The 121896-nt window shown below is 33.1% G+C and overlaps 1 protein-coding gene and 1 long non-coding RNA gene across 18 annotated transcripts; one reads left to right on the forward strand and one right to left on the reverse strand.

Annotated features, from left to right (window-relative positions):
* Positions 1-9253: 9253 nt before the first annotated feature.
* LOC148601992 (uncharacterized) lies at positions 9254-68325 on the reverse strand. 10 transcript variants are annotated; one of them, XR_015917255.1, is made up of 7 exons: positions 68201-68325; positions 66555-66628; positions 65900-65974; positions 62524-62571; positions 15576-15663; positions 14149-14229; positions 9254-9781 (listed from the first exon to the last, which is right to left on the reverse strand). It is a non-coding gene; the product is annotated as an uncharacterized LOC148601992 (long non-coding RNA). The 10 variants fall into 10 exon arrangements; XR_015917252.1 differs by lacking the exon at positions 62524-62571 and adding an exon at positions 18262-18370 and having other exon boundaries at positions 68185-68304; XR_015917247.1 differs by having other exon boundaries at positions 68185-68304.
* Positions 68326-68370: 45 nt separating this feature from the next.
* On the forward strand, positions 68371-118412 carry LOC148601993 (uncharacterized). Of its 8 annotated transcripts, none has more exons than XM_088556215.1 (3): positions 68402-68514; positions 93994-94057; positions 116600-118412. In XM_088556215.1, the coding sequence occupies exon 3, from the start codon at positions 116626-116628 to the stop codon at positions 118381-118383; it is 1758 nt and encodes a 585-aa protein (XP_088412341.1). In that variant the 5' UTR covers positions 68402-68514; positions 93994-94057; positions 116600-116625; the 3' UTR covers positions 118384-118412. The 8 variants fall into 8 exon arrangements, with proteins under 8 accessions (XP_088412335.1, XP_088412341.1, XP_088412339.1 ...); XM_088556216.1 differs by lacking the exon at positions 68402-68514 and adding an exon at positions 70987-71036; XM_088556214.1 differs by lacking the exon at positions 68402-68514 and adding an exon at positions 89062-89357.
* The last annotated feature ends 3484 nt before the right edge of the window (positions 118413-121896 follow it).

Consider the following 121896-nt stretch of genomic DNA (forward strand, 5'->3'; position numbering starts at 1 on the left):
TAGAACGCAATGTATTTTTATACAAGAATAAAAGAAATGGAGAAATGTTTTCTACATATGATGTACACTTTAGTGAATTACAGGATAGACAAAAATAAATCGAAATGCACTGAAAATTGTTTCCGCCATTAACGTTACCTAAATAAACGGTCAAGTTGTTACTCTTCACTACTATATTCTTGTGAGTGTTAACTGCTTTCCAGTAATGAAAGTAATATATATATATGACCACTTGCGTTTTGGTATGCATATATCTCTATAATATTTTCTTTTTGTAATACATGCCAAGAATGACTACAATCTCGTCTTAAATAAAATGTTATCTACAAGAAAGATTAAACACAATTCCCGCAAACTAATTTTTATCATTAAAGGTCCGACGTAATACATAACCTTTTACTTTCAGGAGGTTAAAAAATGTGGTGACCCAGTTAAATATATATTAACAATTGAATGGTTACTTTTCTTCTACATAAAGACTATAGCATTAAAGTACCGATTATTCACATAAAAAAGTATACTTTCTCGTCTCAAAAGGGAATGCAAGTCTCGTTCTAGTTCATTTTTCCTACCGGAATTTCCGATCTAGATTGTATTGAAATATACAGTCCGATCTTCAGTTTATTGTTCACTTCCGGGATCTCGGAGCACTGTATTACAATGCAAAATCTTCTATTTTATGCCTTCTCCTAACACTTTTATCATATAGAAACATAAATGTGCCATTTATAAACATGTGCGTTTGTTCAATTGGAGTTGCTTTGCATTTTTCTGTCATTGACTTTTTTTCCGTCTTTGTGGGTGTTAGGAGTTAAGATTTCCTAGAAATCCAGAAAGCTGCACAGGTTGTCTTAGATAACAATTCCAATGAGAAACATCGCCAGTGATGAAGCAATTATCCTGTTTTAAATGAGTACATTGCATAATACATGATTTACGTCACTTCTGAAGTTGTAGTGGAGCATTCATCTTGAATAATTGATCTTATTCTGGTTAACAATTCCGTTTAAATATCATTGGATTTCCGCAGGTTGGTGAAATAAACGTAGTCTTAACTTACAAGTCTTCCTTATAAAAGATCCATAAAACTTAAAGTTACTTTTTCACACTATTTGTCGTAAAAGTTGTTTAATGGTGAAGCTCCCAAAGACTTTCGAAAGATCCCCCAAAATATTCACGACCACCTCTGACTTCACCTCTGACCAATTACCGTACAGCTTATACATGTTTCCTCTTTTTAAAAAGCAGAAAAAAAAAGGAATTTTAAGCATACGAAATGTTAGAGAGACAAGTGTTTCTCTTGATATTCCATTAGGTTTTTCTTTGTAGGTCTTATTTATTAAAATACGTGAATAAAAAAATAAGGATTACATAATAATTTCTCAAAAAACATTTTATGGCGTGTTAAGTGAAATTATAAAAAATGGCAGTCATTCGGCAAAAAATATGTATGCTATGAGATGGATAAAATCAGAGTGGTTGGAAATTCTTACAAAAATGTCTGACCATCAGCAGCGAACATCATTAAGTAAAATAATGTGAGTGAGTTGGTGTCGTCTGTTTACTTGGTCTATATTTCAATGGTCTTATCTGCGTTATGATCGTAGTCTCTACTAGCGTCTACTTTTCATTCAGTTTGATCAGTATCCAGGTTACGATCATCTGCTGTCATATTTGCATCAAATTGGTTCAACATTTTTATACATGTTATTCCTTAATCTTGAGAAGACAATTTCTGTCTTTGGTTTCTGTGTGTATTCTTTTAGGTATTAAGTGTTGTGTATGGTGTTTCGTCTCTGTTTTCTTGGTCTAGTGTCATATTCTGTTTGTGAACACCCTTTTCCTCATTGTAATCATGGCTCTCCGTAACTTTTGTGTTTCAGTTCATTTTTTATCATGAAGTACAAAAGTATAATAAATACTTTTTATGATGATTGCTACATTTATTGATATGACATTTTATCATGGTGTAATTCACTGTTCACCTACAAATTTACGATGAGACACAAAAGTTGTATCTTAAGATTTGTGCATCGTCAAACCTCAGTAGCAAAAATAAAACCAAAGTAATGTGTTAATTAAATACCGTACACGGTGTATATGAATTGAAACTTTTTTAAATATCTCATGTGAATAATCAGGGTAAATTTTAAAACGAAGAACACCACTACATTCCATATCATGTTCTAATTCCTTGAACAAATCTATTCTTCCAGTGATATCGTTGGTTCTTGATTGATAATATTGTTATTGCTCTGTTATTCTCCCTAGAGTGGTAAATTCACTTTGATTTGATTAAGTTGTTTCTAATAGAAGGTAATAAGTAATAGAAATATCGAATGCAACAATGAATTACACAATCAGTAATGGTCAAGGTTGTTGGTATGGATTTAATAGTAAAACTTTTTGGATTCTGATGATTAAGACAAAGCTGACATCAGCGAATTTCTAAGCGTACGCATGAAAAAATGACATAACTTCACGTACTTTCACAGCACCTGAAATATGTTTGTTTTAAGGAGGTAAACCTAGGGTATGGGACACAACTCTTACGAATCATTGGAACGTTTGTATTAACTATTTTACAACAATCTCATGTAAGCATCAAAGTAACTTGAACTGATTTCATTCTGTTTCTTGTTTGTTTGTTGGGGTTTAACATCTGTTTCAAAATAAAGCTTAAAAGGCTTTGATGAAACTTTTCCATATGTTTACGGCCACCATGAAAATACATGAAACACATATGCCTAGGTTTCACAAAAAATACATTTAATTGTAGTTATATGCTTTGTGTAGAATTACATATATAAACAAAATTTTCGAAAACATGTTTACTCGTGTTTCATTTAAACATGTAAAGTCAGATTTGATATGTAAATTATATTAACTACTCAATTAAGCTTTGGCTATTATGTAAACACCTAACGGTTAAACATTACAAAAAGGTATAAAAGTATCTCTCCCTTCTTATTTTTGTTGAAAATATGCCCTTGACTACACTTTAGAGTTCTTGTTTGTCCGCAATAAACAGCTAAAGAGTTACCAAGGGAACCAAAGTTATAGCGGTAATCAAAAGAATGTAATCCAGGTACAAAGACCTGATATGGAATACAGACATACACAACAAAGAACACGAAGTAACTAAAATCGTACATACGAAGTAACAAAAGCAAATGAGCAACTGGGACTCCACTAAACATATGAATGAACATGTATTATATTGTTTTTGTATTGGACAGTATCATGGTCTGTATTTATATTGGTTTGATAAGTTATTGAATTATTGGACAATCGAATCATTCTTCTACAGTTTGTTTTCCTAAAACCAATATAGATTGTATGATTATAAAACAGTCATTCATTTTCATTATTTTTCCTGTAATTGTAGACGATTTTTCGTACTCTCATATATCTTCAGCGTAGTTTCGATTTAATCTTTTTTTTTAAATTGGTTATATATATATTTTATTCCTTTTAATAGTTTTAAGAAATACTAAATTACATTACGCTAGCATATCAATGGCATTTATTCGGCGGTTTACAAAATGATAATGGCGTATGTTTTGTTTGGTGATTTTTTTATTCTTCTCTTATTTTGTCAATTTCGTAGATTTTGTCCACAATTTCAAGTTACTTACTATGTTTCCATTATGACACTTAGTTGAAATGAAGATTTCACCCTAGAATGAACAGTGTTTGCTACCTGTCGCAATGCTGTATTATTGTTGCTAAATTATAACCGGATCATACTCACTGGCAATCTGGCGGTGCCGCTGGTGGAGCAACACATGCTTACCCTCCCGGAATACCTGATGTCACTACAATGCTTTGTAGGCGTCAATGTTGCTAGTGCTTTGGTCTTTTATCTAACATATTGTTTCCCTTATTTTCAGTTTCTATGTGTCATCTTTTTTATCGGTTCCCTTAATTGTGTATATTGGTCGTCTGATGTGTCCACGTTTAGGCCATGATTTTGGATATTGAAGTATTTGAATGATACCACTGCTGACACTTTGTTATTTTCCCTGCCAATATTAAGAGATAAAAAACATAAAAATAAATTATTTTTCCTTCCGATAAGCAAGTAACAGAGATAATTTTACCCCTGCATTTCGATAGATAACCAGGATGGATCACTGTCAAATATTTGAAGCAGAAATATAAGAAAAATTAATGTTGTTACAGAATGGGAAAAAAGGTTTCTTGAAATATGTATTGTATAAGTAAATGTTTACGAATATGGGCATAGGTACAAATGATGAGAAACATTGTGGACACCTGTAAATAATAGCAAAACACGAATGACATAAAGTCTGTGAAGCTAATGATATATCAATATAAATTAATTTGATATAAATACGGTTATCTGATTGGTTAAAATAATATATCTCAATGGATAAAAAAATATTGACACGCCTCTATTCAGCTAAATTCACAGCTACTTTTCGCATGTTAAAAGATAAAGAGTAATCAAGGGAACCAAGGTTATAGCGCTAATCAAAAGAATGCAATCCATGGACAAAGACCAGACATGGAAAACAGACACACACAACAAAGAACATAAAAAACATAACAAAAATAATACCAGATATACCACAAAAAATGGACCAGATGCACCGATATAAAGTAAAATATACATACAAAACAATGGACATGAAATAACCGAAATAACATCCACATAGAAACAAATATTAATCATTAATGAGCAATCCTGACTCCATTTGAAACTCGGAGTATGGTATTCCGGTATGGTAAGTGTTCTCTACATTTATAACAATAACCGTCTAGTTATAAATGAGAAGTCACGTCCGTCACGACATTTAAAAATATGTTTCTCCACAATAGCATATAGTGAAGTTCTACTTCATTTGATTCTCAGAATAATGCTGATATTAGCATATAAAAATTATTAATGTTTTAATCGGCAGAATTTAATAAGGATTGTATGCATAGAGCAAGACACTAGCTGAGATACAATTTTACGAGCTGATGGCTGTGTCTAATGTCTGCAGTTTTGCAATATCTTCTAATTTTACACAGTGTGATCACATTATGTCTGTTCTTGAATTTCATCTTCAATATGTTAAAAACGACTTCGCAGCAGGAACCAGGGAAAACCAAGTCCGGGAACAACAGAGGAACAAACGACTAAACATAGGAATTCTGACGAACATCATAGAAAGAGTGAAAATATATAGAAATCAAAAGGAAAACGGTTAATGTTAATTATATGTTGGCATCCCTTCAGCACCCGCGTATGGACTGTTCATATCACAACTCATACGTTATGCCAGAGCTTGCCGAAACTACGTAGATTTTTGTATCGCGCTAGAATTCTAACAAGTAGACTTCTGGAAAAGGTTTATGTTGCTACAAGATTGAAGTCATCATTACAGAAGTTTTATGGTCGTCAGCATGAACTTGTGGATCGTTACTGTGTATCCATCTGTGTCATGAAAACTGATAGTTTTCCTTTCTCTTTCGACTACCCCTGACTTGACTTTTTATGAGCAACTCGGCGGGTGTTTCTAGAAAAGCAGAGGATGTTTACCCTACCGGTGTACCTGGTCCATGCTCCTAGTTCCGAAATGCTTATTCGCTTTTGTTGCTGTGTAGGTATTAATTTAGTTACTTTATGTTCACGTGTTGCGTATGTCTGTTTTCCATATCTGGTCTTTGTCCCTGGATTATATTCTTTTGATTACCGCTAGAACCTTAGTTCCCTTGATTACTCTTGGTTAAGTCCTCCTATTATTTTACAAACTGAAACATACATGTTTACAAATTCAATCATATAAATTGCAAATATCGATATTATGTATATGTGCTTCAAGGAGTAACCTGTCATCAGCAGTATAAGAATATATTATAGGAGGATCAAAATAAAAAATAAATGTATACAAGAAGTACTCAAAACCGAGAGGTCTACCATGTTCAATATATGTAATGAGACGTCGGTATTTCAGGTATTTTGAAATTTGTAATACTGCAAATTCTGACAAAAATTTTAAAAATATTAATGGAAAGTGTAGAAAACTCATACGATGCGGTTTTCAAATTTGGAAATATCAGCAACCCGAAAGTAAAACTCATTCATTCACCAATGAGGGTTTCAAAAGTGCACTATTTTGCGTGAGGAGAGTTGTTGTTTGCTTCTTTTTCTCATTTCGAGTTTGTCTCTCGATTTAAATTTTTGAATTGAATTTAACTACATACTACAGAAGATCGTGACGTTGACGCGTCAATATGGTCATTGATTCGTTCTGACTAGTTGTAAAATATAGGTTTCCTCCAACAGTCGCAGGGTTAACAAGCTGAAAGTAATTATCAATCACCGGTAATCCTCTTCTGGAATTAAAAGAAAACATGCATGAGTATTTTTAAAGAGAAACTTATTCTGTTTCAATCCATTGGTAGGATTAGACATTTTGCACAGCTGAAAGTAAGGAATTTCTTGTCTCTTTAGTAACAAATATGGTGACCGTCTCTCAGTTTGTATTATTATTTTTTTTTATTTTAAGTGCATTTCAATGATATTGATCGTAATACCAGGAGCGTATTGCAAAGCCTATTTGCCTCTAAATTTTGATGATTGCACTAACCAACTTACTTCAACTCGATAGTGATTGGTTTTATGACTTTGTAATACCTACTGCATGATATGATTAAATGCTTGCATTTGGCCTTTTATATAAGAACCAGTCAGTAGATGATTCGTGATCGACAGAAAAAAAGTAGAAATTAAATTTTAGTTTTCTTTTGGGCATACACACAGTTACCATAGGCTATTAGTGCACTTGGTAAATAATGTGTTTTCTGTCTTCATATTTAAATGTTTATCAATATAACAATGACAAAAACGTTTCCATGGCTCAATCGTTTCGCATGTCCCGGATTGTGACAAAAAAAACCTTCATGAGACAATCGCTATGATTCAGAGTTTTTCATGGTTATCTCCTTGTAGCATCAGTGATCTGTAAGTAATTGAATGTTGATACAACGTATGTCCAAAACCTCTGACGGTTTCCAACAAACGGTAAGTAGATCATAGCCAAACACACAGCTAGTGTCATTCAAGAATAACTTCAAGCGTATAAAAGACAACTTCAGAATTAGGAGAAATAAAATGTAAACCTATTTAAATTATTCACATTGTGTATTAAATGTAAAATTGCCCAAGCCATATTGATATGAATAACAATATAACTTTAAAAACCTTATCGATAGGACTTGTACTTGTCACTTGTGGTAGCTAACAAGTTAATCTTGTTTTTGCTCTTTTATATATGAGGAAAGACTTTTTGGCTTGAAAGGTATTACAGTCGTTTTATTTTGCCATGCTACGGGATATTAAGACAACTCCTAAAAAATCCATGGATAACCAAAAAAAATATTGCAGTTTATGTCAACAGAATTGATAACATGCTGATGAACTAAACATTCAGACAATAAGTACATTTTCTTGGATAATGGATATTGTAAATTTTTCAATGACAAGAAAACCCACCAGACTGAAAATGTCAATTCAAGGCCAACCTAAGGTCTTCAGTAAACGATGAGGGAACCATCACACCTCAGGACATGCTGTAGCTGGCCACAAAACTACATTATACACTGACAGGTACAGTGAAATGGTGCCCTTATAAACACCAGCAGCATGAAAGTAAGCTGAAAAGGAAAATGAAACAAGACATACAGTGACCAGAAATTTCTGACTTGAGACAAGCGCAAAACATGCGGTAGAGTATCAGTACTTTGGCGTCGTCACAATCTTCCCCTTTCTATATCTGGCCACTGTGGAATATATACTAAAGAATTAAACTCAACTAACATATACCGTGTTTGTTTAGACAAATGCGGGGATATGTTTACTGTCTGTTTGACAAATAACCGGTTAATTTAAATATATATATAGTCTTCAAACATTTTTATTTATTTACAACATGGGATGGAGTTCACATATCATGAAGTAAAAATCAACAAACAAAAACGTCCACTCTTCTGTCAATTTTTGGCCGTCTTGTGTAAGAACCTTTCCCTATTGCTGTGGTAATCCGTATTATCTATGTTTTTCATTTATGCTGGAAAGATTAGTATATATTTTTTTTTTATATTTTAGCATTTTAAAATCGTTGCTTTAATGTCCGGTGTTTTTAAAGAGTGTTGTTAATCTCTGATTGCCTTATTTTCATTTATTACTATTTATTACTTCATAGGCATGATTCTATATAGAATCACGTCATATATAGATCCTGACATGGAAATCAAGCTGAAGGTAACCAATCCAGGAATAGCCCTCGATAGAAAAATAGACACACGCATCAAAGAACTTAAAATAAATAAAAATACGATTACAAAGTTACACAGGTTAAAAGAGATCGTACTCCAATGGATCCTGGTATCCTGGATCAGCATTCACTGCTTTTATAGAACACCTGCATGAGTTCTTTAAGTCAAGTTTGATTTAAGTGATATAGTAAAATTAAAGCTGTTTGAATGAAAAAAAAAAAACCGTTTATTTTGCCTTAAAGAAGAAAATATCTAACGTTTTTGAACTTATATGGTGTTAGCAACGTGTCAGCCAGATATATTCGGATTGCTGATAACATCATAGTCATAGATTGGTTGTAGCAATACAGTGAACGCTGATCCGAACACATTTTAACTGTGTCATTTGTTCGGCTTAGACATATGTTCGCAAGTTCCGAACAGTGTCTAACGTTTGAAATTCACTCTAGGCGCAGCAACCAGATTTTTCATATAATGCGAGAATCTTGCAAAATCAGAAAAAAGTGAATGACTTTACTCTACCTTATCCGATTGTCAAACGACGTAAGACTTTAATAACGCACTAGAATTTCGAAAGGCATGTCGAGTAAGAGATGAAATGAACGTCTGCCGCTGCGTGTAGCTTTATATGATGGGTTTACATAGATTTAAATTGGTGAATTTCTTGTTAAGACAGTTGTTTGTTATATCCAGGTTTGTATTAATACAGGCTTTCATGTACTTTAGAAATCAAATTGTAAATACATTATAAGCTAACCATGACTAGATTAAAATTAAAGCATCTTGGTTTTTCACATTCGTTCTAAGTTAGTAGATCTAGAATTGCAAGATACATTGTTATATTCATAGCAAATTTTGTCGTCATTTTGCACATCTTACAGGAATTAAATAATTATTCAAAATATTTAAATTAGAACTTAATATATGAGAATTGGAATTTCATTCATTATATAATTCTTAAAAGTTTTATTCCCTCTTTAATTACTTACTTTATATGACATGTATATATACAGTTTAGATTCAATGTACAGTTCCTTTTGCATTCCCTTTCAAAGAACATTTTTTCTTGTTCAATAATTTCGTACAATACTACTCCTGGTTGTCAATGTCAATTACTGTAATTTTCCTAATTCCATAGACAAAATACACTACCAAACATGTAATGAAAATATAAAAAAAGTATAGTTAATCTTCCATATTGGTATATTATAAGAAAAGAAAAGTTTGAGTATAATTTAGCTTGTTCTTTTTGTACTAATTATATAGAGTGTTTTATTATTTTTTAAGCTTGATAGTCGTACATACAATGAGCGATTAAATTTGAAAAGGTAAAAATAATGTGACGGAAATTGCTGATTTTACTAAAATATAAAATCACGATAATGATAAATGGTACTCACCAACAAAAAGCCAAGTACTGAATCGAAGCCACGCTTTATAGAAAAGTGTTGACATCAACATCATATTCATAATGGTAAATCCAGTTCCTGAACTAGGAATGAAAACTGAATTCGGTGGGTTTTTGACATGCATGAATCACCTCCTGCCTGATTTTTATAAAGATTTCTACTTAAAACAAAATTTTATACTACATTCTTATACTTTAAGTTTTCTATGTCTTTTTATTATATGTTCCGTTCAAATAAAAACAAATCTTATTTTGTTGTATTCTCACTTTTATCAAAATATTTTAAATATTCTAAAATTACTCAAATATTTCGTTATTGAGTACTTTTTGAATATAATTTATGTTTCGAGTAAGATCGTTCTATATATTGGATAGTGATGCTATTGGTGAGAGATTACTACTTGAAACTCGTGTACAGCATATCACAATTTGCAACTTTATGATTGGTTTGTTTGTATTATTTCAATTTCAATTGTTTCATCAGAACAACAGTAATACTGTTTATGCGCAGTCACCATACGTGAATAGACCAATTACATGATGAAGGAATTTTCTAATTAAACATTATTCTTAATATGGAAATACCTGTTGTCGTATTAATGAGTTAACTTTATAATTGTAGACGCCGTTTATATAAGACCTTTGCAGGACGGCAGAAAACAGAATTAAATTTTATCTTGCTATCAATTGATCATTTCTAGTGTCTATTTCTGGTTAAACACGAACTAATTTACTATTTTTATTAAAAGAAACTCTTTGAATATTTTATACAACTTTGATTAATCATGCAATGGAAAGAAGATGTATAGTTTTTTTTCAGCATAAAGGAGTTCAGTAAAGTTAATGTGCTGAAAAATATTGAGGCAAAGAATTATCTTTTCTTCCTGGTGATGGGTTATTGTTTTCTCGGCATAAATGTGTCCATAGCTGGACCGGTTTATCGAGAATAAAAGCTTCTAACAGTGTTCTTAACTTACTCTCTGGAATATGTATAATACAATCGAATTTCCTTCCTTTAAACTACAAAGGATTTTTACGTTTCAGTATTTCAATGTGTGTTTTATAATCCAGCAGTCCTTTTCACCAAAAACCATAAATAAGTGGACGAAATAGTCGTAGGTTATGACATTATAAAACTTTGATCCATGAAGACGTCATAATTTATCCCTTACTTACACTTACGAACTATTGTGAAAACGACGGCTGTATTTAAGAGAATAATTAAGGGAACCAAGGTTATAGCGGTAATAAAAAAAATGTAATTCAGGGACAAAGACCAGACATGGAAAATAGACATACACAACAAGGAACATGAAGTAATTAAAAGCATACAGACAAAGGAACAATAATAAGACATAATATGACATTTATAACTCAGAAATTCCATTCAACTCATTTAATCATTGGTTTGTGTTGCCAATTGATGATGTTCATTGGAAAGTATCTACTTTATATGTTCGAAATATGCTGTCTTGGATAGTCAAATAAAAATCAAATTAGCAAGGACTGATATTCTTCCATACTCAGTTAAAATCCCGACTTAAAAACATTATACATCGTTGTTTTTCCAAAAAAAGATGGCACACCTAGATACAAATATATAGTAGAGATTCCTCTTACTTTTTAAGACATAATTCGAAATTATCTTCCAATTATACAGAGGAAGATGTTTACAAAATGCTGGAATTTTTAATCGCAAACATATTTGTCCAGTATGGGAGACGTGTTTTTCAACAAACGGTCGGCATTCCAATGGGAACAAATTGTGCTCCTTTAATTGCTGACCTATTCCTCCACTCTTATATGGCTGACTTTATAGCCGATTTGATCCGGAAGAAAGAATATCGTTTGGCTAGATCCTTTAATCTCAGTTTCCGCTATATAAATGATGTATTATCTTTAAATAATCCTAATTTCGGGGATTTGATACATCGCATCTCCCCCAAAGAACTTGAGACAAAGCATACTACAGACACTGTAAGGTCAGCCTCATATCTTGACCTACACTTAGAAACAATTGATTAAACTTTACGACTAACGTGATGACATTTCATTTAGAATTGTCAACTTTCCTTTCATCTGTGGCAACATCCCTTCAGCACCTGCATATGGAGTGTTCATACGTTATGCCAGAGCTTGCCGAAACTACGCAGACTTTTTGTGTTGCGCTAGAACTCTAACAAATAGGCTTCTGGAACAGGGTTATGTTGCTACAAGATTGAAGTCATCACTACAGAAGTTTTATGGTCGTCAGCATGAACTTGTGGATCGTTGTGGTATATCCATCTGCACCATGAAAATTGATTTATTCAACGGTTCATAGTTTTCCTTTCCTCGTTTTTCTACCCCGGACTTGACTTTTATGAGCAACTCGGTTGGTGTTTCTAGAAAAGCAGAGGACACTTACCCTACCGGTGTACCTGGTCCATGCTCCCAGTTTTTAGTGGAGTCCGAGTTGCTCATTTACTTTTGTTACTTTGTATGTATGATTTTAGTTACCTTATGTTCTTTGTTGTGTATATCTGTTTTCCATGTCTGGTATTTGTCCCTGGATTGCATTCTTTTGATTACCGCTATAACCTTGGTTCCCTTGATTACTCTTATTATACAAACCTAAAAATTATTCCAAATATGTGAACAGAGCCAATAGTCCTGAGGAATAGTTCTTATCACTTCAATGTGTGGCTATGCAGCAGAGTTCAATGCAAAAAACCAATATGCTCTCTACCCCTTGGTCACAGATGTATTCAAAAGGAAAACCCAATTAATTTTGATTTGCTAAGAGTCTAAGAGTTTTTTGACTAGGATGTTATAGTTTAAGGTGCTTCACAATAGAAGATGAGTGTAATGGCCACGTTTGTCATATTTTTGTCGAGAAGTTTGTTTTGCCGTGCAGACAGTACATCTAGTTTGACCCCATAATTGCTTTAACTTAGACAGTCCTTAGAAAATATCCATCATTACACGACAACATCAATGCCAAACTGACTCAGGCATTCCCATTTAAATCAAATCACTAGCAATTATCCATTCTCTGGCATTGATCATTACAAAGAATATCTAGATTCGGAGGGACATAACATGATTTATCTTCTGTACAAGATTTATTGCTTCCATCTCAGTTTGGAAGGGTAGCCATTCGAATATCAAAGTGTAATCTCAATTAAAATTAGTTTTAATTGACGCACTTGGAATTAGAACCTTATTTCTCATAAATCAATTGAAAATTCCGAAAAATGATATAGACCGATTTTTGTTTTGTTTTGTTTTGTTTTTTTTTTGGTTTAGAACTCTTCTGTTTAAAATGTATCAGTTATAAAATTAATATGGTGCTTGAAATGATGCTGCTATTGGATCATTTATCTGTTGTCTTTGTGCGTGTATGTTTAGTTAATTCATGGTCTTCGTTGTGCGTGTCTGTGTTCCCTGTTAGGCTTTATTCTTGGAATATGTTTTTTTATTGCCACTCGAATCATGATTCCCTTGATTACTCTTTCAGTAGCAGTATATTGACAATGTATGACCATGTTTATGGTTTATTTAATAGTGAATCTATTTTAGTTTCTTTTTGCAGACAGTGACTTTTATTTCATGACTCAAGAAGGTTGGCACGCATAATGTTCTTTTATCTATAGTAATTAATAAAATTGCGATGATTTATTAGAAAAATCCCATTTCTTCTGTGGATTTTACTTATAGAAAAGAAACAAAGTGTTTGTAAATTCATAAAAAATCCATAGTGTTTTAGACCAACTCTTTGATTTTTTGGGTAAGCCTTCAGACTAACTGTTTTACACATAATATAACTGTAAATAAATGTTTAAAGCGACATTAAATAAATAACTACTCGTACTACCACGAGATATTGATACCGACTTCACTTAATAGAATCGCCGAAAATTATATCAATTAATAAGGTTTTATTTTATTGTGGGTATGTGCGTTTGTTCTGATTTTTTATATAAATATGTAAAACAGTTTATGTAAAAGCTAGCACCGATTTTCATACATTCTGTATTGTATTCTAGGCATCACTTTAAACACATGCTTAAAATTAAGAAATGTGCTTACTGCTCTCAGCTTTATTATCATTGTTTATATTACAATGATGCTTTCACTTCCCTATTTTTAATACCCACTTAATACCAACATTATTAGTATTTGCTTTCTCTTTCTCTGTTTCAGCATGAAACCAAGTACCAACTAAAACCTTTTCTAAATGCAAGCTGTTATAATTCAGTTAATCGTATCTTAAAGTATCGAATCAAAATTCATCAGGACTATTGTAAGTCATGTGAAAGTCACCCATGGGCGAGATAAATCACGCACTGTTTGTCTCGTGACAATGAAATATGTTATGACGTTTCGTAGGGCGTTTTCAAGTTGAAAACATTTCACAAAATGAATTTTATTAGTAATAAAAACAATTAAACTTCACTAAAAAGACATACTTGGTAGAGCAAATTTAGAGATCTGGAATACTTAATCCTTGGTGTTTACGATCATATCATTATCTCGCAATCCATAGATTCCTAAAAAAATTGCTCAAATTCAAAATCATCGTCCACAATGTTATAGTCCAGATTCCTTTCTATGTTAGAATTTGGTGACGGTTTCCTTCGTTCGTATTTGTTCTAAGTGTTATAATCTTTGGTTTTCGCTTTAACCGTTTGACTTGGTTTGATAATATATTAAACTTTGGAAATAAACAGCAATAAGAAATCCACCGTTTTGGGACCTATCTTCATCAAAACCATACGAGGAATCAGCTGCGTATCTAATTTATAGTTTGTACAAAATTGTTTCTGAATTGAATGCAAACCCTTTGAGGACTGCGACAAATCTATATTATCATATGACACTTATCTACAGAAAATGACGAGACTGTAGGGAAACAAGGTTTTCTTGATAGAGGATATGCTGTTGCATCTCTGATAAATCCATGGGATAAATATATTTAAACGAAGTCTTCACGTGTATACATTCACCTTGGATTGACATATCACAGCGAAGTTAGGTGTGGCTAGTTCTATTAATTTGACACGGGATAAATTACAAGGTATATTTTTCATGTATATAGGTCTGGCTATAAAACATGTCAAAACATACCAAACTAGACTATGAAAAACGCACAATTTAAAGAAGTAAAGTAAGTCTGTGTTTCTGTTAGACATAAAAATAATATATATTTTTCATGAATTTAGAAATTATAAGTGTTGTATATGTGTATATACAAAAACATATTTCCCTTTTGGTCATTAATATAAGTTTCATTGTGTTTCCAATTATATTTGTCTTGTAGTCATTCTATCAATGGAGGCTTATTTGTTCTGTCTCTTTTTCGTTACATGTTTGCCTTTTTGAGTGGAAACACTCTCGAAGTAGTCAATAAATCGTTGTTCTTGTTATTAAGGTTATTAAGGAAGAAGTATTGAACTCAAAAAATAATAAAACAAATAAAATTACAATTACATTTTTTTTTTTACAAATCTTGGCATGATTCTACACTGATATCATGTTGATGCTGCATGCAAAGTACTGCAAATTTAACAAGTTTGCAAAGTAAAATCAAATTGAATATAATCTGATACATTAACAAAAGAACAATAAAAAAACCCCAAAAAAATGAATGTAACGCATTAATTTCTACATACCATTTATTGAAGTCAAAATTATTCAGTTCTTGAAATAGTAAAAACTACATTTTACACGGATTACCTGAACACCATTTATTCGTTTGAACAAAGAGTAATCAAGGAAACCAAGGTTATAGCGGTAATCAAAAGAATGTAATCCAGGGACCAAGACACGTTATCGCATAATTACCCGGTGAAAACATATATTACATGAAACATTTCATAACATTTTTTTTAACTACAATGTCACTTAGATAAGGCAGGTGCTTGGTTTTTCAGAGGTTCAAACACATTGAAATGTCTTCTTAGATGTCTGGTTTACACACGTTCCTAGTATAAACAAGAGTTTGGTTTAAATAAGTTATCTGTACAAATTGAATTCACGGAATGAGTACAAGCCCCATTTTTACCATACTATTCCTATCTTGTTTGTATTTCTGTCATATCTCACGTTGCACTATCTGTAGACCAATTTGACATTTAACATACCCAAACCCCTGGAGAATTGTCTCAGAGCGTCTTCACTTACACCTAATCACAAACAATTAACCTTCCGCTGACTTAGACAATCATGTTCGTTACAATTCAGTGCGGTGGAAGATAATTGATCTTAGAAGTAGGCATGATATTGTCACTGGTAGGCTTCTATAGCTTCATATAGTAAAAACTGAATCTCTCTCGTAGATTTTTTTCGGCTTAGACAGGTGTTGGAATAATCCAGGTTCCAAATAAATATACAATGATATGAAGGGACTTCAAAAAAGTGTTATGTTAAGACAGGTTTCCTTGCCTGATCTTTTAATGCATTGCTGCACATATTTACATATTTGTTTTCTTTGTAAATACGATAGATTTAAGCATGATACTACTGTGGCCAGTCTAACCTTAATATGGTCTATTGGTGAATCGGTCTGAAATGAGTGTAGGCAAGAAAAAAATATACGTCAAACAAATAATTTAGATATTTAAAAATACACCAGCTAAATGTATTTCTTATTGTTCATTTAAGGTCAAGATCTCGGATGCAAATTTACGTGCATAAGAATGTTAAAATATTTAATAAGTCAAAACATTATGAAAGAAAACGTCCTGGTAAATGTTTATTCTTTATATACTTTACAATGCATTTCTTGACTTTCGCAAAAAATGAATTATTATAAATGCAGATACATTTTTTTTAAATACACAGGAAAGGAAATAAAGTATTAAATTTTAAATATTTGTAAAATGTTCTTCTGACATCTTATAGGGTCTTCATAATCTTAGTTTCTTAAGAAATATTTGAAGTAAAATAAATGAGCAGGGGTTCACATCCTTAACCCGAAAATACATAGCAAAGTTTATTTTGCCAAGAAATATGCATTTGCCTTGCATGTAAATTAATTCAATATCACATGAAAGAATTCAGCCCGAAAACGAAATATCATATATTTCGGGTAAAAAAATATGTTGAGAAATATTATTGTATACAAAAGCGTTTCGGAAAGTTCAGAAATTATGACTATTTTAGGTATGTATGTATGTATGTATGCAAGATCTGACTTGGGAAGAGCCCTTTTCATCAAATTAATTGTTTTCTTATTTTTCCAAAAACATCAAACAGACTGTTAGTTACTTTGAAAATATCACATAACACAAATAACACAATTACCGATTTGTTTAGTTGTTGACCCTATTTCTCTATTTTGTAATTACGTTGTAAGCCGACATTTCAGCGTGATATTCACCATAACGAACACCCTTGTGGATCTTTCTTCGAACGTCTTTATTCAAATCAAATCACAAACAATTAACCTAGTGCGTCTAAGACGATTGCCAACGGCATTAAGATTCAGAACAGTACAAAATAATTAATCCTCCGAAGGAGATGAATTGTTGGTGTACCAAGAATTCTTTAGTGATGAGTCTCCATTTGGTAACCAAATTTTAAATTTTCATTTATAGTTTGTATAGGGCATATGTGAGATGATTTGATTGAAGAAGGTTGGGTAAGATACTTATCGTTAGTTAAAATTAATACTATAAAGCAAATCTTAAAAGACATAAACAATATTATTGCCCTGCTAATGAAATTACTGTCGTCTATTCATTAGAGTTTAATTTCTGATGAATACTAATACAGTGGAATACATTTATGATCCTTTCTTGTTTAATCATAGAGTAAACTTTTGGAAATGAGCAGCTCTTAAAACATCTGGACTATTATAATGCCATAATTACAAGATAAACGTATAAAAATAACAAGTACATTTGTATAAAACTAACGAGTTAATGTGTAAATTAAGCCGTTTGTTGTATAGAATTATTGCATGAACATTGGTTAATATTTGCCCGAGCAGATATCATTTTGCACGAGCGTGCGAGTGCAATATGATACTCTGCGAATAAACAAACTCATACAATATCCCTTTTATATTACAGTAATAAATTCTCTAGTGTTCCTGAAGTATTTTTTTTAGTTGAGGTGTGATTTTAACAAATTGTTCTATTATTGCAATAGGTCCGATATAAGCACACTTTGACTGTAGTTTCCATTGGCAGTGTTTTTACAGTTTGCAGAATGTAATGCCCTACTATTTAGATGCATGATAAATTGTTTTTTTGCATGGAAAAATATATATCACATGCTGTATCAAACTTGGTCAATATCAGTCCACTGGTGGGAACTACTTGTTCATAGAAGCATAGATACCACAGAATGATACAACATGTAAAATAGATTTTGACACATAGTAGTAACTCAGTTTTTACATAAATATCTACTTTTGTGTTAATGACAATATTGACACTGTCACTTTTCATAAAAGAAATAATTACACATATTCGTATTCATTTTTATATGTATATCTATCTTTTCTGAAATCACATAATGATATTTACGCTCAACTAAAAAAATAATATTTGATTTTATTTATAACGTAAACAAACCATAGTTAAGATCCAATTTAAGCTGTTTTTCTCACCGTCTTTGTTTTTACTTGTAATGTTCAGAGATTATTTCACGCCTATGTTCATTACAGTCTAAACGCATCAAGAGCTAAAAATAATGAAAAGGAATTAATATAAACCACAATTCTATACAAATCATACTCAGTTGACATTAAATTGATTGCATTCATTTATGCTATCATTTCTGTGTCTTATAAGAAATTCAATATTCTAATATTCTTACAAGATCAAACAATCAATTGACTCTTCTATGGTTAAGACAAAAAAAGATATGTATTTGACAGCTAAAACGAATTTACCGAGTAAATTATATTTGTAGACTTTAAAAGCATAGAATCAAAAGGTAGAAGACATATGTAAACTAATTATAACAGACTGAATAAAAACAATAATAGCACAATGAACATGGTATGTTATAGAAAAGAAGCCGTAAATAACACCCCAAAATTATTTTTATTATGAAATCAAGCAAGAAATTTGACATTTTGTATGGTGTCATAAAGGTTGCTGTATTGATGATTATCAGTGACACAAACTCATAATGAAACTGGTGATTAAGACGAGACTGTAATATAATTTGCCATATAATTACTTCCTGGAATGTATTTCTAAATTTTTCATCAACAGCTATAAAATCTGCGAAAATAATACACATTATCAAATTTTACCAAAACATAGCAAATAGAAATCACACTATATTTCCGAAATATAAAAATTATCGTACTTTTGAGATTAAAAGTTATTATGAGAAACCCATGCAATAGTTGGTACGAAAATCTCTCGAGATGTGTTTTGATTAAGAAAGTCTTTTCTACTAAATTTAATTCGATTACTTCAATGTGGTTTGGCAGCAAATTTAAGTTATCACTACAAAAGTGTAATGGTTGTCATCGTGAACTCATTGATCGTTATAATTATCCGTAAGAATAAATGAGAACCGATCTGTTATTCTAGAAATAGTAAGGACGTTTACCTAACCCGTTCACCTGATTCATGCTACCTATTTGTATTGGAATCCGGGTTGATTTTTTACTTTCGTATTTATGTGCGTGTTCTTATGGTTATTTTACATCTCTTGTTGTATATACAGTTTCTTTGTCGAGACGTTGTTCCTGGATTATGTTCCTGTTTAGCATTCGAATCTTGCTCTCCTCCAACGGATATCCTTGATTTATTTCGTTTCAGAAAGAAATCATAAGCATATATGCTAGAATTTTAGTAATATTTTGGAACATTTTATATAAAAGCATTCTAGATCTGTAAAGATCACAAACTCTGTAGATATAAAGCATATACTAGCATTACGTTATTAGTTTTCATTTATATCAATCAAACAATGATCTTTAGAGATTATTTCGTGAAGGTGTGCTATGGTTAAATCTACTTATAAGGGGAATGATTTTTTTTAATTTAGTATTGCCATTTTAGCTTTAGATGTAGAAATATAAGTTTGGCTATACGTAAAACAGAACAAAACTATAGAAACGAGAAATAAAAATCAGGAAAACAAATACAATATAGATTTATTACGAAAAGTGATTACTCAACATAGAATAGAAAATGCACACATATTAATGTTGCACAGTTCTATATATCTGCTGATCATTGTTTTAAGGAGTAACTTTTCATCAGCAATTAAAAAATCAAATACTTCGGATGATCTAAATCCCAAACTTTATTGTGCATAAGTACTAAAAACCGAAACTGTGGAAACAGAAAACCTACGCCAGCACCGAAAAGTTCTACACAGTTGTTTACATATAATGCAATCTCAATGGTTTATCACTTCCTTATGTACATATACACAGATATATATATATATTTTGCTGTGTTTCATATGATTCAATTACAGTTCGTTCATCCTTAGATTTAACTTTGAACGTGATATAACAGATCACAAGAATCGCGTCAATAGTTTTGCCACTATCAAAATATATAATCCAATAAACTGCCGTAAAATACAGATTGTAAGTTATCTCTTAACAACGAATAACAAAGACGTAGGAAGTCAATGTATGGTTTTATCCATCAGACTGTCAAATACTTGCAGCTTTTTGTATCTTAATTTCGTTTCATTTGATGTTCGTTTATAGAGCGCATTTTTAATCATGATATGTTTGGTTATTGAATAACTTCCTTTTTTGTTGCTGCAATGACGTCAGAACACCGATCATACTTTACGTTTGTACTTTATCATAGTGATTTCTATCGTAATTTTCTAATTAATATGCTAGCCAATGACGATTTATTTCTATCAAAAATATTTATAATCGCAGTTTTACCTAGTAGACTAAAATGTAAAGAAACGGTAAACCCGTCAAAAACAGCCAATTTTTAAGTCCCTATTTTGGTAAACCAAACACCTGTCTAAATTTGGTTCGGTTTCGACAGGTTTCACTCTATGCTTTAACTTATTTTTAAAGTTTCGAACACTTCATATTGTTGGTAGAAGATCATGTCAGAAAACTGGAAATTATCATTCTAAAATCAAAGTGATCAAGATTAAACCTAGGGTTAGGATTTTTATGATCACGGGACAAGGACTAGACCAGCAACAGAGACAAAACACAATAAAAAAAACCCAAATCAACATAACCATACACAAAGAAAATGAAGAATAACAAATACTTCAGGTGAACATGGTCATGGAAAATATGTTCTGGATTTAGCCCGTTTTTGTGCAAAATTGATAAATATAATTTCAGATACTTTCTGAATTTCACGAATATTTCTGAAAAAAATATTATTACTCCTACATTTCAGTTTTACGGGAATTTACACCGGAGATCTTAATTTCTTCCAAGTCGCATAACTTAACCTTTATGGAACTACTTAAGTAAGTAGACCAAGGGTAAGGGACACAACCCCTTCAAATCATTGGAACGCTTGTATTCAGCATTTTACATCAATCTCATGTAGACATACAAAAAGCTTGGACGGATTTCATTCTTTTTCCAAGGAAAGCTTGAAAGCCTTTGGTGAAATTGAATATGATACAAACATATCACTGATTTCAAGAGTTATGTCCCTAACCCTAAGTTTACCTCCTTCAAGGGATGTATCCTTTTCTATAAACGTTGAATACAGTGAAACCTGTCTAAATCTTTTGGGTCACAGATGTGTTATCTGAAAGCAAATGTCATGTTTACCTTAGTTAAAAATACATTTAAACCGATATAAGGGACTAAAAGAGTGTCTGTTTAATTCAGGTTTTTACTGTATTTAGGAATATTATAAGTTGTGAAGTGGCTCAGTAAGGATGCTCGCTGGTCATAGCAAGCCATTTTTGTCAAATTTTCACTGGTTTTATCCCTTTTATAGATTAATATTTTTGTCCAGTGTTATTTTTAACTTCTCTGGTTTGATGCATTTCATAGCATTACTACTTTTGCAAGTGACACCCACTTTTCTGTTCTTAATTTTATTATACACATCTTAACATGTTGTTTGTAAAGATTTAATAAACCTTGTTACTTTTTCGATGGTTTTAATAGATAAAATCTACAAAAACAAAACCAATGGCAGATCTAGAGAAATCCTTATCCTTCCATAATTTCAAATGTTGTATCTCAAAAATGAGCACACTGACCAATCGTTTTCGGGATGCTGACTACAGTGTGAATGACATGAAAATAACTGTCCTTTCGGAAATTTGGTCAGGTGCAAATCAGCGAAAGTTCCTAGAATAACGGACCAGTTTTCTTGGGACTGCCCTTCTCTTCGAAATGAATGTCTAAACTCGCATTTTGTTATGGTCGTAGCACGGTTTGCAAATATATTTAACACCATACACTTTAAAGTTCATAATTTACATTTTGAACTTGGCGTGTCTTCATTTCAACGATCAAGATCAATTTAAAGGGCATCTTACAGTCTGAGTTGACACTGATTTCTGACATTGAGTACTCTTTACCCTTGATGACGGCCGTTATCCCAAAGACTTTCTACAGTTTAAGTAGTAGTCTTTGTAAGACTCATACAAATTCTATAAAATGTGATACACCTCAAAAAAGGCTACATATTTTTATTTTTGATATGAAGTTGATTTGTGGGTCTATATTATGAAATCTGTAATTATTCATTCAAATCTGCCTGCTCTTAGGAGATAATCAATATTGAAAACCTAATAGATCTATGGTATTTGAGTGTCATTTACAGAGTTATCTCCTTTAGTTTTGAAATATACAGTGCATTCTATATAACTTTTATCTCCTAAGAGAATGGGTTATATGAAAAACCGAATATTAATTATTGTTTACTATGGTATTTCAAACAAAACATCAAAAATAAAAATATAGAGACTTTTCACCCGTGAATCACATTTTGCATGATTCTTAGCTAGAGTACTACTGAATACGTCTTATTTAATTCCCATTTACTGTATTTACCTGTAGAATTAATATACAGAGATTTAAATTGTAATATATTTCACGAATCAAAACTTTTACCTTATTATCCGTACAGTATTAATAGACTATCAATCTTTCTCGAGACAAGGGAGGATCTCGCGTGACGTATTCGAGCTGACCTTTCCTTCTTGTATCTATTTATTAAATCAGAAGCAGTTTTAAAAGATACAATTTGCATCTTAGAATATTCTATATACAAATTTGCATAAATCAGGCAATTGTAGATCCGCAGTGAATTGTCAATTTGCATATATTAGACGTTCTCAGTTGATATATCTTTGATTAAAATGGATATGCAATTTCTTTGTCGTTAGTCATAATACCTCCCATTTGAATTTTTCTCATCTGTATGACTGTGTTTGAGAAAAGAAGATACAGATTCAATCACGTGTGTGAAAACTTTTGTTAACCCTAAGTTAAATTGTAAGCTTAGAAAAATAAGTTTAGACCTTTCTGCACTTAAAAGTTCAAAAATGACCAAAAAAATGGTGGATACTCTCTTACAACATACTTTACGTTTACAAAAAAGTAGTTTATTTAACGTTATTCACATCAATATTATTATCTGTTGCTATTTATGATGGAATAAAATAAAACAAAATCACAACGAGAGGCGACCATACAATAACAAAGGCAAGGATGGTAACAATCAATTCAATGTAAACATCTATGGTGTATCCATCTGCACCATGAAAACTGATTTATTCAACGTGTCATAGTTTTCCTTTCCTCGTTTGTCTACCGGGATTTGACTTTTTATGAGCAATTCAGCGGGTGTTTCTAGAGAAACAGAGGACGCTTACCCTACCGGTGCATCTGGTCCATGCTCCCAGTTTTTAGTCCGAGTTGCTCATTTGCTTTTGTTACTTTGTATGTATGATTTTAGTTACTTTATGTTCTTTGTTGTGTATGTCTGTTTTCCATGTCTGGTCTTTGTCCCCGGATTGCATTCTTGAAATTACCGCTATAACCTCGGTTCCCTTGATCTACATTTTGAAAAAAAAACATAAAAGACATCAGACCGCTTTTGATCTTATATACATATGTGTATTGAGTATGTAGATTGTCTCTGATTCTGATTTAGCATCTGTTCTGGTAAATATTTTGTCGACATCCTCATCATTAAACTCAAGGATTATTGTTTATAATTTGTGTATACTTTAGACTATTAATTTTATTAATATTGAGACCAAATTTTAGCAGAGTGATGGTACAATTCTTCCACTTAAATGTCCTAGAATTTGTTCAATCATTCATCAATGTGTTTGGCTCATTAGAAAACTAAAATGCTTTAAAAACATTTTTGGAATGTACGAAAAATGTCCATTACATTTGAAATGGATGCAAATAAATGAAAATCCACATTTTTAAGGTCATTAACGCCACTGTAAAACTCAGAATTATGCACTTGGAATAAAAAGATATGTTGAATACATCGATACCTAAAACAACAGTGCCCAAAAATTTTTAAGATCAGACACTATACAAAAGTGACCATAGCTGGTAAAAAGGAAGTAAATCTGAAATACCATTTATTCCCTGTTTTACAATTATACAACAGCTGTATTCCAAGAACCAAAACTAAGCGCCTGAATTGTGCAGATAAGTTGGATACATCACTGTTTAAATTATCAATTTGAGGATTACAGTGTTCTTGTGTACTGAATGAGCTCTTTGAATTTCTATAACAACTCGTTCAAGAGAAAAAAGTTATTCTTTATTTTGCGATGTAGAAAATCGAACTATCTATCTAATGATATCATTTTCAGACGTTTTCGTAGTGCAGCAACCTACATAGTAGAATTTTTAGGGCTTTTTAGGAAAAAATTGAAAATTCAATACTGAAGCGTTAATACTTTAGGGGTTTTGACATGGAAATATATGTCATTTAAGCAATTTATAGTGGGGTTGGTACATATAGTGCATGATACTCAATAACCGTAAATGTTTCCACACCTTTTCTTGTACTGTCGGAAAACTGAAACATTGGACTGCCTAATGATACATATATTTTTGATTCAACGAGTAAAAAAAGTGGCCAAGAAATACAGAATATATCCTAGCATATATAGAAATGCCTTTTAAGATCAGTTTGAAATCTAAGCATTATGTTAAATTGTACGAGCAAGAGTTATCAAGGGAACCAAGATTCTCGTGGAAATCAAAAGAACGTAATCCAGGGACAAAGACCAGACATGGAAAACATAAAAACACGACAAAGATCATAAAGCAACAAAAATAATACACACAAAGTAACAAAAGTAAATGAGCAACTCGGACTCCACTAAAAGCTGGGAGCATGGAACAGGTACACCAGTAGGGTAAGCATCCAACTTTCACATGATACATTACGTTTTTGCACACTTTGTCATTGGCTCGTTCGCACTTTAGACTTTGTACAAAATTTGCGCACACTCATTTCAGACTTTGTACACAGGTTATCAGTTTTTCATCTGTACACGTTACAAGAGCTTTCAACAACAGTTAAACAATATTTCACACCAGCAATCCTAATGTCTGGGACTTCATAGTGAAAAACATAATCGTTTTAAGACAAATAATTATTTGAAATTGACAAGTCCTTCACAATAAATTAGTCTTGAACAAAAAAGACAAAATTGTTAATATTTGGTTAATTCGGTCGCAGTTCAGGAATGTTGCCAAAGAGCTGAAAGAGTAATCAAGGCATCCCCCTGTTTTCAGATAATGACGAATTCTCTTTCAAATTAAAGAACATTGTAAAAACCGCTGTTGTCTTATTTCCATGAATAGAACTTTGTATTGCAAAACATAAGAATAGAAAACAAATATTTGCACACAAAACAAATTCTTTGATCTCCCCGTAAAGGTGTACACACACGTATTCGTCTATCATATTGCAGAATATTCTAAGTCTTCGTAATTCTCGACATAACGGCATAGTGAGGTCGTTGTACCTAAAATATGGACAATTTCTTTCTAGTTCTACACCATGCCTCTTACAAACATATGTTATTATGCCAAGTAACTGGGCTAACTGGGTACAAAGTCAGGTTTTTTTATTCCTTTGCGTGATAATTAGTGCCGTAATGGGGCAGACCGGAAATTTGGCCGGGGATATTTTGGTATAATTTAAAGCACTTTAATCTAGCCAGAATTTTAAATATTTGTGATTTAATATTAAATTAATACTGTCATCAAGTGATAATTAACGTCCCTTTACATACAACTACTCATTGTTATACTACTTGGAGAAAACTACTAAGATGATAATTATGACAATTACACCATTTGTGGCAATTAATTTGAAAACGAAACAGCATTATGCTACATCGAACACGTGGTGTTGCTTCAATTTTTAAAAACGCAGGCGGACTATGAAGGCCATTATTTATTTATATTAGTTGAATTGCATATTTGTTAGTATGAGCAAGACCATTCGTAAGTGACATATGCAGACACACCTCAGTTGTCCAACATTCAATATCTCTGACGACCCAGAATCAATGTTAAGTAAAAATGATCACATCTTCAATAAAAATAAATATGGTATGAAAATCCATGAAAATGAATCATGAATAGAACTAAGTAAGACGCGCATTTGTTATTAAACTGACAATCATAAGAAGCGCATAAAGTGTGATATTCTTTATATAGCACATCGTTCTGACCACAACCCGATATATTGACACTCAATGAAAAAGGGAATGTTGTAGGATCAGAATGTATAAAAGAAACCCTATGGATCCCGACAATACCAAATAAGTTACACATTGTTTCCAAAGTTTTAATTGGGAGAAAATTGGGAGTTACTTCTTCAACCCAAGTTTACCTCGAAATCATTAGTTTTAATGTCCTGGTATCACAAATAACTCATAACTTCTCACATCACAAGCAATTTAAATCAACTCATTAACTCTGCGAAAAGGAAGGTTATAAAATTCAACTGAAGTGAAATCCTGTATTCTAATATTGTCTTTCGATGACATCACAGAAAAAGACACACACACACACACAAACAAAAAAAAAGGTTAAATGAGAATGCATCGATTGAAACGGTATAGAACACATTATCATAAGTAAATTACCGGGAAAAAATGCAACATATGTTTTTCATATGTTTTGAAAACACCTGAAAAACATATGTTTTTCAAATGTTTAGGACCACCATGAAAAGCATATGAAAAACTTACTAGGTAATTCATGCCATTTATATGCTTTCAATAGAATGTGTATGGTTTTCAAATGATTTTCGAGCAGATGATTCCATGTGCTTTATAAAAGCACAATAACATATCTTTACTACACTGGTCCTAAACATATGTTTGCATGGGTTTAAAAGCATATTCAAACATATGGTGCATTTTCTTTTCTGTGTTAATACTATTTACAAACAGAAGATACATGACTCCAACATAAAATCAAGTACCTATTAATGTGATGTCTAAATTCAAAGGCTCAAGTCAGAAAATAAAGCAACAACGCGGGAACATATACGTTAAGAAAATACAAGAGATAAGGAGGTAGACATAGGGTAAGGGACATAACTGATGAAGTCAGTGATATGCTTGTATTATATTCAATTTTACCAATGCCTCTCAAGCTTTTGTTTGAAGCAGAATAAAATGAATTCAAGTTAATTAGATGCTTACATAAGATTGATGTAAAATGCTGAATAGAAACGTTCCAATGATTTTTAAGAGCTATGTCCCATACCCTAGGTCTACCTCCTTAAATCAAAAGATTTTTTCATGTTAATCTAATTGCCAGCACGGAAAGAGAAATCGTCATGAAACATTTATACATATTGTTCTGTTCTTTTCAATGTTGCTTAAATCATGCTTAAGAGATTAATTTCGATTCTCCACATAGGAGAAATCAATCAATGTACATTCCTTCCTTAGAAAGAAAAAAAGTATTTCAATGAAATACTCTGAAACCTATGAATCAGAGAAATTTCCATAAAACTGACAATATAATATTCAATAGATACAAATGAACGAAATTAATTACAACCCTTCCCCAAGAAAAGTAATTCACTGCGTCTGGGTTCAAAAAGAAGCATTAACAGGTCCAACGAAGAATAAAAGATTTATTGTATAAGGTTAAAGTTTTCTAAATGAATTTTCTGTCAGTCTATCGAGTAGTGATGTAACACTTGTCGATGATGTGTTTTCGTAAGATTTTTTTTCCAATTAAGGCTAGTCATTATCCTACGTTATTCATCAGTAGAATTATGCAAGATACGCTTTATCTAAGATTGGGAGTTGTTTTATATAAACATCTTCCAGAATTTTTTAAGAAATGCGCAAACATATCAATCAAGAAAGTTAAAATGGGATTAAGATTTGAGGAATGAGTGTAGTGTAGGAATTGGGAAAACGAAGAAAAAAAGTTTCATATGCAATTTTAGAATGATTATAACACCTGGAGAAGGTTTTTTGATTAAAACGTTTGAATGACTTTCCCCATCAATTAAATAGTAGTCTTTTTAAGAATCCGTTAAATGATGTTGTATTGTTGTTAATAATTTGTTTTAAAATTCTATATGATGAAATGCACAATACTTCTTTTTCAAATCTGTGAGCTGTTATAATTCACATTGAAAATCCAACATTTTCTTTTGTATTTTAGTGTCATTTACAGAGTTATCTCCCCTTAATTTTGAATTCTACGGTACATTCTATATATTTTTCATCTTCTTAGAACAAGGGTAATATGAAAAGCCACATTAACATTTTTGTTTACTATAACATTTCAAACAAATTATCGAAAATAAAAATACGTAGGCTTTCCATTCCAGCCACGTATCACATTATACATGATTCTTATCTGGAGTGCTACCTAATTTTTATAGTTAAACCTTCAGATTATGTCGAATACTAATGTTATAAGCAGTCAGGTAATCCAAACGTGTAAATAAATATACATACAAAACCAATTATTCAATCATTGAAAGTTTCGACAACATGTACATGTGTTTCAATGTGTTACTTTTTCATTAGCAGCATTAGAATCAAATCTGAAGGAGTTCAACATCCAAAAATAAATTGAACACGAGAAGTAAACAAAATAAAAACAAATTGAAAGCAAAATTACGTAGCTAGAAGTTTCATTAATTAATTACAACATCAGTGTTTAAGGTCATTATGAAAATTATTGGAAATAATCTATGATATTAACCGGATCAGACAAGTCTGACTATAGGGTTGGTGGATACCCTTTGGGACCTTATGTCCACTACCAATGGAATCGACCCAAAGATTGGTGTATACAAACTTATCACTCATATTCATATTGCGAATTCCGGTATTTTGTATACTTGTCATGAGATGTAACCTCTCGTCAGCAATATTAGAACCGATCAATTGAGGGGTTGAAGAATACACTTTGGTCATTCAGACGTTTTGAGTATGTGGCATGCATGAGATGGTTTTAAATACGCATGTTTTAAAACAAGAAATAGGTCTGTCCTGGCAACCAGAATGACCCGTTCATCTTACACAATATTAATTTAAATAGTAAATAAATGTCAATTAAGACAGAAGTACATGAACTTCACCCGATGCTGTCCATCCTTCTAACATGTCATTTTAGGTGCATAAACTGTTAAGTATCACTTCTGAAATTAGGATTACTTGATATACATGGCATGTGGTTTGAAACTCACCAAAAATAGTTTAAGAATAATTTATTATAGAAAACGAATAACAAAAAAAAACAAAACAAAACAAAACAAAACAAGCAAAAAAAAAAAAAAAAAAACTATCGCTTAGGATTAAATTGTCTCGGTGGATTGTTTCCTTTATAGATTAGACATGTAGGCCATGTCAAAATGTCAGTCTTCACACCAACTTGTTTTGTAAGTGCAATGGATATTAGATTTAATGAAATCGACCTACTTTCACTTGCTGTAGAATTCATTCTTCTTATGAAGACAATAATGTGTACATACCGTATACCGGTTGATTTTTGCAGTTTCCAAATTTTGCGACTTGCTTTATGAATAGGGCTATTAAATTTTTGTTATCTTTATTTTTGCTTTCATAGATGCGGTGTATGGGAGATTACGGTAAACTACAGGGGTATTTCTTTTATTACCTTGGCGATTTCTTCAATAAAAGTATGGAAAACCAAAGCAAGTGCTACCAGTAAAGCCCGTTTCTATCAAATTAGATGCATAGGACGTATGCGACCATATATTACTGAAATGCCTGTAAAAACGTTGGGGGTTTGTTAGTTACTTCTGGGATCGACAATGGAAACGCATCACTATATAGCGTATACAAAACTTAAATAGCGAAGCTGCAGTGTCTTCAAAACACGACAGCAAGACTTGTTACAAGAACAAAGAAGCCTGATCATATCATACCTGTTCTTGTAATTCTTCATTGGTTACCAAAACAGTGTCGCCGTCAGTATTAAATTTTAGTTTATGTAGTCAAATCATTTCATAGGACAGCACCAGCAATACCTCCAAGAAGTGATTTTTATCTATAGACCCTCTTGATATTTACGTTTAGATAATGGTAAACTTCTGCAAGTCCCAAAAGTCACAAACTTACGGTGAGAGGCAATTTGATAAATCAGCAGCAACCCTATGGAACAATCTAGCTTCTGAACTACGCAATGTAAAAATTTCTAGGTTTAAAATGGACCTTTAAACTCACTTGATTAAATACTTTTTTTAGACATTAACTTAATTTTTATTTTTTTTTTAAATTCTCGCTCTTGAATGGACTTTCCTAATCAAAAGATATATTTACTTTGACTGAAAAGGTCAACATTAGTATATGCTTTCAAATCCCCAAATTTCATGTTTCGCTCCTCATGTCAATAAATAAAAACCTTTCTATGATTTAGAGTTATCTCTCTTTGTCTAGGAGTCTATTAATATGGGGTAGGCATTGCCTAAATCAGCGAGCACCGTGAGCTTTACCATTCGTGTACCATCAGTGCGAGACTCGTAAAAATAATAAAGGACATTACACAGAAGAGGGGGATCAACCGGGATGAAAATTTTTGCTTCGCAAGTGCAAAATCAATATTTCTATTTGAAAATCTGTCTTGTTTATTAATGGGGAAGTTTTTTTAATAAATGAATAACATGAACATATTTTTTCCCCAAAAATTCCAACCCCATACCCCCATTCCGCTCTCAAAATGGTCAATAACTTTAGAGCACTTCGCAATACTGTACATTTTGTATCCCTTAAGGGCATCTCTAGCAATATCCATTTCAGTTTTGACCTGTCAGATCAATCTGTACAAATACCGGAAATATTACAGTTCGCCACGGATGGTGGGAATATTTTACACATATCATGTGGCGAAAACAAAATGCAGGCGACAGCTACAAATTCCAAACAAGAAAATGATTGCCTTTCCTATCTTGGAAAAGCTATGATTCGATTTTGATAATAAATCGGAATTATATTTTTTTCAAGGCAGGTTAGGTTCTTGACAACAGCAACAGTGGAACAGCGGAGATACACGTACGTACACATCCACGTGTTACCCGAAGTTTTTATAAACATGGCATTCACTTCTTTAAATAAGTAAAAAAAAAATAGAAAAAGACTTTAAAACTATCAGAAAAGATGAATTTATTTTTACTGAAACATAATCTTAACCTATATTTTTTTATTTGTTTGATTGAAGGAAAGGATGAATTTTCTCCGTAAGGACAGTCACTTTTTGTTACTTGCGGGACATGACTTTTTTTGGTTAGTATATTGGGGAACCTTAAAGGAAATTTAGACACATGACGCTATTATAATTCATCATCATTAAGTAGTCGCTAAAAGGGGAATATCGCAGAAGTGTGCGTTACTGCAAAACTTAAAATACTTAACAGCCTTTAAAGTCAGGATAAGGGTGTTCGTAATTGATCAGTGATACGATTACCATATAAAAAAATTAAAGAATAAGATTCGATGTTATAGATCGATTGTATGGAAGTCTATCTCTGTCATCGTGATAAATAAAAGTCGCGAAAAATTATCTCTAAAAGTCGTGATAATTTGGGTATTTTGTCGACATAAATGACAATTTTTATGGAAGTCTATTTCTGTCATCGTGATAAATAAATGTCGCGAAAAATTATCTCGAAAAGTCGTGATAATTTGGTATTTTCTCGACATAAATGACAATTTTATCTCAGAAAGTCACGATAATTTTTCGCAATAGTTAAGATAATTATGTCGACCGTTCGATATAATTACATGAATTATCGCGACTTTAAATTTTCATTGTTTCATCTCTACTTTTTTTAACTTAAGTTATTGTACATTAATATGACAAATCGACTTAAATAATCGCACTTGTTCTACTGCACTTTTCTTGTGGACAAATATACGTCGATTTGGCGTCGCTATTTCTTTCCTTGGAATGTCATTAACATGATTTAAAAAATATGTCAATTTATTTTTTTTCTCACTTATTTATAAACTTGATTAAGCGACTTGAAACGTTGATCATTACATATTGACATATTTAAGGCAACTTTTATGAAATAAGACGTTTATCTGTATGTAGACTTGTCCACTTGTTTGTCACATATCAATTATCGGCATGTATTTTGGTTCAAATCATATGAAGTAGATGATATTAAAAAATGATTTATTTTAATCAGATGAACAACTCGGTTAAGTAATTTGACAGTCTGTGAGAGAAAATGGCTGCTGAAAATGGAAGTGCCACTTGTCAATGATTCGAGTTTACCTATACGTTTTGTTATAGATATTATTTCACGTATCAATTATCGTAAATTCGATCCGTCTTGTTCATACCCCTACTGTTGGCGAATTAGCCAATTGAATGTGAAATTCTGCTATTATTCGGGTAATACTTTGGTCATATTTACCTTTGTTGATATTCTTAATTTCTTCCTTAGAAAATTAGTTAACATAATTTTTTCCCATCAGCTTTTCTTTTATCAAATATGTCTTTAATTAAATTGTTCACGTACGGAAGCGTATAGGTATCATTTTTTGTTGTTATAAAAGTCGACATTTCGTATCAAAATTATGGCAAAATACCGATTATACCTCGATATAAAAATAAATTGTCAATAAAACAATCGTTTAATATAAAATGTTAATTTTTAAATATCGACAAAAATTATCAACAATAAGATATTGACTTCCATATATCAATATAATTTTAACATACGACAAGAAAACTTGAAAATGACGAATTATATCACAGGATGTTGATATATTTAAATCGTTTAATTGAAATATAACAAAACATATTACAACAAAAAATGATACCTATACGCTTCCGTAGCCGTCGGTTCCCTTAAAGTCGCGATAATTCATGTAATTATATCGAACGGTCGACATAATTATCTTAACTATTGCAAAAAATTATCGTGACTTTTTGAGATAAAATTGTCATTTATGTCGACAAAATACCCAAATTATCACGACTTTTCGAGATAATTTTTCGCGACATTTATTTATCACGATGACAGAAATAGACTTCCATAGCTTTCAAATTCCTTTGTTGATTATATGATGAATGTTTGTTTTTTTGCATTTTATATTTAACTATGATGATTGATACTTTTCAAATGTGTTCTAAACCATTCCGTCGTTTAACGGCATAGAAGAAAGCATGGTTACTGCACCATAAAAAGACGAAAATGACACCCCCATCTAAAATACGAAAAAAAAATCCATAAAACACTTCTAAAAATAATGTCAACTTTGTTCAAACAGACTGATGTTTTCTTACTAAACAAGTCTCTTATCCACAGTGGTTTGCCTGGGAACAATTATTTAAATTTATCTGCAGACCAAGAACCAAAGATAGTTCAAATCCTACCTTTAAACCACGCAACTGAATCATTTCAATTCGGGATCTTGGTGTGACAATCAAACAATTGTAACAAATTTTCTGCGCTTCGATAATTATGTTCACTTCTGCTCCAACTCAGACAATGGGATACCGTAATTTGAATTTCATTTATAGTCAGATTGGTAAAATGAAATTTAGGCAGTTTTCCTTTTCTCTCTCGTCTACCCAGGACTTGACTTTATGAGCAACTCGGCGGATGTTTCTAGAAAAGCAGAGGACGCTTACCCTACTGGTGCACCTGGTCCACGCTCCCAGTTGGTAGTGGAGCCCCGAGTTGCTCATTTACTTTTGTTACTTTGTATGTATTATTTTAGTTACTTTGTTGTGTTTGTCTGTTTTCCACATCTGGTCTTCGTCCCTGGATTACATTCTTTTGATTTCCGCTAGAATCTTTGTTCCCTTGATTACTCTTACAAAAACAACAGAACAACGATAGTGATCTAATATATTTTATTTCGACCCATTCACTTTAATACAGCCCTCATATTGCCAACTGATTCTTGTGTCAAACAATCTATATTTATTGATTCAGTATTATGATTTTTTTTCTTTAAACGGCACAATGTTCAACCTTGTGTTTTTACCTAACGAAAATCTGTGAAAAAGTTTGACAAAGTATATTGAGGCTTAACGCCTTTGTTTTAGAGACAAACTTAATTTATAGAATTGTTACAACCCTCGCAATTTTACCAACTTATTCGTCATGACACCAAGGTGTAAGAAATAATGGACCGTGCGACTTTTTGACGGCCAAACTTAACATTTAGAATGAACAATTGCGTTACTATGACACTTGTTATAGGTCGTTCAACGTTAAGTTGCTTTCCATGACGATATATACCTGATTATTACTGGTTCTTCTTATTAAAAGCCTTAAAGCAACTACACAAAATGAAATATTTTGTTGAACATTTTGGTTATGTGTAAAGAAAAGTAAGCGTATCTTGAGGTGTTACCGTTTAAATATCAACAATTGTTAATCAACAAAAACCAGCATTTCGATCAATTCCGTTTGCGGTAATATTAATAGGATAATTAATTGGAAAGAGTGAATAAGCAAAATATGATCACGAGTGCCGAAGAACGCCTAGATTTAACGAGTGTGCGGAATTAGTTCCGCCCACGAGTTAAATCCTCGAGCGTTTTTGGCACGAGTGATCATATTTTGCTTATTCATGATAACCAATTGATTATCGTATTTATTATAGGTTTTCTCCATTATTCATTGCTATTTTCAACATAATTTTTTAATTTTGTGAATGGCGGATTGATATTTATGTTGCGACGTTTTGGCGGAAGAAAGTGAGAGAGCGAAATTACTGCATTGATTTCACGTGTGAATTATCAAAAATGTTTGCAATGGGAACATTCGGTAAATCACAGCTATCTATATGATAATTCTTAGTATTCTTGTTATGATTTTTAAGTGAATAAAATCTCGAAAAATTTTGTAACATCTGTAGCCAATTTTTCATCCGAATCGATCGATTTCACTTCAAACAAACATATTGCCTATTAGTTTCTTCTAATCATATATATTTATCCATTTGATATTTTATGCCTTTGAAAATGAAATCGTTAATTTCCTTGCATGCATATGTTACATCTATTTGATAATGAAAAAAATGAAAAATGGCTGATCTAGTAATTTACAATGAAGATCCAATTTACGATAATAAAAAAAGAGGTGGACGTCGTCAACAAACCTTCAAATACAAAACGTTATCTCTCCTAGATCTAATGGTTTACAATAAAATCATTCTGATGGTTAAGTAGCTGTCTTTGTAAGAATCATTCTGATGGTTAAGTAGCTGTCTTTGTAAGAATCATTCAAAATATGAAAAAAGGCTACAATAAGTTGTTTTATGGATCTATATTGTGCAATGTGTACTTATTCATTCAAATGTGTCTGCTATTATGAGATAATCAACATTGAAAATCCAATAGATTCTATTGTATTTGAGTGTCATTTACAGAGTTATCTCCCTTAATTCTGAAATATACAGTGCATTCTATTGAAGTTTTATCTCCTAAGAGCACGAATGTTAATTTCTGTTTACCATGGCATTGCAAATAAGATATAAAAAATAAACGTATGTAGGCCTTTCAGCCATGAATCACTATTTGCATGATCCTTAGATGGAGTTCCACTTAAAATCGAAGATAATATGAAAGTGTACATGAATTACCGATAAAATGTTTCATATCATACATATTCTAGTGTATTGTTGACATTTATTGAGCAACTCGGTGAATGTTTCAAGAAAAGTAGAGAACTCTTAGCTTACCGGTGCACCTGGCCCATGCTTCCAGTTTTCAGTGGTCTGAGTTGATCATTTCCTTATGTTATTTCTTGTACGTCATATTTTGGTTATTTTATTTTCCTTGGTGGATGTATTTGTTTGCCCTGTCAAGTCATTCTTAAATGGTGTATATTCTTTTGATTACAGATTGCGAAGTTAACTTACATTAGTGTACAAAAAACTATTAAAATTAAAATTATAAAAAAAGATGTCCTTGATTACTCTTTCGGGTCTCTATCAATCAGTCCTAGAACAAGTTCCATTTGTCCCTTTGTCACAGTCTGACTTAAGCCGCAGTTGTAGACATTGTAGCTGGTTTCTGGAATTGTTGATCACGTAGCGACGGTGGAATACGGATATCGTTTTACATGGTTGTATTTATATCTGTAATGCCTGTATGAGTGGCGGATCATGTCACAATAGGGATATTTCGGCGTTCTTTCAAGTAGTATCGGCTTACTCTTCAAAAGTATCGGCTTATTTTCTAAAGGGAAGCTGATAGAAATAAATGAATGCATAAATAAAGTATCGGCTTACTTTGGAAAAGTATCCCGAACTGTCAACCATCAAATCCCCGTTTAAATAAGGTTAAACGTGCTTGAAAGTAATGGATAAGAAGTTACTGAAATGTGATAATGGGTAATTCTGATTCGAGCTTAGTGCATCCTCCGAAACCAATAGTAACTTTTGATTTTCTTCATTCTAATCGATAGAAAAGCTACTGACACAAAATAAACTTATCAATCAATATCATAATATATATGTAACAGCGCTTCATCTGAGGGCTGATCAATCAAACACACTAAGGTTCAGAGCTTTTATTCACAAGACGGCAGGATAATTTTCAGTATTTTTCCGGAGAAAAAGCCCTATAAAAATAAGTACAATCATAAGATTTCTGGTCACCATATGTCAAATATCTACTTTTCATTAATAACTGCAGGGGATATCATAGGGAAAGGGGAAGGAAACAGAGAAATATGCCGCAAGAAAATGGCGATTATTTCCTCTCGGAAAAGCTTCTTTAAAAATGCCCGATAAATATATAAATAACGATGTGTTCTTGCTTACGAGGTGTTCATTTCATTGGCTGTAAACTTAGCCGAAACATAACGAATATTGTAATTAGCCACGTGCATAACAGCTTTGTTTTTAGTTAAACCTCTAGATTCGGCATGATTTATATAATAATTTACAAATAATATTCAAACCGTAGACATTTATTTGAAAATTTCAACAAAGCAAGTACATATGCAGAGGGGGTCAAGTTTTTTTTTCTGTAAGTGGAAAAGTGGGGTTCAGATTTTGTTATAACTTCAAAGAGGGGGGGGGGGGCGTTTGTTTCCACAAGGATTTCAAGGGGGATCCAAATTTTTAGTTAAGCAGAGCATTACACCAGTCGAATGAAAACATATTTTACCACCACTAAATATTTTATTTCATTGTCACCTGCATGATCTATGGTAAATTAAGTTCACTCGTCAGCAGATAAGTCGGACCAATTTGATGTAATAACTGTAAATGTTTTAGAAACTGATGGTTATGTTGATGTGTGCGTAGTTTCAATTTCCTTACCAATATCTTGAATCTCAAGAGCTGTGTCTGATGCTGCTTGATTTTGATCAGACTTTTCCAAAGTATCTAGTTTTGGAATTGATGACTTGATTTTTTTATTGTAAGAATTCTTTAACATCTTAACTGTTTCTGCTTCAAAGAGTAATCAAGAGAACCAAGGTTATAACGGTAATAAGAAGAATGTTATCCAGGGACAAAGACCAGACATGCAAAACAGACATACAAAGAACATGAAGTAGCTAAAATCAGATATACAAAGTAACAAAGGCAAATGAGCAACTTTGACTCCACTAAAATTTTGGAGTATTGACCAGGTGCGCCAGTAGGGTAAGCGTCCTCTGCTTTTCTAGAAACACCTGTCGAGTTCCTCATAAACAGTCAAGTCCAGGTAGACGAAAGAGGAAAGGAAAATTATGACACGTTGAACAAATCAATTTTCATGGCGCAGATGGATTCACTGTAGCGATCCACAATTTCATGATGACGACCATAACATAAAACTTCTGTAGTGATGACTTCAATATTGTAGCAACATAAACCTTTTCCAGAAGTTTATTTGTTAGAATTTTAGTGCGATACAAAAACTCTGCGTAGTTTCGCCAAGAATAATGTAGGAATTGTTATATGAAAACTCCATACGCTTGTTTAATAGAGGGGGTATCACATTTATAAAAGGATTGTTTTAAGGGGGGATAAGAAAATATCATGGGGGTCAAGCAAATTTTATTTGATTTCAGAATGATCAGTCCCCCCTCCCATGTAAATAATGATAAATTCCCGTATCCATTTGAATCGTAAGGAGGAAAAAGGGGGCTACAGAGTCAAATTTTGTGTCCTGGATCTTTTTATGTAATATTCAAACCAGAACCTATATTTTTTCGCCTATTGCATCTTTGTATTTATATAAAATCATATATCATTGTCCTGCCTTTCTATTTCAAATGTGATCCTAGCCCCAACCCCCACTCATAAAAATCAATATGGTTACTCGGAGGCGTATTCAAGGGGGGGCGTGGCGGTCGTGCGCCCCCTCTAAAATTTGCAAAGCATGGGTTGTCATGGGTAGATTTAGGCGGTTTTAAGTTGAAACTTTAAATTTCTCGCTAATTTTACCACAAAAAATATCTACATTGCACCCACTCTATGATATTTCAAAAATTTAACCTCAAAATATATGTCACCTCGCTTCGCTCGGCAGAATTTGTACTGTGCGCCCCTATCTAAAATCCTGGATCCGTCCCTGTTACCTACAACGTAAGAATTGGAATTCTGTTCCTCTACACCAAGTCAGAAAATAGCTTGCCAGACAACCTCTATCATTGCTGGAGTACAACATGGTTTGCTGCTTAATCGTTGTATTGCTTTTTTATATATTTCTTTATTGCTTTTATGGAGAATATTGCAATAGTTTCAAAACAGGCAACTTGTTTCATGTTTAACGGTTAAAGCAAAATATGAGGAAAGTTTTAAAGGTTAGTGAACAGGGACGGCTCCACTTTGAAAAGGAGGGGTGCAAGCCAGTGTGATGGTGATGCTAAGACATTATTTACCATGTTTTGTCAATTTCACACATGAAAGGAGGGGTGTCAACCCCTTCTGATCATTGAACAGGTATTACCAGCACAGTTGACTAATAATTATCATTCGACAAGATGTCCTATTAAACAGGTGCATCATGAGCTTATGGTATGATTATCCTCACTTCAACATCTCTCTTAACTTGTGAACAAAAAAATTCACAATTTATCAGCCTGTAGAGTTTATACAAGGAAACCATGAATTCAGATCAATTCAATGTAAAAGACACATTATAATGAATTAGCCAAACAGTTGTTACAAAAAATTACTTGTTTGAGAAGCAGTGAAAGATTTAAGACTCATTAGTCATAAGTAGAAAACTTAAATACATGTACCATTTATATTGCCAATGAGACAGTCATTCAACAAATACCAAGCAAGTAACGATTAATCTTCTGCAAGTGAAATCACCATATGGTCATTAATATGGGCAAACCACATACCATTAGGCAATCTATAAAAAAGGCCCCAAAACAAATATAGTAAAACTATTCACAAAAGACCATAATCAATCTAATCTACAGAAAACAATGAAGTAATTTTTTAGCTCAGTTGGGTAATTCATTATAATGTGTTTTTAATGGTATGACATGCCAACAAGCAACTGTTGATTCTGTTAGGTAGCACTATAAAACCGCCTCAAAATGTCATAATAGTAGAGTAGTATAAAGCAGGATCATTTCATACAGTAAAACATTCTTGTCCTGAAATTCAAGAAATAATTGCAATAGGCATTGAAACCACTACCAACCAATGAAAAAAAAACAAGAAGTTCCACGGGTAAATAGAATAGAATATAAACATTCACAGACATTAAACATTTTGAAAAAGAAGGATTTATTGTTGAATGTTGAGCTAATCATAATCATTCCATGTACTTGTACCTATAATTTACATTGAATTAATCTGAATTCATGGTTTTCTTGTATAAACTCTACAAGACTGGTAAATTGTGATTTTTTTGTTCACAAGTTAAGAGAAATGTTGAGGTGAGGATAATCATTCCATAAGCTCATGATGCACCTGTTTAATAGGACATCTTATCGAATGATACTTATTATTCAACTGTGCTGGTAATACCTTTTCATTGATCAGAGGGGGTTGGCATCCCTCCTTTTTACCAGAAAATTAGTCATTTTCATGTGTCAAATTGACAAACCATGGTAATAATGTCTTAGCATTACCATTCCATTGGCTTGCACCCCTCCTTTTCTGTGTCTGGAGCCGTCCTTGTTCACTAACCTGTAAATAGCTTTCATCATATTTTGCTTTAACCGTTTAGCATGAAACAAGTTGCCTGTTTTGAAACAATTTTAATATTCTCCATAAAAGCAATAAAGAAATACATAAAAAAAGCAATACAATGCTTGGGTAGCAAACCATGTTGTACTCCAGCAGAGTAGAGGAACAGAATTTCAATTCTTACGTTATAGGTAACAGGGACGGATCCAGGATTTTAGATAGGGGCGCACAGTACAAATTCTGTCGAGCGAAGCGAGGTGACATATATTTTGAGGTTAAATTTTTGAAATATCATAGAGTGGGTGCAATGTAGATATTTTTTGTGGTAAAATTAGCGAGAAATTTAAAGTTTCAACTTAAAACCGCCTAAATCTACCCATGACAACCCATGCTTTGCAAATTTTAGAGGGGGCGCACGCCCGCCACGCCCCCCCCCACTCCCTGAATACGCCTCCGAGTAACCATATTGATTTTTATGAGTGGGGGTTGGGGCTAGGATCACATTTGAAATAGAAAGGCAGGACAATGATATATGATTTTATATAAATACAAAGATGCAATAGGCAAAAACAAATAGGTTCTGGTTTGAATATTACATAAAAAGATCCAGGACACAAAATTTGACTATACAACCCCTTTTTTCCCTTACGATTCACATGGATATAGAAATTTATCATTATTTACCTGGGAGGGGGGACTGGTCATTCTGCAATCAAATAAAAATTTTCTTGACCCCCCCCCCTCATGATATTTTCTTATCCCCCCTTAAAAACATTTCTTTTTCAAAATGTGATAACCCCTCTATTAAACATGCGTATGGAGTTTTCATATAACAACTCCTACATTATTCCAGAGCTTGCCGAAAGTAAGCAGAGTTCTTGTATCGCGTTAGAATTCTAACAAATAAACTTCTGGAAAAGGTTTATGTTGCTACAATATTGAAGTCATCACTACAGAAGTTTTATGTTATGGTCGTCATCATGAAATCGTGGATCGCTACGGTGAATCCATCTGCGCCATGAAAACTGATTTGTTCAACGTGTCATAGTTTTCCTTTCCTCTTTCGTCTACCCCGGATTTGACTTTTTATGAGCAACTCGGCTGGTGTTTCTAGAAAAGCAGAGGACGCTTACCCTAATGGCGCACCTGGTCAATGCTCCAAGTTTTTAGCGGAGTCATATTTGCTCAATTGCTTTTGTTAATTTTTATTTTTAATTTTTACAAAATTTCACATTTTTTGTACGTCTGTTTTCCATGTCTGGTCTTTGTCCCTGGATAACATTCTTCTTATTACCGTTATAACCGTAGTTCCCTTGATTACACTTTGAAGCAAAAGCAGCTGAGATGTTAAAGAATTCTTACAAGAAAAAAGTCAAGTCTTAATTTCCAAAACTAGATACTTTGGAAAAGTCTGATCAAAATCAAGCAGCATCAGACACAGCTCTTGAGATTCAAGATATTGGTAAGGAAATTGAATCGTCAGCAGATAAGTCGGACCAATTTGATTTAATAACTGTAAATGTTTTAGGTCCTGATGGTTATGTTGATGTGTGAACTTAATTTTACTAGAGATCATGCATGTGACTATGAAATAAAATGTTTAATGGTGGTAAAATATGTTTTAATTTGACTGATATAATGCTCTGCTTAACTAAAAATTTGGACCCCCCTTGAAATCCTTGTGCAAAAACATGACCCCACTCTCTTTGAAGTTATAAAAAAAACTAAACCCCCTTTTCCACTTGCATAAAAAAAAATTGACCCCCTGCATATATGTACTTGCTTTGTTTAAATTTTCAAATAAATGTCTATGGTTTGAATATTATTTGCAAATTATTATATAAAGCATTCCGAATCTAGAGGTTTAACCTAAAAAAAACAAAGCTGTGATGCATGTGGCTAATTACAATATTCGTTATGTTTCGGCTAAGTTTACAGCCAATGAAATGAATATCTCGTTAACGAGAACACATCGTTACTTTATATATTTATCGGGCATTTTTAAAGAACCCAAAGCTTTTCCGAGAAGAAATAATCGCCATTTTCTTGTGGCATATTTCTCTGTTTCCTTCCCCTTTCCCTATGATATCCCCTGTAATTAGTTGAAATGAAAACAGTGTGTAGGCACGAGAGCGCAATTAATTTTCAAGTACATTTCAATATACACATTTGAGCAGATTTAAAAAATTCCACCGGCGCAAACTGAATAAAACTTCTCTGGCCTAAAGATATGTACAAACAGAATTATATATATAAATTGTAGAAAATTTTACCATCATTTTCTGAAAATAATACATATAATTCGGAGATGGGGTAAAAACATGACAAATGAACTGAGTTAAAAGTCCTAAATTTTAACCTTCTTCCACTGAACCAAATCACAACTTTTAGTCCGAATTGATTAATGAAAAAAAATCCCATGCAATTTTTAACCTATTTTCTACCAATTAGAGGCAAAACTTCAGCAAATAAGTTTCCAGTAAAAATATGAAAAAATGTGGCAGGTACCTACTACCAAAGTTGAAACTATATTTGTATACAACGAAAACCAAGGGGAATTAATTGTGTTCTCGTACCTATAAGATCAATAAATGTGCTCAATTTGAATAAAAACTGCACTCATGTCAAGATGAACCTTTTTTGACTTCAAGTACAAAGTTTCATCATGATTAGTTGAAAAATATATAAGTTATAGCAAATTTAGTATCAGTGGTACATTGCATGACTCGCATGTCCAATGGTCGAAGAAAATAAAGCTCCTCTAAAATGTACATTTTTTTTTTAAATGCAATATTTTTGTGATTTTTTACATTGGTTGCATCATATTATGTGTATTTGATGCAATGAAGTTCAGTTTACTCAAGTTCCAGCTGCTTTAAGGCCAAACATTGGGTTTTTATACATGCGGCCATGGTCAATGCACTTTTAGGTTACAGACCACCAATTCAACCAATGAGCATTTGGAACGTACGCAAAAATAGTCCTACGCAGAAATTACCCCTGTTCCTCATAGTGCTGTGAAAAAAGTTCTCATCTTATTTAAAAAATTTAAACAGTTTCTGGAAGGAAAAACATTTCTGTACATTTTATAGGTGCATTTTGCTTCTTGTGATGTGAAGCCTAATCTCCATAATGAATTTTAAATATACCCCTATCTTGTGAAAACACTGGGATTTCCCATGCTATTTATAGACCCTTCACTTCCGGTGACCAGTACTGCACTGCAAGTCTGCTAACCCCACATGCCATTCTGAGGATTGTGAGCTGACATATGTAGAATCATGCCGATATATAGTCATCTGCAGGTTAAAGTTAAGGTAAAGTCCAGAGAAGCCATTGAATATTGTGAAATTAGCATAGAAGCCTATGGGAAGTTGAATTAGTGGTTTTTAGCCTTAAGTTGAAGCCATGGCAAAATGAAAAGTTTCTTGAAATAGCTTTAAACTACTTGAAGATCTTGTTAACTTTGCCATGACAGGAATACACTACAAAAATCCTTCAAAATATGCATTTTTTTAAGTTATAGGTCCAAATTATGGAAAATTGGTCTTTTTGGCTGATTTTTATGTCCTATCTTGTAAAAAGTGTAGAAAATTTAGTAAAAATATCAAATATTAAACTTTGAGGGCTATATTTACCTAAATATGGTAGTAATAAGCACTTGAAATCAAGTTTTGTGTAGATTTGAGCAAAAATTAGGTTAGAAATGAGGAAAAACTCACTTTCATTACTGCGGTTAAGGCCATATAAGCATTCCCCTATGGCAACATGGAAAATCCATTATTGAGCACTTTTTTTGCTTTAGGTGCATTTTACTGGTCATGTTTTAATGTGAAAACACTGTATTTACAAATTTAAAGCCAAATATATCACCTTTTGTGAAAATTTAAAGATTTAGGGTTTTTGACATGTGATCAAGAAAAAGGGGGAGGCATGTCAGAAATAATTTTTTAAAAATAGACCAATTTCTCAGAATATGATTACTTTTAAAACTATTTCTTCATTAATATTGTTAAAAAACAAGTTGTGGTTGATATTTTTTATTTGAAAAGTCAGAAAAAGTTCTTTGCAAATATTTAATGCATTTCAGTATGGTAGAATATTGTCACTTTTTTGCTCGCACAACTTGGTTACCCTATATTTAAAAATAAAATATTTAAAAAAGTGCTTGTCACATTTCACTGAAACTTTGCAGATGCATTCAGTATGTGTGTAGGAAGATACCTGTATAGTTATTAATTTTTTCTAAGACAAAAAGTGACTCTTTAGGTTACAGACCACCAATTCAACCAATGAGCATTTGGAACGTACGCAAAAATAGTCCTACGCAGAAATTACCCCTGTTCCTCATAGTGCTGTGAAAAAAGTTCTCATCTTATTTAAAAAATTTAAACAGTTTCTGAAAGGAAAAACATTTCTGTACATTTTATAGGTGCATTTTGCTTCTTGTGATGTGAAGCCTAATCTCCATAATGAATTTTAAATATACCCCTATCTTGTGAAAACACTGGGATTTCCCATGCTATTTATAGACCCTTCACTTCCGGTGACCAGTACTGCACTGCAAGTCTGCTAACCCCACATGCCATTCTGAGGATTGTGAGCTGACATATGTAGAATCATGCCGATATATAGTCATCTGCAGGTTAAAGTTAAGGTAAAGTCCAGAGAAGCCATTGAATATTGTGAAATTAGCATAGAAGCCTATGGGAAGTTGAATTAGTGGTTTTTAGCCTTAATTTAGACCATGTATAGGGGTACACATATGAAAACTCATTTTATGATGCTGACAACGATTTAAATTGATCAACTTCAAACATAAAGTGGTCTACACTTATCAAATGTACATTGAAAACAATAAGAAGTGGTTTCAAAGCTAAAACTGTCACTCCAAATCAATTTAAACCAGACCTCTACAGAGCTTGTTCAAATGCGATTGTGTCCGATATTAAAAGATAGCCTTTATATGGGTTTTGAATGATGAAAGATCTGAAACAAATGTAAAATAATGTAAGGTTCTAAGCTTATCAGGTACATAAGCAGACAGTCAGCTGTATTTGTCCAGTTTTTCTACAAAAAAATTCATTTTTCAAACCTTATAGAGTATGCGGAACTCTAAAATTAGGTGTTTTTGAGACATCACAAGGTATATACATGTAGTGACTTACATTAGATGCATGAATATCAATGGAATGAATATATTAGGTTTTTTTCACATTATTTATATTATTTACTAGCAAATACAAAAGATTCGGACCAATAAAACACATATCTGTGATTTTATAGATCCTAAGACAAGGCTGTGAAAACCCCTGATTTTGCCATATTTCATTGACTGGGTTCATAAAAATTACACTAAATTGTCAGATTTCTGCCTAAACCTTGTTCATAAAGTATGTTTTTTGTTAATTTGATGTTCCTAGTGTATAGTTAGAGGAGAAAAACTCAAAGCTGTACAATATTTTCCCCACTGGTCTATATTTCATACCTAGCACCTTAGCAAAAGTGCAATTTCAATGGAAAATCCCATAGAAACCATATTTTTTATTTTAATTTCAGAAAATAGAGAATAAAGGGCCAAAATCTTATTATCTCATGTAGATTTACTGAATTCTTGAAAATAAACACCAAATTACCCCCAGTAAATACTAGCAAATACAATTTCTGATACCCAGGCAACCCCCTTATTAGATCAATAAATGTGCTCAGTTTGAATAAAAACTGCACTCATATCAAGATGAACCTTTTTTGACTTCAAGTACAAAGTTTCATCATGATTAATTGAAAAATATATAAGTTATAGCAAATTTAGTATCAGTGGTACATTGCATGACTCGCATGTCCAATGGTCGAAGGAAATAAGGCCCCTCTAAAATGTACATTTTTTTTTAAATGCAATATTTTTGTGATTTTCTACATTGGTTGCATCATATTATGTGTATTTAATGCAATGAAGTTCAGTTTACTCAAGTTCCAGCTGCTTTAAGGCCAAAATTTGGGTTGTTATACGTGCGGCCATGGTCAATGCACTTTTAGACCATGTATAGGGGTACACATATGAAAACTCATTTTATGATGCTGACAATGACTTAAATTGATCAACTTCAAACATAAAGTGGTTTACACATATCAAATGTACATTGAAAACAATAAGAAGTGGTTTCAAAGCTAAATCTGTCACTCCAGATCAATTTAAACCAGACCTCTACAGAGCTTGTTCAAGTGCGATTGTGTCCGATATTAAAAGATAGCCTTTATTTGGGTTTTGAATGATGAAAGATCTGAAACAAATGTAAAATAATGTAAGGTTCTAAGCTTATCAGGTACATAAGCAGACAGTCAGCTGTATTTGTCCAGTTTTTCTACAAAAAAATTCATTTTTCAAACCTTATAGTGTATGCGGAACTCTAAAATTAGGTGTTTTTGAGACATCACAAGGTATATACATGTAGTGATTTACATAAGATGCATGAATATCAATGGAATGAATATATTAGGTTTTTTTCACATTATTTATATTATTTACTAGCAAATACAAAAGATTCGGACCAATAAAACACATATCTGTGATTTTATAGATCCTAAGACAAGGCTGTGAAAACCCCTGATTTTGCCATATTTCATTGACTGGGTTCATAAAAATTACACTAAATTGTCAGATTTCTGCCTAAACCTTGTTCATAAAGTATGTTTTTTGTTAATTTGATGTTCCTAGTGTATAGTTAGAGGAGAAAAACTCAAAGCTGTACAATATTTTCCCCACTAGTCTATATTTCATACCTAGCACCTTAGCAAAAATGCAATTTCAATGGAAAATCCCATATAAACCATATTTTTTTATTTTAATTTCAGAAAATAGAGAATAAAGGGCCAAAATCTTATTATCTCATGTAGATTTACTGAATTCTTGAAAATAAACACCAAATTACCCCCAGTAAATACTAGCAAATACAATTTCTGATACCCAGGCAACTCCCTTATTAGGCACGAGACCGCAATTAATTTTCAAGTACATTTCAATATACACATTTGAGCAGATTAAAAAAATTCCACCGGCGCAAACTGAATAAAACTTCTCTGGCCTAAAGATATGTACAAACAGGATTTTATATATAAATTGTAGAAAATTTTACAATCATTTTCTGAAATTAATATATATAATTCGGAGATGGGGTAAACATGACATATGAACTGAGTTAAAAGTCCTAAATTTTAACCTTCTTCCACTGAACCAAATCACAATTTTTAGTCAGAATTGATTAATGAAAAAAAATCCCATGTAATTTTAATCCATTTTCTACCAATTAGAGGCAAAACTTCAGCAAATAAGTTTCCAGTAAAAATATTAAAAAATGTGGAAGGTACCTACTACCAAAGTTGGAACTATATTTGTATACAACAAAAACCAAGGGGAATTAATTGTGTTCTCGTACCTATTAGATCAATAAATGTGCTCAATTTGGATAAAAACTGCACTCATGTCAAGATGAACCTTTTTTGACTTCAAGTACAAAGTTTCATCATGATTAGTTGAAAAATATACAAGTTATAGCAAATTTAGTATCAGTGGTACATTGCATGACTCGCATGTCCAATGGTCGAAGGAAATAAGGCCCTTCTAAAATGTACATTTTTTTTTTAAATGCAATATTTTTGTGATTTTTTACATTGGTTGCATCATATTATGTGTATTTGATGCAATGAAGTTCAGTTTACTCAAGTTCCAGCTGCTTTAAGGCCAAACATTGGGTTTTTATACATGCGGCCATGGTCAATGCACTTTTAGACCATGTATAGGGGTACACATATGAAAACTCATTTTATGATGCTGACCCGACTTAAATTGATCAACTTCAAACATAAAGTGGTCTACACATATCAAATGTACATTGAAAACAATAAGAAGTGGTTTCAAAGCTAAATCTGTCACTCCAGATCAATTTAAACCAGACCTCTACAGAGCTTGTTCAAGTGCGATTGTGTCCGATATTAAAAGATAGCCTTTATTTGGGTTTTGAATGATAAAAGATCTGAAACAAATGTAAAATAATGTAAGGTTCTAAGCTTATCAGGTACATAAGCAGACAGTCAGCTGTATTTGTCCAGTTTTTCTACAAAAAAATTCATTTTTCAAACCTTATAGTGTATGCGGAACTCTAAAATTAGGTGTTTTTGAGACATCACAAGGTATATACATGTAGTGACTTACATTAGATGCATGAATATCAATGGAATGAATATATTAGGTTTTTTTTTACATTATTTATATTATTTACTAGCAAATACAAAAGATTCGGACCAATAAAACACATATCTGTGATTTTATAGATCCTAAGACAAGGCTGTGAAAACCCCTGATTTTGCCATATTTCATTGACTGGGTTCATAAAAATTACACTAAATTGTCAGATTTCTGCCTAAACCTTGTTCATAAAGTATGTTTTTTGTTAATTTGATGTTCCTAGTGTATAGTTAGAGGAGAAAAACTCAAAGCTGTACAATATTTTCCCCACTGGTCTATATTTCATACCTAGCACCTTAGCAAAAGTGCAATTTCAATGGAAAATCCCATAGAAACCATATTTTTTTATTTTAATTTCAGAAAATAGAGAATAAAGGGCCAAAATCTTGTTATCTCATGTAGATTTACTGAATTCTTGAAAATAAACACCAAATTACCCCCAGCAAATACTAGCAAATACAATTTCTGATACCCAGGCAACCCCCTTATTAGATCAATAAATGTGCTCAGTTTGAATAAAAACTGCACTCATGTCAAGATGAACCTTTTTTGACTTCAAGTACAAAGTTTCATCATGATTAATTGAAAAATATATAAGTTATAGCAAATTTAGTATGAATGGTACATTGCATGACTCGCATGTCCAATGGTCGAAGGAAATAAGGCCCTTCTAAAATGTACATTTTTTTTTTAAATGCAATATTTTTGTGATTTTTTACATTGGTTGCATCATACTATGTGTATGTGATGCAATGAAGTTCAGTTTACTCAAGTTCCAGCTGCTTTAAGGCCAAAATTTGGGTTTTTATACATGCGGCCATGGTCAATGCACTTTTAGACCATGTATAGGGGTACACATATGAAAACTCATTTTATGATGCTGACAACGACTTAAATTGATCAACTTCAAACATAAAGTGGTCTACACATATCAAATGTACATTGAAAACAATAAGAAGTGGTTTCAAAGCTAAATCTGTCACTCCAGATCAATTTAAACCAGACCTCTACAGAGCTTGTTCAAATGCGATTGTGTCCGATATTAAAAGTTAGCCTTTATTTGGGTTTTGAATGATGAAAGATCTGAAACAAATGTAAAATAATGTAAGGTTCTAAGCTTATCAGGTACATAAGCAGACAGTCAGCTGTATTTGTCCAGTTTTTCTACAAAAAAATTCATTTTTCAAACCTTATAGTGTATGCGGAACTCTAAAATTAGATGTTTTTGAGACATCACAAGGTATATACATGTAGTGACTTACATTAGATGCATGAATATCAATGGAATGAATATATTAGGTTTTTTTCACATTATTTATATTATTTACTAGCAAATACAAAAGATTCGGACCAATAAAACACATATCTGTGATTTTATAGATCCTAAGACAAGGCTGTGAAAACCCCTGATTTTGCCATATTTCATTGACTGGGTTCATAAAAATTACACTAAATTGTCAGATTTCTGCCTAAACCTTGTTCATAAAGTATGTTTTTTGTTAATTTGATGTTCCTAGTGTATAGTTAGAGGAGAAAAATTCAAAGCTGTACAATATTTTCCCCACTGGTCTATATTTCATACCTAGCACCTTAGCAAAAGTGCAATTTCAATGGAAAATCCCATATAAACCATATTTTTTTATTTTAATTTCAGAAAATAGAGAATAAAGGGCCAAAATCTTATTATCTCATGAAGATTTACTGAATTCTTGAAAATAAACACCAAATTACCCCCAGCAAATACTAGCAAATACAAGTCCAATACAAAAGAAATACAAAACCAAGGGGAATTAATTGTGTTCTCGTACCTGTATGCTTACATGTTCTATATGTTAATGACTTTTCGTAACTTGTACATTGTCTACGTGTATGAAATATTATTAAAATATGTATAAAATACTGACTGGAAGCTACTTCATTTACAATCACGATTGAAATGCAAAAACTCCGCAATATCAGTACTAAACCAAAAGTTATACTACATACAATATTAGACAAGGGTCAATATTATAGCAAAACAAAATGACAAAAAAAATAGCTAAAACCATAGCAACCTAGCTTACCTTGCATTAAGGGGCAAAAAGCTAAATTCGTCTTAGGGTACCTGTCTAATTATACCTGCATAACAAGATATTTGGTTGTGAGTAAACGAAACCTTTAAACCACCGTAACAATTGATTTGTACTCATTCAGCTGTTTAAGCTGAAAACTATGTTTAAGACGAATAAATCTTATACTAGAGTATTTTTAACATTTTTAACCATTCATTCAACACACATCTTTCATTCATCATGCGGCACAAAAACGCACACTTACTCACACCGGATAACACTTTTCTCTGCAGATTATCAGCGAAAACTTACAAAGAAAACAAAAGAAACTAACCTGTATTTATAAAATAGTTATCCACCAAAGACATTAGTTTCAGCGTGAAATATATCTCAATCAAGTGTTCACATTTGACGGCCAGAATAAGAGTGCGTGTTAGAGAATGAATAATAAGATTTTACAGTAAAAAAACCGAGAACCAATAGATATAGAAAAAAATGTGCGACTAACCCAACCATGAAAAATACTACAGAATATAACAGTGAAACCAATATCAACAGAACTGAATAAAATGTCTTCTGTCAACTGTCGTAACTCGTCAAGTAAAAATGAACACTTGTCAAATTCAATACATATAACACTATCTTTATTTCATACAGACAAACTTAACACAAACACATTATACATATACAATTTAAGCAATACGCAATTCATAATACAAATAATAAAATAACAGGCTACCACACATATCTAAAGAAATATGATATAAACCACGGGGTTCACTTATCACGAAACACGTTTGTGATTTGTTTACTTTAACAGAAGTTATCTTCAAGTCATATTTGGGACGCACATATACATTAGCTATAGCTAGGCACATATTAAAGCAGGTGTTATTATGTTGCTAAGTGTCCCCATTTGGTTCCATTGACAAAGCCCCCCACAAACAACTTGCAGGGATTGAAGGGGTATATGTAGAAAAGAGACTGGGAAATATTCGTAAAATTGTCTTATAACATTTCTACGGTCATTATCGTTGGCTTAATCATGCGTGTGAGATTCCTCTCATATCTTTTAGATTATGGCAATATAAGGTGTATGAATTTGAGAAACCCCAGATGTACAAAAATGTACAAGCATAATATGTCAAACCTTTATTTACGAAGAGGCCGACTTGCCATTGAAATTGCACTAGACCATGGCCACAAGCCAGCATAAACTCCTTCCCCTAGAGAGATTTTTGTAGACACATATAGCATTCGTTATTTATGATTATATGTTCAATTTGTTGTTGATAGTTCCTTATTTGTTTACTTTACTGTAGGTTATTACGACAACTATTTAGCCAAATGCGTAAAACATATCAATTTATATACTTGATATGACGGTGATAAAAAGCAACAAAGCATGAAAAGCAATTAAAAAACTCAAAAACAATAATTTGCATAGAAGAAAAAAATAAACAAAATCATTAACAACCTGAAACAAAATAAGATAAAAAAAAAACCACCAAAACAGAGATATATATATCTTTTGCATATTTGTTGCAAAAAAAAATGTTGTATTAGAAAATATTTTTTCAATATATTATTTCAAGCAAAACAGTTTGATTTCATTTCAATTGTTTGCAATAATTTTTCTTTTTTTTTTTATAGTTTTAAATATCAAAATGAAGATGGGCGAAACTAACGAACATTATTGATATGCATTCATTATTGTTTATAGTGCCTCCATGATGAATCAAGACTTAAGTGATATCTATGTCCTATAAGTAGTATAGATGCACGTTTGGGTTATTATTTTTCGGCCGGGGGGGGGGGCGTTGAGATGTTATGAGATGTTATGATAGGGTCGATTACAAACCTTTCGTCCATATGTGAACCACTGAACACTGTTACATTACAACCGTATTTGTATTCGGTTTCCAGTTGTTGTCATGGATAAGGACCGTTTCAGGAATATTTTTGTACACATATATAACTCAACTACTTCGATCACCTATGACCATTTTAATATTTCGTATTTGATAATTAATGGATTAATTGTGGTAGCTTGATATCTTGGTGTTCTTTCTATGTATAAGTATGGACAGTGCCCCTTATGGAGTTCTGCGAATCAATCATGCGTAACTTACATCTTGGTACCTCTATTGACATGTTCCTTCCGCCATCGGCTATAATCGTTAAATTTCTCTCCATTTCTGTGCAAGGATGGGAAAAGAATTGTATCATTTAAAGTTATGGCACAACAATGTTTTTCGATTCCGCAACTTCATAAATCTTCTGTTGTATCTTCTCCCTTAAAATTTACTTTAGTTTTTTTTTCACAGTTGTCACAGGAACTCTCTGGATTGCCGTCTTACTCCAGGCATACTGTGCTAATCATTTTGTGCGACACACAAGTTTGATCAATGTTCGATAGCTTCAAACGTCTTTGTAAGACAGTTATAACCAGCTCCATAGGGTCGAGTCTTCTGGTATCTGTCTTCCTTTATCGGAGGAAATTTATGTTGATCAACCTTGGCTTTGGTCGTTATCAGGGAAATAAGGCTTCTCATATGAGAAAAATTAAGTGTTTTGAAATGAATTGAAAATTTTACGATATCATCTTTTATAACTTTATTAGAGTATCTTGCACTTTATGTCCTTGTTTTTAGGTCCAGCCCTTCAATTTTGTTTTCATGTCGTTTTCTGCTATAAATGCGTGTAAATTCCATTCCACATATACGACAGGAATACGATGGAATGTCGTGGAAAATTCTGTGGTGATGGATAAAATTGTTTGTTTTCAAAGGTATCTCGGCATACCTCACATAGGAATGACATTTCTGAAAAAGAAAGCAGGGTGATCTCCCTTTTTTTATTACAAACACAAGTATAAGTATACCAACCGTCATAAAAACGTTTTGGTTCGATAATCACTTTTACTAAATGATGAAACTTATTTATATTCATAGAATTGCATCGGGTGTACACTACTTATATGTCTAAAAGGACACTAAACCGAAACACTTAACTGGACGGTAAAAAAGATTATTAGAGATAAAAAAATATGTGCTTTAACGTAAAGATGCTTTTATATTTCATTTAATTATTCAAAATGGAAAAAAATGCTATATTTTGTTTCAGACACGATTATATCAGTCACCATATCTACGAGGTTAATGACCGATGTTTGCCGAACAGGTGTTCCAAAGATAGATTTATCGTGTAATATATTATATGACTTAAAATATCTGAAATAACAAAAAAGAAACAATAGTGGCATAATTGATCGAACTTTACCTAAAAGGGCGCCTGGTTGCAAGTAAGCAAGCTTACTTCGAGGTTTGGGTTCAACACAAACCAACACTACAATGAACCCAGCCCCTGGAGGAAACCAGGTGCCAAACGATAACTTCGAGGTTAAGATTCATACCTTTTCTCTTCTGGAAGTCTGCAAGAGAATGACGAAAATGACCGGAGTGTTTATCCTCCCCGCGACCGCACGCGATTAGATCTCACACGTTTGAATGTCATTGGTGGCAATTAACACATTTGAATTTCATTGGTCGCAATTAAAATCATTTGAATCCATAGGGCGACGCTAATTAGGATGCGGATCCCATCTTGAAATCGTCCGCGTCGGACTAATACACTTTAGCAAGGGGTGGAAAGGGTCAAAGTTCAAAGGGTCGGTGGTCCACTTCCGATTATGGGTGCCCAGATGTGTCTTGGAATAACAGCGAGGACGTATGACAATGAAATCGTAAATAAAATAGATAAAAATATGTATATCTAGTTGTATAGTACAACTACACTAAAGAAAAGCAAAAGGGACTCCTTACAAAAGTGGGGGGTTACAAAAACCGTTGGCGATAGCATATCAAGCACAAACACTTTCTCAAGCGTTTACCTTGTAGAGCCTCAAAACACGGGTCAAAGTTTGAGTGTAAGTGACTTGAAAACATACTATAGCAGGAAAAAATCCAAAATCCTTATTAAAAAAAAACAAAAGACAAACATTAAACGGTCATACTAGCCTCAAATTAAAGCCAAAAAGGGTCGTAGGACATGTAAACATTGAAAGTATGAAAAAGAAATCGGTTTACCCGGTACAGCCTCTAAAAATGAAAAGGTAGGATCCATATGTTATTGGTGATGAATAAGTCGACTATAAAAATCAAACTATAATAAAAACGAAAGGCAATACACCATTCAAAAGCTCTTAACATTCCGATTGTAAACTTCAATTGTAAAGCTTACGATAGTCAGTATAATCTTTAGACGTTAGTCAAAATAGAAACATTAATTCAAACTGAATACAAAAAAATATCAAAACAAAAGTAATAAAAACAATGATAAAAATTTATTTTTTAGTGGTAAACATTGCAACATGTCCTTACACCTGTAATTTATTCATAAAGCACAATAAAAAAGGTTGCAAATCAATATATGGGCTATTGAAATCACCAGTAAAATGTGAAGTTCCAAACACCTGTCTAATCCGTGAGACATCTATTCAAATTGCACAATCCATTGAACACAAAGAAATTCGAATCAAAATTTAAAATCTAATCAAAGTGCCTATTCAATTATTACACAAAGACAATGAAATTACAAATAATTTCCAAAAATAATAATTAAAAAGTAATTAACGTTAATGAAAATGTAGAATTTAAAAATATAAACAAAGAAAGGTAACTCTTGTCATAATACACCTCCCCCTTTTTTATATTTACGTGTTTACACCATACTATATAATGACACGAATTGGGACATTAATGATGATACCTATGGAGGTCGTTTCCCCCTCCTAACCTTTAAGGCCCCCTTCTTACATCAAAAGGTCCCAATGTTCCTTTATCGGTCATGGGTCCCTTTTCTAAGTTCACTTCCGGTCACACCCAAAGTCCACTTCCGGTCCTTGACCACCGGATGTGACGTCATGCGCTTGCGCATTGGGATGCTCCCCCGGCTCCCACCGAAAAATAATAACCCAAACGTGCATCTATACTACTCCTACAGCAGGTATTGGTGTTTGTTAAATATATTTTTTAGTCTAAATCATTTGCTGTAGTCTAATTAAATGAGTGCAGTTAAAAATGAGGAAATTAATAGCTTTGGCCCCTCTTTCAAAGTCTTTTGATTCTCAATGTAAACAGTCATTAGACAGTCTACCTTAGAAATGTATTTATTGTTATTATTTATTGATCCCATACCACTTAAAATGAAGCACTCCACTCCCATGACACTTGAATGAAGATTGTAATGTAATGTTTTAACATAATGTGAAAGAATTTGTGAAAAATCAAGATTGCATTTGTTTTCCCAACTTCTCCCTTATGAAACCAAACCCGAACGGGGGCCGATCCAAAGTTTAGAAAAAAGTGGGATACATTCTTTTTAAGCTTGTGTAGTCCAAATATTGCATAAAACTGGCCACTTTATGAGTTGTATCAATACCAATGTACATTTGATTTACTGTTAGCTTAAGCAAGAACTAAAGTAAGGGCCCAACTCTTAAAAATTATTGGAACGTTTGTATTCACCATTTTACAACAATCTCATGTAAGCCTCAATGTAACTTGGACTGATTTCATTCTGTTTTAAAGGAAAGCTTGAAAGGCTTTGGTGATATTGAATATAATACAAACATATCACTGATTTCAAGATTTATGTCTTACCCTATGTTTATCTCGAGACAAGTATAAGCTAAGATATTTAATTGTCAAAATAACTTCAGATTAGCCTTATATAACAAAGCAGTAGACCAGAAACCCAATGTCTGGGTCATCAATGATCTAAACGCTAGTTTGATGCAGGATGCTATCATTGTATTTTAACCGAGAAAATGTCGCAATTTTTTAATTAAGGAAATTTGCGATAGTTGACAATGCTCATATTGACATCTGTTGAAAAAAAAAACCTCATCTTCACAACCACTGTCAATTCCTACTAAATATAGTGTTGGTACTTTTGCTTGTAAATTGCAATTTGCGGTTAATACCAACTTCTCTTTCCATGGCCTGCTTGGAAGCGCGCACTGTGAGCCTAATTTCAGGAAAGGAAGTCACGTGTTCTGAAGCTTCCCCGCAAAGATCGGTATGTTCGTATTTACGTTACTAAAAGCATTTATCATGTAATCTTCAATAGTTATGTGATTTCAGATACTTTTTTTCGTTTCCCATATGTCATCAAGACAGAAAGGCTGAAGTACGAACACTAAGAAGTCCAATTCATGGAACAGCCATGAAGTTATTTCCTGTTTCCAATATAAACAATGGATGAAATTATTCTAAGATTATTCTTTTGAATAATCTGGGTCTTTATACACCTTTTTATGAGTCTAATGCGCGAAAAGAGTAGAAGGCCTTTCTGACTTTAGGTTTTACAATTATTGTATCAGGCGTGTTTTAAATATATATATTGCTGGGGCTGGTCGTTGTTCTTAATGTGAAACCTTGAGAATGTTTCTAGCTTTATTCATAGGCAATGCCTACCACGACGTATTTCTTTTTGTATTATTCGGAAAGAACGCGGCCCCCGGCAGGCAGCCCCATCACCCCACCTCCTTACCCCCCCCACAAAAAAACAAAACAAAACAAAACAAAACAAAAAACAAAACAAAACAAAAAATAAAACAAAACAAAACAAAACAAAACAAAACAAATCTATAAGGACCTAGGATGTCATCGAACTTATGAAAGGTAACATTATCTATTAATAAGGCATCTCTAGCTTATAAATTATTCTTGTTACATGCCTCATATTACCATTGATGCATGAAATGCAGTTCGTTCATGTCGAGTGTAGATAGGAAATACATTTTAAAAATGGAAGAAATACTCGAGAAGTTATTTTAACAGAGGAATTTTAATGCAAGTTTGCTTTTGTTATATAGAATTACGAAATCGAACAAACATGGACGTGTAAATATTCATAAAAGGAGATATGGTAAACTCGGATCTAAATTAATTTGTACATGTGTACCGAGATGTCAATGCACAATGAAAAAAAGATTCTATTTTAACCGATTTATGACCCGATTGCACAGTACGTATAATTTATAGATCTTAAAATTAAACATTTTTGTTCTACTGACTGAAACACTTCAATGTTTTTAATACTTTGTCTTTTTTATTTATGTCAAGTACATAAATTGATATGCTTTACACATGTGGCTAAATCGGTGTCGTCATAACCTACTGTAAGTGATCAGATAAGGAACAAATCAACAACAAACTGCTATTTAACACATCTTCATTTTCCATAAAGCAAAACTAGTATTTTATGTAAACCCATTACAGTTCTATTGATATAAATATCACTTAATAAGTCAGTATTTATCGCTGCTATACACAAATGTACGGAAGCGTATAGTTCAAAATGCATTAGATTCAAATCGATGGCCTGCATCGGGCGCAATAACAATGCAAACATATATGATATATGATTCACACAAGAAGCATGCAATTGTGTGCATGAATATGTTTATAAAGTAAGATAAACTATGCTAAAGATAATGTAATAATTATGATTTGTCAATGGGTAGGCGTATCCGAAATGGAAACCGGTGTCCTTGCTCCTTTTTCAAATTTAATCTCTTTTCAGCGGTCTATTCTTATGTTACAATATTGAGGAAAAAACTATATAAAAAGGCAGTATCGTTTGATTAACATTCATGCGAGTTCTTTACATGTATTAAAAACACAAGTGAATAATAACAGATCTGGGACCCCTTTTATACACTGTCAATCGCTGTGTTCAACATGCATATCATATTATTTATAATCATCATAGTCTCCGATATAAGAACTATCTCGGCGGTTATTGTATCGGTATTTTTGCAGGAAAGTTTTGAAGGATTAGTTCACAATTTAAACGTGATTTTGTCGGGTTGATCGAATGCACCTCCATTTTATGGCAGAATAATACTGAGGCATTATCTTCACTAATCCTAAACTAGAGGCTCAAGAGAGCCTGAATCGCTCACATGGTTAACCATTTGATTATTTGAAAAACTTGAGGAATGAGACATGCTAAGTTAAAATCAACTAAAATGTCAAATGTAGGAAATGCTTTCCATAGCATTTTCATGACCTGAACCAGAATTTTCATCAGTTCTATTTTTAGTAACGGCGGCAATGTTTTTTTAATGAATCAACAATCCCAATGGTCATTTTATTTAGGATACCCTAAGGAACATTATATGCCAACTTTCATTGAATTCTGTGCAATGGATTTTGAGAAGACTTTCAAAGTTGCACATGAAAAAATCAAAAAAAAGAAAAAAAAAAAAAAAAAAAAAACTGTTTCAGGGGCTGTAACTCCTACATCAGTTGACCAATCGTTTTGACAATTTTGACATAGGTCCGTCTCATGATGCTGAACAGATTACCCGTGCCAGAAATTTGCTAAAGGCAACAGTTTTTGAGTTATTTGCAAATAACTGCCATCTGACCCCTATGTTCTATTTTTAGTAACGACGGCCATGTTTTTTCATGAATCAACAATCCCAACGGTCATTTTGTATGGGATACACAAGAAACATAACCGCCAACTTTCATTGAATTCTGTGCAAAGGATTTTGAGAAGAAGATTTTCAAAGTTGCATATGCGAAAAATGCAAAAACTACTGTTTCAGGGGCCGTAAGTCCTACATCAGTTGACTAGTCGTTTTGACAATTTTGGCATAAGTCCTTCTCATGATGCTGAACAATATTACCCTATGCCAGAAATTTGCTAAGGGCAACTGTTTTTAGTTATTTGCAAAAAACTGCAATCTGACCCCTATGTTCTATTTTTAGTAAGAGCGCCATGTTTTCTTATGGATAAAAAATCCCAACGGTCATTTTGTGCAGAACACCCTAAGGATCAATCATGCTAAGTTTAAAACCTGTCAGTCCAGTAGTTTTGGAGAAGATTTTTTTAAATTCGTCCACGACGACGACGGCGGACGCCAAGTGATGGCATAAGCTTACTTGGCCTTTGGCCAGGTGAGATAAAAAGGAATTTAGTATCTGTGTATTCTTTTTGGCAATGGAGGGGTTGAAAAGTTTGCCATAATTAACTTTCAGAACACATAGAACTTTCGTAAAAATTAATAGATTAGTATGTCAAGAATGCACTTAATATACAGACTAGTGGGTTTTAATAAAAGAATCATTTATAGAAAACCTACAATCATTCTTTTATGCATTTAATTGACAAATATTATTAATCCATTTTCATATAAGTAAAATTACGTGTGTTTCAAGCATACTGAGAAAATATTTTGATTTTTTGTTCAAGATCATATTCATGATCTGCAATTTTCTTCTACTCCTCTTTCGTGATCATATAAATTAAATGATAACTTATAATTAAATATTAGTTAAATATCACTGCCCTGCTGTTTTACCTACATAGTTAGATGTTCAGTAAGCTTTCTTTATAACAATTTTATTTGTTCAAATAGCAATAATGGGATATGATGACATAAGTGTATCATATTTATGAAGTCTACTTCTATGAATTACATTTTTCACAATATTACACATATCATACTACAAGGATATACAGTAATGACATGCAATAAAAAAATCCAACAAATAGCAAAAGACCCTTTTGTGCTAACTATAGGATAGTCGATGAGCATGCGTAGAGCATGCTCAAAATACACTTCTACGAGAAAAATTCTTTTGTTCTACCCAAGCCCTATCTCGCGGAAGTGTACATTGAGCATGCTCACCAACTTACCACAAACGGGTCTATTGGGTAAATGAAATTTAAAATAAAAAGATTAACAAATACATATAGTTTGCGCGTGGACCCGACGCCTCTAAGTGTTTTAAACGACGAGGAAATGCTTCGATTTCTTGATAAATATAAGAACTTCTTCTTCGAGTACAACATTGATTTTGTTTGTAATATCTGGATGACCACTTAAGAAGTTACTAATTTCTATTTCCCCTGGTAATCAAGTCAGTTAATGAATAAGATCGTTTCGGATGTCATTGTAAATGACTTACAAAGAAGAAATGATTTACATCTTTGGTTTTAGCATCATCATTACACGCTGGGCTAGACACTATATTAGTTTTAACAATATCTCCATATTGAAAGTTCTTCAAAAGTGTAAACACACCTTCAAGTAAGCCCTGAAAGACTCATACATTGTATGTGTGGCATAATAAGGGAAAAACTACTATGTGTGTAATAATAAGGGTGAAAACTAGTATGTGTGTAATAATACGGAAGAAAAACTACTATGTGTGTAATAATAAGGGTGAAAACTAGTATGTGTGTAATAATAAGGGAGAAAACTACTATGTGTGTAATAAAATGGAACAAAAACTACTATGTGTGTAATAATAAGGGAGAAAACTACTATGTATGTAATAATAAGGAAAAAAACTACTATGTGTGTAATAATAAGGGAGAAAACTACCATGTGTGTGATAATAAGGGAAAAACTACTATGTGTGTAATAATACGGAAGAAAAACTACTATGTGTGTAATAATAAGGGTGAAAACTAGTATGTGTGTAATAATAAGGGAGAAAACTACTATCTGTGTAATAATACGGAAGAAAAACTACTATGTGTGTTATGATAAGGGAGAAAACTACTATGTGTGTAATAATATGGAAAAAAACTACTATGTGTGTGATAATACGGAAGAAAACTACTATGTGTGGGATAATAAGGGAGAAAATTACTATGTGTGTAATAATAAGGGAGAAAACTACTGTGCGTGTAATAATAAGGGAGAAAACTACTATGTGTGTGATAATAAGGAAAAAAACTACTATGTGTGTAATAATACGGAAGAAAAACTACTATGTGTGTAATAATAAAGGAGAAAACTACTATGTGTGTAATAATAAGGGAGAAAACTACTATGTGTGTGATAATAAGGGAGAAAACTACTATGTGTGTAATAATAAGGGTGAAAACTAGTATGTGTGTAATAATAATGGAGAAAACTACTATGTGTGTAATAATATGGAACAAAAACTACTATGTGTGTAATAATAAAGGAGAAAACTACTATATGTGTAATAATATGGAACAAAAACTACTATGTGTGTAATAATAAAGGAGGAAACATATATATTGGTAATAATAAGGGAGAAAACTACTATGTGTGTAATAATAAGGGAAAAAAACTACTATGTGTGTGATTATAAGGGAAAAACTACTATGTGTGTGATAATAAGGGAGAAAAATACTATTTGTGTAATAATATGGAAGAAAAACTACTATGTGTGTAATAATAAGGGAGAAAACTATTATGTGTGTAATATGTTTTTCTTTAAACTACTAGTATACATAATGTTTTTTAGTACTGTAGTTATCAACAATGATTAAGTCAACTGGAGGAGAAATTTTCGTAAAATAAGATTTGATAAAAAAAAAAATACCTAAGACGACGTTAAAACATGTATCTTCTATTGGACTTCTATAAATGAAACAACACTATTCAATAATCAAATGAAAAAATATATTTTCAGATCTCTGATTTTTTATGCCAATAAAGACAATGGAATTAAACAATTATAAACGGTTGTGTATTGGAGTAGCAACTGTGTGTTTAATACTTTTAGCTTTATTTTTTTACAAATTAAATTCAGAAAATGTGTATGCAATTCCGAAATTTATGCATCAAAAATATTCTGCCAAGGAAACAAAGGTAAAATCTAATGATATTCGTCAGAAGAAATTAATAGAACATTGTAATTCAAGTAAAAAAATATCCAAGTTTGCACAACTGCATATTAAAATGTATAGGACACTTCAGCAGGCCAAAATACATATACGAGGAACCAAAGCTAGAAAATTTGTAGTTAAAACACTGACTGTGCTTACTGAACTTCTAGACATGACTAATACCTCTACAAAAGAGCTGAAACGTCCAACAAGGAGGTATATAATGGGACCAAGTATGGCTATCCTTTTTACGAAAAAGGATTTGAAAGAGAAAATTGCTCCTATGCTACAAAAATTGAAAAGATTGTTACTATAGTGGTTTTACTCACAGAAGATCTTATGAAGCACGCAAACTCTCTTCTACAAGGAATAATGCACTACAACAGTAAAATAAAAGTGATAATTGGAACATGGGGTACAAAATGGGTGTTGGAAAATACCATTTACAGTAACATGTTGTTTAAAGAAATTCCAAGGAATTTTTCTCTTGGAAAAGCTTGGAACTTATTGATCGAACAAGTTAAAACTGAATACGTTTTAGTTGCTCGTAACATTACTGATTTCAGTAATGATACTCGAATAGTGCGTCTAGTGCACGAAATTGAAAGCCAGGACGTGGCTGTCGTTGGGGGTGCGTCACGCGACAAGGATGGTTTTTGGAAAATTGGCTGTTATCAAGTCGCATACAGAAATTATACATTAGTTTATGAAGAAGGATACGACGAATCTCTACACGAGTGTTTATTTTGTGACTTTTTAACAGGTCCATTCATAACTCGAAAAAGCACAATGATGAAATACAAATTTGATGAAAATATGGGAATTATAAGTGTCATCTACGATTTTTTTCTTCGTCTTTCTAAGGACAACAAAGAAAATGTTGTGTGTCCTGATTCTATGTTTTACGTTCATAGGACAAAACTTTCGAACAGAGATTCGGACTGGTCCGATCTAGCTGACAAATATAATCTATATCGGTTTGCTGGCGAGTTCGACATCAAATTCAAATGCAATAGTAGGAAAATCAGTTGCAATAAAAGAAATGGATATGCTGTTCATCCATGTTGTTTACAAGATTTAGTTGACGTCACAAAAGTTGCTATGAAACTCTGCGAGGAATCCGGAATAATTTGTGAATTAGACTCGGGTACCTTGTTGGGTGCAGTAAAGTTCTATTCAGTACTGCCATGGGAAAGAGATTCAGATTTAGTATTTCTTTCTGATAATTTCACAGCTCTATCAAAACTAAAAGATCAAGTTCCGAAACAATATCATTTTAAAGATGATAACGGGAAGAGTTTAAAGTGTTGTACCAAGGGTCGGAAAAATGGTGGTTATGTTGCGCTGCGCAGCAAATACTGGCGTTTAGAGATGTATGGAGAATATACATTGCCATCGGAAAAGATACTTAAAGATGGGTTTAAGCCCACAAAAATGTTATTAGACGGACAATGGGTTTCGGTTCCACGAAACCCGGGATTATTTGCGAGAAACAGATACGGACCTGAGATATATGCTCATTCTGGGCAACATTGGATTGATTTGGGGGCAAAATCAAGTTGGATAATATATAAGTCTAACTATTTTATGACTTGCAAAACACCATGGCGTCACGATTGCTTAGATAACATAAACTCTGATGGCAATATTCAGTTCAATACTCCAATTGTTTAATTCAGTCTAACAGTTACCATATTTTTGACAGAATACATAAAAAGAAATATGAATTATGAGTCGAGTACTATCAATTTCCATAAAAAGCAATGTTTTTAGAATATGAAATGTTATTTAGATTGTTCTTAGATTTATCGAGATGTTAAGTTGAAATATATATATTTTTTGTTTGGCTTTTATTGATGTAGTGTATTGATCTTTAGACAAAGAGTAATCAAGGGAACCAAGGTTATAGCGGTAATGATTTTAGTTACTTTATGTTCTTTGTTGTGTACGTCTGTTTTCCATGTCTGGTCTTTTACACTGGATTACATTCTTTTGATTACCGCTGTAACCTTGGTTAGTCGAAAGAGGAAAAGAAGTAAATGGTATCGATACTATATTTGACATAAACGTAGCAATGGATTATCGATTTGTTTAAATGGTATAACAGTAGCAATAATGTGTATTAACTTAACAAAGAAATTTGAGTATCTGAAATGTGAGAAAACGATTATGCTAGGGCTATTTGTGTTATAAATAAAATAGCTATGCATATAAACAATTTTAAAAATGGAAAACCAAAAAGGTTAGAAATTTAGTACGGTATATTTTCCTGGCAGGTACGTGCAGACTGGATACTACGCTCTCTCCTTTATTTTTTTTTTATAAAACCCTTAAATAAAGTAAAAATATCAAAATGGGGAGGCGTCAGTTATGGAGTTCCGAATGGTATATCTACAACGACAAGACCCGAGAGGTACGAAATTATCCCGTAGTTTTTGTTTGCGCAAAATACGAAAAAAATAAACGAAAATAATCCAACATTGAATACAAATTAAGAACACTCAACCAATTGAGAGGTTTTTGTAGCAAGAAAAAGTCTCGAAAGCCTTCAATGTATTCAGGGTAATTGGTTGGTATGTGATATGTTAAGAATTTTCAAAAGCATCCTCACCACAAAACCCCAAATGTCTGAAATTTGTTGTGATTACTTAATGACAGCTGCTGCTTTTTGTTTCAAATTAATGTTGACATAACCTTGTGGGGTAGAGCTCCGTGGTTGCTAATTTGTCATGTGTAGATTAAATGTTTTATGGAAACACCATTTTTTACTGAAAACCCTTACTTTGCAAAAGTTCTAGTACAGCACTCTTCCCAAATCCCCGAATGAGCATTTTCATATAGTAGGAAACAACACTTGAGGTTTCTTTAAATTAACTGAACAAAACCATGACACAAGGGCACCTTTGCTTCCAGTGTGCCATAGGATGCCATACATGATCAGTTTCCATTTGCGGAAAATTTATATGACTAACATATGACTAATATTGGAGCTTAAAATGCCGTAGCCATTAATAAAGCCATTGTGTTTTAGACGATGTAAGAAAATATAGGTACTGCAAAGGATTTAATTGCACACAAAATATATTAGTCAAAGATGTTTATGTCAAAGAAAAAGAATTATGGTGCATAAAAACAGGTAATAAAATGTTTGGTCATCAATGCTACACATTTGCAATGTGATACTGTTATACCAATTACTGTCGCTAAAAATGCTTCAATTGCACAAAATTGGTATGAGGATATATGATTCCTATAAATAAAAAATATGAATTGCCAAAGTTTACCATAACCTCAAATCATACTAACTATGATCTCTATACTTATGTACCCATATTTATCGATTCCATGACATACATTAATCATGCACACACTATACTTGAATCTAAGGTGAAACATAAGCCATTAACTAAAAGCATAAATATATAAATATATAGTATCGATAAATAAACAAATTTACTCTCACCTCTGTTTCGTCTCAACGTTACTTCAATATTAATTATTAGTAGCACGGCGTTCGATTGTTTGTAGCACAGTGTGTATGCTTATACATCCTGGAGATGTTCATCAATATATTTAATATTCTTTATTTGGTTATCCCTATGTGTCCCACACGTTTAACGATATGTCTGATGTATCAGAAAGAAGCCATTTAGTGCCATCCTAGAGTTTGAAGATGGGACAAAAATTACTGCGATGATGTATTACCTTATAGTGTCGACGTCCACGTTGGTACCATTATGCGCGATCCGTGATTATGTTGTTCTGCCACCATCATGCTTCCTATAATATTATAAATAAAGTATAAATCAGGAGGCTGGGTTTAATAAAGATATGTCAAACTTGATATTGAATGCAGCAAAAATAGAAATTTACCAGCAGAATGTTATGAAGAGGGATTATTACATGATGAAATGAGCATTCAGCAATAAATTCAAATTTCGAAGAAAGGGGGACACATACATGATAGGTTTCAAAGATGTAATTAACGAATTATGACTAGACAAGAATGATAGTTGTCTTGCATCTTATGCTTTGCATTTTTTGTCCTGGGACTACCTTGTATTCCGTTTTCCGTTTACATATATTGCTACAAATGGGGCATCTATATCATTGTTATACATACTTTTCTGGAAGACAGTTAGTTGTCTGGCCATGAATGATTGTAAATAGAAATAGTACGAACAAATTTTGCAGAGTATTGATGATGGAGTTTTCACCAATGAAAACATCTTTAATTTTAATAATCCAAAAATCTTCATTACTATGGATTTTCATATGTCATGAAAAACATCTACTAAAGTGGCAAGAATGCGCATGATAAAGATAAAGATATTTTTTGGAACAATGGCGAAATGCATACCTACGGAACATTGCTTCAAAACCTTTCGACATCCACAATAAACTTTCAGGATCCCTTCTTTCTAACTAGTGAATCTAAAAATATAAAATTTGAAACCATCTAGCAGGGAATGTTTTGGAGACAGATATTATACATCTAAAATACTCCTTGAAAGCTTGATACTCCGTTTAAACTTCTAGAAAACACTAGTGTTTTGATGAAATAATTCTAATACCCAAGACCTGTTACAGCAACCAGCGATTTTAGGCTTCAGGAAAATGACAAAGCATTAGAATGGTTCCTTTCATGGGAAAAATATCAAAGAAAGTTCAGCAAAACAAAAAAAAAAAAAAAAGAAAAAAAGAAAAAAAGAAAACGACGAAAACTCTTTCTCATTTACCATCAAACCGGTCAGGATATTTCTTCGCTTATTACTGGGTTTCGGGAACTTTGTACAAACTAATAAAGAAGAAACGGTTCTTTATTAATTTCTTGTCGAGTAAACAGTGGTAAACAATTTACTATGTCAGTTAAGATGACTACATAATAGCGCCACCATAAACCCTAATTTTTTGTCAGCACAATAGTACTAGACCAAGCAACATTATCCATGAATTTCAAATGCTAAAAAAAAGTGGTGCAGAGCCATAAAACCTCACAGCACATAAAAAGTAACAAAAGAAGACAAGATGCTGTAAAAAACCGTAACCATGAAAGAGTAATCAAGGGAACGAAAATTCTATCGGAAATAAAAAAATTAGCATGTAATCTTTGGACAAAGATCAAACAAGGAAAACAGAAACACATTACAAAAACATAAAATAACAAAAATAACACATACAAAGTAACAAAAGTAAATGAGCAAATAGGACTCCACTGAACACTGGCAGCATGGACCTGGTGCACTGGTAGGATAAGCTTCCAGTGTTTTTCTAGAAAGAAACACCCACAGAGTTGCTCATAAATAGTTAAGGAAGAGAAGTCAATAGAAGAAAACTATGCCACGTTGAACAAATCAGTTATAATGGTGCAGATTGATACAGCGTAAGAGTCCACAGGTTTATGATGGCGACCATAAAACTTTTGTAGTGATGACTTCAATCTTGTAGCAACATAACACTGTCCTATAAGCCTAATCGTAAGAAGTCTAACGTGATACAAACAATCTGCGTAGTTAAGGCAAGCTCTGGCAAATTGTATGTGGAAACTCAATATGCTGGTGGTTAAGGGATGTTGTCACAGATGAAAGGAAAGCTGACAATACGGAATGAAAAGTCGTTACGTTTGTCGTATACTTTGGTCAATTGTTTTGCTTTTCCATCGATCTAAGAAAAGGCCTTCAAAATGTTTGTAGAATCCGTATCCTTCATCTCAAGCTCTAGAGTAGAAGAGAGGTATAAAATGATTTTAAGTTGTTCTGAAAAGGATATGTCACAGAGCACAACAACTCTCTCTTATGACATTCCTTGGAACTTATGAATTGTTATCCAATAGCAAAGTTTCAATGGAAAGACTATTTGAAGGCTATTGCTTACTATAGAAACCTCATCAATAAGTAATGTGTCTTCCTCAGGTTTATTTAATGTACTGAAAATCGGTACCGCTTTCTTTTTGTAAGAATAAATGAACAAGAATGTGTAAAAAATCTTACGTAACAGTACACCTACTTCTACCTGTCTAGATTATACATTACAGCTTAACTGGTTACGTAACGACTGTTATCTTTCTAACACCACATTTGTGTTTTCCTTCAACAACGATAGTCAACTGACCAAGGACAAGATTTCAAAACTGAACAATTCATACCTCTCGGGTCTTATCGTTGCAGGTGTATCATTCGGAACTCCATTATAGGCGGCGCCACCGTTTCTTTCTACCAAACAAATTGATTTTAATAAGAAATAGGGCTGTCGGTCCTGAAATTATTGATTTGCAGCTGCCGAAAGATCGGATGAAGAAAAAATAATATATCGGCAAATTGGTAAGTGTCCGGGTAATAAACTCACGTCCATGAAATTGCCGCGACGCCATGTGTTAAGCATGGTTCTCGGGGTTCCCTGGCTTGTTTTGACGAATTCCAAAATGTTGGAAAATTTATTTTCTGATCTTCCAGTATAGCACATTTAAGAATCCACACTTTCATAAATATCTGGATCTCTCAGATCAGTCTGTCAGCAAATTTATTGAAGTCGAACTGCAGTTCATTACAGCAGTTAATGTGACTTGCATTGAATTTAACACTTATATAGATGCTATGATACTATTTGCATGAAACTTTTTATGATGTTTTAATAAGTATGTATGTATGTTGTGTTTTAAACCATCTATATGATATTTTGTTGTCTTTAATTGTTACACCCTTATTTTTCTTTTATAATCGAACGTATTTTTTTTTCACCAATTAATTCAAACCAGATTGATTGCTTTTTTCATGCAAATGTTCCATAAAATTCGGCAAATGTTCTCTCTACAAGTAAAAATATGTGCAGGATACAGAAGAAACATCCTGATAAATATCAATTTCTCTATTGGTGTAACAGATTTCATTTAATTATTTTTTTGTAGAAATTAATGCATATAATTTATATGCACTAGTCTCCCATGGTGTGTTGATAGACGACATGTATTGTTTATTATAAAGACTAGAGAGTATCACACCTTCTGTTTTTCTATATACTTATTTCAAAACATTCTCTTATAAAAGCAATATTTTGTATACACCACAATATTACTGATTTTTCAACATTTCCTTTTGCTATATAATTTACTCTGCTTTCAAGACAGAAAATGAAGTTTTTATCAAGCAATAGCAAATTAACAAGGTTCTTTTCCGGTGTTCTGTACTAATTTGCAGTTTGTGCAGTTAAGTACAGACATGGCCAGATATGACGTATAACAGTCAAAATATTAAATGATCGCAAATCTTTATAGATTTGGGAATTGTGGATATCGCACCTAAGACCCCCCCCCCCCCCAAATGAGATAAAGGACACTACAGACACTAAAAAGTCAATTCCATATCGTGACTTACACTTAAATGTCGATGGAACAGGTAATATTGTGACCAAACTGTCAACTTCCTGAATGGTTTGAGGTATAACAAAATATTTTCCCTCCGGGAGTTTATATTAAGCATACGCATGGATGATCTCATTGACAATCATATCGCATTTCCTATTTTCATTCTTTAACACCAAATTGTTCAGATTAGTTTGAGTTGATTGTTCATGTTTTGCTACGTCTACAAATCTTTAATTCAATACGTTGATATTTTTTCAAACCTGTCTTAAACAAATGCTTCATAGTAGTTTTTTCATATTTACGAAACGCAAGCTATTTTGGCATTTTTTAAATGGAGGTTACCCACCATCACACGACAATCTGATTGGGGGTCTCATCGGGGAAAAAAGAACAGAAGGCGTTTTTTTTTAAACTTCAGTTATTTACACTTCGGTAAGTAGCTTCATTTTAATGGTAGAAAAAAATATCTAAAAGTACCTACTGCAGCTACAGTAAGTCAAATATTTGATTAGAAGTCTATTGCTGTCCATTGCTCAAATCTGTCAGTAAATCAGTCGGTCGGGTTGGAAAGAGTAATCAAGGGAACCAAGGTTATAGCGATAATCAAAAGAATGTAATCCAGGGACAAAGACCAGACATGGAAAACAGACACACACAACAAAGAACACAAAGCAACCAAAATCACACATACAAAGTAACAAAAGCAAATGAGCAACTCGGACTCCACTAAAAACTGGGAGCATGGACCAGGTGCACCGGTAGGGTAAGCGTCCTCTGCTTTTCTAGAAACACCCGCCGAGTTGTTCATAAAAAGTCAAGTCCGGGGTAGACAAACGAGGGAAGGAAAACTATGACCCGTTGAATAAATCAGTTTTCATGGTGCTGATGGATACACCATAACGATCCACGAGTTCCTTTCCTTTGCTCAAATTAAAAAAAAAACAAAGTTAAGTCGGGAATATGAATAAGGTATATTAAACATCATTTCGACTGTCAAATCTATGTAGAACCAATTTCTCACAATGACACGTGACGATATTGACAAGCCCTATGCTTATTTATTTTCATATCATTTAATAGGTCAATATTTCATCTAAATCTGTTAAGCCATGTGGTTCGCTATTTTTGAAGTAATTACTTTTCATCCAAGAAGATACCAAAATAGAATATTACCTATCAAACCAGAAGAGCGATTCAGGCAATTTAGAGCCTCGTTAGCTGTTGATTCAAATTGAAGAAATGTAAAGTTATACAATTATCAATATCATGTTGTCAAAGTTGTCGGTCCAATTTTTATTGGCATTGTTTAAAATTGATCACATGGACAATTTAATATGTAACAAATAATGAAAAATGAATAAAAGACATGTAACAGCTCGATATCAGATTTATCTTCTGATACAATTTATATCAAGCAAGAAGAAGAAATATTAAGTTTGACATTGAGAGAGTGACTCGTTTAACATGTAACATTTCTGTCCGGTAAGTTTTTTTTCATTATATTATTCTCACTTACGGATTGAAATATAATTTGGGCTCCACAGAAAATGAACCGCCGCAAAACGGATAATGAATGAACGTAATAACAAATTTACCGAACTAATAGTTACGAATCAAAGAGGGAAATATAAAATAGTACATGAACTAGGAAAAACAGGGATAAACTGAAAAAGTGAAACAAGCCAGTGTGTACCTGACTTGGTCAGGCAAAGTGAAATTTATTATATTTATTATTGCTCATATATGAACTTCAAACCTTTTTTTCGTTGAAAAGTCAAAACAATTATCACTCATATTAATATTGCTGTTCAAAAACTTGGACACCACTTTATCAACTCTTTCAAAGCAAATAAAAATAACCACGAAATTCAGTGGATATTGATCTTCCCTTGGTTCGATGAAGATAATTTGGTGACCTGCCTCCAGTAGGAAAACAATTGACACACAATTGAGATACTTTCCCTGACATCTGTTTATTACTCCTTACTCCGTGGTTTATGCAAAATATGACAACTTATTGTAATGCCTACATTGTTTTTTAAAGTTTTGTTATTTTGTATAAAACATCATGGTAAACATTTTACATGTGAATTTTCTAGAACAGCAGAGGACGCTTACCCTACCGGTGCACCTGGTCCATGCTCCCAGTTTTAGTGGAGTCCGAGTTGCTCATTTAATTTTGTTACTTTGTATGTATTATTTTAATTATATTATGTTCTTCGTTGTGATTATCTGTTTTCCATGTCTGGTCTTTGTCTCTAGATTACATTCTTTTGATTTAGGCTAGAATCTTGGTTCCCTTGAATACTCTCTCATATAACGCATGGTGTTGAGAGTTTTAATTACATAGACTGTATTGTAGAATTCCAAATTAAGGGTGATTACTCTGTATATGATACTAGGACCAATTGGATTTGTATGTAAATTATCTTAGACCAGATAGGCTTGGATGAACTTTCTATCATACAGACCAATCACATAACTCAACTAAACGTGTAGCCTTTTTTCTTGGGTGTGGGGGGGGGGTTGAAATTGTAATGCATCGTACAGTTTTTGCGTGGTTCTTACAAAGACTGCTTTTAAATAGGCCTGTACATTGTGGTAGACTACATTTCCTAACTATCGCAATGAACTGCTGGAATTGAGAATTTGTATCTTCATTTCTACTAAATAATTGAGAGAATCTTTGCAGATCAGTTTTATGTTTAAAAGCATTTACTGACATTTAATGTTCAAATGTAACAAGAAAATATACCAGAAAAGAATCTGATGTCATATATATATATATCATATTGTTATTGTGAGTACATGTACTTCTTGTTTATATTTTTCGATTTTGATCTTGAAAAACTTCCTAAGTTCTAGCTTTTGGTTTTGATGCTGCTAATGAGAAGTTACTCTTTGAAACACAAATACAGTTTACCGAAATTTGCAATATGATTGTGCTATTCATATATTTTGTACGTTACAGATTAAGAACATTTGATTTTAAATATCTAGGTTATTTGAAAACTTAATAATAAATAACCAAACGTTGCCTTTGGTTCGAAACCAAACATTTTCTGAGTCGCATTACATCAATTAAAATTTATTTTTGACCTAGATAAACCAAACACCTGTCTAAACCAAATCATTTATAAAGTGCAAAAGTTAAGTTTTGACAGGTTTAACTGTATATCAAAGAAAGTACGCATACGAATTAAATGTTTATGAGGGTACCGGTTGAAAACATAGACAATGGGTAGCAAATGCCATATTTTTAAAATTAGATGCATTATAGTTTACAACTTCGTATTTACTAATAGTGCAACGGGCGGCTAAGGACTTTTAAAATTTTAATGGCCTAGAGGGTATGCGGCTACATCATATGTCAATGGATAGACAAATCATTGTAGTTACTAAATATCGTTCTAATCAAAATGAAAAACGGTAAATTAAAGTTTTATGCTATTTTGCATTAATTAGAGGAGGAGTCAAACATCAACCGACCCAACTACGCTTTGATTGATTATTCAAGTTAAATCGTGCATTGTAGATATAAGGAAAAAGGTTACATGTAAAAATCACGTGTAAAGAATGTAAATTTGAAAACTATAGCACTTTTTAATAACCGTCCGCAGCACTATAAGAAATTAATTTCATTTTGTTGTTTACTTAAAGAATGAAACAAATTACAAAAAAGAAACACTAGAAATTTGAAAATTTCCCATTTTCAAATTTGCTTTTTCGTTTAGTCATTACTACATTAGTAAACAATTGCAAACAAACGTGAATAAATGTGTCGCGAATTAATGTGCATATTCATCTGTTTCTGAAATAAAAAAAAACAATATGCAAACTAATAACTTTTTAAATATAAGCACTGTTGTATGTCACGGTATGAAATAAATCTAGGGATATAATCATTCATTTTTTAAGAACAGAATGAATATTGCTTGTTTCGACATTACCTAGACTCCAAACTTTTTCACGATGTAACCTGTACATACCACTGACTAACCAGGACAGTAAATAGCTGTTGTATAAAAACAAAATATATATTACATACATACCCAAAAAGGTTTTACAAGGCACTTAACCCCCTTTTCCATTGCAGCGTGACTATACCAGTGGTGATTAAAACGCATTTGCCATAATCGGGAAATCAGTGGTCACATCAGCATAAAGAACAATTCACAAAAAACAATCATTACTCATTTTTGTAGACGAAACTGAGTATTTTTCAACCAAGGACTGATATCTAAAAAAGAATTTGGTAAGGGACCTTTTAAGACACATTTCCTCATACCCATGATTCAGGAGTCTGTTACGCAGATATCGGACTAGTTAGTATTTGCTCTAGCGTAGCGAATCAATTGTGAAATATAAACAGGAGATAAAGGGATATTGCTGCAAAGGAAAGGAACATTTATGATATTAAAATTAAAATCGTCTTTTTTATCATAAATCTTAGTGCTGAGATAAACATATTCTAAAATGTTTGAAAATTTTTAAATATCATAACAAGACTCTGTTTACTAAAGTAAGGTCAAGGATAATTGGTTTTTAAAAGGCTACTTTGGTTCACGTTTTATTTTATATATTCGTCTTAATGCATATAAAACGTCTTTTCATCTTTATTCAACAAAACTGTTTTTAAAAGGTGAGAAAGCATGTTGATTTAATTTGACTACAAAATAATATTTTAGCACTATAACCACGTACTAAACAAGTTCCACACACTCGTTAGTTATACGCGTCAAACGTGATAATATTTTGATAATTCACTCTTTCAAGTTGTTTAATCTATTAGTATTTCAAAACTGATCACGGTTATTAACTAGTAGTCATTTTAATGGCCATATTATATTAGAAAAACAGAGGACGCTTTCTTTTAATTACCGCTATAACCTTGGTTCCCTTGATTACTCCTTGATAAACTTAATATGAAATTGCGCACATGTTTTTCTCGCCGTGAAATATTATATTTTTCATTATAAATAAGTTTAGAATACACTCTAATTTCTGACGCAAGTAATTAATTTCATTTTAAAACTAATATTTAAAGGTGTTGATTAATTCATTTGTAGAAAATTGTTAATAAGCCAAAATGCAATTTTTGGGTTAATATTATAAATGTACATTGATTTACAATTAAATACAAAATTACCAATCATGTTTATATTGAGATGGACCTAGGGTAAGGGACACAACTCTTAAAAAAATCATTGAAACGTTTGCATTCAGGCTTTTTTTTTTAATTTCATGTAAGCATCAAAGTAACTTGGATTGATGTCATTCTGTTTCAAATGAAGGCTTGAAAGGTTTTGGTGAAATTGATTATGATACAAACATATAACTGATTTTAAGAGTTATTTCCTTTACCTTAGGTCTACCTCTTTAACCCATTACTGTTCTCATAACAATAGTACACTTTCATTGAATAAGGAGTAATAACAATAATTACCAGACTGATACAATTTATTTAATATCAAAGAAGGAAGGTCGAAAATAAAGTCCATTTAAAACATGACAGTATCAGGGTAAAAACTGAAAGTTGGTAACCTTCACAATGGTCATGACTCGGTTCAGGAATTTCCTGAATGAAAGTTGGGTTACATGTGTAACCCAGGCTCTATAGCGCGCTATAACGCCTTCTTATATTACGATTCATCAGTTCCGTAATATTTCTACACAAATGGGCAGCATAAAATTGCCACCAGTCAGAATCGGTAATATCAGTAGTCAGAACAGAATAGTAGATATGAACAATTTTAATGAAATTAATTAAGAAGGTTTGAAGAAAATATTTCCTTGTGGTATAGGGATATTTAGTAAACAAATATGTCGGGAATATTTTTATTATGATAAAACTAAATTCCTTCGAGTAAATTTCTTTGATACTGATGTAAATTTGTATCATTTTTATCATGATTGTGAGATGTGTTTAAAAACCTAAATATTTGAAGCATGTACCTTTGTTTATTTTTATTATTTAACTGCTATCATCTTTGGTTTTATATTTCTGATAAGTTTGAAGTTTAAAAATGCATGAAATACTTTCAGTTTAACATAATTCTTAAATGTGTTGGTATTTAAGCTCTAGATGTTCACAAAATGGATATAATTATCAAGAAATCTTTTTCTCTAATTATGCTTCAATTTTCATACCGCTTGACGGTGGAAAGAATGTTCTCATCATTAGTGACTTTTTTGTTCTCAGAGTTCGATTGGTTTAAATATCGATTGCCTTGGACTCCATCTTGAATCGCCTCGATTGCCATTGTAGTTATATTTCAGTTAAATGAGATATCTATGGTGTTTTCTTATATTAAATAAGAAGTATAAGGGATTCGGGAAGATTTAAGTGAAAAAACTTTGACATTGTACGGTTTCTTTTGTATGAAATGTTTGCGTTTGTGCGATTCGGAATCATAACGTTTCGCGCGCTTTTCATTTTTGGGTATTTTTGACGTTTTAAGGCATTAGAGAAACAGAATCTACACTCAAAGCTCGTTGATTATGAATTTCTCACATCTCGTGAAATAAATTTTATAGTTTGAATAGCTCGGCAAGCCTCGTGATCAAAACTATTAAATTTATTTCACTCGATGTGAGAAATTCCATAATCAACTCGTTACCGTTGTAGATTCTATATTTCTCTTTCTTCACTTATCTAATTTCTTAATTGTAAGCCTTTGTAAAAATGTGGTAAAATAGAGTAAGCCATTGATTCGCCAATGCGTATTCACTGAAATGTTTTCTTTTTTTGCTACAGGAAAAGATGGATTTTTTGTCTTTCTAGTATATTTCTAACAAAAACCAACTTGTTGCTTTTATTTTGTAATTGCAATAATACAGTTTCACCTCCGAAGAGTTGAGAGTTTTTTGTATTATACACTGCCTGACTCTTGTGGGAATACTTGGGATACTTACTTGAAATTTATTAATTCATTGAAAATAATTAGATGTTATAATTTCGGTCTATTTGTAATATCCTGAATGCACTTGATGCGGATTAGAGACCAGAACATATTTAACAACACGGTGTATATACTGTGAGCTACAAATTTCACTGCATAATTTAATCGCTATTAGAGTTAATGATATTTTATTCAACAGAAGAACAAAAACTAGAAACCAGGATCGTTCTATGTAATACACCATTCTTTATTGTTTGGTATTAATACATATTTGAAAACGAATGAATATCCTTTAAAAGGTTTAATCAGCTGAATGCACCTTTCTATGTAAGATTATGGCAAATTCTTAAATCTGTGTGAATTTGACGCATTTAAAGACTGTTCCAATTTATTTTAAACCGGTGTAGACTGAACAGCTGTCTAAACAAAACCAGTTTCAAAGTCCAAAGAGGGTATGGTGTAGTTCAGTTTCAGTGTAATAAATTACAATTTCTATTTTTCTAAAAATTGTCTCTTAGAAAATGTGTATGCAAGGTGAGGACTATTTGAATTGTATCAGTCGGCTTATCAAACTAATTTGGTTTCATTTTCTTTATGGAAGCTGTTTTGGCCATAATCATACATTCCATTGCCAATGTCAACTCAGGAACATTACTACCGTTCTTTTTAATATCATTGTATAACTTTACCATTGACCTTTGGCCATTGGCCAATGTAGAAATCTCATCCATTTGGCTTATTCGTTTAAAAATAATGCTTTCCACATATATAGGAATTCAAATTAAATCTAATATGTTTGTTCTGTACAAAATGTGTAATTATATAATGTATTACCTCAATTATATATATATATATATATATATATATACAACGTCTCAGAATGTGACGACTCTATTCACTACACTGCTCCATCGGATCAAATTGATACAGGGAAGATAACGTAAACTTATAGAAGGGTCTGAAAAATTCCCAACAATGTTTGAACTGCGAAGCAAATTTTTTGTCGTTCCCTTTGCGGGACTCGAACTCGTAAAGCTGTGACATCTATGGCAACACCGCTGACACTAAACCCAGCGCCCTAGACCACTCGGCCAGCTAGGCTATAATAATATAGCTTTCGCTGGCCGGGTGATTCCTCCTCGTAGGATTAATTCAGGGCTGTAACTTAGTACACGATGTATGGTAGTACGGGACAATTCATCTAGGTGTTTTTATGTAGGATAGAGGATCAAATTTATGATGCATGTCACAACAAATCAATATTATACAACGTCTCAGAATGTGACGACTCTATTCACTACACTGCTCCATCAATCCAGTGTAGATCCTTAAACTAGAAAGATCTTCTCAAAACCCTCAATGATAGATTCTTATCAGAATATAAAACCATCAAGACCTATGATTGTTCAACCCTTTAAACTACTATTCCCCTTACTGTTGAGATAAACAAAAACATTATGCACCGTTGTTACTCCAAATCAGACCTAGATAAGAACATGCAGTGTTAAGTTGAGATTTCTCATACTTTGTAAAAAAAAACTATTTCATTATCTTCTAATATACCGAAAAAGATGTTTTCAAAATGATAAAATTTTTTATCTAATGTTGTAGACGCATTTTTCAACAGACGGTCGTCATTCCAATGTGTACTAGTTGTGTTGCGCTACTATCTGACCTTTCCCTTCAGTGTTATGAGACTGTCTTAATAGCTGATCTGATCAAAGAGACGAAACATCGTTTAGCCAGACCCTTTGATCTCAGTTTTCGCTATAAAGAGGTATTGTGGTTTAACAATCCTAGGTTTTGGGATTGTATACATCGCATCTAGGCCAAAGAAATAAAGGACACTTCAGGATTATGAAATCAGCCTCAATTCTTGACCCACATTGATGACAAAGCAAACCTCATGACCAAATTGCTACTCTTATTCCGTTTGGTGAACTTTGTTTTGCTCTAACAATTCATACGTTATGTAAGAGCTTGCGGTGACAACGCGAAATTTTGTACTATGCTAGATTCTTTACAGTTAGAATTCTAAAATCAAAATTGTAGGCATTACAACAGAGGTTGTATGGTAGTCATCGTGAACTCGTGGGTCGTTAAGTTATATCTATCCAGGAGAACCGTTTTTTTTCACAATGTCATAGTTTTCCCTTCCTCATCTCTTTCGTCTACCCCGGAACTCAGCCGATGTTTCTAGAAATTAAGAGAACGCTTACCCTACCATCAATTAGTCAATACTAGTTTTAGAGTAGTCCAGGTTCCTTATTAACTTTTTTTGTACATGTTATTTTGGTTATTTCATGATCTTTGTTGAGTGTGTCTGATTTCCCTGTCTTGTCACTATTTTTGGAAAAGATTCTTTTGATTTCCTTTTAAATCATGATTCTTTTTTATACTCTTTAAAGGACTCGTAGAGAAATGGGTGAAAAAGACAGACCAAACTTTGCTTGTCGAATGTTATATTGCGAATGGAAAGGTGTAATGCATGTATATAACGTCAATTTCCTCTTGTTGTGTAACGCTATATATATTCTTCTCATACTCCAGGCCTCCCAGAGTGAATGTAAAATGCAAATACCGAATTGTCACAATAAATGAATGAACACATTGACTATACATTTTATACTGATCACTTTGAGAGATATTTTGTTTATTCTGTTTGTTATCAAGCGTCTGTGTCTCTTAACTTTTGCTGCATAGACTGCCGAGCCACTACTGATTGTAGAAGCGTCAATTAAATTTGGGTCTGCAAGTTTTTACTTTGTGTGAATTGAAGTTCAAGAGAGCTGGATATATTGTGAGGTCTTTAATTTTGAAAGTTTTAAGTAGGTCAATGAGTGTCAACGCTACACTAATGTTCAAAGCCCCTGATATAGTAGTAAAACATTGTCTATTATATTAATAAATATATTGCTGCCCCAGCAGACAAAGCCTAAAACAACATTGTTTTTGTCTGTAAAACGTATTACATCCAATATCTGAGGTAGACGTAGAAAATAAAATCAGTGATAAGACCTTTACTGCTACCACACTCTCCAAAGAAGAGACAGTGGAAAAGCATACATCTGTGCTATCCTCGTTTGGACTCTTTACCAACGACGTTGATTGTGATCTACCGCCTATGTACTGGATTCCTAAACTCCAAAAGAATCCAAACAGAGCTACACAGCTGGATCTGCAACTCCCGTAGTGGTATTAATTTAATGCGGATCCAGAAAATTTCAAACTTTTTTTTTCTGGAAACCCTCAATTCAAGATTATTATCAGACTACAATAGCATTACAACCTATGATTTATCAAATCTTTGTACTTTTATTCCCCATACTCAATTAAAATCCCGACTCAAAAACATTCTGCATCGTTGTAAATAAAAAAAAGACGGTACACCTAGATACAAATATGTAGTTCTTGGTAGAGATTCCTCATACTTTGTAAAACCAGTTCCAAATCATCTTCCAAATATACAGAAGAAGAAGTTTTTAAAATGCTGGAATTTATTATCGACCACATATTTGTCCAGTGTGGTGCACGTGTTTTTCAACAAACGTGAACAAATTGTGTACCACTTTTTGCTGACCTATTCCTTCACTCTTATGAGGCTGAATTAATCAAAAAAGAAGGGAAATCGTTTAGCTAGATCCTTAAATCTCAGTTTCGGCCATATATATAAACAATTCCATTAAAGGAGATTTTGTACATCGCATTTACCCAAAAGATCTTGAGATAAAGGATACTACAAACACTGTGAAATCAGCCTCATATCTTGACCTACATTTTGAGATCGATGGTAAAGGAAAACTACAGACCAAACAATACGACAAACACTATGATTTTTCATTCCGTATTGTCAACTTTCTCTTCATCTGTGGTAACATCCCGTCAACTCCTGCGTATGGATTTTTCATGTCACAACTCGTATGTTATGCCAGAGCTTGCCATAACTACGCAGACTTTTTGTATTGGTTATATACCGAGCGCTTCCTAATTTTGGGTCAGAGTCTCTAATTTAACAAGGAAATTTCGTATGCTTCAAACACTTCATTCTGGTCTTAATAGGTCAATTGTGTCAAGTAGCACATTTTTTAAGTCATTGAGTGAAAGGTTTTCGTGAATGGCAAATTCAAAAGAGTCCTAAAATTTCTGCATCAAAATCTGCATATTGAATTAGAAAGGGCAAGTTTTGCAACTTATGATTACATGTCGGTGACTCGGATTGTGGACAATTATATTATGATTCAGAAATGGATTTAGGCGATGCAGAAGAAAGACGTTCTTATATTTCCGTATCATGGAACTTGAATTTTCTCCACTTCTTCATTTCAAAAATCTAAATCTGACATTTTCTCGTTGTTATTTAGTAGACTATTTCTCTTTCGTTGAAATGCTTCCAAAGTGACTGTAATGTATTCGTTGTATGCGTCTTACTTCAAAGTCTTTGTGTCGGTTTTCTTCCACAGAAATATAGAAATGTAGAAATTGTTACTCCGTGGCCCTCCCAAGCCATGGAATATTTAAAAATTAATAATAGACCCGTTTTCTTGAAGTGGCAATGTCACGTGATAAATGTTACACTAACATGCCCTATTTCATTTATTTTGATATGAGTTTCTAATTAATGGTTCACATTGAAGAATTGTACAATGAAAAACAATCTACATCATGCTTTAAACATAGTTGATCCATAAATTATTCGCATTGTTTTTAAATGACTAAATATGATCTAAAATATTGTTATTGTAACTTACAATAAAATTTGAAAAAAACACGTAATGGCTCGGTATCAATCTGTAGATACAATTTGTTTCGAACGAGAAGAAATATTAAGAATATCTCTGAGTTACTTTTCGAAATTTCATTCCGGACTTTTTATCAATGGATGCAAAACTGTACTAGGGCAGGTTGATATTTTTAGCCCAACTTAAGAGAAAAAGTCTTGTGTTTATGTGTTTATTCATGCCAGATATCTTATTAATGGATTGGGACAGAACACGGTCGTTTAAAAAAAGTCTCAAAATTCATAATAGATATAGGTAACAACAAAATGACCGACTCATAAATACAAATTGGAGAGGAAGATTGGTCACTATGTTCCTAACTTTGTCAGGCATTTGAATATGGAATTAACGTTGATAATGATCTCTCAACCTGTTCCAAGTGGTACGATACGATACGCACAACATGTAGCTGTATACTTAAAATTATTATTTCGATTGTCCGATGACAGTTCAATTGAATAAGAAGGTTGCCTACATTCTTCACCATTATTTTCGATTATCACTACTATCATTCATTTTAAAAACTCTAACAACAAATAAACTACTTATTCAAAGAAAAAAATTATCAAAGTTCAATTAAATTGGTCTTAACTTGGTTCACTGGCGATAAATTGACGACCTGCTTAAATTATTGAAATGGATAATTGACTCACGTATTTTACCAGACATCATCTTTCTCCAAGGTGTTGAAAGTCATTTCATTTGAAGAAATAGTTTAAGACGCATGCAAAATGTGATATATTGTTGAAAAGTCTACATATTTTTATTTTTGATGTCTTGTTTTTCTAAAATGATAAAGTAAACAGAAATTAGCATATGTCTTTTCATACAACCCTTGGTCTGATGAGATGTGAATTATATAGAATGTTTTGTTGAATTCAAATAAAGGGAGATAACTCTTTAGTAAATAACAACATGTATAATAGAAACTATTATTTTTTATGCGAATTATTTTCTAGAACAAGGGTAGAATGAACAATTATAAATGTCATCATATGGAACCGTAAACAAACATAAGGCACCGACCATTGTTAAACTGATGGGGCCTGGGATAGAAGCAAACTCAATATAATTATTATCATCGAAGGTTTACAGTTGATTACGGTCTTGGCAGTTTGTCTTCGGGTAAGTCTGTTTTGCTGGTGAACCTGAAGTTACAGAATTTACTTTTCATATTTACAAGATCTTATAAAAATACAAGACCATCTTTTTCAATAATTTTATATTTTTATCGTTCTCAAGCGTCTTAATTTCAATGATAGCAAATTTGGTTTTGCACAAAAAATTTATAGAAGAATTTTTGTCGTAAATAAAACATAGAGCTCGCTCTAGACCTTTTTCTATTTTTGCTGTTTTTACCCAAAAATGCCATGTGAGCGGACAAGAGCTAAAAGTTGATTCAATAGTAATCCAGCGAACTAGTTATTTAGTATGAATTCTTGATCCTCAACGGTGATCCTGTCAAGAGAATTTTTTGGGGCCTCCCATACCTAAAACTTTGGATCTGCCACTGTGGGACGGCAGGTAGAAATAGGGTAGGTAGGGAAACTTGAAACACAGAAGTTTTTGGGCGTCAATTCAAAATACTCTCAATCCTTATAATTTAATTTAAGTATTAAAATTCAACCAGTAAATCTTTAAAAAAGTTTGATGACGTCACAGTCATTACAAAATTTTATCAATGCTACAATGGACGACATTATAAACGAGTAATAAACTGTAATTTTGCTTTAATGATAACAAATGCTCTTGAAAACATTAAGGTGTCTAGTAGTTTTTCTGCACAAATATGTGATTTGGCAAGTGAATTCAAACAGTATGTGTATTCAATTTCCTTATGTAAAGAAATATTCAATATGGTTATTCGATTTGTTCCAATGGTAATTCTCAAATTTACAAAAACCGATCATCCGTCAGTTTACATAACGAAACGGAGATCAGATCGATCACTGGTTGTCGATCCGTCAGCGATCAGACAGCCCGCGGTCATTGATCGGTCAAATAGTTGCGCGGATCGGTTCAGTGATTTTATCATCTGCATAATTATATAAGCTTGACGGATTTACAAAATCAAAAATGTCATTGAGAATAATATTCTTAATGAAGGGGTCCAATATGGATCCCTGCGATACACCAAACAGCATATATTAATAATAGTTTTGTCCAAATTTGACACCTTGCTTTCTATTACTCAAATACTCTTGGTGAGTTATAATAGGGTACAGTTCTGGCTCCATAATGCTGGATTTTCAATAGCAGCAAGCCGTGAGGAGGCAGTAAAAGCATTTGACAGATCCACGAAGATGACTCTAACGATCTTGCTAATATTGGACTATCGAGTGTCTCTTTCCAGTCCTTTTCATCTCTCATCATAGATGACCGACAACCAAGGCACGCCTAAACATAACAAGATAAGGACTAAAATTTCTATAAAAATATTCAGTCTATTGAATAAGAATAACACGCTCAATTATGTTTGACGCTGTAGGCAAAACGCTTACAAGACGATTATTACCCTTTTTTAAGCAAACTTTTTTCTGATGGATTGGACAGTTTTTGACTGTCTTCAAATAATCTGGAAAAACAAAATATGATAAAGGCATTCTGATTTTTCAAAAACTGGCGATGCACACATTAAAAGAAGAGGAGATACGTTGTCAACACATGTCGCCTTTTGTACTCAAATACTATTTATTTGTTTATATACGAATTTGCAATTAATATTGTGGAATTATCAATTGTCATACATCCCAATTCTCCATTTTTCATATCAATTTTTATTATACTTTTATTAACAATATCATTGATAGTTGGGTTGAAAAATATCAATGATAATGTTCGGGGTCATCAATGTCTCTGGCTACATTAACGAAATAGTTGTTAAAAATATCGTGTTTTTGATCTGTTACCAATTATTTATTTTCAAATATTATTTTTATTTACATTACAAGGCTTTGTTTAATAAAATGGCTTAATACTGGCACAAAAACCGTCGAATTATGGTCCGGAAACACGCCTCTCCATAACGTATTAATTCACTGATTGTTTTTTTAGTTGAGTGGGATAGTTTCGCTGAAGGGTATAAATTCAGCCAGGTTGCAGTTTTTTTTACATTGGAAATTTATCCCAAAAATTGTTCCTGATCAATCGCCTTCCTGAATGCTTCTTAAGTTCGTTTTTTTTAGGATGTATTGTGTTGGAGATATCTAGCTTGTAATCTAAGCTTGTATTTGTGTGTTAGTTAAAAGGCAGTTCTATGGAACCAGGGTTTGAATTATTATCAAAAGAATATGATTCAAGTATAACGACTGGGCGGGGAAAGTACATTAACATATCAAAAATTCATGAAAGAATTAGGATATATTTTACATAAAATGGAGGCATAACTTTTTGTAAGTTTAGACTGGTCTGGAACTGGCATGCCAGTTAACTGCGACTAGTCCTTTGTCTATTTAAAAAAATATATTCGGATTCTTTATTTCTGTTATAACAAAGGGTTCAGATCTTTTTGAACTGATTTTTAGATGTGTCTAAATGTGTAATATTATTTTCTACAGTTGTCAGATCTAAGAAGGGGGTTGTGATCACGCCAAAAGGTAGTCTATGGATAACATTTTCATCCAGGTGGGGTTATTGTCTCTTTGATATGTTCACCATACCTATTCTTGTTATATGAAATAATCAAATGTATACGTACGAAGAAACAAAAGTTTAAGAAGGTAGACCTAGGGTACTATAAAATACTTCTAAATACTTATAATCCAAAAGTTTATTGGAAAATTATGAATATGCTTTTAAAATCTGAAAAAGGTTCTTACAATATTTCCCCGTTAACAAATGTCTCAGATATTCAGTCACTGTCGAGTGCGGTGTACGAGGACGATGAAAAGTGCATCGTTTTAGATGAATACTTTTGTTCTATATCAAAGATTAAAGGAGCAAATTATCCTTTACCAAACATGGAGCGGAAATCAAGTAATAAAATATTTACCATAAATATAGAACGTTCCGAAATAACAGAGGTTATCAAAATTTTAAACACGAATAAGGCATTTAATAAATACATTCAATATTGCAAATCTCCCTCCAGCTGGAAGACCGCAAACGTAACTCCGATTTTTAAAAATAGGGATACCGCTATACCGTCGAATTAAAGACCTATTTCTTTGATAAGCTGTGTGGGCAATGTGATTAAGGGAATAATTCATAAACATGTCTACAATCACATATTTTGAAAAATAAGTTTGTACGAATACTAAAGCGGATTCCTCCCTGGATATTCAACAGTGCAACAATTATTCAAGCTTTATAACTCTGTTCTTGATAGATTAGACAAAAAGCAAACAAGGTTTTGTTTTTGTTTTTTGTTTTTTGTTTTTTTTTGTGACTTCTCGAAAGCATTTGATATAGTGTGGCATAAATTGAAATCATACGGTATAACTGGTGATCTTTTAAAATGGTTTGAGAAGAGTTGTATTTAAAAAATACAATGTCCCCGCTTTCGATGTATCAGCTGGAGTTCCACAAGGGTCTGTGCTAGGCCCTCTATTATTCATCATTTGTATAAACAATACATCTAAAAAACTAATTTCATTGACTACTTTTTGCAGATGATACATCATTTGGAGTTTCTGGGACCGATCTTATAAAAATAAAATCATATTAAATTTATAATAGATCATGATCTTGCTGAACTAGACGACTGGTCTATAAAGTGGTCCATGATGTTTAATCCGGATAAGACGGAAGTCTTAATGATTTCGAAAATGAATATACCTGCTATTAACATTCACTTCAATAATCAAGCAATTTTAATTCTCATAAACACTCATGTGTAACATTTAATCAAAATGGCAAACGGAATACTCACATTGACAACATCATAAAAAGTGCTATGAAACATATCAACGTGATGCGAAAGCTTAAATATAAAATTTGTAGGAATACTTTAGAAAAACTTTATCTAGTTTATGAATAGCTAGTTTAAGAATATGCATGTGTAGTATCGGACAACTGTGGTATAGTTTATTCGAATAAGTTAGAAAATGTGCAACTTGAAACTGCTAGAATTGTAACTGGATTACCTATTGTTACGAAGATAGATCTAATCTACCGCGAAACTGGATGGGAAACATTAAAATCTAGACTCGAGAGAAGAAAACCCCAAATGATGTATACACTTAACAACCAAATTGCATCTCAATTTCTGTGTAATTTACCTCCTCAAACAATTCAAAGTACTACTAACTATCCACTAACAAATGGTTCAGATATGTGTAGTCTGTAGACTTTCTAAAACAACATAATCATTTATTCCCTCTACGATAAGACATTGGAACAGACTAGATCATTAACAAGAGATTTTGTTTCGTTATCAAAACTCAAAAGTGAACTGAAACGTAAAGTAAAAACCAATATCCCCAAACACTATGCTTTTGGACACAGACGACTTAATATTGTTTTCTAACACAAATGAGAGGCGGAGCATCATTTCTTAACTGTGACCTTCATAGAGTAAACATTGTTGGAAATCCAACTTGCAGATGTGGATTCAAAGTAGAAACTCAATACCACTATTTTTTTCGAATGTAGTTTATACAGTCTCCTAAGGCAGAAATTAATGAATGATCTTGTGTGATTACCGGGAAATTTGCCAATTAATCTAGAACTATTTTTTATATGGACATGAGGATATATCCAACGAACAAAACGTATTATTACTGAGTCTATTTTTGAATATATAATAAACTCAAAGAGATCCCTTGTTGCTTAACTTTATATTACACTTAACAACCAAATTTCATCTCAATTTCTGTGTAATTTACCTCCTCAAACAATTCAAAGTACTACTAACTATCCACTAACAAATGGTTTTGATATGTGTAGTCTGTAGACTTTCTAAAACAACATAATCATTTATTCCCTCTACGATAAGACATTGGAACAGACTAGATCATTAACAAGAGATTTTGTTTCGTTATCAAAACTCAAAAGTGAACTGAAACGTAAAGTAAAAATCAATATCCCCAAACACTATGCTTTTGGACACAGACGACTTAATATTGTTTTCTAACACAAATGAGAGGCGGAGCATCATTTCTTAACTATGACCTTCATAGAGTAAACATTGTTGGAAATCCAACTTGCAGATGTGGATTCAAAGTAGAAACTCAATACCACTATTTTTTTCGAATGTAGTTTATACAGTCTCCTAAGGCAGAAATTAATGAATGATCTTGTGTGATTACCGGGAAATTTGCCAATTAATCTAGAACTATTTTTTATATGGACATGAGGATATATCCAACGAACAAAACGTATTATTACTGAAGTCTATTTTTGAATATATAAAAAACTCAAAGAGATCCCTTGTTGCTAAAGTTTATATTACTTTTGTTGAACAGGCACACCATAACACAAAGCACACGTCTCATTTTGTTTATCTTTTCTCTTCCATATTCAACCTTTTAAAGCTTTTTCTCCATTTCTTCATCTGTTTCACATGAGAAATTTTCAAAAACAATATATTTCTGTATGCGCATGCTCATAAGATTATTGTATATTTCTTAACGGGAAAAGAATTCATAAGTAAGATGTATTTGTGTCTAATCCCTTTGTACGTTCTTCGACAAATAAAGTATGTTTAACATAAACTTAGGGCAGAGGCATAACTCCTACAAGTTAATTGTACATTTGTATAAACCATTATACATAGATATTATGTAAGCATCTAGGTATTTTGGATTGGTTTCATTCTGTTTCAATTGAATGCTTAATAGGCATTGATGAAATTGAATTTGATGCAAACAAGTCACTGATTTCAAGAGTTACTTCCTTTACCATAGGTCTACCTCCTTAAGACTACAAATTGAATTGGTTTGGCCTTGATATACATTTGTCTGGTAGTGTATTTAAAGGCACGCAAAACAATAGTTTTGAAGGAAACAAGTTTGGATAAGAAATCAAGGGAAACTGGATTCGAACGGTAATCAAAAGAATATGTTACAAGAATAACTACTAGAGAGCTTCATATACACACACAACAAACAGCATAAAATAACATAATAGCACTGCCAAAGAAAAAAAATGAAACCTGTTCTCCACTCACAACTTGGAGCAAGGACCAGGTAGGGAAAGCGTCTTTTTTGTCTAAAAATAACAACCAAGTTGCACGGAAAATGTCAAGTCAAGGATAAACGAAAGAGCAAGGAATGACGTATTTCAAAAGTATCCCTATGTGAGGAACTAGGTGATATATTTTACCTGTACTTTTTGTGTCACTACTTTTTTTAAAGAAAAATTTTAAATAGAATACCATAACGTTTATTTTGAGTAATTTGGAGCAAAATGACAGCATGGATTCATGTTTATATGTAGAGCATAGGTATTTTCTTCAGTCGTTCGAATGTCAAACACCTTGAAATGGCTAAGGTAGTCTTTTAAGGGACATAACTCTTGCAAATCATTAGAACGTTTTCAGCGTTTTACACCAATATCATACAAGCATCAAAGTAACTTGGATTATTTCATTCTGTTTCAAATGAAAGCTGGTAAGGCTTTGGTGAAATTAAATATGATACAAACATATCATCGATTTCAAGAGCTATATCCCTTACCCTAGGTCTACCTTCTTAATAAGAAGATTTGATATTTGTATCCGACAAATCATTCACCTGTTAAAACGTTCTTGTGAATTATCGTTTCTTACAGTTTTTTAACTTGTTTATTATTTACACGGATGATCGTCTAGTAAAATCATTTGACAAATGTATTTTTTATTTGGATTATTATTGCACTACAAACAACATCTAAACAACCTGAATATCAAGTGTCAAATGCTTAAAGTAATGACAAATTTAGTGTTAATAGAAGACTCTTCCGACTTGTGTTTACTTCATATTTCTAGCATACATTACGTTTGAGAGCTGTAAACTTCAATAGATCACCTGTAAAAAATTTTGCTCTGATTAAAAACTAGATTCTTGCGCACGCGTGAAACGGAAAAGACGATGATTTGTTGTTGTTTGTTATTTGTCATTTATGACATTAAATTTGTGGACAGAAATACTGTATGATTTTAACAAGCGAGTTGATAATTTTCATTCAATTGTGATGTTGAACCGGTAAGTTTTATTTACGTACCTTCATCTTAATTACGGTATTGTTCGCCATTTTTCATGCAATGGCATCGACAATGGAATGCATAACTATTATTGCAATAACCATAAAAGATCACAAATGGAAACAATTCAAATAAGACACTGAATAATGTGAAAACGTGTCTAAACCAGAAACCTGCACATGTCCTATCAATAGGTCAAAAGTTTATATGCCCACATATTTTTTCATTGGCTTTCTTGGAAATGTATTGTAAATTTATTAGTAAGAGAAGACTTACTTCTAAGTTACTTCTAAGACATTTGTAATACTGTTCATTGCCATGTATTATTTATACAGCATGTGTATTAAGAGTAAGCAAGGGATCCAGGGTTATAGCAGTAATCAAAAGAATGTAATCCAGGGACAAAGACCAGACATGGAAAACAGACATACACAACGAAGAACATGAAGTAACTAAAATCATACATACAAAGTACTTAAATAAAGAAATAGTCAATATGGTTATTAGATTCGTCCCAATGGAAATTCTCAAATTTTACAAAAACCGATCATCTGTCAGTTTACATAACGAAACGGAGATCAGATCGGTCACCGGTTATCGATCCCTCAGCCAGCAGTCATTGATCGGTCAAATAGTTCCGCGGATCGGTTCAGGGACTGTATCATCTGCATAATTATATAAGGTTGACGGATTTACAAAATCAAACATGTCTTTGAGGATAATATGTTTTAATGGAAAGGCCTAATATGGATCCCCGAGGTACACCTTTCAGTATATATTGATAAGAGTTTATATCGTCCCAACTTTGACACCTTATTTTCTGTCACTCAAATACTCTTGGTGAGTTATAGGGTACAGTGCTGGCTCCATAATGCTGGAGTTTCAATAGCAGCAAGTCGTGAGGGAGGCAGCTAAAACATTTGACAGATCCACGAAGATGACTCTCACGATCTTGCTAATATTGGACTATCGAGTGTCTCTTTCCAGTCCTTTTCATCTCTCATTATAGATGACCAACAACCAAGGCACGCCTAAACATAGCAAGATAAGGACTTAAATTTCTATCAAAATATTCAGTCTACTGAATATGAATAGTATTTTCAAATATGTTTCATATTATAGGCCTTACATGACGATAATTACCCTTTTCAAGTAAACTGTTTTTCTGATGGATTGAACAGTATTTGACTGTCTTCAAATAAACTGGAAAAAAAGAAGATGATAAAGGCATATTGATTTTAGATTTTTTTCAAAAACTGGCGATGCACACTTAACAAGAAGTGGAGATATGTGGTCAACACATGTCGCCTTTTGTACTCAAATACTATTTATTTGTTTTTATACAAAAGTGCCATTAATATTGATGAATTGTTGAAATATCAATTTACGTACATGTTAATTTTCCATTTTTAAAATCATTTTTATTATACTTTTATAAACATTATCATTGGTCGTTGTATTGACAATATCAATGATAATGTTCGGGGTCATCAATGTCTCTGGCTACATTAACAAAGTAGTTGTTAAAGATGTCGCATGTTTTTGATCTGTTACAAATTATTTTTATTTTCAGAAAACAAAATTCTTTTCTTATCAATTGCCTTCCTGACCTGACTGTTTCTTAAGTTCGTTTTATTTTTCATTTTGAAGATGTACTGGATTAGAGATATCTAACTTTGAAGCTTAGGTTGGAACCAGGGTTTGAATTGTAATCAAAAGAATATGATTCAAGGATAACGACTGGACGGAGAAAGTATACTAACATATCACAAGTTCATGAAAGAATTGGGTTAGATTTTACATACGATGGGGGCATAACTTTTTGTAAGTTTAAACTGGTCTGGACTGACTTGCCAGTTAACTGCTAGTAGACCTTTGTCCATTTTTGTAATTTATGTTCGGTTTCTTTATTTCTGTTGTTATTTATAACAAGGAATTTAGATCTTTTTGAACTGATTTTTCTGTGTTAATATTATTCTCTACAGTTGCCAGATTTTAGAGGGGGGTTGTGATCACGTCAAGAGGTAGTCTATGGCTAACATGTTCATCCAGGTGGGTTTATTGTCTCTTTGACATATTCACCATACCGATTCTCGTTATCTGAAATAACCAAATGTTTAAGTACGGAGAAACAAAAACTTTAGAAGGTAGACCTAGGCTAAGGGGCATAACTTTTACAAGTCACTTGTACGCTTGTACAAACCATTATACATAGATATTATGTAAGCATATAAGTAATTTGGATTAATTGAATGCTTAAAAGGTTTTTTGTGGAATTAAACATGATGCAAACATGTCACTGATTTCAAGAGTTACTTTACTATTGTCGTTTCTTACAGTTTATAACTTGTTTATTGTTTACACGGATGATTGTCTAGTAAAATCATTTGACAAATATATTTTTTTATTTGGATCAGTAATGCGCTACAAATAACATATAAACAAGCTGAATATCAAGTTTCAAATGCTTAAATTAATGACAAATTTAACGTTGATAAAAGACTCTTCTGACTTATGTTTACTTTATATTTCTAGCATAAATTACGTTTTAGAACTGTAATCAACAAGATCATTCAATCATCTCCATGAAAGTTCGTATTTTAGAAAAAAATTACCATTCTACGAACAGACCCGTTCTAAGTAAAATTAGGGAAAGAGATGAGTACTGGATACGCAGACTAGGTACTCCAATGCCTTACTGATGCAATGACAACATCAAAAGTATAGGAAACTTTCAAGCCAATATAACAATAGCATTAATATGATGAATTTATTTGACAAAAATCCAAGACAGGAAAGGAGTCATGGCCATCGCCACTATACGTCACCTAAGTTACATGATGTCTCCATAAATGGTCTCCTTCCTTTCATACAAAAACATCTTGGACTTCATCACATTAGAACCAAACTTTATGCTATACCTCTCACTCTACTACACTCCCTTTACAAGATAAGTCTTTACACTCCTGTTTCTGACCCCACCTCATCATTATACAGACTTGTTGTCATCATTTGGATATTTGTTTCCACAGACTCTTTAAACCAGTTTGTGTGAAAAGTCAAGATGAAGAAAAACGATCATTTCTTCCACTACCGTTTGTCAACAAAGGTATAGATGCAATTAATTTGGCTAACATCCTCCATCACAATAACGTTTCCAACAAAATTTCCCCATATGTCAAAAACAAATCCATACCAATTATTTCATATTCCTATACTTCACCCATTGCATCCAAAATTTTCAATTATGAAAGGCTATTGCAGAACCTCGCGATTGAGAACTTCAAGGTTAAACCACCTGACTGTTCTTGCAAAACCTCGCCATTCAAATATGGTCATTGTGGTCACGTTGTTACGGGAGATTTAACCATTATCAAAAACGAATCTGTGCGTAATATCCTTTCTAAAGGTCCCAAGTACCGGGAACCACCTCCATAAATTGGAATTATAACTTTAAAGTTCTTATGGATCCGTAGATGACTATGCAAGAAAATGGATAAAAGGAGAACAAGAAGACATTGATTCTCTGTCAGAGGGGTTAAAGGCCGTGAGGTCTTTAATTTTGAAACGAATGAAAGTTTTAAGTAGGTCAATGAGTGCCAAGGCTACATTCAAAGACCCCGATGTAGCAAAAACATTGTCCACTGTACATGGCAAATATGTTGTCGTACCAGCAGACAAAGCCCAAAACAACATTGTTCTTGTCTTCAAAACGTTTTACATCCAATGTTTATGATCAGAGGTAGACGTAGAAAATATTAGCAGTGATAAGACCTATACTGCTACCACTCTCTCCAAAGAGGAGATTATGGAAAACCATAAATCTGTGCTATCCTCTTTTGGTCGCTCTACCAAGGACGATGATTGTGATTTACCTTATATATACTGGATTCCTAAACTCCACAAGTATCCATACAAACAACGTTTCATAGCTTGATCTGCAAAATGTACCACCAAAGCTCTTTCAAAACTTTTAACTTCTATACTCACAACTGTACTCCCAAAGTGGTATTAATTCAATGTGGATCCTGAAAAATTCGAAAGATCTTTTGGAGACAATCACTTCAAGACTATTATCTGAATATAATAGCATTAAAACCTATGATTTTTTCAACACTGTATACTTCTATTCCCCATACTCAGTTAAGATCCCGACTTAAAAACATTATACATACAGAGTTCATGATGACGACCATGAAACTTTTGTAGTGATGATTTCGATATTATAGCAACATAACCCTTTTCCATAAGCCCATTTGATAGAATTCTAGCGCGATACAAAAAAACAAGCTCTTGCATAACGTATGAATTGTGATATAAACACTCAATACGCAGGTGCTGAAGGGATGCTGCCACAGATGAAAGGAAAGTTGACAATTTTGAATGAAAAGTCATCGCGTTTGTCGTAAAGTTTGGTCAGTAGTTTTCCTTTACCATCGATTTCTAAGTGTAGGTCAAGATATGAGGCTGACCTCACCTCACAGTGTCTGTAGTATCCTTTATCTCAAGTTCTTTGGGGTAGATGCGATATATCAAATCCCCAAAATTAGGATTGTTTAAAGATTATACGTCATCTTTATATTGGAAACTGAGATTAAAGGATATAGCTGAACGATATTCTTTTTTTTTCGGATCAGATAAGCCATAAAGTCAGCCTCATAAGAGTGAAGAAAAGGTCAGCATATAAGAAGTTATATTTTGGTAAGTTAAGTGGGTTTTCACCTTCTTGTATTTTCTATGTCAACACCAAAATAAACGGTTATGACAATTTAGCCTACAGCTCATGTATAAAATTTATTCCGAAAGTAGCAACATAAAATGAAGTTAAATTTAGCTACTCAAAAGCGATAAAACGTAAATCTTGTTTTTGTTTTTGTTTTTTTTTTCAGTTCTCATATGTATGTTTTTTTCGGTCATTTCATTGTGTATATTGACCGTCTATGTTTCTTGTTCTCACGTTTGGGCCATTATTTGGATTTTGACGCTACGGTACTTTTGCCAATGATTAACACACCACAAACCCAGAAACGACAATTCACAAAAGTTTAACAGGTGAACAATTTTGGATACAAAATACAAATCTCCTTATCAATTTTCAATGACTACCTAAGCCGTTTGAATTAGAGCATAAAAAAATAATATTAAAAATAAATTAATTTGAAATAAAAACTGTAATCTGATTGGTTAAAATAATTTTGTTGTATCTTAATGGATAAAAAAATATTGACACGTCCCTATTCAGTTAAATTCAAAGCTACATCGCGCAATAAATAATGTATACATGGAAAATTTATATTATTCTTCAATAGACGAAATTTATATCATTGCCAGTTCTTAACTAAAAATTTCAATCGATAACTTGTAAAATAACTCGTTTTGATTAAATATATATATACATATATATATATATATATATATATATATATATATATATATATATATATATATATATATATATATATATATATATATATATATATATATATATATATATATCTTAAACATTTGCTACAGATACAGTTAAGTGCAGACCAAGCATAACCAGGTAACGCGTGTCGATATTTAACTTGAAGTTCACTTAAAGGACACGACGATAATTTCGTTAAAGCGTATAAAATGTTTACTTTTAAAATTTAACTGTGCATCTAATTTTAAGTAAACTTCAGTGTTCACTTTTGCGTTCAGTCCTCGCGTTCACTTCGGCGTTCATTTCATGCGTTCACTATCGTGTTCACTCACGCGTTCACTTTTCCGCTTTTACTTGCGTTTACTTGCATTCACTTTGAAATTGCTTTTACTATTGCGTCCACTACGATTTTATTTATTAATTACAAATATAATCTACGTATCTATGTGCAAGTGTCGGGAAAAATGAATGTAAAATAAATTTAGTTAATAGTTTTTTTTTGTCGCTTCGCAGAACTGGCACTAATACCCGGAGATTTTACTGAATCGTCCATTTCTTACTAGATAAAAATGTGAATAATATGTAAGATACTTAGCCAATTTAAAATATATATATATATATCTTGAAGAATTTAACCACAATGTGACGTCTTTGTGTATGGTAATATTATATAGGAAATACGTGTTATTTCAAAACACTAGAAGTTACCTGTATTGTTGACCTTCTTATTCGTAAGTTTTTTTTATCTTTTATTTTACTTATATCTCAACTAGGTACATGTAGTAATGGTCGCTTGAGAAAATGTGTGTTAAAAAAGGCCAGAAGGAACCAAAGATTATATTTTTTCTCTGGTAATCTTAAAATTTTGAAATCCTTGAATAATGAAGATACATGAAATGTTGCTACTTTTGTAAATATTATTCGTGTGGTAAATAATATATGCAGTTCCATCTATGGTAATGCTATGACAAATTTAAGGGTTGTTGGATATCTTTCAACATATGTCAGCAAGAACCGTATTATGTAATCTAAATTATCACTCAATACAAACAATGACAGTAGCTTTTTAAATTTCGCTAATTTTCCTGTTCAAATATAGCCGAAAAAAATGAAGTAAAATGTATTAATTTTTTGCTTTAGATGATACACTCAGCATAAGACTATATAGCTAATTTCAGACAACAACCAAAATTCCTTCGAACTTGTGTCCCATCAAAATATAAGTCTTAATCGAGCAATCTATTCATGAGAGAGAAGATTAAGGCGAAATAATTTGGATGGAGAGACGGAACGACGGTCGGTGATTCCAATATACCATCCACTCGTAGAGTATTACTACATATGTATTTGTTTTTCATTCAAGCTGCCGAAAAGAATTTCTCTCAAAACGGACTTGAATTCTAAATCTATTTACTTGTGGTTTGCTATGAACAGAAGTGAACATTCGTAATATAAATTGACTGTATATGCGAAGAGTTGACGCGAAAGTGACCTAAAAATAGAAGTAAAAGTGAACGAGACAGAGAGCCCGGAGTAGACGCGAAAGTTAACGCGAAGTGGACGCAAAAATGAACGCGACAGTAAACGAAGAGCAGACGCAAAGTAAAAGCGTTAGTTAACGAAAAAGTAAGGGCGGAAAATAGACACGTTCACTTTGAGAGTGAACGCGCGTTAATTTGTATGTTGTATTTCAGGTGCACTTAAGGACTAGTAAACGTTAACTGAACATTCACTTGTGGTTATGCTTGGTCTACACGCAACTGTATTATGAATTTTCCTTTGTAATTTCAGTTGAATGATCCAAGCAATAAATTTCTATTTTTGGATGATGAATAGAATAACTTAATCTTACCAGTGAGTTGCTTGATCAAATCTATAAGCACGGCAAATGGCACACCTTTTTGCTTGTCGATAAATTTTGCGTTATACCGAAATACCTTTCTTTCAATTCCTTTTAAGTACATGAGCAATTAAAATGAATATGGCCATTTGAATGGTTCAGTTGTTACAATGTAGTATAAATATCAATATTATATGTAAGTGAAAAGGTTCGTTAAGATGAAATTTATTTTAGTCCACATGGCTTGAAGGGTAATATGAGATATTGTCATAACTCAACGTCCGTCATCGTGGTCGTTCACAATTTAAAAAAATATAATCGTCTGATAATACTGGACCAATTAAAAGCAATCTTGGTATGAATGTTCTTTACAGTATTCTGCCTAAAACGGGTGTTGGGATTTTTATCAGTTCAGATCGGTCATCGATTCGTCAAATAGTTGAGAGGGTCATTCAAGGACTATAAGGCAATTTTTATTAAAAAAAAAAAACTAATTTTAATGGGAGGCAGTTTTGATACCATTTAATGCCATAAAAGGCATGGATACAATTACACAGTTTAGGGCCCAACAAGTAATGACGATCGTGTTTTCTTTTAAAATGGAAAATTCTTATTTGATGCAATTGTTATGTGATATATGTTTTAGATAGAACATGCAAATGTAAGCAACATTTTCTTTATGATACACCACTTGAATGGTATAGATTTCCCACTTATTCCATATACCATCCTCTGTTCCCCATTAGTCCCATTCCCATTCCCCACAGAAAAATTCCATCTCTATACAATCCCCATCGTACATTACTTTTCGAATATTCACATTATCAAAATTAATTTTACATTTTTAAATTCTTCAACATTTTAGCTGATATGTTTTAATTGAATTTAATAGCTTTTTCATATCAATAAATATTTTAAAACTTACTTCTCCTTCGTGTCCATTCAAAATCCCCATCCTCCCAATTCAAAATCCCCATTCTTCCCATTCAAAATCCCCATCCCCCCATTGTCATTCTCCATCTACAAGTTTTTCGTGGAGTCCTAGTTACTGATTTACTTTTGTTACTTTGTATGTATTATTTTAGTTACTATATGTTCTTTGTTGTGTATGTCTGTTTTCCATGTCTGGTCTCTGTCCCTGGGTTACATTCTTTTGATTTCCGCTAGAATCCTGGTTCCCTTGTTTACCCCCATTACCCCATCCTCCTATATACAATAGAATGGGAAGTTTTGAAGTACTGCATGACTTCATATTATACTGAAATCCATCTAAAACGAACTACATTTAAAAATATTTCGGTTTAGACAAGTGTTTGGTTTACTAAGGTTTAAAACTCAATCTGATATTAGAATACTTCAGAAAGTGTCTTATTCTGCCAAGTTTTGAGATTTTTAGGATTTAATATAGACATGTTTCAATGTGCATTTAGCTGATTAAACATTTAATAGCATATCCATACTTTCTTATAAAAAAATCACAGGTTTTAATGTATTGTATATTCAGATAATAATCTAGAAATGAGGGTTTCCAGAAGATCTTTCAAATTTTTAAGAATCCACATTAAATTAATACCACTACGTGAGTAGGTAGGATTGGAGACCCTCTTATGATAGCTGTGAGTATAGAAGGTAAATTTTGCAGATTCAGCTTTGTAGCGTTGTTTGTATGGACTCTTGTAAAGTTTAAGAATCAAGTACATAAACGGTAGATTATAATCATCGTCTTTGGTAGAGAGACCAAAAGTGCGTAGCACAGATTTATGGTTTTCCACAATCTCTCATTTGGAGAGTGTAGTATCAGTATAGGTCTCATTACCGGTATTATATTCTACGTTTACCTCTGATAACTAATATTGGATGAAATACATTTTGCTGACAAGAACATTGTTGTTTTGGGCTTTGTCTGCTGGTGCGATAATTCATTCGTTATGTACAGTAGGCAACGATTGCCAAAGAATGGTGTCGGTCTGCAGTCTGGTGCTATTGCAATGTGTAAAATCATTTTTTTTCCTATTTGGAAACTATATATATTTCAAGCCCATTTAAAGCCTATTACTTAAATTGCCTTATTGAGGAATTGGTCATTGATAATAACATCCTTGGTAATGCCACATACAAACGAACTACTTTTGACAAAAATTAAATCCAAAACAACCATAAGTCCTTCATGTCTTCTCTCAACATCGAAGCAAATGTGAGGACTTACTTTACTTGCACTGGATTACTGAACTTTATAAGAATTCATACAAAGAAAGGTTCTTCATCTTGCTCCACTATGAAGATGTTAATTTAGAATTTACAAAGATATCGTTCGTAGTGAAGGATGGACAGCAAGCTAGTTGCAATACAAGCTACTCTCATAGTGACATTAATCATATTTGGGCACTTAAAAATTCTAAGATTTACTTCAAAATCTAAAATCTCGCAGCTTTTCGGGAATTAATACTCTCCAAAATTTTGACTTCCCAACTCTTTACACTACATTGCCACATGAAAAATTGAAATCTCGTTTGAAAGGACTTATTCGTAAATCTTTTGTTGATTCGAAAAATTATGTTGTTCTTGATCACAAATCTGCTTATTTTTTTAAAACATTGCAGAAAGGTAAAGTGTGCTACACAGAAACATGTTTACGATATGTTTGATATCCTCATTTATAATATAATTGTGACATTTGAAAGAGCTATTTTTCAACAATAATTTGTGCTCCACTCCAGGCCGATATTTTTTTATATATTTATACGAGACTGAATTTCTTCAGAATCTCGTAAAGAATATAAATATTTGAAATTTTATAACTGTACATACAGAAGTATTGATGATGTATTGTCCATCAACGACTCTAAATGGTTACCTTCAATGTACCCACCAGGGTTCGAGATAAAGGAGACTACAAAATAGTTATTTTGCATCTTGTTTGGACCTATATCTCGAATTTGACGACTGTGGTCATCTCAGCTTTAAGATTTATGATAAAAAGAAACTATTTTGATTTTAATATCACAATATCCTTACCAGTGCTGCAATATCCCTTCACCCCCTGCATATGATGTTTATATTTCACTATTCAATACGATAGAGCAATTATTCTCTGCTCTTATAAATATTTGCGTAACAGACTCCTGAATCAGGGGTATGAAGAAATGAGTCTCAAAAAGTCCCTTATCATATTCTTTGTCAGTCCATGGTTGACAAATACTCAGTTTCTTCTAATGAGTAATGGCAGAGGGAGGTTTAGCGCCCTATAAAACCTACATTTAACCCATTTCGTTTGAAATACAAATGTACCTGTATCTGTACTAAGTCAGGACCATGGCGATACCAGCTACTCCGATGATGTAATTTCTTTTTTTGACAGATTTATTTGTGATTTGACTTGATTATTGATCGGATTAATCTTCATACCCATATCAAGGGTATTCTTCTTCATGCTCTATAAGCTCCTTTTTAAATTGCTGGGCTGGAATTAATATGTACCAGGACACCAACTTATTAACTTAAGTGTTCATATGTATTTGACAAAACCATTTAAATCTCCTTTTGAATTTTATTTGATTTTTCTTTTCAATGTAATGCATATACCCTCAGTGCTGAAAAATTAGTATGATTATCACGAAAAAAGATTTTCATTTTCAAACATCAGACTGATATGAAGTTCAGGTTCATAAATAACCTAACATCTTTCAAAAAGTCATAATTATGAAAACAAATTTCTACTAATACTTGTTTCTCAGGCATTTGTCAAAACAGTTAAGTTTTCTCATACAAAAATCTTAAAAATATTTTCGCCATTTTTGTGTTCACTAAATTGCACTTTACAAGAAGAAAATAATTTCTCCCAACTTTCTTAACTAGTTTGATGTTTTGCTCAAATTACTAATGGGACATACTGGATGCATATCAACTACCTACCAAGTTGACAAAAATATAACTAACTTCTATCACTGAATTGTTCGTACGCAAAAATTTAAAATAAGATAATTGTTTTGATGTACAAACAAGGGTATAGTTTATTTCCCCCTTACCTTATTGAAAATTACTTCATTATTTGCTCATTTGCTTTTGTTACTTTGTATGTATGATTTAAGTTACTTTATGTTCTTTGTTGTGTATATCTGTTTTCCATGTCTGGTCTTTGTCCCTGGATTACATTCTTTTGATTACCGCTATAATCTTGGTTCCCTTGATTACTGTTTTATTGTTGTCCATTAATGTTTTAATGAAATGTGTTTATAAAAACAACAACTAACATAGCAACCAGTAAAGTGTGCTTCAAGGGTTATGACCATTCTGGTTAGATCGACCTTTCTTTTCAGGTTAGGGTCTAAGTTAATTAAATGCAGATTTTCACTTCTCAGATTATTTTTTTCAATGATATACAAACAAAAGTAATATGAGTTAGGCACAGCGTACAACTGAGAAAAGCACGCATTTTTATACATATGTTAATCATTGAAAAAGGGGCCATAGCTGAAAACGGCGAGTTAAGAAAGATTAACGGTTGTGCATTTAAAGTAAATAATTGGGCCAAGCGGATGAAGATACTGTAAATATTTTCCCAGTGTACTTTCTAAGGACTTTCGTGTCATGGTTAAACAAAATTATGTTGCGAAACAAAATGAACAAACATCGGTATGAAATGCTAAAGGTCCACGATACAGCATTCCATATAACCATTTCAGCTGACCTAGTCTGATTGGTGTTAGTCGATGAAAGTATGCTTATCATCATGCAAATAGCCAAACACTTAGTACACCTCTCCGTATAGAAAAAGAAAGTTATAAGACAAGACAGCTAGGCACTGCAATGATAACATCAAAGGTATTGGAAACATGTCAAGTCCTCAATGCAGCGTGTCAATGTTATGGGCATTTTGAACACCCATCCTAGGACTAAAAGTCATCATGGTCTAAAATGACGTCAACTACTTCACGCTTGAACATCATCGGAGCCAATGTCATTATCAGAAATATTTCACCACCTTCTTTTCTCAACTTCAAAAGCATCTTGGGTTACATAAAATTCGTACAAATCTCTTCTCAATGCCTGCTAATATTTTTAAAAACTTCCATGATTTGGTACTTGACACAGTAGGCATAGGTACTTTTCATCCAAGTACAGATTGGCGAGTATTATTTGTGATGTTGCTTCTTTCCGACTTCGAAGCCCCTTTATGACAAAAACAGAAATGTCTATCTGCACATGCCATTTGCAAATAAAGATATTAATGTGATTAACATCAGCAACATTCTTAGCCGTAAAGAATTGATGACAGAAATCCCACCATATTTCAAAAATAAATCTGTTTATATGGTCCCTATAGTTACACAAACACAATTGAATGTATTTCTTTTTTTATAAACAAACGTTGCAGGACCTAAGCGTAGAAGCAAACATCGGTAACCATCTGACTTGTGACTGTTCCAAATCTTCTTTTGTGAACAATTCCTCCATATCATCAATGGTGATCTAAACATTATTCAAAATAGTGAAAAACCTCTAAAAAGTGATATCAAGCTCAAAGTTCGAAGACCGACGCAGCTTCTCCTTAAAGTTCAAGACTGATTTTGAAACTCGTTGCATGGATTTAGATATTTTTATTGTATTTACCACACTATCACTAATATCACTTTCTTATCACTTTCTATTTTCCCTTAAAGCACAACAATGTACCAAAAAGAACACATTTAGAGTCACTATGGGGTTGTCGTCTCTTTGCTTTACACAGGCAAATACGTTTGCATGATATTCTTATTCAACGTGATTTACACATGAAAACCTCATGTGAAATTCACGTAAAGGCTCGATGCACATGAAAATCAAGTAAAATTCATGTTAAAATCATATGAAATACTTGCGTCTGTATACCAGCAAGCTACTTTGCAATAGATTTGATAGCTGATGATCCCAGATTTCTCCTGTAGTGATGGTTTACAGTTATGCATTGGTCTCAAACAAAAATCAGATTGGCGACAATCTCAGTAAAGATCTGTGTGTATGAAAATTAAACTATGTTGGTTGTTGTAACCAAACAGTGAGAAACATTTGACAATTATACTTACGGATTATGTTGTTGCATATTGTACAAAGGAAGCAACTAAAGCGCATATAGCTGCAAACGTGTTTAAGTAGCAGTTTATATAAAATATTTATAAAATCAGTCAGGAAGTGATTCATGCTTCATGCATGTCTAAAACCCACCAAATTCATTTTGTACTTCTTTTTCAGAACTAGCTATAGACCACATAAGCTGTCTTAGTTTTTTTTTCCAATTTGGATATTGGGCAGTTGAGATCAAGTTTAAATAAATTGTATATGAAATTAGCATATTGTAAGAGTTATCGTTCATGATTTGGTTTGTTTTGGTTGACTTTAGTGGGAGGTTAAAGTGTAATTTTCTCAAAAGTACAGATCTAAATACAGAAAAGACTATTGTTACATAGAAATATGGCATATTTAGACAAAAAAAGCATCGTTTATTCCGTGGATTTTTCTACACCATGAATCAGCTTACCATGGGCAGTGTCTGAATCTGATATGGACTGGTACTCTGGTACTGAAGTAATGAAGTGTGATTTAATTATCACATTGGCCTTTTTATATTCTTTTCCTAACTTAGTCAGAATTTATAAAACAAACTCGGTAAAGAAGCAAAATAAACTTACACTATCGATGACCATCATTTTTGTCTATAGATTGTTGACTCTGTGAATCTGTAGCATATTTGACATGCAGTAACATTATTGATAATTTTTGGACAAACATCGATCAAATAAAAACAGGTTATCAAACAGAATAGCAAAATTAGAAATCTACACTTAGCTTTAGTATTATATTTTTGATTATAAGCAAGCAAGGGTTAGTTTAGCCAATGAATTAGATTAATTAGTTTTCTCTCTCCCAGGGTCACTCTATTTTAATTACAATGAAACATTTAAATGCATATGCTCCCATCCATCTTTAAGATTAGGAAACATATTTGGCTAAATATGACATCAATTACATTGACAAGAAAACAAACGTTTTAAACGCAAGATATAAAGACATAGATACTTTTCTTTAAGAAGGTAGATCTAGGGTAAGGGACATAACTCTTGAAATATGTGATATGTTGCATCACATTCAATTCACCTACGCCTATCAAGCTTTCATTTGAAATAGAATGAAGTTCTATTTTTGAAACAGTCCAAGTTACTATGATGCTTACATGAGATTGATGCCAATGCTGAATATAAGCGTTCTGGGGACAATGATTTGTAAGAGTTGGGTACCTTAACCTAAGTCTACTTCCTTACGTGTATACGTAAAACGTGAAAATTCACTGATATCTTTGAAATATTCTTCTGTACATGACCTTATTTGAGTGAACGGATTCTCGTTTTTGTGTTTAATTTTCCAATACAATTTTTGTTACTTTTTTTTTATTTTAAAATTAAAAACATGTTTATGTTAAAAAAAGAGAGAAATGAATTAGATATTTAGGTTTAACAGTGCATTTTATTTCCATAGATTATCTGCTTTCTGCTTCTTAATCTACAAAATGAACAAAATTAATTTTTTACACAGTTTGAAAAATATATTGAATATATGTGATATGTATTGTTATATTACTCTACAGCTCGCTACTTTTCTTAGTACTCAGTAGAATAAACAGGAAACACATTGAAGAGCTTGGATTCTTAGTAATATTGAAACAGGCAATTGTTGAATAAAATATTCATTCTTTTATTCAATACGAACGATCCTCAAATCTCCGAAACAGAGGTTTGTAGAGCCTTCGTCCCTGTTGACGTAGGAGACACAAGGACCTCTGTTCGATCCTAGATTTTTTATTAGTTAGGTCATACTTTCTTTGCCGTAACAGAAAACACTGATTAAAAATATCACCTGTCTGTACCTTGTCGTCTAGGAAGTAAATATGAGAAACCAAAGATCATTTATCAATCCATTATGGTTTCGTAAGTTTCTATTTTCCTGTTTTTTTTACATCTAAGTCATTCAATAATACATTTTCAGCTGAAATTTATTTTAGATTAAAAATCGATTAAAAATGCACTTGAAGCAAATTAGAAATACATGGTGAAAAGAAACCATACCATTTACAAAGTATAAATATCATTCAATGTTAGGCTACAAAAAAGGAAAATTCAATACATATAGAGAAAAAAAAATACGCTACTTGTGTAAGAATTAGGCAGTGAGTGGCACATCGTAATTCTCAAATTTAGTCGTTTTTTTGTTTTTTTTTTGTTTTTTGCTTCAAATGTATTCAATCATCTAGAAAACAACTGAAAAGCTATTTAAATTTAGACTGAAGCATTTGTGACGTAAATATTTTTACTGCTTATATATATATATAAAAAAAAAAGGAGTCAAAGTCGGGAATATGAGTTGCTTATTGTAATTGCATATTTGGAAAGTGAAAATAAATAACTTAATATTTGAACTAGTTCGGTATACTTTTAACCTCCGGTTTTTTGGGGTTTTTTTAAAGCAAATATTTATTACTTTATAAAAAGCCTTACAAATTGTGAAGGTGTAATTAATTGTCCAATGTCTAAATGAGAACGCCTAAGCACACTGTTGAATAAAAGCAGGAAGTATTTAAAAGTATTCGAAATTGCTACGCTTTTTTCCCTGTGGCAATCTTAATTTATATGTAAAACATTTTTTCCTCATCAAAATTCATTTATATGTTTGCTATAAATTACCCATGAAAATATGATTATTGGTTACTCTATTCATTAGTATAATAATCCCACGGAAAAAAGAATTTCTATACTTTTTAAAAAGCATAACCCTGTAATATTAGATTATTTGTTCTATAAACCACACGGGTATAAATCTTAAATGAATGGAAATTATTTTAATGACTTAATTTTGGTAACGCAAACGTATGAAACCCCGTAAATACCTTCTTCATTTCAAAGATATTTTGTATCATTTGGAGTTTTCTTATGACCATTTGGTAAAAATGAAGAAATCAAACATCCAGTACATGTAAGTTCATTACCCGGGACACTTTGAAAAGGAGGGGTGCAGTCAGGGTTACTCAGAAAAAAGGGGGGTGTTAAGACATCATTTGCCATCTTTTGTCTATTTTATACATGGAAAATAACAAATTTTCCACAACAAAATTGGGGTGCCAACCCCCCTGCATCTCCGCTAGATCTGCCAATGTTACTTGAACTCGTGTTCTGGATGTCAGCTTCAAATTAGCAGATTAACAAATGGAATCTAGTGACCACAAATATGTGAGATTCGGATGCGTCTTATGTTAGACAGCACACGGATTTTATCCAACTATTATGTTTCGTTTCTTGTGTGGAGTAATGCACTTAAAACGGTGATGCTATCGATAACAAAAATTTAAATATTACAACATCATAGTAACGTGGGATGTAAAGTCAAAATGTTTAAGTGTCACACGGTAAGACAGTATCATCTTACTACATTGCATTAAAAGTAAACTTGTAAACTTGGCTCTAGAGATCCAGATTCGCTCACCTGGTAAAAAAGATTTTTTGGAAGCTGTTATTCATCTTTGCACTTGATCCTATTATACTTTCGTCATTAGGGTCATTTTGTATCAATTGACAGTTTTCTTTTATGCAAACTATAAGCTAAAAAAAAAACAAATACCTACTCTACAATGTACTCTGAATGTCTTTTGTAGGCCCTGTAATGCTCTATCTTAACATGTGCATTGTGTTCTCACAAGGAACAAATTTCGTGTGAAGTACATTGTAGAATATATTATTCCAAACAAATGTATAATGAAAAAAGATTGTTACTGGAAATTGTTTTTTAACAGCATTGTAAATACAGAGAATTGAAAATGAGTTTTAAAATTTTAATATCAATTGAGTCAGCACAGTAGGTCATCATGCAAAAAGAAGATTTAAATAATAGTACACTTTTAAAGCTTGTTAATGACAAATACAAGATGAAGAAACTGATAAATATTTAATTTTCTTTTTGTTTAATTTGCTTTGTATTTGAATTCTAATTCTAGAAAATTATGTTCTTTAAATTGTAAAAAAAGACTCCAAATTATTTCTAAAAGTAAATACCCTTTGATTTTGTTTTAATTTAATTGAATTCAATTTGATCCGATGGAGCAGTGTAGCGAATAGAGTCGTCGCATTCCGAGACGTTTGTATAGTATTGATTTGTTGTGACATGCATCATTAATTTGATCCTCTATCCTACAAAATAAAACACCCAGTTGAACTGTCCCGTACTACCATACATCGTGTACTATGTTAGAGCCCTAGATTAATCCTACGAGGAGGAATGACCGAGCCAGCGAAAGCTTTATTTTTAATATAGCCTAGCTGGTCGAGTGGTCTTGGGCGCTGGACTTCGTGGTGCAGTCGGTGTCGCCATACATGTCACAGCGGTACGAGTTCGAGTCCCGCGGAGGGAACGACCAAAAATTTGCATCGCAAATTTGACAGTTCTAACATCGTTGGGAATTTTTCAGACCCTTCTATAAGTTTACGTTATCTTCCCTGTATCAATTTGATCCGATGAAACAGTGTAGCGAATCTGTACATTTTTAACAGGTTAAGGTTGTTTACTTAAAACTACATCAGATACTACATCATATAAAGTGTCACAAAAAGCAACAATGGTCATGGTTTACTAGAAATTGTTTTATAACAGCATTGTAAATACAATGAATTGGTTATCTTACTTGGTAATGAAAGACCGAGTGGTGTCAGAAAAGAAGGTTTTTAAAGAAAAGTTAACAACAGACGACAACAAACGACGACGATTATGACAAAAGCTCAAAAGGACCTTCCATTCAGGTGACCTAAAAACGACAAATACCTATCAAACGAAAATCATTTACAATTATAATGACATATAACATCCCTGTTGGAGCAAACATAATATACCATTGGCTTGTTTTCTTGTTTTTTGTTTTTTTTTTATTTACATATTTACGGCAACTATTGCCATCCGTGTTAAAGCACATCATTGTTAATGTTATTTTGAATAATACAAATAAGCAGTAAAAGAATGAATACGGAAGAGCAATCCGGATCGAACTAAAACAAGTATAGGAATACTGTTCTTTCTAAGCACGAGATGGTCAGAAGATTTCAAATCCTGGTTAAAACTAGAGATAAAAACTACTACATATGTAATATTGAGTTCATGATCTATGTTGTTTGTGATGAAGATGTGTTCTAAATTACAGGAAGTCATCGACTAAATACAAAAAAATTCAACTTAAATCTCTATTGAAATATGTCCGTGTTGAGATGAGGACTTATAATTCGTTGTGATGTAAAAACAATGATCTTAATGTACGCACTATTCTTTGTCTGTAACCAGTTATAATAGTATATTATACAACAGGTGAGTGATTTAAATAAGTGCAGTTTTGAAGGGTGCAATATAAGAAATCATTAGCACTTTGCAGCGAGCCTTATCAGGCAAGATTTGAAGGAATGACATGTATTGTATTGATGGCATGGTGTTTTTTATGAATTGGTGACATACATGTACAAACAGATTAACGTAATATATGTTTATTTATAAACAAACAGGTATGAACACAATACATTGAATTATGATTAAGAAGGCACTATTTTTGAAATTTTCGACAGATAGTGGTCTTATTTCTTATTTCTTAAGTCGGTGTTTTGCCGAAAAACTAGTGCCTGAAGTCGGTGTTTTGTCCTCGACTAGTGCCTGAAGTCGGTGTTTTGCCCGAAACTGGTGCCTGAAATCGGTTTTGCCCTAGACTAGTGTCTGAAGTCGGTGTTTTTGTCCTCGACTTATGCCTCAAGTCGGTGTCTTGTCCTCGACTTGTGCCTGAAGTCGGTGTTTTTGTCCTCGACTAATGCCTCTGGTCGGTGTTTTGCCCTAGACTAGTGCGTGAAGTCGGTGTTTTGTCCTAGACCAGTGCCTGAAGTCGATGTTTTGTCCTAGACCAGTGCCTGAAGTCGGTGTTTTGTCCTAGACTAGGGCCTCAAGTCGACGTTTTGCCTTAGACTAGTGCCTCAAGTCGGTGTTTTGCCCTGGACTAATGCCTGAAGTCGGTGTTTTGTCCTAGACTAGTGCCTGAAGTCGGTGTTTTGTCCTAGACTAGGGCCTCAAGTCGACGTTTTGCCTTAGACTAGTGCCTCAAGTCGGTGTTTTGCCCTGGACTTATGCCTGAAGTCGGTGTTTTGTCCTAGACTAGTGCCTGAAGTCGGTGTTGTGTCCTAGACTAGGGCGTCAAGTCGACGTTTTGCCTTAGACTAGTGCCTCAAGTCGGTGTTTTGCCCTGGACTTATGCCTGAAGTCGGTGTTTTGTCCTAGACCAGTGCCTGAAGTCGATGTTTTGCCCTAGACTAGTGCCTCAAGTCGGTGTTTTGTCCTTGACTAGTCCCTCAAGTCGGTGTTTTGCCCTCGACTATTCCCTCAAGTCGGTGTTTTGTCCTCGACTAGTCCCTCAAGTCGGTGTTTTGCCTTACTTTAGTACCTTGGGTCCATAAACAGGTGCCTCACGATGATTTTACTCAAATGACTCAGGTTGGTTTAATCCTCGCCTTGTACTCCTCTTCAGTATTTCACCCCAGTCTAGTGCCTCACATCGCTATTTGACCTTAGAGTAGTGCTTCATGTTGGTTTTCTCCTAGACGTGTACACAGGGTGCGTATTTCATACTTGTCTTGTGCTCCAGGTCAGTGTTACACCCAAGACTAGTACCTGATAAGAAGTATAGTATGAGTTTTAGAAGTCGTATTTTTCAGGTGGAGCAACCCAATGCGCATGTGCACATCCGGTGGTCAAGGACCGGAAGTGACCCTTGGGTGTGACCGGAAGTGGATCTTGCGCCCCCTTTCTGTTTAAGTATTTTTGATTTTTTTTATAACGAACTTTTTACTGCTATAGTATGTTTTCAAGGTACTTACACTCAAACTTTGGCCCATGTTATGAGGCTCTGATAGTAAATATATTTATATTTGTTATGTTGTCGCTAATAGGTGTTATCGGTTTTGAGCTACCCTGTTTTGAAAGGAGGTCTTTCTTTAGTCTAGTTTTATTACACAACATTTTTTTTTTCTTCCATATTTTATTTACAATTCATATTCATATATTCGTCGGGTGTCGTCAAATCCGGGTCCTGCTCAATTGTGCTCTTCTTCCTCGTTAAATAACACTTCACGATCCGATCTCCTTATGATACTGCTACAAGAAGTCTTGCCGTCCGAGTATCATTGGCGTCAAGGCTTTTTTTTTTCACTCTATTTAATTTTCACTTCCTTTTGTTTACATGACTTCTGGTAATGTTCGTTGTATATCCCATATAGCTCCTCCTTTTTCTTGATGAAATATCCTCTCAGGTTCTGGCACCGTAGATCAATATGATTCATGTAGTCGAACTTTTGTAACTTTCTTCCGCTCGATTTGTTAGCCTCGCAAGACATCTGCACCGACCCTTAGTTCCCCGTTAGTTGATCTGATTGAACTTTTGTTTCTTTTATTCCACCAAATTTATTTTGATCTTTCTTATGCAAGGACATCTGTCGCGTCTAATAGTGACCCGCTCTCAGGGTCCATATGTTTCCAATGCGTCTAGTTGTTCTTTTGTTTCTTATACAAGGATGCACGTTTATCCACTCTGGTTTCCACTTGTATTTGATATTCTGACGTATCCAAGAACACATCCTGAATTTTCCATGGGAAAATGTTGCTTCTCAATCTCAAGTTGTCAGTAGTGCCCTGTTTCATGTCAATCAACAAATATCCGTGGGTTTTGGCAGTGGCATACTCGTACGATTTCATAAAGTAGTTTTTCTTGTTGGGGGACATTTGTTGGGCCATGGTCATGGCCTGTGATACCTCTATGGGATTTTTAAACAGAACCAAGTAATGGGCATTCAGACTGATGGTCCTGTGATACTTGATTTGTTGAAAAGTTTCTGAACCAGCAACATGACACTTATATATTTATGTTGAGAATATTGCATGAAGAGATGCGAGATAGATTCAGTGACCGAATTCATCATATCGTCTAGAATAAGCAAATGTTTCTCTCTGGGATCCAAGGTGTCAAGGTCGGGGTGTCATTGTACAAAGTCAACATCCTCAATGGTTCCATAAATGGTCTGGTACACGTCGTAGCACCACGTTGTTCGATCGGGTCTAGGCATCATCATGTGTTTCACTTTTTGAAAGAATCGGCGTACAAACATCGTTTTTCCTCTTCCGGTGGGTCATGCTATGACGTTGGTAAAGGGATGGGCTCAGGGCATGAAATGGTCGTCCAAGTACACTTTGGGTACATCGAAAGGAAGGGGGTCGTCTGTCGGATGTATGAAAAAGTTTTCGTCAGTTGTGTCCTTTGGCAAGCTTTCATCGTGGATCGATTGGCGTAGCCCTTTCATCGAAGTATAAGGGTCTTGGCGTAGTCCATTCATCAAAGTATCATAGTCCGATACGTCGGTTTTACTGGGTCTTATCTGTGGATAGGGTCTGTACCTTGTCGTATCTGAATTTTTACGGTGAACTAATCTTATATATCTGTTTAAACTATCCATTCTACTCAAAGATTTTGAAAAGATGGAACGGGGGACATGTTTACTCTACGACAGTCCATGTACAACTGTCACTTTTTCCGGGTTAAACTCGTTTTTATATGGTTTATAGAACATTGTTTGTTTGTGTGTTTCTATGTACGCGTGTGTTGATACATGTGTGTGCTTATATATACGTGTGTGTGTTTATATGTACGTGTGTGTGTCTGTATGTGTGTTTGTACGTGTGTTTGAGGTCAGATACAACCTAACCCTAACCCTATCCCTGACTCTTACCCTAACCTGAATCCTTGTTCTGTATGTTTTCTGTTGTTTTAACACTAACTCTAACTTTGACTCTTAACCTAACCTTAATTCTTTTTCTGTATGTTATTCTGTTGTTTTAACTCTATCCTTAACCATTTCCTTTTAACTAACTCTATTCGACCTCAAAGTGCATCTTCTTCTAGAACTGTAACCTAATCGATAAACAATTTCTCACATCTATCAGCCATAGTCCTAACTCTAACCCTAGGCAAATGCCATGGCTTGACCCCAACCCTTAACATAAACCTAAGCCTAACCCTTTGCTTAATCATACCCCTAACCCTAACACGAACCTAGATCTAACGTTTAACTCTTATCTGAAACTCTAACCCTAACCCTAGCTCTTTGACCCGTACGCTAACTTTCTGTTTTCCTAACACTGATCCAAGTCATAACCCTAGACATAAACTTTTTCCCTTTTACTCTTTATTGTTTTTGGTACATCTAGTACACTGCGTTATTTATCTTATTTCTCATAAACATTTGATAAATAAAAAGTATTAGTTACGCATCGATAAAATATCGAATAAATAAGTCACGAAAGAAAAGGGTAGGGTTAGGGTTAGAGTTAGAGTTAGGTTTAGGACTATGGTTAGGGTTAGAGTTAAGTTAGGGTTAGAAAAAATAGAAAATGAATCAGATCAATACGGATTGGACTTACAGAACACTAGAGACTTGGGATTAGGGTTAATGTTAACACAATAGAAAAACTACCAGAACAAAGTGTTAGGGTTAGGGTTAGAATAGAAAATAAATCAGAACAATACAAAAACAAAATACCAGCGACTTAGGATTTGAGATAGTGATTAGATAATAAAAAAACAACCACAGCAAAGATTAGGGTTAGAGTTAGGGTCGAGGGTTATGGCCAGGGTAAGGATAAGTGCTTGAACAATAGAGAAACAAACAGAACGATGTTTGTACGCCGATTCGTTCAAAACGTGAAGCACTAGATGATGCCTAGACCCGATCTCGTGGTGCTACGACGTGTACCAGACCATTTATGGAACCATGGAGGATGTCGACTTTGTACAAGGACTCCCCGACCTTGACAACTTGGATCCCAGAGAAAAACACTTGCTTATTCTAGACGATATGATGAATTCGGTCACTGAATCTATCTCGCATCTCTTCACGAAATATTCTCGCCATAACAATATATGTGTCATATTGCTGGTTCAGAAACTTTTCAACAAATCAAATATCACAGGACCATTACTTGGTTCTGTTTAAAAATCCCAGAGACGTATCACAGGCCATGACCATGGCCCAACAAATGTTCCCCAAATAGACAAACTACTATATGAAATCGTACGAGTATCCCACCGCCAAACCCCACGGATATTTATTGATCGACCTGAATGAAACAAGGCACTCCCGACAACTTGAGATTGAGAAGCAACATTTTGCCATGGGAAATTCAAGATGTGTTCTTGGATGAAAACAAAAGTAAATAGAGATGAAAAAGGATGTGTGGTCACTTCTTGGCTGACTCGCAAAAGAAGATGGACGCACACGGAGCAATAAAAATTTACAAGATAGTCCCCTGTCGAGGAATTCATTTAGAAGAAGTCACCAGTCGCGATGCCATACACGTGCAATGGACGACAAAAAGGGCACAATGCAAACCTAGGAATGAACCGACAAAAGAAAGTGAGACCCCAAAAAGACCTCGTGGTAGACCAGCTGGAGGAAAGAAAAAAGCCAATAAAACAGATGTGACACTTATAAATGGAACTGTATAGAGAGCAGTTCGGAACAAAGATCGAGCAGATGTATTACGTAAAACGTACAACGTCAGAATATCAAATATAAGTGGAAACCAGAGTGGATTATCGTGCATCCTTGTATAAGAAACAAAAGAACAACTAGACGCATTGGAAACATATGGACCGTGAGAGCGGGTCAGTAATTGGACGCAACAGATGTCCTTGCATAAGAAAGATCAAAATAAATTTGGTGGAATAAAAGAGACAAAAGTTCAATCAGATCAAAGAACGGGGTACTAAAGGTCGGTGCAGATGTCTTGCGAGGTTAACAAATCGAGCGGAAGAAAGTTACAAAAGTTCGACTACATGAATCATATTGATCTACGGTGCCAGAACCTGAGAGGATATTTCATCAAGAAAAAGGAGGAGCTATATGGGATATACAACGAACATCACCAGAAGTCATGTAAACAAAAGGAAGTGAAAATTAAATAGAGTGAAAAAAAAAAAAACAGCCTTGACGCCAATGATACTCGGACGACAAGACTTCTTGTAGCAGTATCATAAGGAGATCGGATCGTGAAGTGTTATTTAACGAGGAAGAAGAGCACAATTGAGCAGGACCCGGATTTGACGACACCCGACGAATATATGAATATGAATTGTAAATAAAATATCGAAGAAAAAAAAATGTTGTGTAATAAAACTAGACTAAAGAAAGACCTCCTTTCAAAACAGGGTAGCTCAAAACCTATAACACCTATTAGCGACAACATAACAAATATAAATATATTTACTATCAGAGCCTCATAACATGGGCCAAAGTTTGAGTGTTAGTAACTTGAAAACACACTATAGCAGTAAAAAGTTCCTTATAAAAAAACATCATACAATACTTAAACAAAAAGGGAGGGTGCAAAGGAAACAAATCACGAATGAAATTATGGAGAGAAAAATAAAATTCCGTAGTTCAATGGTTTACCCCCATAACGGGTCAAATCTAGTACACGCGATATGTAAACATTGAAAGTATGAAAAAGAAATCGGTTTACCCGATAGAGCCTCATAACACGTTCAAAGCAAGTTTGGGCGACATGCAAATATCGAAAATATTATAGCAGTAAAAAGTTCAATCTCCTTATAATAACAAAAGAAAAACATTAAATGATCACACAAGTCTCAAACAAAGAAAAGGGGCGTAGGAAAAAAACTACGACTGAAAATAGGAAGAGAAATATGAAATTCGTCAATATTTTACCCAAGAACCTCATAACGGGTCAAATCAAGTACACGCGACATGTAAACATTGGAAATATGAAAAAAAAATTACCCACTAGAGCCCATAACACGGATAAAATCGATGAAAAGTTCGAGTGTGTCTGTAATAGGTGATGAAATGGTCGACAATAAAAATCTGAAATGAAAGGTAATACACCATTCAAAAGCTCTTAACGTTCCAAATGTACAACGAGTACACCTTACGATTGTCAGGATAATCTTTAGTGGTTAGTCAAAATTTCAAACTGAATACAAAAAATATTAAACATAATTAAACAAAAAAATATGATAAAAAATCATTTTTTAGTGGTAAACATTGCACAACTCGCCCTTACACCTGTAATGTATTCATAAAGCACAATAAAAAGCGGTTAAAAATCAATACATGGGCTATTGAAATCACCAGTAAAATGGAAAGTTTCAAACATCTGTCTAATCCGTGAGACATCTATTCAAATTACACAATCCATTAAACACAAAGAAAATTTTAAATTTGACATTATTACACAAAGACAATGAAATTACAATTAATTTACAAAAAAAATAATTAAAAACCAATGAACGATAATGAAAATGAAGAATTAAGAAAGCAATATAAACAAAGAAAAATAAGTCATAATACACCCCTTTTTTATACTTACCTGTTTACACCATTCTATATAATGACACTAATTAGGATACTTAATGAGTATACCTATAGAGGTCATTTCCTCCCTCTCAACCTTTAAGCCCCCCTTTTCTACATCAAAATGTCCCCATGTTCCCTTTATTGGTTCCCAATCTAAGTCCACTTCCGATCACCCAAGGTCAACTTCCCGGCACACCCAAGGGTCATTTCCGGTCCTTGACCACTGGATGTGACGTCATGTACATGCGCATTGGGGTGCTCCACCTGAAAAATATGACTTCTAAAACTCATACTATACTACTCTGAGGTCTATATTTCACCTTAAACTATTTTCTTGGGTCGGTATTTTACCCTTTACTAATGCATTACTAATGCAGTATTTTACCCTAGACTAGTACCTCAGGTCGGTTTGCAAACCCCAGATCGTTATTTCTTCAAAGACCAGTCCCCAGGTCGATATTTTACCATATACTACTTCCCCAGGTCGGTATTTCACCTTAAATTAGTGCCTCGGGCCGGTATTTTATCATAAACTAGTGTCGCAATGTCGTATGTAATTTAGACTTGTTTTCAGATCAGTATTTCACTCAAGACTAGTACTTCAGCTAGAAAATTCACCCTAGACTAGCGCCTCAGATGTGTATTTTACTTAGTTCCCAGGTGGGTATTTCACCTTAGATTAGTGGCTCATGGCGGTATTTCATCCTAGACTAGTGTCGTAGGTCTGTAATTTACTCAATACTTGCACGTTAGGTCAGTATTTCACACAAGATAAGTACTTAGGTCCATATTTCACCCTAGAGTAGTATCTCAAGTCGGTAATTCACCCTGGTCTAGTACCTCGTGTAGACTCGTCACCCTATATTAGTACCCCAGATCGTTATTTCATCTTAGACTTGAGCATAAGGTTGTTATTTTAAAAAAAAAGTCCAGTGCCCCAAGTCGGTATACCTCCTAGATAAGTGCCTTATGTCGGTATTTCATCCGAAACTGGTTTCGCAGGTCTGTAATTTACCCCAGACTTGTACTTCAGGTCAATATTTCATTTAAGACTAGTACTTCGTGTAGATTTTTCACCCTAGACTAGCGCCTTAGATCGGTATTTTACCATATACTAGATCCCCAGGTCGGTATTTTACCCTAGATTAATGCCACATGTCGGTGTTTCACTCTAGACTATTACCTCAGGTCGATTTTTTTATTGTCCGACCCTTAGTTAATGCCATACTCAGTACGGTTGAAAAGTCATATTTTGAATGTGACTACTTGTGAATTATATCAATATCCAGTTACAGTGTCCCTTCGGTCAAAGCTAAGTTTGTGTCCTGCTATTTCTAACGTTACAAAAAATCGACCCGCAATCAATCAATCAATCACTGGACGTGGTATGTAATAGATTGTTTAATTCAAACATGTTTTGTTGCATATCCCCATTATGCAAAGGTCAAAAACAGCTGAAAGAATTTAATTAAAATTGAGCTTATGATGTTGACTGTAATATTACATGACTCTTTATGGGCTTTTTTTTATTGCAGACCACCCATGATAGCTTATAAAGACCATGAGTACAAGCTCCAATAGACATTTGTATACAGGAATAGGATCTTTTGTTTTGATATTTTTTGTTTTTGTATCAATACAAAATTTTAATATCAAGGAATGGAATACAAAAGTAAAAAACTTCATGTACAACAGCAAGAATGGCAACGAAGATTCAAAATTAAAGGAATTACTTGTTCAACTGTCAACAGACATACGAAAAGCTAAGACCCACATTCGAGGAACAAAAGCAAGAAAGTATATAGTCAATGCATTGGATGTTGTTACAAAATTGCTAACTTTGACTAACTCTTCAACTGAAGGACTAACGCGTCAGGTTACGGTTTCAAAACATATTTGTAAAGAGGTTTTCAAAGGGTCCAAATACGGATATTCATTATATCATACAGGATTCGAGAGGGAACATTGTACTTACGCAACCCCGTTGGAAGACATAGTAACGATTGTTGTTTTGCCCTCTGGAGAGAGTAATTTCAATATAGAGTCGATTCTACATGAAATTTTACATTATAACAACAGAATAAAAGTCATTGTTGGTACATTAGATCCGGAAAAGTTTTTGAAAAACATTAACTTTAGTAAAGTGCAATTTTTACAAATTTCGGATACTTTTACTTTAGGAAAAGCTTGGAATTTACTTATAGAACAAGTAAAAACTGAATACGTTTTAGTCGCTCGTAACATTACATATTTCAGTAAAGATTCTCGGATTGAGCGTCTAGTGCATGAAATTGAAAGTTTGGGCGTGGCTGTCGTTGGGGGAGCGTCACGGGACAAAGATGGGTTTTGGAAAATTGGCTGTTATCAATCTGCATATAGAAATTATACATTAGTGTATGAAGAAGGATACGATGAATCTCTACACGAGTGTTTATTTTGTGACTTCTTAATGGGTCCATTTCTTATCCGTACAAAGACAATTAAGAAATATCAATTTGATGAAAACCTCAAATTATCCAACGTTTTCAACGATTTGTTTCTCCGACTTTCTCTGTCTAACCAGGAAAGTGTTGTATGTCCTGATTCCATGTTTTATGTTAACCGAGCACAAATTTCGAATAATTCTGGAACTTGGTCAGATTTAGCGAAAAAGTACAATCTTTATCGATTAAGCTTTGCAAATCAAGTAGATATAACATTCGAATGTAAAAATGTTGAGTGCAATAAAAATCTTGGATACGCCGTTCACCCTTGTTGCTTACAAGATCTAGCTGACATGATGAAATTTGCTATGAAACTTTGCGAGAAATCTGGTAGCATTTGCGAAATAGACAGCGGTTCTATGATTGGTGTCGTGAAATTTTATAGCGTTTTACCGTGGGAAAAAGATGGAGACATATCATTTTTATCCACGAACTTTTCTGCTTTATCTTCCCTGAAGAAGGAAATGAAGAAGTGGTACTCAGTACGTAGCTCAAGTCAATTTTTTCAATTAGATAGTAAATACTGGTTTATTGAGCTTTTTGGAATGAAACAACTTGACTCTGTTGAGGTTATTTCTGAAGGATTTAAACCAACAAAGGCCTTGATAGATGGTCAATGGGTCTGGGCACCACGAAACCCAGGCTTGTGGGCTAGGAACAGATATGGACACGAAATATATGCTCATGCCCAGCATTGGCGTGACTTTGGGAAAAAAGACAGTTGGTTTGAATATCAAGCAAATTATTTCGCACCCTGTAAAACTCCGGGGCGTCATGATTGCTTAAACAATATCAATGCTGACGGTAATCTTCAATTCCGTACTCCATTACCCTGATAGCATTAAAATGATGTAAAAATCTAAAATTTGGCGTTCCTATGTGAAGTTTGACGTATGCATTTGATAAGAATTGACATGGAGAAAGCGAGTCTGTCATATTGAATAGGTAATATATACCTAGTGACTAAAACCATATGCCTAGTCTCACATGCAGATGCAGCAAAGCATTAAATACAGGATCCAGCTGCAGCATAGCCATATTTTAAATGTCTAAAAACTGGGGGAGCATGGACCAGGTGCACCGGTAGGGTAAGCGTCCTCTGCTTTTCTCGAAACACCCGCCGAATTGCTCATAAAAAGTCAAGTCCGGGGTAGAAAAACGAGGAAAGGAAAACTATGACCCGTTGAATAAATCAGTTTTCATGATGCTGATGGATACACCATAACGATCCACGAGTTCATGATGACGACCATAAAACTCCTGTAGTGATGACTTCAATTTTGTAGCAACATAACCATGTTCCAGAAGCCTATTTGTTAGAGTTCTAGCGCGATACAAAAAGTCTGCGTAGTTTCGGCAAGCTCTGGCATAACGTATGAGTTGTGATATGAACACTCCATACGCAGGAGCCGAAGGGATGTTGCCACAGATGAAAGGAAAGTTGACAATTCTGAATGAAAAGTCATCACGTGTGTCGTAAAGTTTGGTCAATAGTTTTCCTTTACCATCGATTTCTAAGTGTAGGTCAAGATATGAGGCTGACTTCACAGTGTCTGTAGTATCCTTTATCTCAAGTTCTTTTGGGTAGATGCGATGTATCAAATCCCCGAAATTAGGATTGTTTAAAGATAATACGTCATCTATATAGCGGAAACTGAGATTGAAGGATCTAGCCAAACGATATTCTTTCTTTCTGATCAGATCAGCTATAAAGTCAGCCTCATGAGAGTAAAGGGATAGGTCAGCAAGTAAAGGAGCACAATTTGTTCCCATTGGAATGCCGACCGTTTGTTGAAAAACACGTCCACCACACTGAACATTGCTTTCATTTCACACAATACCAAGCGATTAAGATAGACAAATAAAACGATGCATACTAATATTTGGTAACAAACATCTACATGTAAAAAAAAACATTTGAATGTTAAAATTTACTATTGTCAATTTCGATATAGAGCTTTAAGACTATTGTCTTAGTTTCCATTACCTGCACGCATTGCAATCAGTCAAAAAAATATTATCGTCACGATACCAAAAATAATACACATTTAATAAACTAATGCATCAGTGGTGGAGTTTTAGTGAAAGAGTGGGGGGCGGGGGGCAAAAAAATTTCTTGACAGGATCGCCGGTGAGGATCACGAAGTTAGTGTTTTTCATGATTTAACACACAATTTTTTCAACATTTTTTTATGGGGAGGGGGAGAGCCGCGGCACCCTGTATCCGCCACTGTGTATGCTGTGAACGTTTTTCATGAAATAACATATCATCACAGCATTAAAACCAAATACTTAATAAGTTAAGTAAAGAAGTACTCAAAACCAAAATCGAATTAAGATTCCAAATCCAGCACTGATAAGTCCTACCAGTATGTCAAAGGAGCTACAATATTGTAAACCCCATGTTTAATACACGGTATGAAACTTCAGTGTTCGAGGGGGTTTCGAATTTCGTGCTACGGCATATTTATATGTGGGTAGTTTGTGGTCTGATAACGTGACTAATGGGACGGTGAATAATTCATCAGCATCGACCCAGTAGGTTTTAAATACAAAAATATTTATCAAAATTAATTGCTGCAGTAAATCAACAGATTTATCGACAAATAGGTATTTCTAGTAAGACAAACCTTTTTCCCATTACCTGCATGTGCCAAAGCCAGGCATTGTTCACAAAAGAAAGAATGTCTGTACGTAAAGCACTAAGTTTTCAATAAAAGAGCTGTGTTCCTTTTTTTTCTTTGGTCCTTGATCAGTACAGAAAATCATTTTTTTCATCAAACTTTCTAAAACTGGATAACAATTAAATAATGTTTATTTTAATAGATATATGCAGCATGTGTTGATATCATAAACTTTATCAATAAGTCATATCTCAATATTGCGCTTACTATTATCGCCATAATATTATTTATTAAAAAATATAAATGTACGGCTTTCAAGAATGAATGTCATAGATATTATGTCTCTGAAGAGGTCTATAAGGCATACAATCCAGATTTCGATTTGATATATATATATATGGGTTGTTTTTTGTCAGGTGCGACTAATTCATGGCCACGTTCTCTGTATTTATGCACGTCTTATATTCCCTGCTATGATCGATACTGTACATTTCTATGTTCTAAGTACAGGTTCACCTAAGAATCGTGCAGAGGGTATCAAATCTGTGAACTTTGCCAACTTTCCTAAAGGTGTAAACGCATGTTGTATACTTCATTGTTGAATTGATGCTCAATAAAAGTAAGACAGATTCTGAAAGTGGACTGGTTATATAGTGATATGTAGTGAAAAGAAATGTTGGCAGATATTTTAGTAGAACTTAAGAAAGTATAACTAGTGTAAGGGACACAACTCTTAAAAATCATTGGAACGTTTGTATGCACATTTTACATCCATCTTATGTAAGCATTTAATTAACTTGGATTGATTTTATTCTGCTTCAAACAAAAGCTTGAGAGGCTTTGGTGAAATTTAGTATGATACAAACATATCACTGATTTCAAGAGTTATGTCCCTTACCCTAGGTCTACCCCGTTAACTTGACTCTTTGGTCTAATTTGATTACCTGCACAACTAAAGATACAGCTTTAATTTGAAAGACCTTCGACTTATCACCACTTTATTTATTTGCGTGATTCTTAGGTGGATCTTTAATTTTATTTTTTTTAAAGTCATTTGTGAATTGCGTTTTGTAGTCCAGCTGCAATATTTAGGTTTTACGTTCGTATAATGATAGAAATTTACTGATTTTTACATAATTTAACATACATTTGAAACAAAAATTATCGTAGTGATTTTACTTAAATATTTGATTTCCAAATTGACTGTAAGAGTAATCAAGGGTACCAAGGCTCCAGCGAAGAACAAAATAATATAACCCAATGTTAACACGAAAGGGCCTTTAGTGCAAAAGTCTACATGTAGTCTAATGTCTATAGTCTACGGACAATCACAACTCATTTTTATTTTGTCTTTCGTCACTCCGATATTTTAATACAATGTATACATAAATCTGAAGTTCTTTGTACTAAGACACTGCTATTCGGATGAATGCATGTAATGTACCTTTTTTAATGTTCAAGGGACTACAGTGTGCTCATTTATGCCCATTATTACGTAAGTATACATGTTTCTTTACGATCAAACAGTTTACTTTAATCGTTATGAAATATCGAATAAATCCAGTCATGTAAACGAACAGATCAATCGGAAATACTCGGGCATTTCCGCTACACTAAAAAATAACCTCGTATGCAGAAAGGAGAATTTCTTCTAGAAAACTTGCCGGCATTGTAGTCGTACGCCAATCAAAGTAGTTCTATCCACCAGGTGGCGCTAAAAATTTT

Source organism: Perna viridis, chromosome 12 (genome assembly GCF_037379345.1).
Source record: "Perna viridis isolate PV_CMFRI_1.1 ecotype Kerala chromosome 12, ASM3737934v1, whole genome shotgun sequence".
Taxonomy (NCBI): domain Eukaryota; kingdom Metazoa; phylum Mollusca; class Bivalvia; order Mytilida; family Mytilidae; genus Perna; species Perna viridis.

Excerpts from the sequence above, each read along its gene's own strand:
- LOC148601993 (XM_088556209.1), top strand. The coding sequence starts at position 116,626 with ATGAGTACAAGCTCCAATAGACATTTGTATACAGGAATAGGATCTTTT.